Source organism: Polypterus senegalus, chromosome 10 (genome assembly GCF_016835505.1).
Source record: "Polypterus senegalus isolate Bchr_013 chromosome 10, ASM1683550v1, whole genome shotgun sequence".
Lineage (NCBI taxonomy): Eukaryota > Metazoa > Chordata > Cladistia > Polypteriformes > Polypteridae > Polypterus > Polypterus senegalus.
In genome coordinates this window covers 158,196,228-158,340,406 of record NC_053163.1, presented here as the reverse complement: position 1 = coordinate 158,340,406, position 144,179 = coordinate 158,196,228, and the positions used below count along the sequence as shown (strand labels likewise).

General features: G+C 43.9%; 1 protein-coding gene and 1 long non-coding RNA gene across 3 annotated transcripts; both read right to left on the bottom strand.

The window, feature by feature from the left end:
* Positions 1–68,497: 68,497 nt before the first annotated feature.
* Positions 68,498–124,341, bottom strand: fam174c (family with sequence similarity 174 member C). Of its 2 annotated transcripts, none has more exons than XM_039767126.1 (3): positions 123,955–124,341; positions 121,074–121,190; positions 68,498–68,701 (listed from the first exon to the last, which is right to left on the bottom strand). In XM_039767126.1, exons 1-3 carry the CDS (start codon positions 124,230–124,232, stop codon positions 68,608–68,610), a joined length of 489 nt encoding a protein of 162 aa, XP_039623060.1. In that variant the 5' UTR covers positions 124,233–124,341; the 3' UTR covers positions 68,498–68,607. The 2 variants fall into 2 exon arrangements, with proteins under 2 accessions (XP_039623060.1, XP_039623061.1); XM_039767127.1 differs by lacking the exon at positions 68,498–68,701 and adding an exon at positions 88,493–90,521 and having other exon boundaries at positions 123,955–124,337.
* A 3,809-nt stretch (positions 124,342–128,150) lies between these two features.
* LOC120536304 lies at positions 128,151–140,369 on the bottom strand. The gene is made up of 3 exons (XR_005635101.1): positions 140,043–140,369; positions 139,344–139,399; positions 128,151–128,566 (listed from the first exon to the last, which is right to left on the bottom strand). It is a non-coding gene; the product is annotated as an uncharacterized LOC120536304 (long non-coding RNA).
* Positions 140,370–144,179: the final 3,810 nt, after the last annotated feature.

Here is a 144,179-nt window from a genome sequence, read left to right as displayed (position 1 = left end):
GTTGAAAATGTGCTATAGAAATAAACGTTGTTGTTGTTATAAAGTGCCTTTGTGATCTTATGGCTTTCTTACAATGATAAGTTGAATGCAGCATCACCACTTACTAAGAATAATATTAGTGTATTTAACACCAAAAAATAAAAGGTGGTTGAAAGAGTTTCTCCAACAGCATCCATGACAGTTTCTATGCAATGTGTGTCCCTGTCTTCTCCTGGTGCAGCTGCTTGTCATCCTGTCTGCCGTTTCTCTGTTTTAGAACACAGACGGTGGTAAGTAACATAGGCTTGATAAGCGCCCTACCCAGTACACCAAAGCCCACCAGTGCCCCCCATCCAGCTGCCCTTCCACATCTCCTTTACACGACTCAAGCGATTGCTCTGCTGTTCCCCGAAGCCCACCACCTCCTCCTCCTCCTGATCAGAGTCATTTCTTAGCAGGCTCTTTCCACTCAGGATTTATTCGATCATTGACTTCTAATCCTTTGTTTTCCTCTAACCTCAGCATCACCTGTGTTTTTGACCTCTGATGTGATTCTTTCCTACAGTGTTTCTCACCTCCTCCTCCTCCTCCTCCTCCTCGTCCTCCTCCCTGTTTGTTTGTTACCAGAATGCCTCTGTTCTTGTTCCTTTTGTTCTTGTTCACCCAATTGGATTATTGACCTTCACTCATTGACTATGTCTGCATGTCCTCAGGCTGCCTGTCACATATTTCTGAAAATACCAATAGATGCTCTCATCGGCTGCTCCTGGCAGAAGGCCGCCGCTCCTGTTTAAATCAAATCATCAGAAGACATGAAAAGTGCCAGAGGGGAATGTGGACAAAGCTAACGTCCTGCACTAATTTTTTAATTGATTTTCCCTCTCACTGCCACCTCATTCCAATGACCAGACTCTCCACACCATCCCTACTACGTCAAAAACTCCAAGCATTGGAAAGGTGCTATATGAATAAAATGTATTGTTATTATCATTTATTATTATGTCAAGTGGGGTCTGCCCCCTTTTGGGATTGTTGGACTTATTTTTAGCTCTTGTTGCTTTTCTACAAGTTATGGTTGTTTTTTTTTGCTTCTTTAAATGAATGAATTTATTAAGTAATTGATAGTACAGTTTACTGCAGTGGACTGGCGCTCTGCCCGGGGTTTGTTTCCTGCCTTGCACCCTGTGTTGGCTGGGATTGGCTCCAGCAGACCCCCGTGACCCTGTAGTTAGGATATAGCGGGTTGGATAATATAATATAATATAATATAATATAATATAATATAATATAATATAATATAATATAATATAATATAATATAATATCTTTGGTGGGCTGGCGTCCTGCCGGGGTTTGTTTCCTGCCTTGCACCCTGTGTTGGCTGGGTTTGGCTCCAGCAGACCCCCGTGACCCTGTAGTTAGGATATAGCGGGTTGGATAATGGATGGATGGATAGTACAGTCTATTTGAACAGGGTTCTAGCAGTTTCCCCTCCCCATCTGGTCTGAGGCTCTTGAAAGGGAAAACTTCTTGATCTCAGATTCCTTTTGATTATGGTTCACTCCACCTTCAGAATGTAAAGACTCTCACGACTCCAGCGAGTATATCTTCTTATTTTTTTTCTTCATCTTTTTCTTCCTCTTCTTTTGGCTGCTCCCATTAGGCGTCATCACAGCAGATCATCTTTCTCCATATCTTCTGGTCCTCATTATCTTGCTCTGTCACATCCATCACCGTCATGTCCTCTCTCACCAAATCCATAAACCTTCTCTTAGTCCTTCCTCTTCTCCTCTTCCCTGGCAGCTCTATCCTTAGCACCCTCCTCCCAATATCCAACATCTCTCCTCTGCACATGTCAAAACCAACACAATCTCACCTCTCTGACTTTGTCTCCCAACCATCCTACTTGAGCTGACCTTCTGATGTGCTCATTTCTAATCCTGTCCATCCTCGTCACACCCAATGCAGATCTTAGCATCTTTAACTCTGCCACCTCCAGCTCAGTCTCCTGTGCCACCATCTCCAGCCCGTATAACATAGCTGGTCTCACTACCGTCCTGTAGACCTTCCCCTTCACTCTTGCTGATACCTGTCTGTCACAAATCACTCCTGACACTCTTCTCCACCCATTCCACCCTGCCTGCACTCTCTTCTTTACCTCTCTTCCACAATCTCCATTACTCTGTTGATCCCAAGTATTTAAACTCATCCACCTTCGCCAACTCTACTCCTTCCATCCTCACCATTCCACTGACCTCCCTCTCATTCACACACATGTATTCTGTCTTGGTGGTCCTACCGTCCTTCATTCCTCTCCTCTCTAGAGCAGATCTCCACCTCTCCAGGGTCTCCTCAACCTGATCACAATGTCATCAGCAAACATCACAGTCCATGAGGACTCCTGTCTAATCTCGTCTGTCAGCCTGTCCATCACCATTGCCAATAAGAAAGGCCTCAGAGCCGATCCCTGATGTAATTCCACCTCCGTCACTCCTACCGCAGACCTCACCACAGTCACACTCCCCTTGTACATATCCTATACCACTCTTACGTACTTCTCTGCCACTCCCGACTTCCTCATCCAATACCACAGCTCCTCTCAGTCACCCTGTCATGTGCTTTCTCTGGTCCACAAAGACGCAATGCAACTCCTTCTGGTCTTCATCTCTATCAACATCCTCAGAGCAAACATCTCATCTGTGGTGCTCTTTCTTGACATGAAACCATCCTGCTGCTCACTGATCATCACCTCTCATCTTAACGGAGCTTCCACTACTCTTTCCCATAACTTCATGCTGTGACTCATCAATTTTATCCCCCTGTAGTTACTACAGCAGGACCTCCACCAAGTATATAAGAAATGTTTTTATCCAAGATGTCTCTGGAGCACAACAAGCAGAATGTGCGTTCTTTTTCTGTAATCACAGATACTGTATGCTAGCAAGTCTTTGTTCATATAAAGCTTTTATAGATTTGAATATACAAGAGCATATTTAGCACATAAATGATGGCATGCAAATTATAAGTAAAAATATTTACTTAAAAACACAAAAGAGGATGAACGAAACATGAAAATTCTGAATTGGCATAAACCATCCTAATTCAGGGTGTTCATAAGAAATCCAATGATTTACTTCATGAGGTAGAAGTACAAAATAAATACGAAGAGTTGCATCATATATTTTAAATATTAAAAGATGTGCTTGAATTTAAATGTGTAAGTCCAATCTCAGAAAAGGAGTGGAAGGTAGTGATGAACAGAATTTACTCGAGCTCCATTTTCAACTTAAAATTATATATCGAGCACACCTCTCATTTGAAATTGTCCAAAATGTTTCCAGGGCAAGATCTGCGAACGCTGCAATCGAGCTCCAGCCTCACTGGGCCACATGTTTTTGGGCCTGTAACCACATTAACATCATTCTGGACCAAAATCTTTAAATGACAGTCAGACAGCCTTGGTGTCCCAGTCCCTCCTAATCCACTGACAGCTGTGTTCTGCAGTTCGCATACCAGGAGAAGGTGTGAGCGGAGGATACCATCATCTACATGCTACACCGATCCCTCTCCCACCTGGACAGAGGCAGTGGTGCTGTAAGAATTCTGTTTCTGGACTTCTCTAGCGCCTTCAACACCATCCAACCTCTGCTCCTTAGGGACAAGCTGACAGAGATGAGAGTAGATTCATACCTGGTGGCATCGGTGGATTGTGAACTATCTTACAGACAGACCTCAGTATGTGCGTCTCGGGAACTGCAGGTCTGACATTGTGGTCAGCAGCACAGGAGCGTCGCAGGGGACTGGACTTTCTCTGGTCCTGTTCAGCCAACATACATCAGACTTCCAATACAACTCGGAGTCCTGCCACGTGCAAAAGTTTGCTGGCGACACTGCTATGGTGGGCTGCATCAGGAGTGGGCAGGAGGAGGAGTATAGGAACCTAATCAAGGACTTTGCTAAATGGTGCGACTCAAACTACCTACACCTGAACACCAGCAAGACCAAGGAGCTGGTGGTGGATTTTAGGAGGACCAGGCCGCTCATGGACCCTGTGATCATCAGAGGTGACTTTGCAGAGGGTGCAGACCTATAAATACCTGGGAGTGCAGCTGGATGATAAATTGGACTGGACTGCCAATACTGATGCTCTGTGCAAGAGAGGACAGAGTCGACTATACTTCATTAGAAGGCGGGCGTCCTTCAACATCTGCAATAAGATGCTGCAGATGTTCTACCAGATGGTTGTGGTGGCGCCCTCTTCTACGCGGTGGTGTGCTGGGGAGGCAGCATAAAGAAGAAGGACACCTCACGCCTGGACAAACTGGTTAGGATGGCAGACTCTATTGTAGGCATGGAGCTGGACAGTTTGACATCTGTGGCAGAGCGACGGGCGCTGAGCAGACTCCTGTCAATCATGGAGAATCCACTGAGCAGGATCATCTCCAGACAGTGGAGCAGCTTCAGCGACAGACTGCTGTCACCGTCCTGCTCCACTGACAGACTGAGGAGACCCCAAACTATGTGACTCTTCAATTCCACCCGAGGGGTAAACATTAATATTATACAAAGTTATTGTCTGTTATACCTGCATTGTTTACACTCTTTAATTTAATATTGTTCTTTATCAGTATGCTGCTGCTGGAGTATCTGAATTTCCCCTTGGGATTAATAAAGTATCTATCTATCTATCTATCTATCTATCTATCTATCTATCTATCTATCTATCTATCTATCTATCTATGACATAGTGCCTTATCTATCTATCTATCTATCTATCTATCTATCTATCTATCTATCTATCTATCTATCTATCATATAGTGCCTTATCTATCTATCTATCTATCTATGATATAGTGCCTTAGATAGATAGATAGATAGATAGATAGATAGATAGATAGATAGATAGATAGATAGATAGATATCTATCTATCTATCTATCTAAAACCCACACTAGGCCAGACAAGAGAAGTAATCGCACACAAGGATGGAAATGTAAATAAGGATTTTATATGCAGAACACATAAGGCTCAGAGCAAAAGGCTGAACTTTTATGTCATTTGCTGATTAATCAAGGCCATGACCCTGGAGACCACGCCCCTAGAAATACAGGGCATAACCCTGACAACAGTACACAATGGCTTCTTTAAAAGGAAAAGGCCACAAAACATCAATTTTCAGCCTAAATCATGAGATCGAAACGATACCCCACATGCCAATGCTTTGAACCTGTTATTTTGAACTTTCTAGGAGTGGCTCTTTGAGACCACCTGTAAAGAATTACTGTTCATGATCAGTAATCTTGAAATAGCATTAAATGACACTCCACATGCCAATTAGTGGCCCCCATTTTATTTGAAGTTAACTTTGACCTCTGGCATCCCATTAGAGAATGAAGGAGGGTTTACTGTGCTTTACTGTGATTTCGCACCAGTGGATTGTAAACACCAGATGTCAATCGGTTTATGCAATCCCAGGTAGACCGATCCGGATTAACGCGCATTCACAACAAGATTCACAAGCTCTTGTCTGTCAGCCACTTAACAGACAATCAATCACAGACTACAAGTCTGAGAAACAAGTGGAACAACCTTCATGCCAGCAAAGCAAAAGGTGCTGATGGTGTTATCGACCTATCCGAGAAAAGAGGAGCAACGCAGCAGAAGCAGCGCCTAAGGAAAGGGAGATGAACGTGTTGTCACACAGAGTCAAAGACATCATGAAGGTTTTGCAAGACTGCAAAAATAGGCTTAAATTACAACAGAGATCTTCACAGATCCGAGTCCAAAACAGAACTTTGGGTATGGTAGCAAAGATGGCATCTTTATTAGGCAGTACAGGCAGTGACATCATCTCACCGGAACCGGAAGTGATGTCATCGGAGGCGTCAGCACAGGAAGTGTCGTCATCAGAGGTGTCGGAAGCAGGCAGGATTTCCCAAGAAAGGTCTACAAGGAACTGAGAGAGACAGTCAGTGGACCCCGCCGCCCCTGGTCTTGCGTGGAGTTACTATTACTCAGGCCCTTTAGCTGCCTTCTACTTGCACATGTGTAACAGCGTAAAAGAGTTAATCAGTGAAATCCATTGTTGCATTGGGCAAAATGTACCCCAGTGATATTAACTCAAATATTATATGTGCTCAAGTAAGCAATGCTTTCCATTGTTGTAATTTTAATATGAAGTTTAAGTAAATCTCATGACATTAGGTAGAGTTGTTCAAGTTGTAACTATGATTGATGTCGAACGTTATCCTGCCTGCACTGGACCCAATATTGTCTGGTAATTATGTGACAAAAAAGCAAAAACTACTTTCTTTCAAATACAAATCTGCAACAGAAGACTCTCAGTGCCCACTCTTTGAATGGTAAGTTACGCTGTTCAAACTTAAGAAACTGGACGTAAGTTAGTTAGTTATGCTAAGTTGATAGAAGTACGTCCTTAGTTTTGTTAAAATGTTTGCCTATATATTAGGAGGGCAGATGGTTTCAAACCGTACTGAATGTATTAAACGTACTGAGCATACGAGTTACTGAACGTGCTGACATGCTAAAGTGAAGCCCAAGTAAGTGTAGTGTAAGTTTGAGATATTCAAGTAACAACTTTTAAGTATAGAAAGTAACTGAAGTTTAACAGGAGAAAGCCAAGATGTGCTGGAGGGAGGACTTTGGAGGATACCCGGAGAGCTGCCGGGAGAACAGCCAACACTTCCGCCACGCTGGAGTTTCGGAAGCACCTGGAGCTCATCTGGGTCATGCATAAAAGGGGCCGTCTCCCTTCATTCGAGGCTGGAGTCGGGAGGAGGAAGGACGAAGCTCAGGAGAGCTGTGGAGGCGGCCCAAAGAAAGGCATTGTGTGGCCAGGACTGAGTGCTTTGGGGTTTTTGCACAACTGGGTCTTAGTGACCATTATTTGGGTCTGTGTGACTATTGAATTGTCTGTAAATTGTGTAAATAAACGTGTTTGTGGGTGACATGAACGTGTCTGCCTGTCTGTGTCCGGGTCAACTTCCACACCTCATATTGTTTATTAGTTTAATGCATCTGATTGTAATTAACCAGTAACAATACAATGGTCCACAGAATGGTCAAACTATTCTAAATACCATAGCTGCTTTAGCGGTGTTACTCTCACTGCACCTTCTTCTTTTTCTTTCAGCTGCTCCCATTAGGGGTTGCCACAGCGGATCATCTTTTTCCATATTACTCTCACTGCACCACTCGGAGCAGCTGATCGGAAAGAGAATTATCGGTATACAGCATCAAGCACACGCTGCCTCAGCCGTTCACACTGTCTATTTGAACTGCTCCCATACAACAAACACTTCAGATCCTTTCCTGTACGGACCTCGCAGTTCACAAACAGTTTCATCCCAAGAACTCGCACTCAATCAGTTCATCAAGTGCTCCTTGTAGAACTGTCTGTACTGATAAGTACAATCACCTCACTGTAAACTTGTGATACAGTTATAATATTGCGCAAACTCAGCCACTTTATAAAGTGCGTATTTACATATGATGACGATATCATTTTTAAGATGAAATACAGCAAAATATGCTAAAATAAAATGTTAACATTCCTGCTGTGGGCTAGCGCCCCGCCCAGGGTTTGTTTCCTGCCTTGCGCCCTCTGTTGGCTGGGATTGGCTCCAGCAGACCCCTGTGACCCTGTAGTTAGGATATAGCGGGTTGGATAATGGATAGGTGGATGTTAACATCATTTAAATAATCTGTATTGTTAATAATTAAACATGTGAGGACAGGGTGTCTCAGCGCTAGTGACGAGCTGGCACTCCGTTCACGGTTTGTTCCTGCCTCGCGTTGTATTCTTGCTGTGACTGGCGCGACACTGGAAGGATAGATGGATAGAATAATTGAACACGTACTACGAAGATATTTCAATGTTCCTTAAAAGTTTTGAAGAATCGGCGTTCTAAGCTTACAGATGGCTTAACGTCTATCACAGAGCTGATTGTGTGGCGATTGGGTATTTTGAGAAAGAAAAGTAGGGACAGGAATTGGAGGTTAGTACGTTTGAATAAATGATTTCATTGAAGGTCGCGCACAGCACAGCAAGCATCTTGCGGGAGGCAGGAACAATATCTGGATGGGGCACCAGCTCATTACTATCACTGCACCACCGTGTTCCAATGTTTTAACATGCTATCATAATGAAAATTACATCACGTATACATCTTAGTATTTTAATTATTTAGAGAGCTGTAATATCACGAATGAAATGGATTCTGTGTCCTGTCAGAGGAAGAGAAAGCCCGTTTAAGAAGCACGTAGTGATTCACACACAGAGCACATAAAAGATCACATGCAAAACAAAGCATTTAACGTGCTACTTTAGTTACGATGGGATTTGAAAAACTAGTAAATTAAATTATTTAAAGATGAAGTTGCTGATGTTCTACTTTAATGACAAAATAAACTACTTGATTAAAGTGAACATTTCGTGATTAAAGTTGACATTTCAGGCAATTCTCCCACTAAGTCCCTATTTATTTTTCTTTCCTCTATTTTATATGACACTCAGACGGTGGGCTACGACTCGCCTTTTCATGGCAACTTTGATATGTGACAACATTTTTTATTTCGGGCACTGTGTGACTTTGTGAACTTGCAATTTCGAGTTTCCCTGCCACGCTATGTCACTCAATCAACTTCTATTTGTTGTTTGTACCACTTTTTAAAACAACAAATAGTACGTTTTTCTTTGCCTCCACTTGATATTCCCTGAAATTCTTCTATTTCCCCTGTGCTTTTGCCATTGCCTTTTCAGAGAAGGCTAAGCTTAAGGGCTATTTATATTGATTTGCATATTCAAAGAGGTGTAATTCTGGGAGGAGTTTGGGAGTGGCAGCAGGCGTGTGCACGTGCGTTACTTTTCATGCTGACCGGGATTTATGGAGTTTAAGAACGTGGAAGTTGGCGTTCGCACAGATTCATGCATCTGGATTTTTTTGTGTGTACGCACATTTCCGCTATTGTCCATACGCCATGTTATAGTGTGAATTCTACGCACACCGTTATGCATGAGGCCCCTGGAGTCCTGCGTGCAGTTCTGGTCACTACAGTACAAGAAAGACATAACAGCACTTGAAGCTGTGCAGATGAGAGCAACCAAGTGCATCATGGGACTTAAGGACATGTCCTACTCTGACAGACTCAAACAATTAAATGTGAAGCTGCGTGGGGACCTAATCCAGGTCTTCAAAATCCTCAAAGGCATTGATAAAGTCCATCCAGCAACATTCTTTTGCCTTAAGGGTGAATCAGTTACTCGAGGACATCAGTGGGCATTAAGGGGAAGTGCATTTAAAACTGAAGCCAGGAAGCACTTCATTACGCAAAGAATTGTGGGACTCTGGAACAAACTACCGAGACATGGAGTTGAAGCAGAAACCTTCATAACCTTTAAGATGAATCTGGATGAGATATCGGGACGGCTTAGCTATTTGCTAAACAAACGGGCTTGATGGACTGAATGGTCTCCTTTCCTTTGTCACATTTCTTCTATTCTTATGCTTGTATTGTTGTCTTTTTCTATTACAGAACCTCAAATCGAAGCTGCATTAATTAGCATTTTGGGTTTCAATATCCGCTAAAGAGGGGGGTCTTCAGAGGTTTTTCTATAAAAGGCGAGGGACTTTGCAGAATGGATGAAGGTTGTCTGTCTGTTCCAGTTAATTATCAGTTAATTATCAGTTATTATTGCCCAGAAATAATGCCGTTGTTTAAATTCAGATGTCCTGCCTACCACTCTGTGGAATGTGTTGTTGATGGTGGTTATTTATTTCAGATCGCCCAAGTGTGTGTGTGTGCAGAGTTCAAAGTTAACTGCACTTCTGCGATCACTTTGCCAAATATATATGGCATTTCTAATGAAGTGGAGAAAGCTGCCCTTTACGAAAAAAAATAAAAAGACAGAAAATGTCCGTGAATTGCATCAGCGTCAGCTCAAAGCTGTGATGTGTGACACCGAACAGGTCATGTTTTTGAAAGGTTGCTCAAAAATATTAAAGCCTCGGATGTAAAATAGTAACTTCCATACAGACCCTTCACTGGGTATGCCAGAACGTCTGATCGCGGTAGGATTACGTTTTTCTGAACAGAATTTGGTGAAGGAGTTGTGCTCCTGTGTCGATTGTTCATTTAAGAAGGGTCATGACATTTGAAATGTATTGTCATTGTTGTGCTCCTTAAATAGGTGTGGCTGTTATCAGCATTTCAGGCAGGATATTTATTGTGGTAATTCAGCTGCCATATACAGACAGACACCAAATGTCACACGATGAATTATTCTTCTGCACACACAATGCTCAGACCAGCCAAACTCATTCCCTTTTCCTTTCTCTCCTTCTCTTTCTGCCATCTTCACGCCTCCACACACAAGCACCGTCCTCTTCCTCCCAACTCCGGCTTGATTAATGGACTGAGGCGGCCCCTTTTATAATGCCCCGGATGTGCTCCAGGTGCTTTGCGATGATCTTCCGGTGGCACTTCCTGGTGTGGCGGAAGTGCTGCAATCCAGGGCTCCACAATTCTGTAGGCGCTCCCTGGCAGTGGCCACGGGCACTAACAGGGTTGAGCCTCTCATGGCCCAGGGGAGGTATAGAATAGAGTGCCTTTTATTGTCACTCTACACATGTACAATGAGATTAAAAGCAGCTCCTTCAGTGCTGACACACATGAAGAACACAACAAGTAAATAAACAAATAAGCAAATGGTGCAAAAAGTTGCAAAGGAGTTCTGCGACGCTATATACATATGGAAAGAATAATAACTATTGCACTATTGGGTTATTGAACATAATTTAAATATTGCACAATAATGATGATCATGTGCAGTGAGTAGTGGATGTTGGACCCTGAGAGTAATGATATTGCACAGTTATTATCAGTACCATTTAGATATTGGATATTGCACAGTTGCTGCGGTGGGCTGGCGCCCTGCCCGGGGTTTGTTTCCTGCCTTGTGCCCTGAGTTGGCTGGGATTGGCTCCAGCAGACCCCCGTGACCCTGTAGTTAGGATATAGCGGGTTGGATAATTGATGGATGGATGGATATTGCACAGTTGATGGATAGAAGGAAGTCCAGGGGTTGGGGGGTTAGACTGTGTAGTCAGTGCATGTGGAGTTTAGAATGGTTATGGCTTTTGGGAAAAACTGTTCTTGAGTCTGTTTGTCCTTGTTGTGATGCACTTGCAGCGCCTCCCTGAGGGCAGCAGGTCAGACAGATCAGAGCCAGGGTGGGAGCTGTCCTTGATGGAGTATTTAGCTCTGCTGAGGTGTAAATGTCCATCAGGGAGGGGAGAGGACAGCCGATGATCTTCTGTGCTGCCTTTACTACTCTCTGAAGCCTCTCCCTGTCTGCCATGGTGCAGCTGCCGTACCCTACTGTGATACAATACGTCAGCAGGCTCTCGATGGACGAGCGGTAGAAGGTCAGTGGCAGGTTGGAGTCCAGGTTGTGCTTTCTGAGGACCCTCAAGAAGTGTAAACGCTGCTGAGCCTTCTTGATGACTGCTGTGATGTTGTCTGTCCAGGAGATGTCAGCGGAGATAAGGACGCTAAGAAACCAGAAGGTATGGACCCTCTGCACACATTCGCCATTGATGTAAAGGGGGGCTAAGTCGGTGCTGTGCCTCCTGAAGTCAACAATGATCTCCTTGGTTTTCCTGGTGTTCAGAGCCAGATTGTTCTTTGAACACCAGGCTGCCAACTTCAGGACCTCCTCTCTGTAAGCTGCCTCGTCTCCCTTTGAGATGAGTCCGACCACTGTGGTGTCGTCAGCAAACTTGACGATGAGGTTGTTGTCGTGGGACGGACTGCAGTCGTGGGTGTAGAGACAGTTCAGAAGGGGGCTCAGCACACAGCCTTGTGGGGTACTGGTGTTCAGTGTGCGAATGGAGGAGTGGTGGGTGCCGAGTCTCACAGTCTGGAGCCGGACACATGTGAGAGGGGGGGAGGCCAAGAGTGACCAGTTTGGTGATGAGAATGTCAGGAATGATTGTATTCAAAGCTGAGCTGTAATCCACAAAGAGCATCCGGATGTCACTCTGCTGCTGCTCTAGATGGCTCAGCACAGAGTGGAGAGCTACGGCGATGGCATCTTCTGTGGATCTGTTCGTGTGATATGCGAATTGGTAGGGATTGAAGTCTTGGGGGTGATAGTTCTTAATGTGCTGGAGAACCAGTCTCTCAAAGCACTTCATGATTACCGGAGTAAGGGCCAGGTATTGTCCCTCTCCCAGTCCTTCCAGGATCCCCAGCCGTCTGCCACATTATAGACTTGGGGCTCAGTGATAGCGCTGCTACCTCACAGTAAGGAGACAAGAGTCCGTATCCCTGGTCCTCCCTGCATGTAAAATCATTTGAAATTTTATTTAATACAAGCTAAAAAAAAAATCAGTAAAAGTGAAATACAGACAACAGAGAAATATTATTATTATTTAATACAAAATGGTCCATGGCAAGTAGTAACAACACCCCCTGCTGACAGTCACTGTATGTTGCAGTGCAGATAGAGAACTGCACAGCGGCGCGGCTGGAGAGCAAAACGGTAAGAGTGTCGCCGTCCTCAGCCAACCAGAGCAACTGAACGAGTTACAAACAGGCAGCAAACACTTTTCAACAAGAAAATCTGAGAAAAGAAAGTATAATTACTTATGAAGTTACAACTAAGTACCGTAAGAAGGTAGTTAAAATATATTTTTTTCTTTTACGAAATTTGAAAATGAATTAAATACGGGACATTTGGGTGTCCCTGAAAGGTCAGTACAGGACAGAGGACAAAATTATCAAATATGGGACAAGTCTCGTATATAAGGGACGTCTGGCAACTCTACGCTTGATTGTTCTCTCTGTGTCTCTGTGTTTCTCTGCCCCGGATTCCTCCTACTGTCCAAAGACACGCAGGTCAGGTAAACTGATGATGCTAAATTGGCCCTAGTGTGTGTTTGGTGTGTGTTCTCCCTGAGATGGACTGGTGCTTGTTCCTGCCTTGTGCACTGTGCTAACTGGGATAGGCTCCCCCGGTCTGGATTCAGTAGGTTAGAAAATTACATGATGTGACATTTATGTACTTTGAATTCATGACTGAGTGCTCTGATATTTAATTATTAATGCTGCAAAGTGTTACTCCTTCACGTTAAACTTGCTCTTTTGCCAGTTAGTTTTAGAGCATTGGTTGCCCCAGTAAATGAGTAGGATTCCTTTCTTTTTGGAACTGGCAAATTATCCAAAGCAAGATTAGACAGTTATCCGCATCTTTGGCCTCATGGATCATGTAATTCTGGCATAATCTTTTCCAGAAATGTAGGTTTGGTTTAATGATGGATTTCTGGAATGGGATTAGCCTTATTAATATGAATCCCCATTTACTTTGAATGGATTTTACACTAATCCATCCATCCATCCATTATCCAACCTGCTATATCCTAACTACAGGGTCACGGGGGTCTGCTGGAGCCAATCCCTGTCAACACAGGGTGCAAGGCAGGAAACAAACCCCAGGCAGGGTGCCAGCCCACCGCAGGGCACGCACACACACGCACACACACACACACACCAAGCACACACTAGGGACAATTTAGGATCGTCAATGTACCTGACCGTCATGTCTTTGGACTGTGGGAGGAAACCCATGCAGACACGGGGAGAACATGCAAACTGCACACAGGGAGGACCCTACACTAATCCTGCTTTCTGTAAAAGACCCCTGGAAGGGGCAGTGGTGAGTCCACCTCTGACCATCAGTTTAGGCTGGCCATGACTGAAGACCAAGTAAGTGGACAACTGAGGAAGGTACACACAGGGTAAGCCCAGGGCCATCTTAACGCATGGGCATGCAGGGCAGTTGCTGTTTTACTAAGCTAGATATATATTGTAAGTGCCATACAAGATTGTCCAGGAGGTAAAGGTGGCCTCTTGCCAGGAAGGGAGACAGGAAGGGGTGTCCAAATCAGGTTGGGAGTTTATCATTAGTCAGGAAGGAAGGTCAGAATAGCAGAAGGTCCAAGAGAGTTAGTCTTTTCTGAGTATATTTGCTCCCATTTTCCAGACCATTGGGTATGTTGTGAATCATAGTCCCATGGAACAACCCTGCTGCATGCCATGGGTGCCGTTAGGGGGAACTACAGGGATGAACTGCCTTTAGTTGGTAGAAACGTCTGCATGAATCAGAAGTACCACCTCTGGGCTTTGTCCAAACATAGGAAGTACTGTGTCTGTCTGCAGAGAGAGTGTCAACCTCGTCGAGAGGATTACTTACCTTGGCATTGAAGTCAGCAGATGGATTGGGAGAGCATGGGGATCATGAGGTCACTGGAAAGGGGAGTGGGGATATCTTTGCTGATATCTATGCAAAAGGACGAAGGTCCAAGTCTTTCGAGTTCCGGTGCTTCCTGTCTTGCTATATGGTTGCGAGACATGGACTCTATCCAATGACCCGAGACAAAGACTGGACTGCTTTGGTAGTGTGTCTCTCCGGAAAATCCTTGGGTACCACTGGTTTGAGTTTGTGTTGCTCATGGAGTCCCGAATGAGGCACATTACCTGCATTGTAAAGGAGCGTCAGTTACGGAACTACAGCCATGTGGTGTGATGCCCAGAGGATGATCTGGCACACAGGACTCTCAGGACCCGAGTGGCTGGACCAAGCTATGGGGATACCCATGTAACACCTGGTTGCGGCAGATAGAGGGTCATTTCCAGAGGGTTGGATTGGACCGTTTGTCTACCAGGGGGGGTTGCCAACAAGAATCACAAGTTGTTTCATTGTGTGGTGGGTGCGTCCACACGCTGCACCAGTGCAGGCATCCCGATCCTGAGCTGACCTGACCAGCCACAGAGTAGTCTTTTAAGGCTGAGGCTAACAAATGTTGACTGACTAATGATAGGATTAAGGTGGCTTTATAGTGGATCAGGAGGAAGAGGTGTGTCTTTGAGGCTGGAAGTGGAAATGACGAGAAGCTTTGAAGTGACTGGGACTTCACTGGATGCAGAACTGGAAGTGCACTCTGTGAAGGGACCGGAAGTGTTGTTAGGTGTGTGACTATATATATATATATATATATATATATATATATATATATATATATACTGCTCAAAAGAATTAAAGGAACACTTTTTAATCAGAGTATAGCATAAAGTTAATGAAACTTATGGGATATTAATCTGGTCAGTTAAGTAGCAGAGGGGGTTGTTAATCAGTTTCAGCTGCTGTGGTGTTAATGAAATTAACAACAGATGCATTAGAGGGGCAACAATGAGATGGACCCCCAAAACAGGAATGGTTTAACAGGTGGAGGCCACTGACATTTTTCCCTCCTCATCTTTTCTGACTGTTTCTTCACTAGTTTTGCATTTGGCTACAGTCAGTGTCACTACTGGTAGCATGAGGCGATACCTGGACCCTACAGAGGTTGCACAGGTAGTCCAACTTCTCCAGAATGGCACATCAATACGTGTCATTGCCAGAAGGTTTGCTGTGTCTCCCTGCACAGTCTCAAGGGCATGGAGGAGATTCTAGGAGACAAGCAGTTACTCTAGGAGAGCTGGAGAGGGCCATAGAAGGTCCATAACCCATCAGCAGGACCAGTATCTGCTCCTTTGGGCAAGGAGGAACAGGATGAGCACTGCCAGAGCCCTACAAAATGACCTCCAGCAGCCCACTGGTGTGAATGTCTCTGACCAAACAATCAGAAACAGACTTCATGAGGGTTGCCTGTGGGCCCAAATGTCTACTGCGCCCTGTGCTCACTGCACAGCACCGGGAGCTCAATTGGCATTTGCCATAGAATACCAGAATTGGCAGGTCCACCACTGGCGTCCTGTGCTTTTCACAGATGAGAGCAGGTTCACCCTGAGTATATGTGAAAGATGTGAAAGGGTCAGGAGAAGCCGTGGAGAATATTATGCTGCCTGTAACATCGTTTAGCATGACTGGTTTGGTGGTGGGTCAGTGATAATCTTGGAGGCATATCAATGGAGGGACGCACAGACATCTACTGCGTAGGAAATGGTGCTCTGACTGCCATAAGGTATTGAGATGAAATCCTTGAACCCATTGTCAGACCCTACGCTGGTGCAGTAGGTCCTGGTTTCCTCCTAATGCACGACAATGCCCGGCCTCATGTGGCAAGAGTATGCAGGCAGTACCTGGAGGATGAAGGAATTAAAACAATTGAATGGCCTTCACGATCCCCTGACTTAAACCCAATAGAACATCTGTGGGACATTATGTTTCGGTCCATTAGGCGCCCAGGTTGCTCCTCAGACTGTACAACAGCTCAGGGATGCCCTCATACAGATCTGGGAGGAAATGCCACAAGCCCCCATCCGTCGTCTCATTAGGAGCATGCCCGACGTTGTCAAGCATGCATACAAGCTCGTGGGGGCCACACAAGATACTGAAAAGCATTTTGAGTAGCAGAAATTAAGTTTTGAAAAATGGACTAGCCTGCCACATCTTCATTTCACTCTGATTTTAGGGTGTCTACACAATTGTGCCCTCTGTAGGCAGAAAACTTTTATTTCCATTAAAAGACTTGGCATCCTTTTGTTCCTAAGACATTGCCCTGTCGTTATTTGTATAGATATCCAACTTCATATTGAGATCTGATGTATCTAATGTGTTTCTTTAAAGTGTTCCTTTAATTTTTGTGAGCAGTGTATATATATATATATATATATATATATATATATATATATATATATATATATATATATATATATATATATATTGTGATGGATGGCCGGCCATTTATCTCGGCCAATACCCCCAAGCCGCCAGGTGGAGCCCTCCTTGCAGTATGGAGGTCCCCAGAAGACCAGCAGGGCATCATGGACATTGTAGTTTTTATACATAGCCCTGCTGGATGCCATGGAGGCCACTAGGAGACGCTGCAGGGAGGAATAACGGGTATTTTCCCTACGCCCCGGAAGCACACGTGGACAAGAGGAATGACATGATTCCGGGGTGAAGAAAAGAACTCGTACTTGACCCAGAAGTGATTGAGAGTCACATGGACTGGGGATTGAGAACACTTCTGGGTCAGGATATATAAAAGGACTACAAGAGCTCCCAGACGGCGAGCTGAGCTGGGTGGAAGGGTGGCAACGCTATTGGGAGTGGAGGATTGTTTATTTGTATTATTGTGATTATTTATGAGTATAGTGGAGGAGAGGGTGCTTTGTGCACTGTGGAAGATTAATAAACTCAACTTGTGGACTTTTACCAGGTGTCTGGAGTCGTGGACAGGGGTTCAAGGGAGCGATACGGTCCCAATCTGTCACAGTGGCGTAGTCGGCAGGATACTCCAGCGTCTATTGCGGAGGACCTGTATCAAAATTTTCTGTGGACAGAGAACCCTGAGAAGACAACAGCGTCAGGACTCACCACATCATCGCCGAAACCCGAAAAATCAAAGTCCAAAATGGGGAAGAGGAAGGGCAAGCAGAGCGACAACGCCAGCAGGAGAGCCTTAGGTGCAATGACCGACGCTCGGGAGAAGTCACGGAGCGGCCTTACAAGTCAGGAGAAACCTCCAGGAATCAACGATCGCTTTGAGGTACGTGCCGGGAACGATATCGAAAACCCGTTTATTATAACTCACTTTGTTCCTTGCATGTATCTCGGAGATGACCACCTGGAGGCTCCGAGGGAAAAAGGAAAAAGGCACCACTCACCCCAAAAAAAGGTAAGGAGGGTTGGGAAATGGCTAGTCAGGATGTTATAAAAATAAATAAAACAGACCACAGCCTGCCGAAAGAGGCAACCCGACTCCCTAAGGGCTTCAAATCCCAGAAGCCTCCGCGAGACGCTCCAGAGCACGTGCCAGAAGCGAACGTGCTCATTGGCTCCCAGTCGGCAGGTAAGATGAACAGGGAAGTGAGTCTCCTGCCGGCCAAAGTAAACAATAATATTGACTTGTGGGAACTCGAACGTTTAGTCGAGCCTGTAAATAGTTTCTTACAGGTCCTGAAGACCACTGAAAAGATCATTGAGGAGTTGGGAGCAGCAGCCAGAGAGCCGTTAGAGAAGGTGAGGGCCTACGTGCGACGATTTGGCGGGGAGCCTCCTGAGATGACGAATGCAGCGGTACAGGTGAGCCAAGCCGGTACAGTAAAACAAGTAATAGGGACGCAGTGTAATCTGGGCCCGCTTTTAATGAGTAGTAGGTGCCAATACACGGCGTACCCTACAAATGAGGTTGCTATGATGACAGAACGGTCGGAGGAAGGATCGATCGAGCCGGGGCAGCTGGATAGTGCTGGCTCCCGGAGCAAGGCGGTCCTAAAGACGCCGCCACCGGTCATTTGGAAATCTAAAGGGGTGCAGACAGTAAAGGGTCTCTTTTTATTAAATAAAGAGGCTCAGACTGTGGAAAACCCCCAAAGCAAACAGGAGATCCTGAAAATAAAACGGGGGTCTCCTGACAAGAAAGGAAAAGAGGAAAAAGCACCGTTAAAGGTGGCAGGGGTTTCTTTCCCAACAAGAAAAGGGGCGGACCTAACATTTCCCAATTGTTTTCAGTCCCGCAGGGGGAAAATACCAGGAGGACAGAGGCAGTGCAATGGATGCCGAAGGTTGGGCCACATTTGGCGAAACTGTCCTTGGAGAGAGGGGGACAAGCTATCAAACTGGACTAATATACCCCTTAGATTCTCCAGGGAATAAGAGATACAGGTTTAAAGCCTTAAATAATCTCGCCCCATCTTATATATCGGAATGTCTGACACCTTATATTCCAAATCGTAACCTCAGATCCTCAAATGAGTGTCTCCTTAGAATTCCAAGAACAAAACTTAAAAGAAGTGGTGAGGCGGGCAGGCGGCCTTCTGCTGCTATGCAACTAAAATCTGGAATAGCCTGCCAATAGGAATTCTCCAGGCTAATACAGTAGAGCAGTTTAAAACACGGCTGAAAACACATTACTTTAACATGGCCTTTTTATAACTTCATTTTAATCTTAATTTAACTTAATCCTGATACTCTGTATGTTCAATTCATCATAACAACTATTCATGGTGGCTCTAAAATCGGTACTGACCCCTACTCTCTTCTCTGTTTCTTTTTCCGGTTTCTTTGTCGTGGTAGCCTGCGCCACCTCCACCTACTCAAAGCTTCATGATGCTCCAACAATGATGGATGGATTAAAAGGAAGAAATCTACGTGACCATCATCATCATCAAGCCCTTCCGTGAAAATCCTAAAGCCAAAGAGGACTGTTTCATTTATGTTAGGTAGAATGCCCAGAGGGGACTGGGTGGTCTCATGGTCTGGAATCCCTACAGATTTTATTTTTTCTCCAGCCGTCTGGAGTTTTTTTTGTTTTTTCTGTCCCCCCTGGCCATTAAACCTTACTCTTATTCGATGTTAATGTTGATTTATTTTGTTTTATAATTGTGTCTTTCATTTTTCTATTCTTTAATATGTAAAGCACTTTGAGCTACTGTTTGTATGAAAATGTGCTATATAAATAGATGTTGTTGTTGTTGTTGTTGTTGTCAGTCAAGGCTCGACCGGAACATCCTCTTGGAGGAAGACTTCCCTCTCGGGGCAGGCCTCTCCAAATTATAATTCGTCACTGGGAAGGGAATACTGTGATGGATGGCTGACCGTTTATCTCGGCCAATACCCCCAAGCCGCCAGGTGGAGCCCTCCTTGCAGTAAGGAGGTCCCCAGAAGACCAGCAGGGTATCATGGACATTGTAGTTTTTATACACAGCCCTGCTGGATGCCATGGGGGCCACTAGGAGACGCTGCAGGGAGGAATAACGGGTATTTTCCCTATGCCATGGAAACACACGTGGACAAAGGGAATGACGTGCTTTTGGGGTGAAGAAAAGGACTTGTACTTGACCGTGATTGAGAGTCACATGGACTGGGGATTGAGAACACTTCCGGGTCAGGATATATATATATTTATATATATATATATATATATATATATATATATATATATATATATATAGTCTTACCACCATAAATCCCCGGGTACCCAGAAGGAGGCATCACTTTTGACCAGAGCAACCTGCAAGTTGGAGCTCCACTAAAGACAGATGAAATCTCCAGTCTCTCTTTGTTCTGAATTCCCACTGGGGGGACGCACACCGACGAGTGCTATTTCAGTTCTTTTTCTTTTATGTTCTCGTCTTTGGGTGAATAAAAGGGACAACCCAGTTGGTGCCCCAAAATTTCTTGCTGCTGTCCTGAGCTGTCATTCCTGCGCCCGGCCACAATATATATAGAAATTAAAAAGTGAAATACTGGCACTGGCTGGGGTTAAAAAAGAAACTAAATAGTAACATCTCAGTGAGGACTCCAGTGGTGATCGGCTTGCCCTTCGCCCTCAGGTGCCACCTCCATGTACCCCTCCTACCACAGCAACGGCAGAGGAATTGGAGGCAATTCAAGGGCAGTAGGACGTGAGTTTGGGTCCCTCAGCTTTTTATGGTCTGCCCACCAGTGTTTAGAGAGTGGGCAGCAGAAAGAACGGGGGTGCCACTCCAGATCGGTGCTTGCCAATAAAGAGAGCATGGACTTCTGATCCTCTCGTGCTTATTTCACCAACCAACTCTAAAACTTTTCACCAATGCTTCTTTTGTTTTTGACCTTTTCATTTCTGACCTTTTTGCAAAGTTTCTTTGACTATGAATTGGATTTTGACGCACGTTAGTTTGATCTCCTAGGTGTTTCTTTTAGTTTTTTTGGGGTTTTATTTTTTGCTTTCATCTCCTAGTCCCATTCCTTTGCCCCCTGTGGCCCGCCAAATTTCACCATTGGCTCCCACATCCCAAACTACACCTGAGCCAATCAAGCTGCTCACCATCAATTCACAGAACACCTCCAGAGACACACCAAGGAACAAAGTTCATGTAATGTCAGTAGATAATGGGCACTAAGACAGGAGATCTGAGTGAAGAGTCTCAATAAGCGATCGATAGCCTAGCTGGAGCGTAATCCTGAGGAGACGTTCATTATTTATAAAGCGCCTTTCATCTTACAGGGTTGGACAAAATAAGAGTAGAGGAGTCAAGCGCAGAATCTTGCATTTCCTCTAAAAGAAGCAAAAACATAACAGCAGGAAGAGAAGCGGGGCACAGCTCATTGGCACAGCAGGGGGAGCCCGCTGTTACTCATTGATTTATTCATTTATTTGTACCCTCTGAAACTCCTCACCATGCACCACCGTAGCGAAAACCTCTGACCTTTCCATTTAAAGGGTGGCATTCTGATGCCAGCCAAAAGGTACATTTGACAAGCAATCCTCATGGTTTTTAAATTATCGTAGGGCACCCTAGGGCAACATAAACTTGTCAGTTAATTTAACGGACACACACACATTAGGGAGGAATGTGTCAATTCTGTGCAGATATTGACTGGGCAGTGATTTGAACCAAGTACCATTGAGCCATGAGGCAGTAACAACAGCAATAACAATAATGATTACCGCCCAGTAGCACTTAGTCCCGGTTCACCGATCGACATATGCGCCCCGACAAAACCGTGACGGACAAATGAGCGACGACAAACCCGCTAACTGGTTTTCGACAATTGTGCGGCGACAAAATCGCGAGAGAGGCCAAGAGAGTGGGACGCGTACGTGTGCATTATGTACACATTATGTGCTAGGTAATAACTGTTATAACTGCTGATGGCATGCCGCGAACAAATAACTCAGTCGAGGGTTGGCATAACGCGTCGTATACAAAGCGGAATTACCAGCAGTCGGGCAGCCAGCTATGGAGGAATATTTCGGACAAAATTAAATAAATAAATAAATAAATAAATAAATAAATGCGTAAATAAATAAAAGTACTGTGAAATGAGAGCCTTAATAAATAAATATGTCATGAAATGAGAGCATAAATAAATGTGTCACGAAATATGTTTTTCGTTGCTTATTTATTTATTTCATTTTGTCCGTAACATTCCTGCAAACCGTCATGAAATACGGCTTGAAATAAAACTGTCACTTTCACTCGTCAAAGTTGAGAGGGTGGGCTCTAACACGCCCTCTAGTTACTGATTGGTGAATCGATAGCACAAGAATTAATTAGAAAAATGCTTACTACTGCCGATGAAATGGATTCTGCCGAAGATATTACGTATTTCAGAGAGAGAATTGAAGATTTATCGGAAGAAATTACAATGTTGGCGGCCCTTTTAGACACCGATATAGATGAAACTGTTTTTGAAATTATCGAAGAACAGGTGGAACAGACTCTACTACACTCCAGTTCAGGTGACTCAGTTCCCTGCTCTGGACGTCCACCCTTTGACATTCCAGCTGAGTCAATAGAACACCTTCTGTTATGCGGTTTAAAAGTACGACAGATTGCAGATCTGTATGATGTATCGGAGAAGACGATCACAAGGCGAATGAGCCAGTTTGATATACGGTAAGCTGCAACGGCTGTATTAGTTTAGGTACTTTGACATGGAATGCCCAAAGCAGCTCCACCTAATATTTTGAACTGAACAACTTTGCCACTGATCAGAGCTGTACAGTTGTTTGAAAAAGAGCTGCGAATATGCAACTGACTTTCTACTCGTAAAACAAGGGTCAAATACTCAGTTCTAAAAGGGCCGCCAACATTGTAATTTCTTCCGATAAATCTTCAATTCTCTCTCTGAAATACGTAATATCTTCGGCAGAATCCATTTCATCGGCAGTAGTAAGCATTTTTCTAATTAATTCTTGTGCTATCGATTCACCAATCAGTAACTAGAGGGCGTGTTAGAGCCCACCCTCTCAACTTTGATGAGTGAAAGTTTTATTTCAAGGCGTATTTCGTGATGGTTTGCAGGAATGTTACGGACAAAATGAAATAAATAAATAAGCAACGAAAAACATATTTCGTGACACATTTATTTATTTATGCTCTCATTTCATGACATATTTATTTATTAAGGCTCTCATTTCATGACACATTTATTTATTTATGCTCACATTTCACAGTACTTTTATTTATTTACGCATTTATTTATTTATTTCATTTTGTCCGAAATATTCCTCCATAGCCAGCAAGTCTAAATACGCTCAACTATCAAGACGTCTTGCTGCAATTCTTCCTACATATGCAGGGCGGGATCTTAAGGACAATCTGCGTGCCGTGCTGATGGCATGCCGCGTCTCATAATATTGACTTCTAAAATAAACATTATTATATATGCTTTAAACTAGTAATTTATATTAAATGAAACTTTCGCGATTTGGTCGGCGCGTTTTAATCTGCGCTATTTTGTTGGAGCTCATATGTCTATCGCGCAAATGTCGGGTCACACTTAGTCCCATGGCCATGAAGTGCTTTGAGAGGCTGGTGCTAGAACACATCAAGGACTCATCCCTGACAGTCTGGACCCCCTCCAATTTGCCTACCACTGCAACAGGTCCATTGAGGATGTCATCTCCATAACACTTCACACCACCCTGTCTCATCTGGAGAACAAGAACTGCTATGCCAGCCTGCTGTTTGTGGACTACAGCTCTGCATTTATCACCATCACTCCATCCCAGCTCATCACTAAACTCCTGGATCTGGGGCTTAGCTCTTCACTGTGCAACTGGGTACTGGACATCCTCACCGGCAGACCTCAGCAAGTGCGTATTGGTGGAAAAACCTCCTCTATCATCACCATCAACACTGGTGCAGAGCCCCCTGCTTTAATCTCTCTACACTGACGGCGTAGCTAAGTACAGCTCTAACCCCCTCCTCAAGTTTGCTGACGGTACCACTGTAATGGGTCTGATCAGCGAGGACGATGAGACGGCCTACTGGGAGGAGGTCAGACTCCTGGCAGAATGGTGTCAGGACAACAACCTCACCCTCAATGTTAGCAAAACTAAGGAGATGATTGTGGATTGTGGACTTTCCCTTAAAGGTAGGGTGAGCTCAGAGTAGAGCCGCTGCTCCTCCGCATCGAGAGGAGTCAGATGAGGTGGCTCGGGCATCTGATTAGGATGCCTCCTGGACGCCTCCCTGGCGAGGTGTTCTGGGCACGTCCAACCGGGAGGAGGTTCTGGGGAAGACCCAGGACACGCTGGAGGGACAATGTCTCCTGGCTGGTCTGGGAAACCCTCAGGATTACCCTGAAAGATCTAGAAGAAGTGGCAGAGGAGAGGGAAGTCTGGGAATCTCTGTTCAAGCTGCTGACCCCGTGACCCAATCTCAGATAAGTGGAAGAGGATGGATGGATGGATGGATGGACAGTCTGTTGCATCCGCATTATCTGTGCCAAGAAACTTGCCGTCACAGAATGATGACAAGAAAATGAATGCATAAATAAAAGCTGAAATGGCGGGGTTTCACAGCAACAGCAAGCGCAGGCGTTGTTTAGAACAAGTGTATCAGTATCTGATGACTGTGCTGCCTACTTCAGTGGAGGCAAAGCGTGCTTTCTCAGCGGCTGGCGTACTCTGCATGAAGTACGCTCTCACCTGGACGACCGCACGCTGGACACGTTGTGCTTTCTACGCTCTTATTACCGCAACTAACTAGATGCATGTACTTGTATGACAGCATGAACTGCTTGTAGATAAGGTTAGTCTTTTATTGGTGTCAACATATTGCAGTAGTTTTATTAAAAATAAGTGTCGGTCGTTCTAAAACTGTATCCTGAGATTCCCGGAAATAACATGCGGGATTCCCGAATTCCTGGGAATGGATAAACCCATCTGGGAATGGATTCCCTAGTATAGATAGATAGATAGATAGATAGATAGATAGATAGATAGATAGATAGATAGATAGATAGATAGATAGATAGATAAATAGATAGATAGATAGATGTGAAAGGCACTATATAATAAATAGATAGTATAGATAGATGGTGAGCCCCATGGGCTCACCACCTATGGGAGGGGTCAAGGAGGTTGGGTGCAGTGTGAGTTGGGTGGTGGCCGGAGGCGGGGACCTTGGAGGTCTCATCCTTGGCTACAGAAACTGGCTCTTGGGACGTGGAATGTCACCTCTCTGAAGGGGAAGGAGCCTGAACTAGTGCGCACAGCTTGGACTCTGGAACCAATCTCCTTGAGAGGGGCTGGACTCTCTACCACTCTGGAGTTGCCCCCGGTGAGAGGCGCCGAGCAGGTGTGGGCATACTTATTGCCCCGACTTGGAGCCTGTGCATTGGGGTTTACCCCGTGGGCGAGAGGGTGGCCTCCCTCCGCCGGGTGGGGAAGGGTCCTGACTGTTGTTTGTGCGTATGCGCAACAGCAGTTTGGAGTATCCACCCTTTTGGAGTCTCTGGAGGGTGTGCTAGAGGGCATACCTTCTGGGGATTCCCTCGTTTTGCTGGGAGACTTCAATGCTCACGTGGGCAATGACAGTGAGACCTGGAAGGGCGTGATTGGGAGGAATGGCCCCCCCGATCTGAACCCGAGCAGTGGACTTCTGTGCTCATCACGGATTGTCCATAACGAACACCATGTTCAAGCATAAGGGTGTTCATATGTGCACTTGGCACCAGGACACCCTAGGCCTCAGTTCGATGATCGACTTTGTGGTGTGTCGTGGACTTGCGGCCATATGTCTTGGACACTCGGGTGAAGAGAGGGGCGGAGCTGTCAACTGATCACCACCTGGTGGTGAGTTGGCTTCGATGGTGGGGAAGATGCGGTCAGACCTGGTAGGCCCAAGCGTGTTGTGAGGGTCTGCTGGGAGCGGCTGGCAGAGTCCCCTGTCAGAAGTAGCTTCAACTCCCACCTCCGGCAGAACTTCAACCACGTCCCGAGGGAGGTGGGGACATTGAGTCGAATGGGCCATGTTCCGTGCCTCTATTGTTGAGGCGGCTGACCGGAGCTGTGGCCGCAAGGTGGTCGGTGCCTGTCGTGGCGGCAATCCCGAACCCGTTGGTGGACACCGCGGTGAGGGATGCCGTCAAGCTGAAGAAGGAGTCCTATAGGACTTTTTGTCCTGTGGGTCTCTGGAGGCAGCTGATAGGTACCGGCAGGCCAAGCGGACGCGGCTTCGTTGTTGCTGAGGCAAAACTTCGGGCATGGGAGGAGTTTGGAGAGGCCATGGAGAGCGACTTTGGACGGCTTCGAGGAGATTCTGGTCCACCGTCCGGCGTCTCAGGAGGGAAGCAGTGCAGTGTCAACACCGTATATGGTGGGGATGGTGCGCTGCTGACCTCGACTTCGGGGCGTTAGGGTGGTGGGAGGAGTACTTCAAGACCTCCTCAATCCCACTAACATGCCTTCCAATGAGGAAGCAGAGCCTGGGGACTCTGAGGTGGGCTCTCCCATCTCTGGGACTGAAGTCACCGAGGTGGTCAAAAAACTCCTTGGTGGCAGGGCCCGGGGTGGATGAGATCGCCGGAGTTCCTTAAGGCTCTGGATGTTGTAGGACTGTCTTGGTTGACACGTCTCTGCAACATCGCATGGACATCGGGACAGTGCCTCTGGATTGGCAGACCGGGGTGGTGGTCCCCTCTTTAAAAGGGGACCGGAGGGTGTGTTCCAACTATAGAGGGATCACACTCCTCAGCCTCCCTGGAAAAGTCTATTCGGGGGTTCTGGAGAGGAGGGTCCGTCGGATAGTCGAACCTCGGATTCAGGAGGAACAGTGTGGTTTTCGTCCTGGCTGCGGAACAGTGGACCAGCTCTTCACCCTTAGCAGAGTCCTGGAGGGTGCATGGGAGTTTGCCCGACCGGTCTACATGTGTTTTGTGGACTTGGAAAAGGCATTCGACCGTGTCCCTCGGGAATCCTGTGGGGGTGCTCGGGAGTATGGGGTACGGACCCCTGATAAGAGCTGTTGGTCTCTGTACAACGGTGTCAGAGCTTGGTCCGCATTGCGGCAGTAAGTCGAGCCCGTTTCCAGTGAGAGTTGGACTCCGCCAGGGCTGCCCTTTGTCACCGATTCTGTTCATAACTTTTATGGACAGAATTTCTAGGCGCAGCCAGGGTGTTGAAGGGGTCGGTTTGGTGGACTCAGGATTGGGTCACTGCTTTTGCAGATGATGTTGTCCTGTTTGCTTCATCAGGCCGTGATCTTCAGCTCTCTCTGGATCGGTTCGCAGCTGAGTGTGAAGCGGCTGGGATGAGAATCAGCACCTCCAAATCCGAGCATGGTCCTCAGCGGAAAAGGGTGGAGTGCCCTCTCAGGGTTGGGGAGATCCTGCCCCAAGTGGAGGAGTTCAAGTATCTCGGGGTCTTGTTCACGAGTGAGGGAAGAATGGAGCGTGAGATCGACAGGCGGATCGGTGCGGCATCCGCAGTGATGAGGGCTCTGCATTGGTCTGTCGTGGTGAAAAAGGAGCTGAGCCGTAAGGCAAAGCTCTCAATTTACCAGTCGATCTACGCTCCTACCCTCACCTATGGTCATGAGCTATGGGTAGTGACCGAAAGAACGAGATCGTGAATACAAGCGGCTGAAATGAGTTTCCTCCGCAGGGTGTCTGGGCTTTCCCTTAAAGATAGGGTGAGAAGCTCAGTCATCCGGGAGGGGCTCAGAGTAGAGCCGCTGCTCCTCCGCATCGAGAGGAGTCAGATGAGGTGGCTCGGGCATCTGATCAGGATGCCTCCTGGACGCCTCCCTGGTGAGGTGTTCCTGGCACGTCCAACTGGGAGGAGGACCCCCGGGGAAGACCCAGGACACGCTGGAGGGACTATGTCTCCCGGCTGGCCTGGGAACGCCTTGGGATTCTCCCAGAAGAGCTGGAAGAAGTGGCGGGGAGGGAAGTCTGGGCCTCTCTGCTTAAGCTGCTACCCCCGCGACCCGACCTCGGATAAGCGGAAGAGGATGGATGGAATAGATAGATAGATAGATAGATAGATAGATAGAATATGGAAGGCACTATATGATAGATAGATAGATAGATAGATAGATAGATAGATAGATAGATAGATAGATAGATAGATAGATAGATAGATAGATAGATGTGAAAGGCACTATATAATAGATAGATAGAAAAACACCAGACCTGAGATATCTCAAGTTTAAATGGTAAGTTTGTTTTGCTTTTTTTTAATTTATAGAAAATGCTGGATTTCTGAACATATCCTTGCCTGGCAGATGCATATATACCATGTTTTTGAAGAAATATCTCCGACTTGAAAAAAATCAAACTTCAAATAAGACTGTCAGGTTCACGTGCAGACTCCATAAGGATGTTCTCATCATTGGCACCTCATCTGGAACATCTGATTGCACAAATGTGACCTGCATGCGAGGTGTGCCAGGAAAAAAGAATGGACATTAGAACAAGACAACAGCAAGAAGACTAGGCCTTCATGAACAATGTGCTCTGGACCGATGACTCAAAGACAGAATTCTTTGGCCTCAATAACAATAGATATGTTTGGCGCAAACTGAAGAACACCTGGGAGATTCTTTATTCCTCCTTTCTTCCTAAAAGTTTCATAGGAAAAACAGTCTTCTAAAAATAAATACAAAACTCTTAAGAAAAATCCAGTGGCTTGCAGCTCACCAGCTCGCTACTCTTGTTTGAAATGCAATGGTAAACGTCTGGGTTTATGTTTTGTCTTGTAGGTGACCTTATTTTTCCATTCATATTCTTTATGGTAAAGATTTAATCAAAATGCTTCAGATCTCATACACTTACCACTCTGTGGTCAGATTCACTATTTTAGTTCAGCCCTATCTCCTCCCTTCCCTTCTTTACCCGTATAACCTCTGACAACTAGACAGAGAGAAAGAGCAGGCAGGAGAAATAATAAATTGTATTACAACTGGTGCCATACAATCAAATAAAATGTGGTCTTAGAACATTAGAACAATCTGGACGAGAGCAGGCCATTCAGCCCAACAAAGCTCGCCAGTCCTGTCCACTTATTTCTTCCAAAAAACATCAAGTCGAGTTTTGAAATTCCTTAAAGTCTGACTGTCTACCACACGACTTGATCACTTATTCCAAGAGTCTGTCGTTCTTTGTGTAAAGAAAAACTTCCTAATGTTTGTGTGAAATTTCCCCTTCACAGGTTTCCAACTGTGTCCCTGTGCTCTTGATGAACTCATTTTAAAGTCACCGTCTCGATCCACTGGACTAATTCCCATCATCATTTTTAACACTTCAGTCAGGTCTCCTCTTCATCTTCTGTAAAGGCTCAACTCTTTTAATCTTCCCTCATAACTCATCCCCTGTAGCCCTGAATCAGCCTCGTCACTCTTCTCTGGACCTTCTCTTGTGCTGTTATGTCCTTTTTGTAGCCCGGAGACCCAAACTGCACACAGGACTCCAGATGAGGCCTCACCAGTGTGTTATAAAGCCTGAGCAGAACCTCCTGTGACTTGTACTGCACACATCAAGGCGCTATATAACCTGACATTCCGTTAGCCTTCTTAATGGCTTCTGAACACTGTCGGGAAGTCGATAGCTTAGAGTCCGCTACAATTCCTAAATCCTTCTCATAAGCTGGATTCTTGATTTTTCAGACCCCCATTGTGTATTCAAACCTCACATTTTCACTTCCTATGTGTAATTCTTTACATTTACTGACATTAAATTTCATCTGCCAGAAATCTGCCCAAGCCTGTCTGCTATCCAAGTCCTTCTGTGATGATATAACGGATTCCAGATTATCTGATAATCCACCTATCTTGGTATCATCTGCAAATTTAACCAGCTTGTTAATTATATTCCTATCCCAATAATTTATAAATATTAACAATAGCAGTGTCCCCAGCACTGCCCCCTGCTGGTCACCACTCTTAACATCGGCCAGTTCTGATGAGGTTCCTCACACCCTCATCACCCTCCGCTTCCTGTGCCTGAGCCAATTCTGCACCCCTCTAAGAACATCACCCTGAACTGCCACTTCTTTTAACTTGATGCCCACCCTCTCACGTGGCACCTTATCAAATGCTTTCTGAAAGTCCTCATCAATAATCTCATCTGCTCCTCTCTGGTCGTCTCCTTTTGTTGCCTCCTCATAGAATCCCAGCCTGTTAGTAACACACAACCTCCCTCTTCTGAGGCCACGCTGACTGTCCCTAATAACTCCTGTCCTTGCCAGGTGTTGCTCAATCTTATCCTTAATAATTCCTTCCATTTTTTTCCTGTGATGCCTGTTAATCTTACTGGCCTATAATTGTTTGGATCTGCCTGATCACCCTTTTTATATAACGGGATGATATTTGCCATTTCCCAGTCCTTCAGAATCTCTCCAGTTCGCAGTGACTTCCTACAAATATGTGTCAAGGGTTTATATCTGCACTCGCTAACCTCCTTAAGAACTCGAGGGTAAACATTATCTGGTCCTGGTGATTTGCAAACCAAAACCATACAACCTGATAATGCCTGATGGGGAGTTTAAGGTGACCCAATAACTTACAGTTGCTTTCGATTCTTCCCAGGCCCAGGCAGCCTGCTTTCTTCAGGTCATCATCTGGTCTGCTTTCATTGGGATGCAACATGGTGGCGAGACAGAGGGCCTTGCAAGTTTCTCTCTTTATTGTCCTTGTGTAGCTCCTGACAAACACACACACACGCGCCTGCCTTCAAGGGCCAGACAACAATGGAACAGCTCGGGCACAGCACCCCAGCTCAAGTGACTTTGCTTCTTCTCTGCGTCCTTCAAACAAACAACCAAGAAAGGAAATGCGAGTCATTTAAGGATTTAGGTGGGCCGGTTTACACGTTTTTTTTCGTAGGCTTTAGTAATTCTAGTGTTAATAAAAATAAAACTCGCCCTTCCCTGTCACAGGTGGGCAGCAATTCAACAACAAGCAATCCTAAAGTTATAGGGGGGTGAGAAAAACAAAGCCCCAGTTTGTTCATTTCCCTTGTTCTTTAAACATTATAACAAGTAAAATGCTAATTCTAAAAATAAAGACATTCAAAATATTTCTGAAATTGTACGTAACATGTCACACCACCACAGTTTAAAATGAAATAGTAACGGTGATGGGTACAAACTCATCCCTCTCACCCGTGCTAAACCACATTCACTCGTTCATTCATTCATTCACTCAATCATTCATTCATTCCCTGTGTCCATGTTCTCCAATTCAGAGGGGCACCAGCCTTAGATGGCACTCCATTCCAGTGCCAGGGAACGCTGACACTCACGTGATCTCAGTTTTGAGCCATTAGCAGCTTACTGGTCATTTGTCTCTCTGGCTTGATGTTCACACCGACATGAAAGAAGAAGAAGAAAATGTTACATTTAGATTGCGCTTCAGTCACTGCCCAAAGTGTTTTACATAGTAGGGAGCTGCTGGCGCCACTAATGTGAATTATTCACCTGGGTGATGTGATGGCAGCCATTATTTTAGCAGTACACACACTACACATTAGCTATTAAGTGGTGAAGGGATGAGAGAGATAGTTAGACAGTTAGGGGACAGGGGATGAGTAAAGGGTCAGAACGACATGGCCTAGGTGGGAAATTTAGCCTGAACATCGGGATACACCCCTGCTCTTTATGAAGGATGCCCAGGGATCTTTTATAACCAGAAAGAACCAGGATCTCAGTTTAAGGTCTCATCCAGCAAATGGCACCAGTTTTACAACCGAGGGGGCACTGGGACCCATACACAGACCACAGGGTAAGCAACCCAAGTTTTATCAGGTACTGGCCAGGCACAAACATGCTTAGCTTCAGGTGGATGGCACTGTTTTGAAGTGCAGGTGGTATGGCTGCTGGCTGTATAACTGGCTACGTAAAGGGGCTATATAGCATGTGTCTCGGACTGATGGCAAACAGTATCTCAGAAAAGAACAGGTTTTGAGCAGCATAGAGTTAACTGCTCTTTAGAGCATGAGGGGCAGGGAGGCGGGCACCAGCGGGCAGGACTCTGGGCACATTAGGATTCTATTCATAGAGAGCATCATGTCGGCGGCTAATGCCAGCGTGGGAATGATTGCAATCGGCGGAGTTCCTAATATTATTCAAAGCACAGAAGGTAATCTATTAAGTGAAACAACAGGAAATCAGAAAGAGATGATAAGCCAACCCCCGGGATGGAAATCGCCATTAGAAAACACAAAGAGCAGCCTGAGCCTCCGAGAAGGGGAAAAGAAAAGAGAGAGAGAGAAAAAAAAGAAGCAGGCCGAGAAGAAATGAAAAGGAGGCTGACGGGCACCAGGTTTGAGTGGGTAATCGACACCCAGGTGGGTGGTGGGCACACTCGGCCATATGGCTATCAAGCTTGGAGCCGCCAGACCTGAACTGATTTGAAGTAAAGATGAAGGAGAAAAAGGCAGAGGAGGTAGCAGAGTGGAGCAGCGACCCCACCAGGGTGGTAAGGCTTGAACCCTTGTTAACTTGGACCCAGCACAGCTACTGAGTATTTTTTTTTACTCTCCGATTCCCAATTTTTTTCTTTGTTATAATAACAAAGTTTATTTTACATGCTGTCACCTCCTTGGCTTTATTTTAAGTTCAGGGTCTGTGCACAAGGACCTCATTAGGCCAAGAGCTTCAAGGTCACACTGTGAAAGACACCACGTAAAAGACTGGGCTAATTGGGCTGATCCGTACTGGTGGTTATGGTGAAAGACACTAAATATCAATGACAAACAACATAAAAATGAGTCCTTTTAATGTCTGCCAACTCCAGTTAACACTGAGGGTCACTCTTCTAGTCTCATCAAAATCAGCATTATCCAAAACTGATCATTTTCATTTGTTATTGATAATTCCTCCGTCTCCCCTTCCCCACAGGTGTCATCCTTGACAGTACTTTATCCTTTCAATTCCACATCAGTAACATCTCCCGGTCTGCGTATTTCCACCTACGTAACATTAATCATATTTGCTCCTCCCTCACTCCCCACACCACTGCTGTCCTCGTTCATAGCCTCGTCACTTCTCGTCTCCATTATTGCAATTCCCTTTTCTTTGGTCCTTCTCGCAAATCTCTTTATAAGCTTCAAATGGTCCAGAATTCAGCTGCCCGTCCTCGTCATTACTAGAACCCCCTCTATTCACCATATCGCTCCCATCTTGCAGCAGCTTCACTGGCTTCCAGTTCAGTTCTATATTGACTTCACAATTCTCCACAGCCTCGCCCCTCCATATCTGTCTGACCTCCTCCATGGTGTCATTCCCTCCTGCACCCTCAGGTCCTCTTCCTCCATCCACTTGACTGTCCCCCTCGCCCATCTTACCACCATGGGGAGCACAGCATTCAGTTGCTCTGCTCCCCAGCTTAGGAACTCATCACCATCCAAACTTAAAAATATCGATTCATTCTCACGTTTTTAAATCTAAACCTAAAACTCACTTAAGACTGCTTTTTTCTTTGATTACAATTGCTCTGCCTAATTTTTGTATTTTTTTTAGTTTTGTTTATAATGTGTGTCTTATCTATTGTTTGGTGTCCTTGAGTGTTTAAAAAGGTGCCTACGAATAAATATAATGTATAGATCCCTCTATTATATAAAAAAAAAAAAACCTGTAACTAGACAAGACTTTTTGGAAGAGATTTTTTCAAGTCTTATGAGACGAGATTTTTTGAAGTCACGCGCTCCACTCAACCATATTCAGACACGCACATGGTCTACTCTCATCTCATTTGTGTGAATGTTTATGATAGACACGTTTCCTGTCTCTCATTAATTATACATTTTTACGTTTTCTTCACTTTAAGATCCCAATAAAAGAAGACGTATCATGTCCAAATCTTATTGAAGAATTTCATCCTGAAGAGTTATCAATAGAAGAAATGATCACACGGGCAATCCTAGCATCGAGAAACGATGAAGTCAAACAAATTCATGTGAAAATTGGTTACACGGCAAATTGATTAAATGCGTATCAATAGACTCCGCTGAAACAGTTGGTGGTGATGGTGCGGAAGATGAAACTATCAATTTACAATATTGCGGTGGGCTGGCACCCTGCCCGGGGTTTGTTTCCTGCCTTGCTCCCTGTGTTGGCTGGGATTGGCTCCAGCAGACCCCCGTGATCCTGCAGTTAGGATATAGCGGGTTGGATAATGGATGGATGGATGGACATTTGTATAGGCATTATAATAAAAAGACATATCCTCTTCCCTTACAACTCACTTTTATAACAGTTCTTCACAGCATAGTGCTAAAATGGTTTTACAGCCTGGGAAAGGAAGACTGAACCGATTCCTCAGGATATTGATTACTTTATGGATGGACATCTGGGACAACAATTTGGTTTACAGTCTGGGAAAAGATAGATTAAAGAGCAAAATTCATCCATCATATTGACAGCCAGCCAATCAGGTGTATGCAACAATCATGTGTTGTGAAACCACGGCATGAAACTTTATAATAAATATGTCTCATTTTGAAAGCAATGTCAGAAGAAGGGAAACGGCGAAGACGGAAGAGCGACGTCAGAGAAGAAAACAAAGACACGTGTGACCAATTTTCATCCGATCGTCAGTTAACAGCATTTTCATGAAGATCAATTGCTAAATCAAACGCTGCCCTGGGACATTCATCCTTGTCTTTCGTAGGCTTTTTCTAAAGACTATACATATCCATGTGGTGTTATGGGTCCACAACTCGTTGAGAAAAGGCCATTCATTTTAAATAATCACCGCACCCGAGGCGGCTTCGTGAGGGGGGCGTTGTTGTAGCGAGCCGCAGGGCAGTCGTCGATGTGGGCGTTTCTCACCGTGTGCACAGGTGAGGAACTGCCCATATTCATGATTGCTCCCGTGGCTAATGCTACAGCTGTGATGGCCCCTCACGTTTTAAACAGAAGCGCGAATCGGTTGTGGGGAGGAAAAAAATGGAGAGAGAAAGGAAAGGAGAGGACGGAGGTTACCGGAGCAGGAGAGGAAGCAGGTCGGTGAAAGAGAGAGAGAGCGAGCCGCGAAGTGCAAGCGGACGGGCAAGCGAATGAGCGCTCATGGACAGCTGCGCGGAAGCTGGGTGTTAGGCCGACACCCAGGTGTTTGTGTTGATGTCGCTCCCGCTGAGCGATCAGGTAGCGGGAGTGACCAAGGGAAGGCGACTGGCCGCAGAGAGGCCATGAAAAGGCAGCGGAAGTCGGGAGACTTGGTGCTGGAATCCCCAACGTGGGCGACCTGGCCGTTGTGGGAAACCAAGTTCTCGGGGACTGGGATGAGTGCCATACCGGAGCCAGGGATCGGGAGGTCTCCAGTCTCATGCGTGTGTTTGAGGAGGGCAGCTGCAGAGAGCGTCTTGCCTGCTGCTTGGCCCAAACGGGATAAGCAGGTGAGACGCTACCAGAAAAGCACCGGATTTGTTTGTTGTTTTAAGACTGCTTCCTAAAGAAGATTTTAACCTCTCGTTTTAAAGGATTGTTTTTTTCTATATATTGGTTTTACTCCCACGTTCTTTTATGGATTATTTATTGACTCTTTGAATGAACTGCACTATTTATTTGAACACTTGTTTTTGTTGGTTTTTAATAAAAGCACTTTTGCACTTTTTACCTTCCCCTTGCTCAGTAATTTGCCTCCATTGACTAGCTCACTCGGTTACATTATCGACGGTGTTGGGTTCAAGTGCTTCCTACAGTAATGGGAGTGTGGAACCCACATCGTCACAATCCAGACTTTTCTATCAGTTTTATTATTCTTTGTTCCACTGGTATTATTATTATTCCTGTAATAAATACCATGCTGCTTTTAACTTTCTGTGTTTTGTGTTAATGTCTATAGAGTGATTGGAGTAAAAAGTTAGATTTCTTCGTGCACCTGGTGCAGCCAGAGATTTGCCATTACCTCTATGCTGCAAGATTTATTAAGGCTGAGGGTGAGAGCTCCACTTAACAGTAGGGATCAGTACGTGAAGTAAGGCGTTCTATAAAAATGGCCTATAGTGATGAGTGCTGAGGATTTGTATGTTTGAATGTATTCTTGTAGACCAAAAGTAATATTGAAGTCTGAAATATCATTAAATATTGTATGTTGTTCAAGCCGATAATAAGTGCTGAGTGACAGGCTGTGTTATTCCTAAAGCACTTGTGTGGTTTAAAGTGCTAAAGGTTAATCAGCGTGTGTGTGTGTCATTCATGGGGCACTGTTGTGGTTAGGGTCTATGTGTATGTGTATAGCTATGTATGTGTGTGTTCATCTTAAAGTGCAACAGTAGACAAACCCGGTAACGAACTTGATGAGTACACTTACACCTTGAAGAAAACAGGTAAAGGGTGAGTAGAGGGAAATACTACGATAATACATATATATATATATATATATATCTGGAGAAAAACCCCAAGTGAATTGTGCTTAAAGCTGGGCAGGGACAATTAGACAGCTCACTGAGTGTCACATTTCTAAACCAATCCAACGCCTCATGAAGGCGGAGCTCAAAGTAGGGGCAAGATTTCAAACTGCAAAGACCAGAGGTGCTCTTGTTCACCACAGACAGCAAGCTTCACTTTACAATCAACCGTCTACAGCCGGAAAAAAAACTACAAGACATGCATGTGTGTTGTGTGTGCCGAGAGCACATTGCATGTCTTAAAAATAAACACAACCTGCTGCAAGGGAAACACTTTTCTGTGGCATCAGAATATATTTCAGCATTGGACAGCATCAACAGACGAATGGCAAATGTGAACGATACGTTGTCATAGGTGCCCCGTGTGTACTCTCTGTTGTTCAGTTACGATGATAGTGTAGGAATTGAGTTTGAAAGAATCGCCAGATAAATTAGTGAAAATATGAACAGCAAAATATGCATTCGTAGTAAACGGTGCGCCAAACCCCATCAAAAGGACAGAAGTTAAGAGAGTGGATAACAAAGAACCACAGGAGATGCAGATTTCAGTGATCAAAACACCCGAATCAACAAATCTGCCTAACAACACCAAAAAAGCACAGACGTGACGAGAATAACTAAAGTGAGTTAACGTTGCTGTCAAAATTACAAATGCAAAACGTGTCATGACAGAAAATAGCTGTGGCATCTTAACACATTGTATATCTTGTGGTAGATAGGGGGCGCTCTCACTCCCTTGAACCCCTGTCCACGACTCCAGACACCAGGTAAAAGTCCTCAAGTCGACTTTATTTTTATGCCACAGTGCACAAAGCACACTCTCCACCACTATACTCATATAAATCACTCACAATACTACAGTAAACAATCCTCCAGCTCCCAGACGCGTTGCCACCCTTCCACCCAGCTCAGCTCGCCGTCTGGGAGCTCCCATAGTCCTTTTATATCTCCTGACCCGGAAGTGTTCCCAATCCCCAGTCCATGTGATTCTCAATCACTTCCGGGTCAGGTAAAAGTTCTTTTCTTCTTCCTATGACGAACTTCCGGGTCATAGGGCACGAAGAAATCTTTGGTCCTCCCTGCAGCTCCCTCTTGTGGCCCCCATGACATGCAGCAGGGCGGTGCATAAAAACTCCATTTCCCATGATGCCCTGCTGGTCTTCTGGGGACCTCCATGCTGCAAGGAGGGCTCCACCTGGCGGCTTGGGGGTATTGGCCGGGATAAACGGCTGCCCATCCTCCACAATCTATAGACCAATAACGAGAAAAGACGAAGGTAACGAGGGTCAATTGCTTTACAAATCTGCACACCACAGTAGGAAGTAAGTTAGTGGGCAAGGTGATTAAGGTCACACATATTTGGGTCAGCAGTGCAGATGAAGATGTGCAGCAACAGATTTGTCAAGGATGATGGCGTCAATCGATTGCACAGCTAAAGTGCAACTTTCCGACAGCATCGTGGTGCCAGTTACTATATCTGAGACAAGGAGAAAAATGAAGGGTATAACCTGACACCTCAATGTGTTCCATTAAAGGTGGTCATTACGGAGCGCTGCAGCTCCCCAAACTCCTGACATAACCACACAGACGCACGTTCTGCAATGCATAAAGGCTTTTATTGTGTGAAACTCTTACACAATGAAGCCTTTCCCACTCCACAACTACAATTCTCACTCTCTACACTCTCTGTTGTCTCTCCTTCACTCATCCAGCAAGCTTTGTCCTCCTTGTCCTCTAACTCCCAACTCTGACTCACCTGGTGTATGGGGGGAGCCAATGCTCTGAATATGATGGTCTCTCCTGTTCCTCAATTACATTGGCCTCCAGGCCGGGTAACATACCATCCTGTCTTTGTGTTTATGGTCAGTAATCAGCAACACGTACTGTCAAGCTTGGATCACAAAGTTGCTCAGGAGAGTACAGGAGGATTTCCAAGGAGTAGAAACTTTATTGCTGTCCTGGCAGATACAAACACAAGTCTCTTTCAGAAGCGGTCCAACCACACAAGGAACAGCTGACAAACTGGTCTAAAGAACACAAAGTCTTCCTCTTCAAGGGGGTACAGTGGCTCGGAAGCAGTGACCGGAGCAGATGGAGTCTGGGGGAAGACAGACAGGATAGTGGGACCTCAGGATGGCCGTCTTTTAAAGGTTCGAACCCCAACGCGAGGAGCATGCCAAGCCAGCAAGCCTGCAGCTGATCCCACAAAGCAGAGGAGTAAGAGTGTGTTTGTTTCCCATTAAAAAACTGTTTAAGAGGGAGTTTCTGAAGGGCAGCCGTGTCCCCCCTGCGGCTGTGGTCACAGTACCAAGAGCGTATCACCAACAAAGAAGTGCCACGAAGTTGAAAGACACAGTCAAAGGCCAACGAATCTGCTTAACTGCCACATGCTCAGATTACCCAACCATCGAATCCCCAAAGCTATGAAGAACTGGAAACCCAAGACTGGAAAGAGGAGGCAAGGACAGCCATATAATACCTGATGAGCGACATGCCATGAAGATCTCCAGATCAGCGATTTCAAATGGGACGAAACTGCAGTCAAACTCAGTGCCAAATGCCTGCTGGCCAATTCGCCAAATGGTGTGGGAAGATCTAAGTCTAAATAAGGCAGATGGTCCATGATAGAGCATGAATCCGTATGAGTGGTAGACTGTCGCAGTGTGATCAGCAAAGTTAGCTGATCATCAGTCATCACCCCACGGCTATGTGCTGATTCAGTAGGTGCTGATGTTAATGTTAATGAGCTGAGATTATTTCAAGAGATATCGTGGACTGGCTGAGATGATAAAGTTGAGTTGATGATGGGGTTCCTTCATCCAGACAGAGATGTCACTGAAAACACCAAACTTCCAGCTGATTCCATGTCATCCTAAGAAGGGAGCGACAGATACAGCTAAGTATCATCGGCATAGCACCTATATGAGAAGACACGGGATGTGATGACACCATGGGATGTGACATTGAGGGATGTGACCCTCAAGCAGCATGTCACTAGGAACTCACTGTCGTATATTGTTGTTTACCACAGAAGGAGAATAAGCTAGTTGAAGGCTCTACCCACACTCTCCTGACACTCTGATCAGTGCATGCCAAGGCCTGAAACATGGCAGATCTCCTCCGGGAGAATGGCGTCCGTGGGCATATGGAGAAGTGTAACACAATCCGCCTTCTGCTACAGTTCAAGACGAGACAGATGGAGGCTGGGGAACAAGCTGGAAATCTGAGTGCAGAGCCGAATGCCTGCCTGCCCGCCTGGAATGCACATCTGGATCCAGTAGGGTGAGAGGCGTGGTGGCATCCAGCAGCTTCAGGCTTTCAAACCACATGCGTGTAACTGGATGCTCAGGGGGATGCTGCTGAGTAGAAAATGCCATGTGCCCCACTTCTCTGTGCTTCTTTGGAGAGAGTGTTGTACCATGTTAGCCATAGATTGATACAGGAGAAAGTAGGGTGAAATGACACCTCGCCTGATGAAGGGGCCTTAGCTGCCTCGAAAGCTTGCATTTGTAATCTGTTTAGCTAGCCAATAGAAGGTGTCATTTCATCCTGCTTTCTTCTTTAGAGAGAGACAGAGAGAGAAGGAAAAGGCCATCGGTGTTCTCCATCTCACTTAAGTGTTGAGTGGAAGTTGGCGTGCAATGGCCTTATTGCCTTGGGTGTCCGTAAAGAAAGAAGGAAAGGGGTTTGGACTCCAGATAGAGAGTGGGGATCAAGGAGTGTCCAGCTGCAGTCAGGACAGTTTTAGGCCTTGGACAGATCTGAGCACTTAAGACACAATGAAGTCCATAAATTGACGGAGCCCCTACAATGTGTCGCTTGTGAACTGACAACCCCTCGTGACGATTTCAGTTCCTTTTATTTCCTGCAGTCAAATGTGCATTCAGCATATATTAAACTTCTGAACTATCAAGGTCTCTCAGTTCTGCATCTAAAGCAGTTGTTTTGGTGTCGTACATTAGAAACAAATTGAACAAAAAAATCGGAATATTTTGTATTTTATAGTATTCATTTTATATCTGCATTTGCCATGTCTCATTCATGAGACTGCACTTTTAATACATTAGTTATAGGCTGCACTCAATGGAGTGGTGGCTCTGTGGCTAAAGATCTAAACTGGTAATCAGAAGGTTCACCCCATAAGGAAATGCTAAGGAAGAAGACGAAGAATAAATTAAATGCTGCACTCAGCTACGAATAACACTACATATTCTTATACAATAGATAGATAGATAGATAGATAGATAGATAGATAGATAGATAGATAGATAGATAGATAGATATGAAAGGCACTATATAATAGATAGATAGATAGATAGATAGATAGATAGATAGATAGATAGATATGAAAGGCACTATATAATAGATAGATAGATAGATAGATAGATAGATAGATAGATAGATAGATAGATAGATAGATAGATATGAAAGGCACTATATAATAGATAGATAGATAGATAGATAGATAGATAGATAGATAGATAGATAGATAGATAGATATGAAAGGCACTATATAATAGATAGATAGATAGATAGATAGATAGATAGATATGAAAGGCACTATATAATAGATAGATAGATAGATAGATAGATAGATAGATAGATAGATAGATAGATAGATAGATAGATAGATAGATAGATAGATAGATAGCTATGAAAGGCACTATATAATATAGTGATAACAATGCAGGTATAACAGACAATAACTTTGTATAATGTTAACGTTTACCCCCCGAGTCTCATAGTGTGGGGTCTCCTCAGTCTGTCAGTCTGTCTCTGAAGCTGCTCCTCTGTCTGGAGATGATCCTGTTCAGTGGATTCTCCATGATTGACAGGAGTCTGCTCAGTGCCCGTCGCTCTGCCATGGATGTCAGACTGTGCAGCTCCGTGCCTACAATAGATCCTGCCTTCCTTACCAGTTTGTCCAGGCGTGAAGCGTCCCTCTTCTTTATGCTGCCTCCCCAGCACACCACCGCGTAGAAGAGGGCGCTCGCAACAACCGTCTGATAGAACATCTGCGGCATCTTATTACAGATGTTGAAGGGCGCCAGTCATTACAGTACATTAGTACTGTATTATTACTGATGTACAAAACTTTAATATTTATGTTAACAATGCATTAATTGTGGTGGAGTTTATGCCCCAGAGGAATGACGCACTCGCCCTCAGAAGCACCAAAAGATATAAAGTAGTCATTTGAGTCACCCAGCTAAGACCTTCTCTGTTAGCCGAGTGGCTTTGCGTGCCCATTTGTTCATGGCTCGCGACCTCACAGCAAGTATGAAGAGACGTTTATTACATTAACATGACAATTTATCCTGGTGAAATTTTATTTTTATTTTTAACAAATATTTTTTGCACACACATTCAGTTTTCCACCCTTACTATAACAGTACATTCAGCACCAAAGTGTACCGCAAACACAGGGGTGGGGCTGTGGAAGTGGGTGGAGTCAAAAGAAAGACAAAAGGGACGTCACCTTACGGGCTTCAGAATGTCTCAGGTCGCTGAATCTGTACGAGGCCTAAAACTGTCCTGACTGCAGCTGGACTCTATTGGGGTGTTCTGCATAGCTGCTATGTAAAAGAGTAGCCACTAGAGGGAGCACCAGCCATTTGGCTATCTTCTTCTTCTTTTGGCTGCTCCCATTAGAGGTTACCACAGAAGATCATCTTCTTCCATACCTTTCTGTCCTCGTCATCTTGTTTTATCACCTGCATGTCCTCTCTTACCACCTCCATAAACCTTCCCTTAGGCCTTCCTCTTCTCCTCTTCCCTGACAGCTCTATCCTTAGCACCCTTCTGCCAATATACCCAGCTTCTCTCCTCTGCACATGTCCAAACCAACACAATCTCACCTCTCTGACTTTGTCTCTAAACCGTCCAAACTGAGCTGACCCTCTAATGTCCTCATTTCTAATCCTGTCCATCCTCGTCACATCCAATGCAAATCTTAACATCTTTAACTCTGCCACCTCCAGCTCTGTCTCCTGTGCCACCGTCTCCAGCCCATATAACATAGCTGGTCTCACTACCGTCCTGTAGACCTTCCCTGTCACTCTTGCTGGTACCCGTCTGTCACAAATCACTCCTGACACTCCAACCATTCCACCCTGCCTGCACTCTCTTCTTCACTTCTCTTCCACAATCCCCATTACTCTGTACTGTTGATCTCAAGTATTTAAATTCTTACACCTTCATCATCTCTACTGCCTCATCCTCACCATTCCACTGACCTCCCTCTCATTCACACACATGTATTCTGTCTTGGTGGTCCTACTAACCTGCATTCCTTTCCTCTCATATCTCCACCTCTCCAGGGTCTCCTCAGCCTGCTCCCTACTCTCGTTACAGATCGCAATGTCATCAGCAAAAATCACGGGGACTCCTGTCTAATCTCATTTGTCAGCTTGTCCATCACCATTGCAAATAATAAGAATATTAACTCCCATAAATTGGATCACAGAAGCCACATGAGGGGACAGTAAAGTAGTAGAAGTCTGTAACTGGGAGACACTTGAGTGTATACCAGGCATTTAATCAAATGAATATCTGCCACAGGTAACTGGATCATAGGAGACACCTCGAGAGCCACTATAGCAGCACCAGCCATTTAATCAGATGAATATCAAACATCTGTAACTGCATCACAGAAGCCTCAGGGGGCACACCAGCCATTTCATCAAACACCAAACAGTGGACGTTAGGATCTCTCACTGGTCACTCCAGCCTTGTAATCAAATTGCTAGCAAATGCCAGCAACTGCATCACAGGTGCCACTAGAGGGCACACCAGCAGTTTATTCAGGTTAATATCAAATATCTGTGACTGGCACACAGGAGCCACCAGAGGGCACATTAGTGATAAGTTAAGTGACATTAACTGCATCATAGGAATCACCAGAGTGCATGCTAACCATTAAGTCCAATGAATATCAGATTTCTGTAATGGATACCCTGGAGCCACATATTAGTGAATATCAAAGGGCATTAATTGGATCAAAGGAGCCACCTGAGAGCATGCCAGCCATTTAACCTAATTAATATCAAATATTTGTAAATGGATTTCAGGAGTCACCACAAGGCACTCCAAACATTTTGTCAAATGATTATCAAATACCAGTAAGTGGATCACCAGAGCCACAAGAGGGTGTACCAGCAACTTAGTCAAGTTAATGCCAAATTTCTGTCACTGGACCACAGATGCCAGTAGAGGGCACTCCGGCCATTTCATCAAATGAATATCAAACACCAGAAAATAGAGACGCTCTCACAGGTCACCCCAGTCTTGTAATCAAATTGGTATCAAATGTCTGCAATTGGATCACAGGTGCCACTAGAGGGCACACCAGCAGTTTAGTCAAATTAGTATCAAATATCTGTGACTGGTACACAGGAGCCACTGGAGGGCACATCCGTGATAAGTTAAATGACAATAACTGGATCCACCACAGAGCATGCCAGAAATGTAGTTTAATTAATATCCAACATCTATAAATGATACACATGAGCCACTAGTGGGCACACCAACAATTTTGTCAAATTAATATTAAATATCTGCAATAGATACACAGGAGCCACTAGAGGATGCATTAGTGGATATCAAAGGGTATTAACTGGATCAGAGGAGCCACCTGAGAGCACCTGCCATTTAGTCCAATTAATATTAAATATTTGTAAATGGATTACAGGAGTCACCACAAAGCACCCCAACCATTTTGTCAAATGATTATCAAATGCCAGTAACGGACCACAGAAGTCAAATGAATCCCAAACTTACTGTAACCTGACCACAGAAGCCACTAGATGACACACCAGCCATTTATCATCAAATGAACATCACAGACCAGAAAATGGACCTCAGGAGCTCTCGCAGGTCAAACGTGTTATGGTTTGGAGTCAGGACCATAGCGGAATGGGTGAGAGGCCTTTAATCGATCCAGGATCTCCACTGGTCTGTCCAAACTCTCCTCATCCCAATCCATTCACCTCCCACTATAACGTCTGAGGCTGCAGGCCGACTCAGGGCCAGAAATCAGGAGCCTGACTTTACCGTTCAAAATGCCTTTTGCAGTTCTGTAATGTCTGTGTCTCCTTAAGGAAAAGAAAACAGCATAAATAATACCAGCAGAATCTCAAAATAGCAAAGCAATAACAAAGCAATCCATGTAAACGAGTCCCAAAACAGCAACAATCCAAAAGAATAATATAAGAAACACAGCGAGAGATAATTAGGCACAGTGCAGGATTTACGTATGAGCTACACAAGCTATAGCTTAGGGCCCCCGCCTTCTTGGGGGGCCCCCAAAACAAATTGTCCGAGTGAGCGATTGTCATGTATACCTAAATATACTACAGCATTATTTGTCCGGGACGTCCAATATTGTATTGTGCCTAGGGTTTGCATTACCGATAACCGGTTAACCAATATTACCGGTAATTATGACTACCGAAATTACTGATACATTTCGACAGTAAATGCCGGTAATTTTGGCAATTTTTAAAATTATTTCATTATTATTTCACATATTTCAGTTTATCTGTAGATTCCACTCCAGACCGGTCCCATATTGATCAGCTCACTGTTATTGTCAGGTATGTTTCACCAGATGATGGGCTGCTTATCGAACGTTTTCTAACTTTCCTAGAGATGGGTCGCCACACAGGGGAAAGTATGGCTAAGATGGTGCACAACTACCTTAGAAATGAGTGCAAAACAGATTTTAGGAAAGTGTCGAGGCCAGTCATATGATGATGCTGCCAATATGTCAAGGGTATGCAAGAAATAATATTGAAGATTAACAAGTATGCGATGTATGTATATTCCATGTGCTGGTCATTCCCTGAATCTTGTTGGCAGAGCAGCAGTTGACTGTTGTTTAGATGCGGTAAACTTTTTTGGAATTGTTCAAGAAATATATCATTTCTTTTCATCATCTACACATAGATGGGCAGCACTGTTGTCATTCTTCAAAGATGACTCAAAAGTTCCAAAGTCTTTGTCAAAGATTAGATGGGAAGCACATTCAATGGCCACAAGTGCAATACTTGATAGTTATGATGGAATCATTTCTGCATTGCATCAGCTGCATATTGATACTACAGAGAAAGGCGAAACAAGAAATCAAGCCATAAACATTTTGAATAAAATGGAGGAGTTTGAATTTATGGTTATGTTATATTGATGGAGTTATTTGCTGGATGAATTCCATCCATCCATCCATTTTTCAACCCGCTGAATCCAAACACAGGGTCACGGGGGTCTGCTGGAGCCAATCCCAGCCAACACAGGGCAGGGTGCCAACCCACCGCAGGACACACACAAACACGCCCACCGACCAAGCACACACTAGGGCCAATTTAGAATCGCCAATGCACCTGACCTGCATGTCTTTGGATTGTGGGAGGAAACCCACGCAGACACGGGGAGAACATGCAAACTCCACGCAGGGAGGACCCGGGAAGCGAACCCGTGTCTCCTAACTGTGAGGCGGCAGTGCTACCCACTGCGCCACCGTGCCGCCCTTGCTGGATGAATTTCACAAGACTAGTCAATCACTGCAAGACCCCCAAATTAGTCCAGGTGTATGTAGGAAATTGTATGCTTCACTTTCGGATTTTGTTAAAGGTTCCAGGGATATGTTCGATCATTTTGAAGAAAAAGCAAAGGAAAAATTGCCTGATGTTGATTACAAGAAAAGCTGTTACAGAGGAAGGCATATCAATAATGATGAAGATGATGCTTTAGAGAACCTTGGGCCAAGAGACGAGTTCAGAATTACAACATTTATACCTGTGATGGATGCATTAGAGTCAAGTCTGGCACAGAGGGCCTCAATATACAATGATGCTGCAAAAAATTTTTCATTCCTAACAAAATTAGAAGCTACAGAAGAAGAGATTCGTGAAGGAGTTAGTGCTTTATGCCAAACAAATCCTGAAGATGCGGACATGAATCTTGTAGGAGAAGTCAAGCATTTTCGCCAATATGTCAGACATAGTCAAGCCTATGGTTCAGCGGAACATGATAGTCTGACACATCAGGATCTGTTTAGGGTAATATTTAACAATCGTGTCCAAACAGCATCCCCTAATGTAGAAGCAGTTTTGAGATTGTTTCTATGTATGATGGTTGCAAATTGCTCTGGCGAAAGATCTTTCTCTCAGCTGAAGAGAATAAAAAATGAATTTAGAACAACAATGACACAAGATAAATTATGTTCCCTCAGTCTCATGTGCATAGAAAGTGACAAACTCCGCAGTTTATCATTTGATGATGTCATCAGTGACGTTGCTCTGGCAAAGGCAAGAAAGAAAATATTTTAGCTTAATATAATTCCTTAATCCTTATACCATGTTTCAAGATATTAGATAATAAACCTTTGTACATTGTGCCTTTTAAAAGAACTTTTGTTTTCTTTTTACCAGAGTTTGCATTTTTAAGTTTATTTATGAATAAAAATTATTTTAAGTTAAGCATTTATTATTTCACTATCTATATACTTCTTAATTGTATTTCAGTTTAAACCTCTAGGTATCGGAAAATCATATTTGGCACTTACATAGAATATCTGGACTTATAAAGGGCCCCATGTCTCTAATAGCTTAGGCAACCAGAAAACTCCAAACAAAAGACAAAACTTTAAAGACTTCAACGTCGCACTGCTGAGCTCTCATGTCCTCGGGCTTAAATAGCCAGAGGGGAGTGTCAGGGTGGTGATGTAAGGTCGGCCCCGCCTTCTGGAGCCCCACCCACAAAACTCCAGGGACATAGGAGAACACAACATTAATGGCTAGAACCCCAATAGCTACAGATCTAATGATTTCAGAAAATATAGTCAAAGAAACTTTACTTGATAGAGATTGGGAGAGCATGGGGGGTCATGAGGTCACTGTAAAGGGGTGTGTGGTGCTCCTGACATCTCTGCAAAAGGACCAAGGTCCAAGTCTTTAGAGCCCTGGTGCTCCCTGGTTGTGAGACATGGCTGCTATCCAGTGACCTGAGATGAAGACTGGACTCCTTCACGTGTGTCTCTTTGGGGAATCCTTGGGTCCCGCTGATTTGACTTTGTGTTGCTCATGGAGTCCCCAATGAATCACATGAGCTGCATTGTGAGGGAGCGTCAGTTACAGCACTACAGCCATGTGGCGCCATTACCCGAGGGTGATCCTCATTGTTGAGCGGCTGGACCAGGCCTAGGGGATGCCCCTGTAACACCTGCCTGTGTCAGATAGTCATTTCCTGGGTGTGGGACTGGACTGTATATCTGCCTGGGGGGGTTGCCAACTGGGATCCTAAGCTGTTTCATCATGTGGTGGGTGCAACCCGCTGTACCAGTGCAGGCTGCCCAACCTGACCTGACCTGACATTCTACATGTTGCCCTTAAATTTCATGGGTGCCAATAATGCCGTCCAGGACTGTAAGTTTAATTAGGATGACGTTTAGTAAGACAGTGTGGTGACGCAGAGCTGTCTTTCCTGCCTCTGGAGCCCCACCCACAAAACTCCAGGGACATAGGAGAACACAACATTAATGGCTAGAACCCCAATAGCTACAGATCTAATGATTTCAGAAAATATAGTCAAAGAAACTTTATTCGATAGAGATTGGGAGAGCATGTGGGGTCATGAGGTCACTGTAAAGGGGTGTGTGGTGCTCCTGACATCTCTGCAAAAGGACCAAGGTCCAAGTCTTTAGAGTCCTGGTGCTCCCTGGTTGTGAGACATGGATGCTCTCCAGTGACCTGAGACGAAGACTGGACTCCTTCACGTGTGTCTCTTCAGAGGAAAGCATATCAATGATGATGCTTTAGAGAACCTTGGGCCAAGAGACAAGTTCAGAATTAAAACATTTATACCTGTGATGGATGCATTAGAGTCAAGTCTGGCACAGAGGGTCTCAATATACAATGATGCTGCAAAAAAATTTTTTCATTCCTAACAAAATTAGAAGCTACAGAAGAAGAGATTCGTGAAGGAGTTAGTGCTTTATGCCAAACAAATCCTGAAGATGTGGACATGAATCTTGTAGGAGAAGTCTCTTCAGAGAGTCCTTGGGTCCCGCTGGTTTGACTTTGTGTTGCTCATGGAGTCCCCAATGAGGCACATGACCCGCATTGTGAGTCAGTTACGGCACGACGGCCATGTGGCGCGATTCCCCAAGGGTGACCCACATTGTTGACGACCTGAGTGGCTGAACCAGGCCAAGGGGACGCCCACATAACACCTGGTTCTAGCAGATCGAGGGTCATTTCTGGAGGGTGTCTCCAGGAAGGGGTCTCCAACCAGGATGCCAAGTAGTTTCGTCGTGTGGTGGGTGCAGCAACGCGCTGTACCAGTGCAGGCTCTCCAACTTGACCTGACCTGACATGAGCCCACTTTACTCTCACTGGACACAATCATTTGAGAGACAATGCCGTGAACTGGGAGCCTCAAGGCACCAGAGTCGCAAAGACTTTCAAAAATGCTCAGTGCTCAAACCCCCCTACTAATGAGGGCAAACGCAGGATCTTCATAAAATAAAGGTTTGCTCTGTCACACTATGAACCTTCGAAAAAGCACAAAAGGCATAATGGCGTTGATAACCAGGTAATCAAAGGCAAACAAAGACCCAGCAGAATAATCCAACAACAAAGTCAAAAATCCAGTAAACGTAAAAGCGTAAGCACAGCAAAAACTCACCGACTCCTTAGCACATTCGAAATGAACAGCCAGGAATTGCGGGCGATGGATGCCCTCTGGTTTTATAGGGCGGAGGGCACTTCCTGACGATAACTGGCAGGGGGCCCCGCACCTCTTGGGGCATCGAGAACAAAACACATGGAAGCTGACAGAGGCAAAGAAAATGTCGCAAAGTACGAGTCCCCCTAAAAACACTTCTAAAAATGCCCACTAGAGGGTGATATACCACCAAACCCCGGCTAGATAAACTGGCAAACACAGAAACCTCCTCAAAATAAAAAGATTTCATTCTTCACAAAACTGCTTTGTGATACAGTGAAGTGCCAACGATGTCAAAATGGAGTGGCCTAAAAGCACAAGGCAAACACGGTCACAATGCAGAAACCCCAAGGCAAAGTCAAAAAAATGAACGCAGACGTCAGAAATCAAAGAAGGGAAACACGAGAACTCACCAAACTCCCAGAGCGCATTCAGTGAACTGGGAGGATAATAACGGGAGACCCTCTGGATTTATAGGGTAGGAGGGAAGTACCTGGCGGTGAATGACGCACCATGGAATACAATGAAGGCATCTACACAATGCAGATAATGAACAAAAAACATTAACATAAATAAGTGACACAAAAATGAACACAAAAGACATGGATCTGAACCCCAGCCAGACGAGGAACCCTGGCTGAAACACTTCTTCTTCTTCTTCTTTTGGCTGTTCCCAGTAGGGTTCGCCACAGCGGATCATCTTCTTCCATTTCTTCTTGTCCTCATCATCTTGCTCTGTCAACCCATCACCTGCATGTCCTCTCTCACCACATCCATAAACCTTCTCTTAGGCCTTCCTCTTCTCCTCTTCCCTGACAGCTCTATCCTTAGCACCCTTCTCCCAATATACCCAGCTTCTCTCTTCTGCACAAGTCCAAACCAACGCAATCTCTCCTCTCTGACTTTGTCTCCCAACCGTCCCACCTGAGCTGACCCTCTCATGTCCTCATTTCTAATCCTGTCCATCCTCGTCACACCCAATTCACATCTTAACATCTTTAACTCTGCCACCTCCAGCTCTGTCTCCTGTGCCACCGTCTCCAGCCCATATAACACAGCTGGTCTCACCACCGTCCTGTAGACCTTCACTGTCACTCTTACTGATACCCGTCTGTCACAAATCACTCCTGACGCTCTTCTCCACCTGCACTCTCTTCTTCACTTCTCCTCCACACCACTCGTTACTTTGTACTGTTGATCCCAAGTATTTAAACTCATCCACCTTCACCAACTCTACTTCCCTCATCCTCACCACTCCACTGACCTTCCTCTCATTCACACACATGTATTCTGTCTTGGTGGTCCTACTGACCTTCATTCCTCTCCTCTCATATCTCCACCTCTCCAGGGTCTCATCACCCTGCTCCCTACTCTCGCTACAGATCACAATGTCATCAGCAAACATCACAGTCCATGGGGTCTCCTGTCTCGTCTGTCCACCCGTCCATCCCCATTGCAATAAGAAAGGGCTCAGAGCCGATCCCTGATGTAATCCCACCTCCACATTGAAAAAGTAAAATCAAATTACCCCTCAATAGCAGAAAGTGGGAGCAGATGATGAGCATCACAGTTCTGTCACTCCTCCACATCGCCTCCCTGGTAGGTCGATGCTCTTCTTCATTCCTTGGCACAAGAAGTTTCTCGGCTGCTCTCCAATCCAGATCTGCACGGCTTCCTCATCCTCATCATGAAAGGTGAACCTGTGACTGCATTGGGGCCTCTTCTTGATAGTCTCACACCGCCAGGTCAGGGCTGTAAGGGACCCCCGATGTTGCGACCCCCTGCACGGAGACACGCGTTGCCATTGAGCAGCAGGACTGTTTTTTGACTTCATTCCTCTTCTTTCAGTTTCCAGTTTCTCTCCAGGCATTGCTCGCTTCATTGCACTGGTCACTGATTTTCCGTGTTCCACAAGATTCTCCCGAATAGGACCCTTAATGTCCCAACAGAAGGTCTTTTTTTGTTTGTTTTATTTCATATTTTATAAAAACAGTTATGAAGATAAAATCTTATTAGCTTTTCTCTTTCGGCTCCCATTCCTTCTTCCGAGTACAATTCCTCGAGGGAAGCAGCCAAGGAGCGCCGATTGCATACAAAACTAACATTCACTATAATTTAAAAAACACAGCTCTCTACATCGATCTATCTTGCCTTTCTTTTGTTTGGGGGTCTCTTAACATGAGGGTTGGTCTTTTCATAAACGGAGATATTTTTCCTAAATCATTTTAATCGTGTTCTGTGGAGATAAAACGTTTTGCTTGTTAGTCGGTACGCATCGGGCCTTCCACAAGACCCCCTTAACCCCATTTATTCTTTCCCAGTCTTTTCTCCCAACCTTTCTTTTTCCAGATCTTCCAAAATCTACCACATCTTTGTCCAGATTGGCCTTTCCTAATGCGTCCCCTTTGACCGTTTTCCATACTCTACCCCCATTCCATGACTTACTGATCCCTCTTCTGTACCCCCTTCCTTAGGACATTTAGGGTCTTGGAGTACTTCCTGTTTGTTCAGCGTCAGACTTGTCTCTAAAATCTCGTGGGCAGAAAGTCAGGATACATCTGCCAATTTATTTGTTAGATTTATTTTCCTCCATATATTTTCCATATCTTGTTGGATTCCTTCTCAGATTTTCCGTTAATCGTTATCGGTTTCCTTCATTTCTGACAGCAGTTCTTTCCATTTCCTCCACAGACCCTTTACGTCTTTTGTGAAAGCGCAGTCCTATAATCCTCTTATTCATCCATCCATTATCCAACCCGTTATATCCTAACTACAGGGTCACAGGGGTCTGCTGGAGCCAATCCCAGCCAACACGGGATGCAAGGCAGGAAACAACCCCGGACAGGGCGCCAGCCCACCGCAGGTCCTCTTATATAATTTTGGGAATTCTGAATTGGTGAGGACTTTTATTTTTAGTTGTAAACAACCCAAACTTTCTTAGATGTGCGCTCCATCATATCCTTGGCTAGTTCTGCTTCCCCATTTTGTATCAAATTTACGCGTATTTCAATCTGAAGGAGACTCTCACGTCTGAAAAGTCTTTTCCCCCTTTCTCTTTGTTTTTTTTTTTGTTTGTTTGTTTTTTTAACTTTATCCCTTGCTAATTTTTCATAAGTCGGACCCCAGAAGAAATATGTCCCAACAGAAGGACATCACGATTTTCTTGGCAAGGGGCTATCATTTTAATTCCGTCACTACCGCAGAAGATGGAGGTTCCCACTGCGGGCTTCGTCTCGATCTTCCTGGCTCAAGGTAGTGGACCGTGTCTCCTCTCCGGTGACAATCCGTTCCAAAACACTGGGATCCTCTCCGAAGCATTTTAGGATTTGGGTCACAACCTCCATGCGCTGTTGGTTTGTGCAGATCAGTAAGCTGTTTGGGTGGCCATCTTGTGCAAACTTTACGGTAGCCCAAGCCATCCTGCACTTTAGCCTGTGCAGATCCATAGCTGATATGCAAATGTGCCGCAACAGCGGATGACGTCATTCGTCGGTCTTCTCTGATGAAGGCACCTGCCATGTCGGTGTGGGCCTGTGTGCGCCTGATGTCGATGGCTGAGCAGATCGTGCTCCGTCACTTACACTTGTTCTCACAATTCTTAAACTCTTTGTCGAGTCCTGGGGCCTCATGTATAAACGGTGCGTACGCACAGAAATGTTGCGTAAGAACTTTTCCACGTTCAAATCGCGATGTATAAAACCTACACTTGGCGTAAAGCCACGCACTTTTCCACGGTACCTCATGCCTTGTCGTACGCAAGTTCTGCACACGGTTTTACTGACTGGCGGCACCCAGCGTCAAAGCAGTGCTACTGTTCTTGTGTGGTTACTCATTATTTTCATGACGCGGCTTTATAAATACACCGAAACTACCGCATATTGTTTATTAGTGTAACGCATCTGATTGTAATTAACTTGTAACAATATAATGGTAGAGGGAACAGCCATAGTATTCCAAATGCCATAACTGCTTTAGCGTTGTTACTCTCACTTCTTCTTCTTCTTCTTCTTCTTCTTCTTCTTCTTCTTCTTCTTCTTCTTCTTCTTCTTTCAGCTGCTCCCGTTAGGAGTTGCCACAGCGGATCATCTTTGTCCATATTTCTCTCACTGCACCACTCGGAGTATTTATATCACTGTATCTGAGTGTGAATCACAACAGCAGCTGATCGGAAAGAGAATTATCGGTATACGGCATTAAGCACACGCTACCTCAGCCACGGCAAAACGTTTCAAAGCCTTTCCTGTACGGACCTCGCGGTTCAGAAACAGTTTAATCCCAAGAACTTTAAATGCAGCCAATCAATTGCACCTTGTAGAACTGTTAGTACTTATAAGTACAATCACCTCACTGTAAACTTGCACTACAGTTATAATATCTCACAACCTGAGCCACTTTATAAAGCGCGTATTTACATATGATGACGATATCATTTTTAAGGTGAAATGCAGCAAAATATGTTTATTAAATTATACAGATAAAACTTTAACTTCATTTAAATAATCTATATTCTTCACTGGGAGTGTCTTTAAGGATAGAATAATTAAACACGTACTACGAAGACATTTCAATGTTCTTTAAACGTTTTGAAGAATCGGCGCTAAGCTTACAGATGGCTTAACGTCTATTACAGAGCTGATTGTGTGGCGATCGGTTACTTGGGGAAAGAAAAGCACTGACTGCAGTGACGGCTACGCCAATATATATTGAATATAAAACAGAAAGAGAAAATAACAACACAGCTAAAAACGCAGCCACAAATTTCGGCAAAAGTTAAACGCTTGTGTCATGAGCACAAACGTTCTTTAACTCCTTCATTATGAAAATGACATCACGTATACATCTCAGTATTTGAGTTATTCAGAGAGCTGTAATATCACGAATGTAATGGATTCTGTGTGCAGTCGGAGGAAGAGAGCCGGTTTAAGAAGCAAGTAGTGATTCACACACACAGAGCACATAGAAGATCAAATACAAAACAAAGCATTTAACGTGCTACTTTAATTACGATGTGATTTGAGAAACTGGTTAATTAAACGATTTTAAGATGAAGTTTATGATGTTCTACTTTAATGACAAAATAAACTACGTGATTAAAGTGGAAAATTCGAGATTAAAGTTGACATTTCGTGCTTTTTCCCCACCGTGTGCCTTTTTTCTCTGTACCCTAATAAACTTTCATATGACACTCAGACAGTGGGCTTACAACTCTTCTTTTCACGGCGACTTTGATATGCGACTTCTTTTTTATTTCCGGCACTGTGCGATTCTGTGAATGTGAGCTTTCAAGTTTCTCCAACACGCTATGTCACTCGATCAACTTCCTTTTGTTGATTATACCACAGTTTATTTGAACAAATAGTATGTTTTTCATTTGCCTCTACTTGGTATTCGCTGAAATTCTTATGTTTCCCCCCGTGCCTTTCCCATTGTCTTTTCACAGAAGGCTGCGCTTAAGGGAGATTTATATTGATTTGCATATTCAAATGGGCGTAATTCTGGGAGGATTTGGGGCGTTACATAATGCGCGTGCACGAGCGTTAGTTTTCACGCTGATCGGTATTTATGTAACGAAAGAACGTGGAAGTTGGAGTACGCACAGATTCCTGCATCTGGATTTTTCTGTGCGTAAGCACATTTCGGCTTTTGTGCTTACGCCATGTTATAGTGCGAGTTCTACGCACGGCGTTATACATGAGGCCCCTGATGTCTTCTCTTCCATGCAGAGCCAACATCCTTCAGTCAATTTCAGCAGGCTTCACTCCCTCTGCCTAAAAAAATCTCACTACGGCGTGTTGCTCAGCAATGCTACAATCCCACAGCGGACAACCCGTGTTCATTTGACCTTTGGCTTCTGGTAGACTAACAATATACGTGCTTGGAGTACCCATAAGCCACTGCAAACGTGTTGTACCGCATCAGCTTCAATCCACTGCGATTACAACGTAATTTTCAAAGGACCTTTTGTTTTTTGATTTACCCTCATGTAATAGACAGGGACCAGCATTTGATTTTCATTCCTGTTCCCATTTCCCATTCGTATCCACAAAAGACGTGTGTGTGTGATGATGTGGGTGTGTGTTAACTGGTGACTCCAAATTGCTGTTCGTGTTCAGCTTCAATTTTTTTTATCAGGTATGAATGTGTGTGTGTGTGTGTGAATGGACCTGCGATGGATTGGCAAAGGCCCTGTGAGCATTACAATATATTATTTAAAAGGCTGGTGCGCCCCCTAGTGCCTCCTGCCATGCAGTTACAGATATTTCTAATAAATAAAAAGTTGGTGAGCCCTAAAAGTGGATCCTGCCATGTAGTTGGCATATTTAATGTTTATTTGACTAAAAGGCTGCCCTCTGGTGGCGTTTATCAAGCACTTACACTTACTTTACTTTATATTCATTTTACTAAAGGCTGGTGTGCCCTCTAGTGGCTACTGCCATTTAGTTACAAATATTTCTTATTCATTTTAATAAAAAGGCTGGTGCACCCTCTGGTGGTTTCTGTCATGTAGTTCACATAGCTAGTGTTTATGTGACTAAAAGGCTGCCCTCTGGTGGCTCTTACCATGCAGTAACACATATTTCGTATTCATTTAACTAAAAGGCTATGGCGCACTCTGGTGGCTGCTGCCATACAGTTACAGATATTTCTCATACATTTGACTAAAAGGCTGGTGCGCCCTCTGGTGGCTCTTATCATGCAGTTACACTTTTTTTAAATGAATTTTACTAAATTGCCAGTGTGCCCTCTGGTGGCTGCTGCCATGCAGTTTCACATATTTAATATCAATTTGACTAAAAGGTTGGTGCGTCCCCTAGTGCCTCAGGCCATGCAGTTACAGATTTTTCATATTTATTTTACTTAAAGGCTGGTGTGCCCTCTGGTGATTCCTGTCATGTCCTGCCTTGCGCCCTGTGTTGGCTGGGATTGGCTCCAGCAGACCCCCGTGACCCTGTATTCGGATTCAGAGGGTTAGAAAATGGATGGATGGATGGATAGTTCAAATATTCAGTGTTTATTTAACTAAAAGGCTGCCCTCTGGCGGAGCTTATCATGTAGTTACATATTCATTTTACTAAAAGGCTGGTGCGCCCTCTGATGGCTCCTGCCCTGCAGTTACAGATATTTCTTATTCATTTTAATAAAAAGTTGGTGAGCCCTCTGGTGATTCCTGTCATGTAGTTCACATATTCAGTGTTTATTTGACTAAAAGGGTGGTACGCCCTCTGGTGGCTCTTATCATGCAGTTACACTTATTTTAAATGAATTTTACTAAATTGCCAGTGTGCCCTCTGGTGGCTGCTGCCATGCAGTTTCACATATTTAATATCAGTTTGACTAAAAGGCTGGTATGCCCTCTGGTGGATCCTGTCATGCAGTTACTGCCATTTGATGCTCTTTGGACTAAATGGCTGGCATGACCTGTGTGCACCTACTGGTTGGTTGACTGTGTCTCATGATAGTGAAGGGGAAAAATGGAGTAGCCCTCTGAGAATGAATCCCACCTTGAACTGAAAGCGGCCCTGGTGTGGTATTCTATAAAGCAACATTAAGGTAACCAGGAAATGCTAAAGGGCACTCCTCCTGCATGAAAGCAGACCTAATGGCAAAGAAGATGGCACCGCTTAAGACTTTTAAGAGTGAGTTGCCTCTTCTCAAAGTGTAGCTACCCTAGTATAATAAAAAATGGTCTTTATAGCAACGTAAAAATTCACACTTTAGGGGCACCTTCTGTTTATATGAGGGAGGCCAGTGTCAGGGGTGGGCCAAATAGAATGTCTACCGCAGGAATTGAGTAGCCATTACAGGATGAAGCCCACTTTGAACTCAAAGTGCCCACAGCACATGGAGTGGCATTTCTTACTAAACAGCAAAAAAGCAGAAGAAGCTGGAGAGGAGGCATCACCTGTTCAGTCGAGTGTGGAGTTCAAGTGAAGAGGGTCCACTTCAGTGTGAAACGTTCCTACCGATTACTGTTCCACTCCACCGTCCGTTTTCACGGTTCACTCTACAACAGGAATCCATTGTTTCCTACTTAGCGTCACGTGGGTGATTTACTAGATTAAAAAAAAAAAACTATTGTGGCCGCATATTTTTTTTTTGGAGTGCGCCTCAACAACGCCGGCCAGGATTTCAACCCGCGAGTCAAGTGCTGCCAGGCACCAGCACTAACCTCTGTGCCACCCTCACGCTGGTAACATAAACATCGTAGTCTGGTGGGGGACGGTCAAGATTACCCAGAGCCCACTGGGTGGAGGGGTCCTCAAAGTCTGGAAGGAGGAGTTTTCGAGAGGAAGGGGCCCCTGACCGGACGCTCTCTGGCACTCCTGTGCGTTTGAAGTTCATTTGTAGCCAGTGGTCTCCAGACCGGGGCTGCTCGCACCCCGGTACATCGACGGCCAGACTTCACGTTCGGTAGCGATCATTTGGAAGGTTTCCTTCCTTCCTTCCTTCCTTCCTTACATCTTTCACTGAACGACTCCGGCGCTGTCAGTTGATTTCCATTCCGCCCGCGTTTTCGATATTAAAGAGCGGAGTGCGAGCGCTGCACTCCTGCGCCTTCTGAGACTTCATGCCGGGAGTTTTTGATCCCGTTTAATCTACAGGACACCCCTCCCCATTCCCCGCTCCTTCCTCGCTCTACAAGCATTTTATTTTATTTCTGGAGGCAAAAGCACCTCTGGAGACTCGAGGTGAGCTGCATCGCCGTTAGGAAAAAAAATGCGGACCCTGACAGGCAGGGAGAGGATGAGCGCCGTTTGATAAATTTTTAACCTTTCACCCAAGGTCCTGTTCTGCCAGCTCTCATCTGCCTCCAGCCTTCCTCCATCAGCGATGGCAGCTCCTCTCCCCGTGCAGCCCGGGTCGCTGTCTCCGCTGACCTCATTAGTGTCATTCGGAGGTGGGAAACGCTCGGAGCGATCGGCCGACCGGGCGTCAGGTGCTGAGTGGCCTTAATGAACGGTGACTTGTAGGCGCTCGAGTCCGCCGCCGGGGGGCGTGCGCAGAAGAGGACGACGTGGCTGGACGAGATGGAAGGGCTGTGCGCATATTGTGTAGATGTGCTGGTCATCATGAAAGGCGCTATATGTATGCGACAGCCAGACTGATAACAGAAGTGCGGTGTATGAACATGATCGTTTTTATCACGAAAGGCGCTATATCTGGTAAAGATGGATGACGGCAGTGCCCTATTTAAAAGCATTATTGTTCTCACAGATCCTCCTCAAGAGACGGGGGTCATCATGAAAGGCATTATATATGATAAAGCTTGATGGCAAGAAAGTGTCACATATGAAAATCACGCTTCTGTCAATTGTTCATTACAACAGGCGCTATAAATGAGAACAATTGATAACAGGAGTGCTCTGTGTATGAACGAGATGCTTTTGTCAAATGCTCATCATGAAAGGCGCTATATACACAAAAAAGTGATGATAACGGGGTGTGCCGAGTATGGACATCATCCTCCATTCAAGTGTTCATTATGATGGAGGGCACTACATAGAATAGGAAAATTGATAACATGAGTACCCTGTGTATTAGTCTCTCAAATGAAAGGCGCTATATACAGTGAAGACTGACGCCAGCAGTGTCTTTTGTCAAAATATTACTGTTCTCACAAATTCTCATGGAAGAGGCGGCCATCATTAAAGGCAATACACATGACAAAGAGTGACGACAAGAGAGTGCGCCGTGCATGGACATCATCCTCCTGTCAAGGGTTTATTATGAGAAGCACCATACTTGAGAAAAAAACGGATGACCGGAGTGCTCTGCCCGCGAACATCATGCTTGTTTCAAATGCTGGAAGGTGCTATAGACAGTATGATAAAGGTTAATAATGACAAGAGAGTGTGCTGCATATGGCCATCCTGCTTCCTTCAAGTGTTCATTTTGAAAGGCACTATACAGAAAAATGAATCACGCGAGTGTCCAGTGCATCAACGCTGTGCTTTTTTTTAAACCCTCCTCACGAAAGGCACTATAAGCAATGAAAACCGAAGTCAGCAGTGTCTTTTATACAGGCGTTATTGTCTTCACAAGGCAAGGCAAGTCAAGTCAAGTTGGGGCACCTGCACTGGCACAGCATGTTGCCACACCCACCACATGATGAAACAACTCGGGATCCCGGTTGGCAACCCCCCAGGCAGACGCACGGTCCAGTCCCACCCTCCAGAAATGACCCTCTATCTGTAGCAGCCAGGTGTTACGTGGGCGACCCCTTAGCCTAGTCCAGCCACTCGGGTCCCCAACAATGAGGATCTTACAAGCTGATCACCCTCGGGTAATGGCGCCACATGGCCGTAGTGCCGTAACCGATGCTCCCTCAAAATGCAGGTCATGTGCCTCATTCAGGACTCCGTGAGCAACACAAAGTCAAACCAACGGCACCCAAGGATTTTCCAGAGAGACACACATGAAGGAATCCATCTTTGTCTCAGGTCACTGGACAGCATCCATGTCCCACAAACAGGAAGCACCAGGACTCTAAAGACTTGGATCTTCATGATTTTGTGCCGCACACCCCTCTCCAGCGACCTCAAGACCCCCCATGCTCTCCCAATCCGTCCACTGACTTCATAGGAAGAGTCACCAGAGTCATGAATGTCACTGCTGAGGTCAGTAAACCTCTCAATGAGGTCGACACTCTCTCTGCAGACAGACCCCCTGCTGATGGCCATGCCCAAGAGGTCATTAAAGGCCTGGCTCTTTAGTTTTTATCAGGACCCTCACAAGCCCAGACATTTAGACTCCTCACTCAGTCTCTCGAGACCCCCGATCAGAGCCTCCATTGACTCTGCGAAGATCACAGCATCATCAGCAAAGTCAAGATCCGTGAATCTTTCTTCACCAACAGATGCCCCCCAGCCGCTGGACCCCACAACTCTGCCCAACACTCAGTCCATACAATCATTGAAAAGAGTAGGAGCAGAACACACCGCTGATGGACCCCCAGAATCAACTGGGAAAAACACAGAGGGTCTGCCTCCTCCACTCTGCACAGCACTCCCAGTACCAGGGTACAGGCCGGCCATGATATCCAGCAACCTCAAGGGGATCCCGCGAACCCTCAGGATGTCCCACAGGGCAGCTCGATCAACTGAGTCGGCAAAGGCTGCAAAGAAACTCTGCTGATATTCGTGTTTGCGCTCCATGAGAACCCTCAGTGCCAGGATGTGGCAGATGGTAGACTTCTTAGGCGTAAAACCAGACTGTTCTGGTCACTGGTTGGTGAGCAGGTGATCACGGATCCTACTGAGGACGACCCTAGTGAGGACCTTTCCCCGGACCGAGAGCAGCGTTATCCCCCTGTAGTTACTGCAATCCAGGCGATCACCCTTCCCTTTCCAGATGGAGATGACAAGCCCCGTTTTCCAGTCAGTTGGGATGATGCCAGTCTCCCAAATGGAAGCAATGGTTGCTTGCAATGCCAGGAGGACAGCCTGACCACCAGCCTGGAGAAGTTCACTCCTGATCCCACAGATCCCTGCAGCCTTTCCCCCCCTCAGCTGGTTCACCACCTGTGCCATCTCAGTGAGACTGGGGGGCTTCAAAGCTAATTGAAGGATCAGCCTCAAGGATCGTGAACCCAGAGATGTCCAACATCCTAGCAGGAGGATCAGCTTTGAACAACTGCTCAAAGTAGCCAGCCCAGCGGGTCACAACTGCAGTGTCATCCGTAAGGACCATCCCGTCACCCACCCTAAATGTGACTCTCCGATGAACAGATTCAGATGTGTGTAATGCTTCGATTCCTCTGAGAGAAGGACGTGGGTCACCAGACCACAGATGGTGTGTCACCGGCTCACAGATTCCTCTAACAAACGCCTCCTCATGTGCCCTCAGAGCCTCGCAGCCGTCCTTCTCAGTTCCTGGTACAGACCAGAGGTGCCATTGAGCCGTGCGCTGAGACTCCTCTCGATGATATCCAGGGTGCCCTGCGAGATGAAACAACAGCGGTAACACCAACACAACTCATCATTAAAGGCACCACATATGATAAGGAGTGATGACCAGAGTGTGGCGTGCATGTGCAGCGTCCCACTTTGAAAGGCACTATACAGTATATGAGAACTACTAATGACAGGAGGGGTCCGGGTATGGAAATCGTCCTTTTACAAAGCGTTCATTTTTAAAGGCACTGTATATGAGGACATGTTAAACCAGGAGTGTGTGGACCCCACGCTTCTCAAAATGTGCCCCCCATCAAAGGCACTACATACAGATAAGACTGTTTGCTGGGTATACACATCACCGGTTTGTCAAGTGCTCATCACGAAAGGCACCATAAAATATGTGAGGAAGACTGTTGACCCCAGTGGACGCCAGGCTCTTTCTTTTTGAATTGCCTGCTTGCCAACCAGGATCCCAAGCTGTTTTGTCATGTGGTGGGTGTGGCAACACGCTATACCAGTGCATGATCCCCCACCGGACCTGACCTGCTGATTATGAAAGGCGCTATATACTCAAATGACTGATGACAATTGTGCCCCTCGTTTGGACATTTTCTTTTGTCAGATTATCTTAAAGAGAGGCACTACATGCAACAAAACTTGATGACAGGACTGTGCCAGGTATGGACATCATCCTGTTTTTAAGCACTCATTATGTAAGGCGCTATATACTGTGCGAGAGAGATGGGAGGGGCGTCGGGTCCTATGTACAGATAAAATCCTTTTTTGAAATGCTCATCACGAAAGGCACTATATAAATAAAGCTTGATGACAGGAGTGTGCCATGTCTGGATGCCCTCTGTCACAAAAATGACAAAAAGACTTCAAAGGTTTGGAGCAGCCACCCGTGTAATATGCCCTGGCTGCAAAGTGAATAAATAGTTGTGAGATGTTCACAGGTCAGGGTCCAAAACAGAACTGTCATTGATAGCAAAAGATAGCGGCTTTATTTAACAGGAAGTGATGTCATTGAATGGATCAGAAGTGACATCATCAGAGGCTCTGGGACCGGACATGACATCATAGGAGGCACCAGGATCGAAAGTGATGCCATCAGAGGCAGGTGGAACCAGAAGTGACATCATGGGGGGGGCGAGCGGAAAGTGACATCATCGAAGGCGCTAGAAAGTGACATCATCAGAGGCTCCAGGACTGGGCGTGACATCATAGGAGGCGCCAGGACCGAAAGTGAAGTCATCGTAAGTGGACGGAACTGGAACTGACGTCAAGAAGGGCGAACAGAAAGTGATGTCATTGAAGGCGCCAGAAAGTGACATCATCAAAAGCTTTGGGACCGGACGTGAAATTATAGGAGGTGCCTGGAACCAGAAGTGACATCATCAGAGGCTCCAGGACTGGATGTGACATCATAGGAGGCGCCAGGACCGAAAGTGACAACATTGGAAGCAGACGGAGCCGGAAGTTACGTCATGGGGGGGCGAAAAGAAAGTGACGTCATCGAAGGAGCCAGAAAGTGACATCATCAAAGACTCTGGGACCAGACATGACATTATAGGAGGCGCCTGGAACTGGAAGTGACATCATCAGAGGCTCCGGGACCAGATGTGACATCATAGGAGGCGCCTGGAATCGGAAGTGACGTCATCAGAGGCACCCGTGCAGGATTTCCCGAGAATGGTCTGCAAAGGACTGACAAACCTCGCCACCCCCTGGTCTGGCGTAGAATTACTATTATTCAGGCCCTCCCAATCACACGTGTGGGGCACCTCCTTTTGTGAAGTGTTCATCATTAAAGGCACTATATCCAGGAAGTGTTGATGACAGGAGTGTGCCATGTATGGATGTCCTCCATTCGTCAAGTGTTTGTCATGAAAAATGCTGTTTGTGATAAAGATTTGTGGACAAGCATGCCCTGTGTGTGTGGACACCACTCTTTCATCATGAAAGGCTCTCTGTGTAATAAAGCTTGGTGACAGATATGTATCATATGCATGGCCACTATTCCTTCATCAAGGGCCCCATATAAGACAGACATCGATAACCGGAGTGTCTCTCATGACTTGATGCCATCTTTAAACAGATGTGGCACAGAATGGTAAAGTGGATGCACTAAAATTGAACAGGATTTCAGGTGACGGACATTCTAACAGTGTTTGAGTTACACAAGGTGGGCGCAGACCTGAAACCAGGGGTTTAAAACATAAAGGCACTTGGACAAGCAGGATGGGATGGAGACACACCATCCTCAAGAAGGGCAAAGTTAAGAATAGGCTGCCTATTGGAAAGGACAGATGACTGGACACTCCAGACCACTGGCCATCTTCCAGGCCCACCTGATGGATATCAAGATGGACACTCCGGCCCAGCGCCCGCCATTGGAACACTTAAAGGAGCTCTGTCCGGCATAAAGCAGGCATCACCCTTACTTTCTGATGGTGGTAGGGCAGAGAGAGAAACTTAATGCTGGTGCCCAAAAAATGTTCATCAGCAGCTCTCGGCTGGTCAAAGAACCTTGACCTATAAGTTATGTCATCCTTATGAAATTGTCCAGGGTATCAAAAGAAGAAGATAGATGACACGTGGGGACATTTTGAGCAGATGTCTACTCTGGTAACCAGTCCATAAATTAAATGAGGGCACTCAGTCCGGTTAAAGGGGAGCTCCTGTCACCCATGCTTGCTGGGACTGAGCACACACCATGAAAGGACATAGCAGGACCGCTCAGGTGCCATGAAAGGCACTTGATTGAGTGACCCTTGTGACACCCTTGACACAATGGCGCTGAAAGCACAGAAGCCACAATCACGTGCCATTTATGAGCCCCTGACGCCTTCTCCGTAAACTGGAGCCATCGGCACGAGCGTCAAGCAGGCAATGACGCGGCTGCTCGTAGTGAAGGGCGCGCTGCTGCCTGACGACATCACGGCGTGTAGGCCTCCGAACGGCTCTCCGTCGCCATCTGGCGGACACTTAGATTAAACTGAACAGGCAGAGACGGGCGAGCTGAAGGCGAGAGTAGGCAGCAGGAAGGCATGAAGTACAAGAAGAAGACGGGAGGCCGGGGCTGCAAGAACTCAAGAGGGGCCGAAACGTGAAAAAACATTAAACTAATCGACAGATAAACGACATTGCCAGAGTCTAAAAATACGTAATGGAGTAAGAAAACAACGAGAAAACGAAGGTAAACTGACGTGTCGATAAACAGAAAAAACGTATTAGAGTACAGAAAATATAAAAATAAAGGACACCCATATAATCGGTGCGGTGGTCGTGTGGTAAGAGCGTCAGTCTCGTCAGCGGATGAGCACGGGTTCAAACGCATTCAGCACCCGGCATTGAACAAGTGGGTCCCTTAGTTGATCCACGTGACCTTTTTCTCCCGTTTAGAATGCGCGCCCTTTTCTGGTCGTAGAAAATAGAGAAAAATGTGCCCGATTGGCCGTTCTCGTAAAATATTCACTCGGCCGATGCCTATTGGCTGTTTGAACCCCTGGAACTAAAAGCGCCGTGGATTCGTACCGTGTAGAGAAGAGTGCTGCTGAAACTGTCCGAGTAAGACAAGCGCATTGCTGTTGTTTGTCATTTATGAAACGGGGGATTTTGTTTTAGTTTTGAAAAGAGGGAGGGAGTGAGAGAGAGAAAGAGTCAGTCAGTCAGTCGTTAACAAACCCGCTATATCCTAGCAAACCCAGCCAAGGCAAGAAACAAACCCTGGCCAGGGCGCCAGCCCACCGCAGGGCACACACACTAAGCACAATTTAGGATCGCCGATGCACCTAACCTGCGTGTCTTTGGACTGTGGGAGGAAACCAAAGCACCTGGAGGAAACCCACCCAGACACGGGGAGAACGTGCAAACTCCACGCAGGGAGGAGCCGGGAAGCGAACCCAGGTCTCCTTACTGCGAGGCAGCAGCGCTACACACTGCGCCACCGTGCCGCCCCATCTTGATTCATTTAAGTAAAATAATTGGAAGATTAATAGATGCAGTGTGCAGTTTAAACAATTGACGCTTTTCCACTCCCACCCATATCTGATTATTTAATGCTGACACCCAACCCCTTAGAAACATCTGAAAATTCCATGGGCAGCAGTTGGAATTTCTTCTTTTTATTGGCACCAACTAGCACTGTTATCCGGGAGGGCCTGTCCCCCCAATTCCCCCTTATCTATTAGCAGTGACCCCTCCATCACCACACAAGGAGGAGAGAGAGAGTAAGAGAGAGGCAGATACAGAGAGAGATAGAGAGGAAAAGCGAGTGAGAGAGTAGAAGACATAGAATGAGAGAGAGAGAAAAAAAATGAGTGTAAGGCCCTTAAACCTGCAATTGCTGAGCGCTTTGAGCAGTGAAAAAAGTTCTATATAAATGCAAAGAATTCTTATTATTTAATTATCAAAACAGCTTCTTGTTTGATAAATGTCCATTCGCTGAAATATTCATCACGAAATTTACACTTTTGCGTTTTGGCATCTTGGGATGGATGGATGGATTAGTTTTTAAGTTAGAAAGCAGTTAGTAACAACGCCCTCTGCTGACAGTCACTGTTATGTTGCAATGCTGACAGAGAACTGCACAGCAGCGCTGCTGGAGAGCAAAACGGTAAGAGAGTCGCCGTCCTCGGCCAACCAGAGCAACTGAACGAGTTCCAAACAGGCAGCAAACACGAGTTTCCTCGTTACATTTGGGTTATTATCATTCAAGAGAATCTCAGAAAAGAAAGTATAATTACTTATAAAGTTACAACTAAGTACCGTAAGAAGGTAGTAAAAATATATTTGTATTACAAAATTTGAAAATGAATTAAATGCGGAACATTTGGGTGTCCCTGAAAGGTCAGTACAGGACAGGGGACAAAATGATCAAATATGGGATGTCTGGCAACCCTATGTAAAAGAGAGGTGGGGGGGCAGTTAGAGTGAGGGAGTGAGAGAAAGAGAAAGAGATTTCTAGAGTTGAGGATAATGAGTTCCATCCATCCATTTTCTAGCCCGCTGAATCCGAACACAGGGTCACGGGAGTCTGCCGGAGCCAATCCCAGCCAACACAGGGCACAAGGCAGGAACCAATCCTGGGCAGGGTGCCAACCCACTGCAGGACACACACAAACACACCCACACACCAAGCACACACACGGGCCAATTTAGAATCACCAATCCACCATGTCTTTGGACTGTGGGAGGAAACCCACGCAGACACGGGGAGAACATGCAAACCCAGGTCCCCTAACTGCGAGGCAGCAGCGCTGCCACTGCGCCACCGTGCCGCCCTGGATAATGAGTTGATTTTTCTTATTTGACATATGAATTAAATATTTGTTTCTTTTTGGCGTGAGTTGGGTGTTCTTAGTTTTACATACGATAATGTAATGGCTTGTTGATTATTGATTAATAAAGTTCCATTAAAAAAAACTGAGTGAGAGAGTGAAAGTGAAAGAGAGAATAGAAGAGATCACATGAGAGAGAGATAGCGAGTGTAAGAGAGAGGGAAGGAGAGAGAGTTTGAATTTTACGTTGAACTTTGTCAATAATCAACAAATCATTTACGTTATCGTAAGTAAATTCTAACAATCTCCTGTAATACAAGTGACTGACGCTCTGTAGTGGAATTTATCCCTGCAGGACGGTGACCTTTTTCTTTCTTTCTTTCTTTTTTCATTCAGTTACTTCAACATCAAACATAGCGGTCCTTCTTTGGGCACGCGGGACATTCTAAAAACAAAAAGCGGGGCGTCCTCATTAAAAAGGCTGTGAACTTCTGATTTAAGTGCTTGTGTACTTCTGACAAGAGCTGGTAGGACGAGAGGGCGAAAACTCTCACGACAGCAAGTGGCTCATCACAGTTGGAAACTTGTGAAGGGTAAATTTCGCACAGACATTAGGACGTTTTTCTTTACACAAAGAACGATAGACACTTGGAATAAGTAGTGTGGTAGACAGTAAGACGTTAGGGACTTTCAAAACTCGACTTGACGTTTTCTTGGAGGAAACAAGTGGAGAGGACTGGCGAGCTTTGTTGGGCTGAATGGCCTGTTCTCGTCCTGAGTCTTTTAATGTTCTAATCACAGTGAAATGGTGAGAAAGAGCGAGGCTGCCCTCAGGGGTCTAACAGATCCAATACTTTGCTGCCAGGAGTCAGCGACCTGCAAGGTGACCCGAAGCTGGGTCGTCTTAACCTATGGGCACAATGGGCACTGGCTTGGGGCTCGCGATGTCTCTGATGCCGATGTATGTTTCTGTTTTTCTATCAGAACAGGGGCCCCAGCGCACTGCTTTTTTAAGACGGTCCTGAAAAGATGAAGATTCTGTCATTAAAAAGAATTAAAGAAGCGTTTGTGAAGTATGTCGATGTCCTGAGAGTTCACGTGGTCATTATCCGTATTTTCTAGAATTCCGACGATGGAGCGCGCGCCCCTCGGTGCCCATAGTGCAGATGTGGGTGGGGCTTAGGAAAGGTCCGGACGGGAGCGCGCTGCTTGAGTTTCGTAAACGGCGCTCGCTGGCGCGTCCATTGAGTTAATTAAAATGGTCTCCTCGGTATCCATAGTGTGAAACGGGAGTGTGTGTGTTGTGTTGTGTTGTGTTGTGTTGTGTTGTGTTGGGGAGCTTGGTTGGTGGTTTGCTGTATTGGCCGGAGGTTCTGGAGCGCGCACCACTTTAGGCACATAAACTTCGCCACTTGGTCTCCATGACGCGCATTCAGTATTATTAGACTTGGCGTGAATGGGGGTGGAGTGATTTTGGGGCTGTCATCCTAGGTGTCGGAGTGCGCACCCCGTTAGTTATCAAAGAGGCGCCCCTCGGTGTCCATACTTAGGTTTGAGTTGGAGGGCGCGCGCAGCTTGAGTTTCATAAACTGCGCCCAATGGTTCGCCGATGGTTTGACTGGCTTTGTGATTTTCTGATAATCTGACATATTCAGCAATCAACGACAAATGGTTTTTGCCAATGCATCCTAATTTACAGTGGCACTAAAAATAGGCGAGTAAATGTTGGCACTCATTCGTGGACACGATTAAAATGTAAGAAAATCCTGTCCTATAAAGCGTCCCTTCGCCCTGTTGTGAGCCGCCGCTGCCCACCAAAATGTCCGTGCGTGTCACTGAGAAACACAAAGGATGAATTGCACATTAAAAAGCCAATAAATCACTAAATAAAAGGATCTGCTCAAAGATGGTATTATAAAACTGCAATATACATGTGAAACAAACATGGGCGCCGGCAGGGGGGTGCAAGTAGGTGCACGTGCACCCCCCTAGCTTTTGATAAAAAAGGAAATGGAGAAAAAAAATAAATCTTTCAATAATAAGAAAAAACGCGAAAAAATAGTTTTTATTTTAAATTTTTAAATTACAATTAGACGTTTACATTTTACAACTATACATAAACAATCATTCACTTTGTTTCTAAAAGAGCATTTCAAGCCTTCTTTTTTGTTGTCCAAACTTGTCTACAACTTTGTCGATAAATTTTGGACAATTATTTATTCTTTTTTTGTGTACACTAAGCATACATAATCCACTTAATCTATCGTCACTCATTGTAGATCGGTTCCAAGTTTTGACGCGCCGTAATGTGCTAAAAGATCTTTCAATACTGCAGGTTGTTGCAGGAATTGCACGTGCACCTACTTGCACCCCCCTGCCGGCGCCCATGTGCACCCCCCTGAATTAAATCCTGGCGGCGGTAATGGAAACAAAAATAAAACGAATCGTTTATTTATTGTCACACGTACAGTGAAATTCTTACCTGAATATGCAAATCAGCTGGCAGCGGCGCCTCAGAACACGCTTGCCACTAACAGACACGACATTGGATTATAAAAATTCGATATTCTTGTCTCAGTTCCGTCCTTTTGCTTTCCAAATCCGCCTTATCTTGAGCAGAGCCGCCGGGCAGCGGACCGAATTATCACTAAAATTGACATTCAAGTGCCTGTGAAACCAAAAAAAAAAAAAACGAGAAATTAGTAACATTCTAAAATGATCAAAATAAAATGAGGTGGAAGATATTAGATACAAGCTGTTATTAGATGTCACGTCATTTTCTAACCGCGTAATCCAAACCAGGGTAGCGAGAGGGTGGAGCCAATCACAGCTGGCGTCGGATTTACGGCAGAAACACATCACAGGGCGCCAGCAGTTATTATATAGTTTAATTGATGAAAAACGAACGGAATCTCTTTATTTAATATACTGTAATTTTTCTTCATCCTCTTTAACTTTATTGCGTATTTGTTGAATTTGAATTGTTTTTATATTTTTTATTTTATTTTCCACTTTGATTTATTTTTGTAACATATGTCATTTGTCTTACTGAGAGCTAAAACTCAGTCTTGTTTCCTAATTGATTTATTAATTACTGTCACCATTTATTTATTTATTGGTTATCCACAGTAAAATATTTTATTTCACCTTGGGGACAATTGTAATCTAATAGAATTTTCTTTAGTGGCTCTGCTTGGGTCCAATCTTGGTGCTGCAGTGCCATCTTGTGGCCCGAGTGAGTGCAGCCGTACAGACAGTAGCGCCCAGTCTGAAGGTTCGGGACTACGAAAGATCATTCGTTCCAGAATTAAATGCAATCCAACGTGTCAGCTACGTTGAAATGCAACAGATGTGCAAGTGGGACACTTGAATTTCACTTTTATATCTTTTGGTTGGTAAGCCTTTAATGACACGATAAAACATTGGCAAAATCAAGACTCCCACTTGCATATTTATTGTATTTCAACGTAAAATGACACATTGGATTGCATTTCATTTTGGCAGAAATAATCTTCAGGACCATACAGGACTCTTGTCGGGTAGGAACTGTGCAGAGCTCAGCTTCATCAAGGCTGACCAGATTTTTCATTCTGCGTGTTTCTTGCACACACAAACCGGATTGAAGTGAAGATAGATATAGATAGATAGGAAAGGCACTATATAATAGATAGATAGATAGGAGAGGCACTATATAATAGATAGATAGATAGATAGATAGATAGATAGATAGATAGATAGATAGATAGGAAAGGCACTATATAATAGATAGATAGATAGATAGATAGATAGAAAAGGCACTATATAATAGATAGATAGATAGATAGAAAAGGCACTATATAATAGATAGATAGATAGATAGATAGGAAAGGCACTATATAATAGATAGATAGATAGATAGATAGATAGATAGATAGATAGATTTGGATAGGAATATAAGTAACAAGATGTAAGTTTGCAGATGATACCAAGATTGGTGAATTAGCAGATAATCCATTATATCATCACAGAAGGACTTGGACAGCAGATTTGTGGAACATGAAGTTTATTTGTCAGTAAATGTAAAGAATTACACATAGGAAGTAAAAATATTAGGTTTGAATACACAATGGGCAGTCTGAACATCAAGAGTCCACCTTAGGAGAAGGATTTAGGAGTCATAGTAGACTCTCAGCTATTGACTTCCAGACAGTGTTCAGAAGCCATTAAGAAGGCTAACAGAATGTCAGGTTATATAGCGCCTTGACATGGGCAGTACAAGTCACAGGAGGTTCTGCTCAGCTTTATAACACACTGGTGAGGTCTCATCTGGAGTCCTGGGTGCAGTTTGGGTGTCCAGCCTACAAAAGGACATAACAGCACAAGAGAAGGTCCAGAGAAGAGCAACTCGGCTGATTCAGGGCTACAGGGGATGAGTTATGAGGAAAGATTAAAAGAGTTGAGCCTTTACAGGAGATTAAGAGGAGACCTGACTGAAGTGTTTAACATTATGAAGTGAATCAGTCCAGTGGATCGAGACGGTGACTTTAAAATGAGTTCATCAAGAACACGGGGACACAGTTGGAAACTTGTGAAGGGTAAATTTCACACAAACATTAGGAAGTTTTTCTTCACTTAGAAAACCACAGACACTTGGAATAAGCGACCAAGTAGTGTGGGGGACGTTAGGATTTTAGGGACTTCAGAAATCGACTTGATGTTATTTTAGAAGATTTAAGTGGATTGGACTGGTGAGCTTTGTTGAGCTGAATGGCCTGCTCTTGTCCAGGTTGATTTAATATTCTAAAACTAATTTGCCCCGTCGAATTCCATCCTAAAATGAAGCATATTTTACATATCTTTAAAAAATATCCGTCCCACTGTTGTGTTTTATAATGGAGCTAATCAGTACTGGGGTCTCATTGTGAAAAGATTAAAAAAAAAAACATTTCAAATATGAGCATCAGTAGGCTTTGCCCCTAAGAACCCAGTGACCCGAACTCTTCTCTAACATTTCAGTAATTATTTACCACTCGGATGCTGATCTTTCTGATCATAAAATGGGTCATTACGATAGCAATTGACAAGAAGAATTGAAGAATTCTGCTATTTGAGGGTTCCTTTAGACCAGGGTTCCCCAACTCCGGTCCTGGAGGAGCACAGTGGCTGTAAATTTCCGTTCTAATAACCCTTTTTCTTAATTAGTTTCCTGTTTTTGTTGCTAATTAACTTCTTGTGAATTCATTTTAATTGACTTGTTTTCTTAAGGTTTGATCCCCTGAATTTCTTCCTCGTTCCTCTGAATTGCTTCATCCTTTTCCTTAAACAGAAATGAAATGTGAAGTGAGGGAGCGAACAGAAGACCAACTAAGTCAGCACCTCAAACTCCAACCAATTTCACTCCAACCAGTTACTCCATCAGGCATCGAGTCTCATTGTTAATTAAGCCCGTTCTTTAGTTCTGTGGCTTGTTGCTGCTCTCACTGTGCAATGGCAGACATTTCCAGAATTGTTGATTTTCTCTTTTCTGTTAAAATGTTTAGGGGAGCTGAGCAGATCGACATTCCTGAGACCTTCCTGTTTCTTTATTGTCAGATATGGTATGATGGACAATGTTGGTTATGTTTTGCTGGTCCTGTTTTGGCTCATTTTGTATCTCCTTATTGTTTGGCAGCTAATTAAGGAAGAATAAACAATTGAGGGGTCTGAGTCTTCAAGAGCAAGTCAAGTAGAATGAATTCAAAAGAAGTTCATTAGCAGCAAAAACAGGTCACTGATTAAGAATAGGGTTAGAATGAAAACCTGCAGCCACTGTGGGCCCTCCAGGACCGGAGTTGGGGACCCCTGCTCTCGAGCGCCTCTTTCACTTGCACCCTTTGGCTCAGAAACTCATCAGCACATCGTCATCTCATAACAGGCTTGAGTTTTTCGAGTTTGGTGTTTTTCCGACCTGCCGTTTTAGCTCCAGACCGTCCCCTCAGACACACACACCCGTCATCACGTTATCGATGCTTTCGGTATCAGGGGACCCTAAAAAAGTCGAGATCTGAAAAAAAAAAAGTTTTTGACGAATCTAAAGGTTTCGCTCCTCCCCCATAGATGATAGTGATCGTTGGGGGGGCGCAAAGCAATAAAAGACTTAAAACGTACGGAATTCGCCCACTTTGAAGAAGCTAAGGCTTCAGTTTAAGAAATCGGGTCTTTTACATTTCGGAGGCAGATTTGTGACAACAGAAGTAAACTGGGAATCATCCATTTGATCAGAGATTCAGTTTCCTTTGTTCTTTCGGGGTAAGGATACATTTCTTGCTCTCTTTGTCCACCATAGGTGGTATAATGGCAGCCCCCCCACTCAGTTCTGCTCATTATTCTACTTTTGTAATTCTGTTTTCTTTTTTCTGTGGTTATGTCCTGTAATGACAGACAGATTTATGCCCAAATTAAGACTACAGTAATCCCTTGTTATATCGCGCTTTGACTTTCGCGGTTTCGCGGATTTTATATGAAAGCATAACTAAATATATAACACGGATTTCTCGCTGCTTCGCGGGTTCTGCAGACAATATGTCTTTTTACTTCCTGTACGTGCTTCCTCAGTTGGTTTGCCCAGTTGATTTCATACAAGGGACGCTATTGGCGGATGACTGAGAAGCTAACCAATCAGAGCACGCAGTTAAGTTCCTGCCTGCTGAATGCGGTGTTAACCAGGAAGTCTCGTCTCACTCATTCAGCATCAACGTGTTTCGCTGTGTAAAGAGTTGTGCTCATTTGTGTTTATCTTTGTGCATAGTCAAGCCCTTCATTATGGCTCCAAAACGATCTGCTACTGCTTCAGGGGCCGTGCCCAAGCGCCAAAGGAAGATGTTACGATTGCCGAAAACGTAAATGTTTTGGATTTGTTGAAGGCTACGATTCTTTTTATTTAAAAAGTAGGAAAGGAATATAAGATCTACGGCCGCAGTGTCCTTTTAACCAGGGTGCAAAACAAGTGGATGTAATAAGACGGTAGTCTGGATGGAATCTGCTTTAGGGATTTGGATTGAAGAAGAACAACGGCGGTGCTTCACAATCGCCTGAAGAGGCTCCTTTAAGGGCTGTAACGCTCTCCTTTGTTGTGCAGTAAAACTAAACTCGTTATCGGACAAGTCGTCGTGTCATTGTTGGTGAGTAACCATAATTAATTTTCTACTTACAGTACTTAGTACATGTACGTACGTTTAGTGTCACTGTACACACATTTACTGTATACTATTTTTCTTGCATTGTACGTATTTATTGCTGGTGGCCTGTCTATCGTAATGGCTGTAACATATGCGATATTGGAGCCTTCGATATCTTTAAAATAATATTTAGGTTTTACTGTATATAAACAGTGTGTTTATATACATAATTTCAATGAATCTTACCTAATGTCTAAGAGAATACAAAGGGATTATACTGTATAACTCTGCGGGGAATATTTATAAACAGTGTGGGAGAGTTTATAAGGGCTTAAAATATATAAAAATAACCATAGAAACATATGGTTTCTACTTGATTTTCACCTATCGCGGGGGGGTCTGGAACGCAACCCGCGATCAAGGAGGGATTACTGTATTTTTTTCCTAAATGACGCCTACTTTTCACTAATTACATTCCATGCTGTTATCGTAGCCTACAGAGTGAGAATCACGGCGAGTGGCAGCGTAGCAGAAAGAGCCCTTGGGGAGTTTCCATGCACTTTGTTTTTTGAAATAGCAATAAAATCTGAACCAAACTGATTAGACTACATTGCAATTTTAACAAAAGTCTCCGTAACCTCTGAACGCGTGATTGGTTGAAAATTGATGACTGAAACGTAGCAAACCAAATATCACATTTCTGATGAGGGACAAGTCGCTCTTACTGAGAAAATGGAAATAAGAAAACCAAAGAGAGCATTCTGTGACCAATTAATCTGTAAAGGCACGGAGAAAACGTAAAACTCACACGGTGCCGTGAGGCAGGAAAGACAGCTCTGTGTCACCACACTGTCTTACTAAACGTCATCCTAATTAAACTTACAGTCCTGGACGGCATTATTGGCACCCATGAAATTTAAAGGCAACATGTAGAATAGCAGGTCAGGTCAGGTCAGGTTGGGCAGCCTGCACTGGTACAGCGGGTTGCACCCACCACATGATGAAACAGCTTAGGATCCCAGTTGGCAACCCCCAGGCAGACATACAGTCCAGTCCCACACCCAGGAAATGACTATCTGACACAGGCAGGTGTTACAGGGGCGTCCCCTAGGCCTGGTCCAGCCGCTCAACAATGAGGATCACCCTCGGGTAATGGCGACATGGCGTAGTGCTGTAACTGACGCTCCCTCACAATGCAGCTCATGTGATTCATTGGGGACTCCATGAGCAACACAAAGTCAAATCAGCGGGACCCAAGGATTCTCCGAAGAGACACACGTGAAGGAGTCCAGTCTTCATCTCAGGTCACTGGATAGCAGCCATGTCTCACAACCAGGGAGCACCAGGACTCTAAGGACTTGGACCTTGGTCCTTTTGCAGAGATGTCAGGAGCACCACACATCCCTTTACAGTGACCTCATGACCCCCCATGCTCTCCCAATCTCTATCAAGTAAAGTTTCTTTGACTATATTTTCTGAAATCATTAGATCTGTAGCTATTGGGGTTCTAGCCATTAATGTTGTGTTCTCCTATGTCCCTGGAGTTTTGTGGGTGGGGCTCCAGAAGGCGGGGCCAACCTTACATCACCACCCTGACACTCCCCTCTGGCTATTTAAGCCCAAGGACATGAGAGCTCAGCAGTGCGACGTTGAAGTCTTTAAAGTTTTGTCTTTTGTTTGGAGTTTTCTGGTTGCCTAAGCTATTTGAGACATGGGGCCTTTTATAAGTCCAGATATTCTATGTAAGTGCCAAATATGATTTTCTGATACCTAGAGGTTTAAACTGAAATACAATTAAGAAGTATATAGATAGTGAAATAATAAATGCTTAACTTAAAATAATTTTTATTGATAATAAACTTAAAAATGCAAACTCTGGTAAAAAGAAAACAAAAGTTCTTTTAAAAGGCACAATGTACAAAGGTTTATTATCTAATATCTTGAAACATGGTATAAGGATTATGGAATTATATTAAGCTAAAATATTTTCTTTCTTGCCTTTGCCAGAGCAAAGTCACTGATGACATCATCAAAGACTTGGACATAAAGACTTGGACCTTCGTCCTTTTCTGCCACACACCCCTTTCCAGTGACCTCATGACCCCCCCATGCTCTCCCAATCCGTCTACTAACTTCATAGGAAGACTCGCCAGACTCACATGAATGTCACTGTCGAGGTCAGTAAACCTCTCAATGACGAGGTCGACACTCTCTCCGCAGATAGACCCCCTGCTGATGGCCGTGCCCAAGAGGTCATTAAAGGCCTGGCTCTTTGCTTTCTATCAGGACCCTCACAAGCCCAGACGCTGAGACCCCTCACTCAGTCTCTCAAGAGCCCCGATCAGAGCTTTATTGACTTCCAAAATGATCTCAACATCGTCAACAAAGTCAAGATCATTGAATCTTTCTTCACCAACAGATGCCCCCCCCAGTCGCTGGACCCCCCGACCTTGCACAACACCCAGTCCATGCAAGCATTGAACAGAATAGGAGCAGAACAGACCCCTGATGGACCCCTGAATCAACTGGGAAAAACGCAGAGGGTCTGCCTCCATTCTGCGCCACAGGGACCTCATGACCCCCATGCTCGCCCAATCCGTCAACTGACTTCATAGGAAGAGTCACCAGAGTCACATGAACCTCCTGGAGAGAAATGAATGGAGTGAAACAGCTGTGGTCTATGGACACTCATGTTTGGTACAGAACTGCAAAGGATGAAACAACAAATATAATAAATGAGAGGAAAAAAAAGAAACTAGAAGAACTGAAAGATTGCCATGGCGCTGGTATTAGCACGTTTTACATCAATGTGACCAAAAAAGAAATAAATTATTACATCGACTCATCTGAAAGAGGATCGCAGGAATCGTGGGGTAGAGGGGTCCTGTCATCGGATTGGCTGGCCCAGCACCGTGTCAGCTGTGGAATGGCCAATAGGGGGAGGCAGCTTGATGGCCGAGGTCTCCAGGACTCAGAACAAATCCAAATCATATTATGGGATATCATCTACTGTTGAATTCTGTTCTGTACTTGTAATATTTCTATTGTACTATTGTATTGAGGATGACATGTTCTGTTCTGTGCATTGCATTGTATTGACCCCCTTTTTTTGACACCCACTGCACGTCCACCCTACCTGGAGAGGGGTCTCTCTTTCCCGAGGTTTCTTCCATTTTATCCCTACAATGGTTTATTTCTTGTCTTCTTAGAGAGTCAAGGCTGGGGGGCTGTCAAGAGGCCCATTGCGGCACTTCTTGTGTGATTTTGGGCTACACAAAAATAAATTGTATTGTATTATATTGTATCTGGAAAAAATTAAATAATTAGACTGACCTGCAATAAAATGTAAGTGCCCACATGATTTGAATTAGCCAATGAACGATGACTTCGGTGCTTTAAAAATCCTCATGTTATTCCCTCTTCCTTTTTCACAACAGTGAAGACCAAGGAGCTCTCTGAGAACATCTATCATCATCAAACGCAAGGCTGCTAAGGGGTATAAGCAGGGCCGTCTTAACACGTGGGCACGCTGGGCAGTTGTCCAGGGGCCCAATGCTAATCTATGTATGTTGTGACTTGCTGAGGGGTTGTGTAGGTAGGGACCCCAGTGCTGTTAAGGTGGCCCTGGGTACAGGCCATCTGCAATGTCCTTGTTTCAACGGTGCACATCGTTATTAAGACGTTTGCTAAGCACAGAACTGTCAAAAACCTCCAAAGTCGTGGAGGAACGAGAAAAATGGATAAGAGAAATCGCCGATGGTTGGTGCAAACTGTAGAATAACACAAAACATAAAATAATCTAAAGACCTAAAAGGCTGAGCTATGACAATCTGGAGTCACAGGTTCGACACGCACTCTATGGTGCGCAACTATAAACCAAGAGGGGCTTTATCGGCAAAGGCCACTGCTGAAGACATGAAAAGGGAGAACGGATCTTTGCCAGAGTGTACCTGGACAAACCACAATCCTTCTGGGAAAACGTTCTGTGGACAGAAGAACCCAAACTACAGCTTGTTGGCACTGCACACTAGCAATTTGTTCATAGGCAGCAAAATTAAGCTAATAAGGGAAGAAAAATACAACATCCCACCTACAGCTAAGCGTGGTGGAGGCTTTGGAAAACATCTTACATCATACCAGTCCCAAAGGTATCACGTCCTGGTGAGCTGAATGACTTCCGGCCTGTTGCCCTGAGTCACATGTGATGAAGACCATGGAGCAGCTGCTGCTTCACCACCTGATGCCACAGGTCCATCATGCCCTCAACCCTCTGCAGTTTGCATACCAGGAGAAGGTGGCAGTGGAGGATGCCATCATCTACATGCTACACCGATCCCTCTCCCACCTGGACAGAGGCAGTGGTGCTGTAAGAATTATGTTCCTGGACTTCTCTAGCGCCTTCAACACCATCCAACCTCTGCTCCTTAGGAACAAGCTGACAGAGATGGGAGTAGATTCATACCTGGTGGCATCGGTGGATCGTGAACTATCTTACAGACAGACCTCAATATGTGGGTCTCAAGAACTGCAGGTCTGACATTGTGGTCAGTAGCACAGGAGCGCCGCAGCGGACTGGACTTTCACCGGTCCTGTTCAGCCAGCATACATCAGACTTCCAATACAACTCAGAGTCCTGACACGTGCAAAAGTACGCTGATGACACTGCTATGGTGGGCTGCATCAGGAGTGGGCAGGAGGAGGAGTATAGGAACCTAATCAAGGACTTTGTTAAATGGTGCGACTCAAACCACTTACACCTGAACACCAGCAAAACCAAGGAACTGGTGGTGGATTTTAGGAGGACCAGGCCCCTCATGGACCCCGTGATCATCAGAAGTGACTGTGCAGAGGGTGCAGACCTTTAAATAACTGGAAGTGCAGCTGGATTTTAAACTGGGCTGGACTGCCAACACTGATGCTCTGTGCAAGAGTGGACAGAGCCGACTATACTTCCTTAGAAGGCTGGCGTCCTTCAACATCTGCAATAAGATGCTGCAGATGTTCTATCAGATGGTTGTGGCGAGCGCCCTCTGCTACGCGGTGGTGTGCTGGGGAGGCAGCATAAAGAAGAGGGATGCCTCACGCCTGGACAAACTGGTGAGGAAGGCAGGCTCTATTGTAGGCACGGAGCTGGACAGTTTGACATCCATGGCAGAGCGACGGGCACTGAGCAGACTCCTGTCAATCATGGAGAATCCACTGAACAGGATCATCTCCAGACAGAGGAGCAGCTTCAGTGACGGACTTTTGTCACCATCCTGCTCCACTGACAGACTGAGAAGACCCCACACTATGTGACTCTTCAATTCCACCCGGGGGGTAAACGTTAACATTATATAAAGTTATTGTCTGTCTGTTATACCTGCATTGTTATCACTCTTTAATTTAATATTTTTCTTTATCAGTATGCTGCTACTGGAGTATGTGAATTAATAAAGTATCTATCTATCTATCTATCTATCTAATGTCCTACTGGAGGCCTTGACCGTATCACAGGAATCAGATCAGAGGATTACCACAGGATTTTTAGAGTGAAATGTGCCACTCAGTATCAGAAAATTAGGTTTGGGTCGGAGATTATGGGCTCTCCAGCAGCATAAAGACCCAAAACACACATCCAAAAGCACACAAGAGTGGCTGAAAAGGCAAAAAAAAAAAAAAATGGGCCGTTCTAAGGTGGCCTGCAATGAGTCCTGAAAATCTGGGAAAGGGAATCCTGCAAACATTCAAGAGCTTCAGCGAAATAAGAGAAAATTCTAAGTGACAGGGGAGCAAAGCTCATAGATGGCAACAAAAGAAAAACGTTTGGAGGTCGTGGTCGCTGCCAATGGCCGTGCAACCAAATATCAAGAAGGGCTGCCTTTATAACCGTCCATGTCATACTTCTTGTTTCATCTTTGAAATGAACACATGTAAGTCCAACAGTAATATTGTTTTGGTTGAAGTACTCTGGACATCCAATTAAAATATTCCGATGGTGCAAATCTGGTACATTCATTTCTGAAGATACAGACGTGGCCAAAAGTTTTGAGAATGACACAAGTGTTGGTTTTCACAAAGTTTGCTGCTTCGGTGTTTTTAGATAATACTAGGGGGCTTCAATCCCACTCACTTCGCTCACCAACCCCCCTGCCTACGCTGCGTGCCAGCAACTTCCCGTCCCTGTCGCTCGCGTTTGTGGATTTCACTTTCACCAAACAACAAAACTTTTAATTCTCGCGGATACGCCTCTTCATTGGGAAGAAACGCTACGTCTCCCTGATGGCAACACGAATTAGACGATCTACAAGTCTCAGGCTTAAAGTTTAAAGGCGAACAATAACTAAATACTTCTGTCATATCACCTGTGTCCATATATTTGATCTCTTTTCGCTTTTACCTTTTCGTCAGTATCGCATTGAATTTTGATTCCATGTTTGGAATGCCATCGTGACAACACAACATATAACTGCCCCTGAGTGAATCTCGTTTCTTTCTCTCTACACGAACTGTGTCTGACAATAGCATTCACTCAAATGGGAGATGATTGAACCGTGTGCGTGGTTATGTGCGCAGGACTTTTCCAAATCTCTTTTGCCTCGCGGAGCTTGAAATTTTCTCTTGCAGGATTTCACTTTCACCAAACAACAAATCTTTTACTTTTCACGGATACGCCTCTTCATTGGAAAGAATCATTACCTTTACCTGATGGCAACACAAATTAGACGATCTACAAGTCACCAACTTAAAGTTTAAAGCCGAACACTATATTCGATCTCTTTTTGCTGTTTCGTTATTTCCCCAAGTAATAATTTATACTTGTTTGCGCTAATGCGATCTTTACTATCATTTTTTTGAGACTTTTGAATTTTCATACTTCCAGTATCTCTAACCTGCTCTGCATGTCTATCGCACCAACGTTTTTGAATTTTTTACGATATTCTACTTTGTCATCTACTCTTTGTCTTTTATTTCTGGCCTTGGGTGTGGTTAAATCTCTTGGTACAAAGTCTCATCTCGCAGGACGTGAAAGTGTCTCTCTGAGAAAGTCATGTCTTGTCTCTCTTCCCATCCATTATCCAGCCCGCTATATCCTAAATACAGGGTCATGGGGGGTCTGCTGGAGCCAATCCCAGCCAACACAGGGTGCAAGGCAGGAAACAAACCCCGGGCAGAGTGCCAGCCCACTACAGGGCATCTCTGTTTTCAAGATATTTTTTTTTATTGTAATAGTGAGTCTTCTCCTTCTCTCCTCCTCCAATGCTGCTGCTTTGCAGTAAGGAGACTGTGGAAGATTGTGGGTTCGCTTCCCGGTTCGCTGTGTGGATAGTGCTTTGAGCACTGAGAAAAGCACTATATAAATGTAATGAATAATAATAATTATTATTATTATTATTAAGTCTGGGGTGGGCTGGCACCCTGCCTGGGGTTTGTTTCCTGCCTTGCACCCTGTGTTGGCTCCAGCAGACCCCTGTGACCCTGTAGTTAGGATATAGCGGGTTGGATAATGGATGGATAATAATAATAATAATAATAATAATACTGCGGTGGGTTGGCACCCTGCCCAGGATTGGTTCCTGCCTTGTGCCCTGTGTTGGCTGGGATTGGCTCCAGCAGACCCCCGTGACCCTATTCGGATTCAGCGGGTTAGGAAATGGATGGATAATAATAATAAGTTGCATTTATAGAGCCACTTTCACAAACCCAAGGTTGCTTAACATGTAGATGGAAGAAAAAAGACCACACAGAAGACAAAAGTTTGTCAAAAAGGAAAGTTTTGAGTTGACATATAAAGGTGGAGGAAGACGAGCAAACTCAGAGAGACTGAGGAAGAGGGGCCATGACACTGATGGAGCTGCCCCCCCCAAGGTGGGGTGTCTGGTGCGGGGGACCGGAAGAAGACGACTGCACGAGGACCTGAGAGAGCGACGACGAGTGCATGGAGCTGAATGAGGTAGAGGTGGGCAAAGGTTATGGAGGGCTTTGAAGGTGAGAAGCAGAATCTTGAATGTAATCCTTGATGGAACCGGCAACCAGTATGGAAAATAAAAGGTCATGGATTAGCACAAGTTGATAGAAACTTAATATGAACTTCTATGGGAATTTAACTTAATGTCAACTTTAATGAGAATCAAGTATGCTAAGCAGTTAATCAATAAAGGCATATGCCATATTTCTTTTTAGACAAAGATCAGAGAAGAGCCACCAACATGTAATAAATCAAGGGGCCAGAGGACGGGATAAGGATGGACAGGGATCAGTCTGAGGTCGGGGAAGGGGAGTAGGAAATAATGCTGAATGACAAGATAGAAGAAATATTGGTGGCCGCAGGAAAGGCCTGAGAAGGGACAACTGGAATGGGGAGTCGGGGTAAGCAGCGAATGAGCTACTTCAAGCGAGGCCAAGGTGATCAGAAATGGATATACAGTACATACTGTAACTTTCGGCTTGTTCGGGGCTCAACTTGATTGGGTTGAGTCCACCTTATCGTTTATTGCAATAAAACTGATTACTCTGTTCACCTATCCTTCGACTCCTAGAGCCTTCTTTCCGGTGTATCTTGCGCTTCGACACCAGTGAAGTTGGGAGAGAACAGGGGACGCTTTGTGTGGCTGTGGAGTTCTGAATGTCCTGTAGCCTCGGTAAAGACTCTGCTGGGAGGACGATGGAAAGGGAATTACAGTAATCAATATGAGACATTATGGGACATTGCGATCTGCAGCAATAGTAGGGAGCAGGTTGAGGAGACCCTGGAGAGGTGGAGATCTGCTCTGGAGAGGAGAGGAATGAAGGTCAGTAGGACCACCACGACAGAATACATGTGTGTGAATGAGAGGGAGGGCAGAGGAATGGTGAGGATGAGGGAGTAGAGTTGGCGAAGGTGGATGATGGAGTTTTCTGGTCACATTTTGTATCTCATTATTGTTTGACTGCTAAATAAGGAAAAGAAACAATTCAGGGCCCTGGGTATTCAAGAGCAAGACAATTAAAATGAATTCAAAAGAAGTTCATTAGCAGCAAAGAAAAAGGGTTAGAATGAAAACCTGCAGCCACTGTGGCCCACCAAGGACTGGAGTTTTGAGATCCCTGCATTAAGTTACGCTTTCCAGCATCTGAAACTTAATTTCTGATGTTGCATATGAAATATTATTTATATAACACACGCTAAAAAAGCTTCTTAGCGCCTGAGGCTTCCTTATAAAGCACATGTAAGTTTAAAAGCGTCAACCTTTGGAGTTACAGATAAACAGATATGTTCATTTCTAGGGTTATATAAACCTCAGGAAGTCAAAACTAATTCAGTTATTAGAATAATGTTTATATCATAAAAATGATGTTTTAGAGGAAAACCAATAATATGGAGTCAGATGAACAGGCCGTCGATGGTCAGGAGATGCGAGGCTGTAGTGGAACTGACTGACATGAAGCTAAACATGGGTCCAAACTCATAACCAGGACAAAAGGCCTACATGTCCAACATTTTCAATCACCAAAACTGTGATAAGAGATAAATGTATCAATCCAGCGGCATCATTCAATATCTTTGTGAAATAACGAAACAAGCCTCCATATAGTGACATAATATAAGCAATCGCATCTTTCACTTTTTTTCAGTTATTATTGTCTAGAGAACAAAGACAGCAACTCAACAGTCCACGTCAATGACGGCTCTTGCCGATTACTTTCCGATTTGAGTCCCTGGTCCTGAAAGGTGCCGAGGAAGAAGACAAGCAAGGAAGTGAAGCGCACAGCCGGTTTATTTTAGAACGCAGGTTCAGGAAGTACAGCGGGGAAAATAAGTATTGAAGACGTCAACATTCGTCTCAGTAAATAAATTTCTAATGGGGCTATTGACATGAAATTTACACCTGATGTCGGTAACAACCCAAGTAATCCACACATACAAAGAAATCAAAACAAATAAGCCCATACATTAAGTTATCTATACTAATAAAAGGCAAAGCCCTCACTCACTCATCACTAATTCTCCAACTTCCCGTGTGGGTGGAAGGCTGAAATTTGGCAGGTTCATTCCTTACAGCTTCCTTACAAAAGTTGGGCAGGTTTCATTTCAAAATTCTACACGTAACGGTCGATAACGGTAAACAACGTCCACCATGTTGAACTTTCTTATTTATGGCCCCGTCTTCACGAAATTTGGTAGGCAGCTTCCCTGCACTAACCGAAACCGATGTACATACTTATTTCGATGGTATGATGCCACTGTCGGCCGCCATATTGAACTTTCCAACGTCACTAATTTTCCAACTTCCCATGTAGGTAGAAGGCTGACCCCATCTTCACGAAATTTGGTAGGTGGCTTCCCTGCGCTAACCAAAACCGATGTACATACTTATTTCGGTGGTATGACGCCGCTGTCGGCCGCCATATTGAATTTTCCAAACATCACTAATTCTCCAACTTCCCGTGTAGGTAGAAGGCTGAAGTTTGGCAGGCTCATTCCTTACAGCTTACTTACAAAAGTTAAGCAGGTTTCATTTCGAAATTCTACATGTAACGGTCATAACGGTCAACAACGTCCGCCATGCTGAACTTTCTTATTCATGGCCCCATCTTCACGAAATTTGGTAGGCGGCTTCCCTGCGCTAACCCAAACCAATGTACGTACTTATTTTGGTGGCGTGACGCCATTGTCAGCCGCCATATTGAACTTTCCAACGTCACTAATTCTCCAACTTCCCATGTAGGTAGAAGGCTGAAATTTGGTACTTATTTCGGTGGTATGATGCCACTGTCGGCCGCCATATTGAACTTTTCAACGGTTTTTGTTACCTATGGGCCCATCTTCAAGAAATTTGGTACGCGGGTTCCCAATGCTAACTGAATCCTACTTACGTACATATATACGTCCATAGCCTGCAGCTCGGTCACCAAGTGAGGTGGCGTTGGGTCCCCCATCCCACGTTGTTGGCTGCTTGCCTATATAAGGCCGTCCGTCACTCCGGTCTCTACATTCCCTTACTTGCTTCGCCACGGGATTCACGTCTCCCTGCTGATAACTACAGCCTTTTTATTTAATCCACGGCTTCTCCGCTCTTTTATTGTTCATTTATTACGCTTATAGTTATTGTGTAGGTATTTTAGACTTACTTTACATTGTTCAGGTCCCCATTTCCTTTATCATTCCCACCGTACCCCCATTACCATGTCTATCGAGGTGATCACCATCGATCAAAGAACTGTCACTTACCGAGTGGTTTCCATGCCCGGAGATGGCACCTGCCTTTTCCATTCTCTTTGTTACATATTGCACGGCCATATCAGGCTCACTCTTGATATCCGGAGGAACATTGTGTCTTATGTATTGAATGACTGGACAGGTTCAAGGTGTGGACTGATGACGGTACAGGAGATAATTAGACTACACAGGAGCACTAGAAGAGTGAAATGCTTAAGCCCTTCACCTATGGTTCTGCATGTGAGTTGATGGCTGCCGCTGAATTGTTCAGTTGTCATTTTCAAGTGTACCAAAATGGCCAAATATTTTACACCTTTCGACAACCGCCAATGCCTCTTAAACATCTTAGATTGACAGGTGACGATTTCAGTAGTGGACACTTTGATGTTTATGGATGTTTAAACTCTCAAAAGCTGGATGTGATTTTATCGATGAAACTGGTTGTGTGCTTACAGCGCTTGACAGATGCCGAATGTCACTTCAACACAACAAGTCCTACAAATACTGTCGTCATTGAAACAAACCATGAAACTCAAACCGATTATGACAGCAGCAATCCAAGCTGTGAGATTTGAGACAAGATTACTGTTCACATGGCCGACTGTACGTTACATGCTCAAGAGTAAGCTCAGCGCACAGCTTGGTCAGATTACAACCGGAGGGCCGAACTCGCAATGTGGTATACAAAGAGATCTTTCACAAATAGTTATTGATATATTTTCCCGCAGTTTAAAAAGGTTTAATTTTCTTCTTAATAAAAATTTTAAGGCAGTACTTCACCGCTGCGAAGCGCAGGTATTTTGCTAGTGTGTAATAAAGTGGAATGACACGGGGAATAAGTATTGAACACATGAAGAACAGGAGGTGCAAAAAAGCCTGGAAAGACAAGAAAGCAGCTGACTTCTGTCAATCCTGAGAGCCCCCCGTCAGTACAAATGAATATCCGCTGCTTTAGTCCTCATTGATGGCCTAGAAAAGGGTTTCTCATTCCCAAGGTATCACACAAGAAGTATCTCATGATGGGGAAAAGCAAAGAGCTCTCTCAAGACCTTCACAGCCTTATTGTTGATGGCATCGGTGACAAGATGTATTTCTAAACTTCTGAATGTACCAGTGAGCAAGTGGAAAGAACATCATGTCACCATAAACTGGCCAAGACCAGGCCCTCCTCGCAAGATTTCTGACCGAGGAGTCAAAAGAAGAATCAGAAGAGCCAAAGACCACTCGCCGAGAGCTTCAGAAAGACCCGAGGCCTCATGTATAACGCCGTGCGTAGAACTCACAGTATAACATGGCGTAAGCACAAAAGCAGGAATGTGCGTACCCATAGAAAAATCCAGATGCATAAATCTGTGCATACGCAAACTTCCACGTTCTTCTGCTACATAAATCCCGGTCAGCGTGAAAAGTAACGCACGTACACGTGCCTGCTGTCCCACCCCCAACTCCTCCCAGAATTACACCTCTTTGAATATGCAAATCAATATAAATAGCCCTTAAGCTCAGCCTTCTGTGAAAAGACAATGGGAAAAGTACGAGGAAAAATAGAAGAATTTCAGTGAATACCAAGTGGAGGCAAAGGAAAAATGTACTATTTGTTGATTTAAACAGTGGAATAACAACAAAAGGAAGTTGGTCGAGTGACATAGCGTGTCGGAGAAATTCAAAAGCTCAAGTTCACAAAGTCGCACAGTGTCTGAAATAAAAAAGAAGTTGTCAGTTATCAAAGTCGCCATGAAAAGCTGAGTCGTAGCCCACCGTCTGAGTGTCATAAGAAAGCTTATTAGGGTACAGAGAAAAAAAAAATATAGGGACACAGTAGGAAAAAAGCAGGAAATGTCAACTTTAATTTTGAAATTTCCACTTTAATCACATAATTTACTTTGTCATTAAAGTAGAACATCATAAACTTCATCTTAAAATCATTTACTAGTTTCTCAAATCCCATCGTAATTAAAGTAGCACGTTAAATGCTTTGTTTTGTATGTGATCTTCTACTCGTATGTGCTCTATGTCTGTGAATCACTACGTGCTTCTTAAACCGGCTCTCTTCCTCCAACAGGACACAGAATCCATGACATTCGTGATATTACAGCTCTCTGAATAATTAAAATACTGAGATGTATACTTGATATCATTTTCATGATGATCGGAGTTAAAGCATGTTATTAAACATGGAAACACGGTGGCGCAGTGATTGTTCATGTCTCACGCAAGATGCTTGCTGCGCCGTGCGCGGCCTTCAATGAAATAATTTATTGCAGCAGTGCTGTCTCTTTCAAATGTACTAACCCCTAATTCCGTCCTTACTTTTCTTTCTCCAAATACCGAATTGCCACACAATCAGCTCTGTAATAAAACAGCAAATCTTCAAAACTTTTAAGGAACATTGAAATATTTTCGTAGTACGTGTTTAATTATTCTATCCATCTATCCTGCCAGCAAGAATACAGCGCAAGGCAGGAACAATCCCTGAACGGAGCGCCAGCTCCTGGCTAGCGATGTGGCACCATGTCCTCACATGTTCAATTATTAACAATCTAGATTATTTAAATGAAGTTAAAGTTTAATCTGTATAATAAACATATTTTGCTGCATTTCATCTTAAAAATGATAGTCATTATATGTAAATACGCACTTTATAAAGTGGCTCAGGTTGTGTAATATTTTAACTGTATCGCATGTTTACAGTGAAGCGATTGTATTTATAAGTACAGACAGCTCTACAAGGAGCACTTGATGGACTGACTGAGTGCGTTTTGAGTTCTTGGGATGAAACTGTTTGTGAACCACGAGGTCCGTACAGGAAAGGCTCTGAAGAGTTTGTCGTATGGGTGCAGTTCAAATAGACAGCATGGCTGAGGCAGCGTGTGCTTGATGCTGTATACTGATAATTCTCTTTCTCAGCTTTTGTAGATCTTTGATTCCCCACTCAGATACAATGATACTGTATAAATACTCTGAGTGGTGCAGTGAGAGTAATATGGAAAAAGATGATCCGCTGTGGCAACCCCTAATGGGAGCAGCTGAAAGAAGAAGAAGGTGCAGTGAGAGTAACAACGCTAAAGCAGTTATTGTATTTAGAATAGTTTGACCATTCTGTGGGCCATTACATTGTTACAAGTTAAATACAATCAGACGCATTAAACTAATAAACAACATGCAGTTAGTTTCACTGTATTTATAAAGTCGCGTCAGGAATGTGGATCTGAAAAAGAAAGGGAAACCACACAGGAACAGTAGCACTGCTTTGACGCTGGGTGCCGCCAGTCTGCAAAACCAAGTGGAGAACTTGCGTACGCCAGGGTATGCGGTACCATGGAAATGTGCGTGGCTTTACACCAAGTTTAGGTTTCATACATCGTGATTTGAGTGTTGAAACATTCGTACGTAACATTTTTGTACGTACACATTGTTAATACATGAGCTCCCTGGAATTAGCAGGTCCAGTTGTTTCAAAGAAAACAGTAAGTAATGCACTCCATGACCTCTATGAACGCTCACCACGCAAGACTCCACTGCTGAAGATAAAGCATGTTAACGCTCGTTTAAAGTTCACTGCACAACATTTGGATAAGCCATTCAAACACTGGGAGAATGGAATCTGGTCAGATGATGGATGTCACTGCACACACCATGTTTGGGGGATAAATGGCACTGCACATCATCCCCAAAACACCACACCAACAATGAAGTTTGGAGGTGTGAACATCATGATGTGGGGCTGGCAGACTTCATAGAATTGAAGGAAGGATGAATGGAGGAATGTAGCGGGACATTCTTGAGAAGAATCTGCTGCCATCTACCAGGATGCTGAAGACACTTCAGCAAGACAAGGACCCCAAACACACAGCCAAGGAAACTCTCGGTTGGTTTCAGAGAAAGAAAATAAAGAAGCTGCTAGAATGACCCAGTCAGTCAGTCAGTCAACTTGAATCCAATTGAAAATCTATGGAAAGAACTGAAGATCAGAGTTCACAGAAGAGACCCCCCAGAACCTTCCAGATTTGAAGAGAGTTTGTGTGATAGAATGGGCCAAAATCACAGCTGAGCAATGCATGGGACTCGTTTCTCCACACAGGAGGCGCCTTGAAGCTGCCATCACCAACAAAGGCTTAAGTACTAAAGACTACGAAGTACGAAATACATTTCAGTAAGCGTGTTTAATTCTTACTCCCTGTGTCATTCCACTTTATTACACACAACTTAATTTATGGACTTCTTTGTTCTGATTTCTTTGTATGTGTGGATTACTTGGGTTGTTACCAACATCAGGTGTAAATTTCATATCAATAGCCTCATCAGAAATATATTTACTGAGAACGAAGTTGACGCGTTCAATTCTTATTTTCCCCCACTGTACAGAAGTATACACCATGATTGTGTAGAAATAACTTGAAAAATACCAAACATATCTTTTAACCCGTTTTAAGAATTCGGCCAATGTTCCCTTTTTTCATTCAGTCCTCATTCCACCCTTTGGGACTGTCCCACTACGACACCCCTCATGACGTGAACTCCTCAATGCCACACAGCCTTGACACACGTTACTTTTATTCATTTAACACATTTTATTGCTTAATGTCCTTGTCGCTTGTGCTCTCAACAGACTTGGGGTGATGACCACCACCTCTGACTTGCTTGGCTTACACTTTTTTTTGCACACTCTCTCTTCCGTCCCTCCTTCTCCATTAAGAGGTCACAGATCATCACTACGTAACAAGGAGCCACGACTTTGACAGAGACCTCATCCTCCACCCCCTTCCACGTCACTTTTAAGAACATACTTTAGATTTTGACATTAAAATGATTTTGAGCAGGACCCCCATTGGCAAACACTGATGGCACTCCATTAGAATGGCACAGACATGAAAATACTCAAGCGAGCTTTTGCCCAGCTTGCTGGAATAAAACAAAAGTTGAGCACCCAAAGCACCTCAAAGCGTTTAGTCACCATAAAATTGCTGGGGGTTCTTTTGGATGTCCCTCTTTCAGACTTGGTGACAGTTCTTCACCTTGCACCCTGGATGTCTTAATATCTGGCATATTCCATGCAGGCCCTTCAAGGTGAATCATCTGCGGCAAGAAGCAGACAAAAAACAACAAAACAGAGACGTGTGTGCGGCTCAAACAAGCATAAGGTCTCTGGCTGGTCTCGTTGTAAATTGGTCCACGCGGTTTGGTCCGATTTTTGGTCTCGTCCATCACAGTGAGGTTATCTCAATCCAATTGGAAGAAAACAACAACTGCAACTTCACTTAGAAGAGAAAGGAACGTTTAAAAAAAAAAAAAAAATACAACAATCCACCCAAGATGAAAAATCCCGGCCAACCAAATTGGAGAAAAACCTGGAAATAATAAATGAAAAGCAAAATAAAAAGGGGCCAAAAACTAAAAACAGGCAAACTGCTGCTGGATTTCTTCCAGATATGTACATGGCAGTATTTTCTTGAGTTTCCATTTTTGGCGTCTGCCCTTTACTCGGTCCATCAATCTTCGGAGCCATCTAGGATCCACACGTGCTAATCCCGTCACGGCTCAGCAAGCTCTCTTCAATTGTGCCACATCTTAGGTTTCGCTTCAGCGAGGAAGAGCCACGTTTATTTACGTTGAACACTTTTGAGTCACACGCTGCTTCAAAAAAGCGAAAGGAACAAAGCAAAACTACTCGATGGCTCTGGACCTTTCAGAAACATGTTGAGCAATACAAAAAAATAAATAGCAGAAACAAAGCAATGACAGCCTTTCTCAGGAAGCATGAACTCATCCACCATTTCCACTTCTGACATCGGGAGGCACTGAAGCTTCTGCACGTAATCTCGTCTGGCTGGTCAGCTGGCGATGGGTGGGCATGCAGTGGAAGATAAGAAGCCGGTCCCAGTCACCTGCAAGCTGCCCCAGGTTCCGTATATACTGTTGGCTTGGTCCACGATAACGTGTTTGTTTTTAATTGTTTTTTTTTTTTTGGTCACTTTATTAATAAACTTTTCCGGTCTTTAATTCCCCTTCTTTCATAAAAAGTTGAGATTTCCAAAACAGAAAACAAAAAAATATTCACAGTCTGATAAAAATAAAAAAAAAAACATGTCTGTAGAAAAATAGATGTGAATTTTTGAACTGGTTTCTTTTTTTTTTATCAAAATCAGTTTTTGGAATGTGTTGAGGATATTCATCTGGAAAAGAAAAATAGTAAAAATTATTATACAAAAGAAACATGTAATTCATCCATCCATCATCCAACCCGCTATATCCTAACTACAGGGTCACGGGGGTCTGCTGGAGCCAATCCCAGCCAACACAGGGCGCAAGGCAGGAAACAAACCCCGGGCAGAGTGCCAGCCCACTACAGGGCATCTCTGTTTTCAAGATATTTTTTTTATTATAATAGTGAGAATTCTTCTTCTTCTTCTTCCTCCTCAACAAACCCTGGGGCAGGGTGGCAGCCCACCGCAGGGCACACACACACACCCCACAAACCAAGCACACACCAGGGACAATTTAGAATCACCAATGCACCAAACCTGCATGTCTTTGGACTGTGGGAGGAAACCCACGCGAACACATGGAGAACATGCAAATACCACGCAGGGAGGACCCGGGAAACAAACTCAGGTCTCCTTACTGCGAGGCAGTAGTGCTACCCACTGCGCCACCGTGCCGCCCACATGTAAGTCAGCTAACTGGAAAAGCATACAGTGCTCTGCAAACGTACAGGCCCCTTTCTAATACACTCTATTTGTGTATTTTTATCAGATCTTTAGACAGCCGCAACATCAGATAAAGGGAACCCGAGTCAACGTACCTATGGCACCACTCCTAAACTGACACTTAAAGGAGATGTTCTGTATTTTTCACGTCAAAGTTATTTCTTGATAAACATAATACACCCTCACCAGCCACTTTATTAGGTACACCTCTTCAACTGCTTGTTAACGCAAATCTCTAATCAGCCAATCACATGGCAGCAATTCAATGTATTTAGGCCTGTAGATCAGGGGTCTCCAACCTTTTTTCCCCTGAGAGCTACTTTTACAAAATGAAAATGGCCGAGAGCTCCTCATGTTTTCTAACGTTTATTCTCACAGCTTATTTCAACCCAAACAAACTGAATACGCTTGTTTTGCCTGAACATTTACAAAATGTTGGTGTCCCCAACTCACATTCTGCATTAAAACATCACAAAAAATATTTAGTTTGCCTATGTGCATTTTGTACGTCTGTATGCATTTTCTAGCGTATCTCACACTATTGAATTAAAACATGAATGCTGTCAAAACAAAACAATGCAATTCAAAATCCACAGATGTGACTTCTTCATTTGTCATTTTGTTCCACGTCGCTGTGTCACTTTACTCACATGCCCAGTTGCATGTGGGATGTGTTTTTTAGTTAGTCAGATGACTGGCACTGAGGTTTATGGTGGAGTGGAGTCACTGAGGTTCACTCTTAAGGAGTCCGTGATGATGCTGGTCCCCCACAGACTCTCTCTTCCCACATGGGAGTCTGCTGAACCAACACCGTTGATAGTTCTGACTGAGATAAGCTGACAAATGAGGACAATTCTCAGATGATACCAGAGGATGGTGAAAAAAGTGCACAAGTGCTTTTATTAAAAAACAGTCACAACACAAGTAAAACCAACAAGTGTCCATTGTGCAGTGTTCTTAAAAAAAAAAAAAAAAAAGTACCTAAATAAATCCACAAAAAATCGTTTTGAAAAGTGGGGATAAAAATCAATAAATAAATCCGTTAAAATAACAGACTAACTCCTCCTGATCTCAGCCCACCTCCTTCTCATTCTCCCCGGCTCACCCACTGCTCGCGTAGCCTGCGGAGACTCGGCAGCCACAAGCTCCTTTCAGCCGAGGTCGGCTCTCCTCCCTTCTTTGTTCGCACTCACGGGGTCGCACCCTGGAAGCCTAGGGAGGACACCTACCTTGCTCGCCACACTCCACCCAGATATTCAGTGGAGCGAAGTAGTCCTTACAGCGCCACAGGTAACGCTCCTTTACTGGGCCTCAGCTCATACTACTTCCTAATTCTAGTTGGCCAGATGTATCGCCAAGACTGCCTTTAACGTCTTTTAACCTAATTCTATCTATCTTTTTCCTTTTCTTTGATTCCTCTCTTTTCTTATGTCGACGCGTATATATACAGTTGTGCATGAAAGTTGGTGAACCCTTTAGAATTTGCTATATTTCTGCATAAATATGACCTAAAACATCATCAGATTTTCACTAAATTTAACACTAGAAATACCAGAGCCTATGAAAAAACTTGTAAATCCGTCCCACCTTAAATCACTTCTTAAAATCGTTCACAACTCTCCACCAGCGTCCTTTGTCATCTAAATGTGCTGATAAAATCAGGCCGCACGCAGCCGGCTATTCCATCCCCCCCACCGACTTAGAACGTTCACAAACGTGCATTCTTATTATTCTTATTATGGTAATTCTAGTGTTAAAGAAAAAGGATCTATCAAAGTCTGCTCTTCACAACACATGTCTATGGAAGTGTATCATGGTACGAACAAAGAAAATTTCTGAGGACCTCACAAAAAGAGTTGTTGGTGCTCATCAGGCTGGAAAAGGTTACCAAACCATCTCTGAAGAGTTTGGACTCCACCAATCCACAGTCAGACAGATTGTGTACAAATGGAGGAAATTCAAGACCATTGTTACCCTCCCCAGGAGTGGTCGACCAACAAAGATCACTCCAAGAGCAAGGCACACGTGTAATAGTCAGCAAGGTCTCAAAGGACCCCAGGGTAACTTCTAAGCAACTGAAGGCCTCTCTCACATTGGCTAATGTTCATGTTCATGAGTCCACCATCTGCAGAACACTGAACAACAATGGTGTGTATGGCAGGGTTGCAAGGAGAAAGCCACATTGTTGCTCGTCTGCAGTTTGCTAAAGATCACGTGGACAAACCAGAAGGCTATTGGAAGAATGTTTTGTGGACGGATGAGACCAAAATAGAACTTTTTGGTTTAAATGAAAAATGTTATGTTTGGAGAAAGGAAAACACTGCATTCCAGCATAAGAACCTCATCCCATCTGTGAAACATAGTGGTGGTAGTATCATGGTCTGGGCCTGTTGTGCTGCATCTGGGCCAGGACGGCTTGCCTTCAGTGATGGAACAATGAATTCTGAATTATATCAGAGGATTCTAAAGGAAAATGTCAGGACATCTGTCCATGAACTGAATCTCAAGAGAAGGTGGTTCATGCAGCAAGACAACGACCCTAAGCACACAAGTCGTTCTACCAAAGAATGGTTGAAGAAGAATAAAGTTAATGTTTTGGAATGGCCAAGTCAAAGTCCTGACCTTAATCCAATCGAAATGTTGTGGAAGGACCTGAAGCGAGCAGTTCATGTGAGGAAACCCACCAACATCCCAGAGTTGAAGCTGTTCTGTACGGAGGAATGGGCGAATTCCTCCAAGCCGGTGTGCAGGAATGATCAGAAGTTACCAGAAACGTTTAGTTGCAGTTATTGGGGGGTCACACCAGACACTGAAAGCAAAGGTTCACATACTTTTGCCTCTCACAAATATGTAATATTCAATCATTTTCCTTAATAAATAAATGACCAAGTATAATATTTTTGTCTCATTTGTTTAACTGGTTTCTCTTTATCTACTTTTAGGACTTGAGTGAAAATCTGATGATGTTTTAGGTCATATTTATGCGGAAATATAGACATTTCTAAAGAGTTCACAAACTTTCAAGAACAACTGTACACCCACGTCTCCGTGGGCACAGCACCTTAATCACATGCCACCGGAAGCCAATGAAGCAATTGAAAACGATCGCACCCGCACTCACCCCAACTACCTCATTAACTCCCCGAGGTTGTGCTATCGCGCCCACGGAGAGTGACACAGCTTTATGGATTTAAAACCCGGCCCTTTTATTTTTTTAAGCTGCGGACCTGCTATACCACAGAGTCATTTCAATGTTCGTCTGTCAGTCCTGTTTGATTTCATGACATTCACGTCAGACTCACAGAGGTGTGGAGACCCAAACAAAGCAGACATTTTCAGAGCTGCTTGGTGAAGGTTCTTCTAGTTATCAGGCTCTACTTAGCTCCAGAAATGCTGTTGAGACTTTAACTGCACATTATTTTGAAGGTTTATTAATATATATCAAATCCAATGTCTCGCTGTCTATCTGTCCGCTTTTCATGTGAGAACTACTTCGCGGATTTACATCAGGTCTTTTTCTGTAATTTGCTTGAACATTCTGGTTGATTTTGAGACTTTTCTTGTTGTGCTATGTATTTGCTTGCGGTACCGATTTATTCGCGTGAACCAAAAAGAGAGGCAGTAGACTGAGGTGAGGGGGGCGGGGCCCTCCTAACTCATACACCAGCCTCGGGGCGTATCTTACCTTTGCTTAACTAGCGAATGAGAGAACTACTTCACGGATTTAGATCAGGTTTTACTCTAGAATTTGCTTGAACATTCTGGTTGATTTTGCGACTTCTCTCATTTCGCTATGTATCAGAGTTCGCTTTATTTGTGCGAATCCGAGAAACACGCAGCAGACCGAGGGGAGGGGCCTTCCTCACTCACTCGCCTGCTTTGGGGTGTGTCTCTTAACTCCTCTTAGCTAGCGAATGGGAGAACAATTGAATTCAACTTTGATATTTAAAATAAAGTGTTACTTAGGTCTTGATGAGTTTGAGTCCGGATATTCTCTTAAGTGTATGCCACATTGAAAAGACAGATTGCAATTCAGATTGTGGATCATGATTCTGTGTTAAAAGCATCGTGATATGATTTTTTGGAAAGATCGCCCACCCTTAATTTCACTAATCAAGTTTTCAAATTTATGTAGGATTCATTTACCCTTTGGCGAGCTACTTGGAAAGGGGTAATGAGCTACCGGCCGGCATCTCGTGAGCAACGTGTTGGAGACCCCTGCTGTAGGCCTCGTCAAGATGATCTGCCGAAGTTCAAACCGAGCATCAGAATGGGGAAGAATGAGGACTGATGTGACTTTGAACGTGCCAGACGGGCTGTTCCGAGTATTTCAGAAACTGCTGATCTACTGGGATCTTCACGCACAACCATCTGTAGGGCTAACTGAGAATGGTCTGGAAAAGGGAAAATATCCCGTGAGTGGCAATTTTGCTGGGCCTTATTGACGCCAGAGGTCAGAGGAGAATGGCCAGACTGGTTTGAGCTGATAGAAAGGCAACAGGAACTCAACTAAGCACTTGTTACAACCGAGGTGTGCAGAAGAGCATCTCTGAACGCACAGCACGTCGAACTTTGAAGCAGGTGGGCTACAGCAGCAGGAGACCACACCGGGTGCCACTCCACTCAGTTAAGAGCAGGCAACTGAGGCCACAGTTCACACATGGGGCTCACCAAAATTGGACAATATAAAGATTGGAAAATCGTTGCCTGGTCTGATGAGTCTCAATTTCTGCTATGGTTGGGGTCAGAATTTGGCGTCAACAACATGAAAGCATGGATCCATCTTGTCTTGTATCAACAGGTAAGGCTGGTGGTGGTGGTGTAAGGATGTGAGGAATATTTTCTTGGCACACCTTAGTACCAAATGAGCATTGTTTAAATGCCATAGCCTACCAGAGTGTTGTTGCTGACCATGTCCATCTCTTTATGACCACAGTGTCCCCAGCTTCTAATGGCTGCTTCCAGCTCAAATCATCTCAGACTGGTTTGTTGAACATGACTAGGAGTTCGCTTCACATAAATGGAGTCCACCATCAGCAGATCTCAACCCAATAAAGAGACTCTGTCATGTGGCAGAATGGAAGGATTGCATCACGGATGTGCAGTCAACAAATCTGCAGCAACTGGGTGACGCGAGCATGTCAATATGGACCAATATGGACCAAACTCCATGAGGAATGACTCCAGCGCCTTGTTGAATCTGTGCCATGAAGAATTATGGCAGTTCTGAAGGCAAAAGCAGATCCAACCCGGTGAGTGTATATGCATTTGCTGCAAGAAATTGGGTTAAAAATCAAGCATTTTCTATTCATTTTAAAAGATAACTTGCCCATAATGGTGCTTTACAATGGAGGCAATGGGGCACAAAGCACCACAGGAAAATACAAATCTAAAACATACCAAAAACGTCCTCTTTGAGTACCAAAAAAAGAAAACCTTCCTTCAGTGTTTCCAATGCGTATTTGTGACAACAAAAGGGATTTGGAAATAATCTCTTATCGCATATTCCTGGAACTATTTTTGTTGAGGTAAGGGTATGTTTTCTAATCGCTTATGTGAGGCTCTCACACAAACACCAAAGGAAATCCAAACAAAACCAACCATGTGGAACAAACAGTTTACAATGATTTTATCTTTTAAGAGGAAATCAGGACCCCCCACACCTCCACTTAGAGAAAGGTTATTATGGAAAACTACAAGCGCTGAGGTAGCACACAGAACTGATTTCATTTAAAATAGTTGAATCTCAAAATTTTGGTGCTTTTTTGTTCAAACCTGACACATATAAGCTATTTTACAAAGTTTATGTAATCGCAACACGGGGATCAATACTTGAAAAATGGATGCATTAGGTAACTTTTAAGACTTTTGTTTTCCAGTTATACCCGTGTCCCACCGCCTCCACTGCAAAGCGCCAGTGTGAGTAAGAGAAGTTTTAAGATGTATGGAAATTGCTGGATTTTTTAAACACAACTTATTGTGGCGAACAGACAACAGGCAAAAGCTGGAAAAATAGCATGTAGCCTGAAAAACTTTCAAGCCAGTGACCCTTTAAGTGAGAGAAGGAGCTCTTACGTATCACACCTTTTGTATGTAAAGCCCACAGAAACAGGGAAGCCTTGAAGGTGGAGCAGAACTATTTAAAGGCCAGAGGCGCCTCTGTAATGCACTTTAATTAGGACAATTCATTTCAGCTATATCATTATTTTTAACGTGACATCTATTTATAATCAGTGGTGCCTCGTACTTCGAGTTTAATTTGTTTCAGGAGGCCATTTGAACTCTGAATTCAGTTCAAAGTCTGAATCAATTTTCCCCATTAGAAATAATATAAAGTGAACTAATCCATTCCCAGACCCTAAACAATACCCATTTTGATAAACGTAAAGAGCAAATGCACCCAATTTAAGGTAAAAATAACACAAGCAAATGCCCTAAACAATAAATTAAAACATGAAAACAGTAAATACGTAAATACTGTTCATGCATTCACTGTATCTTTGTGAGTGATGTTCCATGTGGCTGGTGGAGAGGAAGAGAAAGGTTACCGTTTGGAAGGGAAGTCACCTTCCATAAACACACCAACTAACTGTGCGTCTAATTTCCCTTCTACTTCGGTATCTTAAACATGGCTGCCAGATCTGCCACACATGCACCACTTCCACGCTTTGCGGCAAGTTCCTTTTCACTTCAAAATTCGATACTACAACCTCTCCTTTAGGTTCATTGCTCCCACACTCTTCTTGGATGCCACGGTTAATATATTTATATTACTAGGGGGCACTTCGCTCACCAACCACCCTGTTGTTAGAGTGTTAGGTCGGGGCTGGTTGGGGTGTGATATACAGTAGACCCCCGCGAAGACGCGGTTCAGGGTTCACTGACTCAGTCGTTTGCAGATTTTTCCTTAGAACCTAACTATTAACTGTTAGCGGAAAGCGCAAATATCCTCCACACTTTTTTATGGCTTTTTTCGTAGCAATACTGTGCTGTAGAGAGAACAGGAAGCAACTGCTGCAGGAAACACGGTTTGGGATGGTGAGAGTAGCCAATCCAAGAGCGTTACTCATTTCTCCTTGCTGCCGATTGACTGCTGCCCTGTGACGCGTCTCCAGCCGAGTGTCCTTGTCTTTTCCATTGTGTTATTCTTAAACGCACAAGATGTCGCCGAATCGCCCTGCACCTTCTAAGGCTTCTGGCACTGAGCCTAAGCGCCAGAAGAAGTTTAAAACATTCCATGAGAAGGTTGAACTACTGGATTTGCTCCGGGAACTAAAAAGTTATGCTGCAGTAGCGCACCACTATGACATTAATGAAAGCACCGCACGCTACATAAAGAAGAACGAAGCAGCGATCCGGAGTACTGTATCTGTAAGTTTCTGTGATAGTACCTAAAAGGTAACGACCGTAAGGAATAAAAATATCGCCAGGTTGGAATCTGCCTTCGCATTGTAGATCACCGACTGCAGGAAGAACATCCCCTTCGACTGTAATATCATCCGTGAGAAAGCATGGAAATTGTACCAGCAGTTCGCTACAGGAGACAATGTAGAAGGTACCGAAGAACCACAACCAGGACCATCAGCAGCACTGGAGCCCGAAGATTTTCAAGCCAGTAAGGGATTTTGATCGTTTTCATCATCATCAATATCATTCATAATTGGTGAGTACCCATACATTTTATTGTATTTTAATTAAACTATTATGTATTTACTCTGCTTATACCAAAAAAAAATGGTCTTGCATGAATTACAGTACGTATATCAGTAACATCGGTATTTTACATTCTAGCACCGCGGGAGACATAGCAGTACAGTACTATACAGTACACGGGTTTACCTTTACATTCTGTTTTTAGGTAATGTATTAATGTATTAAGTTGGGTTTGCAACGATATTAAAGTGCTTTGGGGCATACTGTATGTACGGTTTAAACTATAAAAATAGGCATTTAAAAGGCATCTTTTAACCCCATCCAAAAGTCACAATTTTTCACAATTTGCGGGTGCTCTAGGAGCATAACCCTCAAAGCAAATTTTGAGGGTGTACTGTATATATTGTTTGGAGTTCATTTCTTTTTTTTTTTTTTTTTTTTTTATTAACTCACTTCGCTCGCCAACCCCCGGGCAGGCGCTACACGCTAGCCATTTTGCGACTCTGTCACTCACATATGGGGAAGTGGATGTACAATTTAAACAGATTGTTATTTTCGTGGGAATTGTTACATATGCATAATAGACCTAACTATTTTACATTACAGCGGGCAATTAGGCAACACAATGTATAACTGTTCATGAGTGAATAGCGTTTCTTTCTCTCAAATAAATCAACTTTTTCAAATGTTTGTCCCTGTGATTTGTTAATTGTCACAGCAAAAGCTATTCTAACGGAAAACTGTTTAAACATTTAAATACGAATGGCATATCAAGATCTCCTTTGGTGTGTAATGTTATCCCCTGAAGATGCACCTGAAGATGCACTACATTACCTTTCTTGTCGCCTGTTAAAATTGTTCGGCCAATTCTGAATATAACTATTCTTGTCCTATTGCATAGCCCATCACTTAGACATAAATTATAAAATAACTTTACTAATACATCCTTCTTTCAACAGTAATTCGGCCGGTGGAAAACCAGACGGTGCTAACAGTTGTAGATATTCTTTGTGATATTGTAAGTTGAGGTTTTTATCTTCCGCACCATCACCACCAAATGCTTCAGCACAGTCTATTGATTTGCCGTGTAACCGATCAACAATTTTTGCATAAATTCATTTGGTTTCATCGTTTCTCAGTGCTAGGATTGCCCGTGTACTCATTTCTTCTGTTGATAACCATTCTGGATGAAATTCTTCAATAAGATTTGGACATAATACGTCTCCTTTTAATGGGAACTTAAAGTGAGGGAAACGTAAAAATTTCTAAGAGCTGAGAGAGCAGGAACTGAATCTGACAAAAGCATTCACACAAATGAGAGGTGAGAGGACCACGGGCGTGGGCCGTGAACCGGAAATAGTTGAGAGGTGGGCGGGACTTGAAAAAATCTCTTGGCAATACTCTCGTCTCAAGATCTTTTTTTTATATGCATGTATATACATACACACAATACTAGCCGTCCCCCACGTTAGAAAGACAGTAAGAAGGGCCCCACCCGGCTCCCTGCTCCTGACGTCACGCTTCCCACTCCCCTCGGCCTGCTGCATCTCTCTTGGATTTGCATGAATATATCGCTCCTGCAAGCGAACTATGATACTTAGGGCAATGAGAGAAGTCGCAAAGTCAACTGGAATGTTCAAGCAAATTATAGAAAAAAACCCGATCTAAATCGGTTAAGTAGTTCTCTCGTGAAAAGCAGACAGACATACCAACAGAAGTTGGATTTTATACATAGAGAGATATTTAACCAAACACACCAAAAATAAAACAAACAATCGTAACGTAAGAGATGCTTTCATAGCGAGAGCAAGAGAAGACTTGGGTGCACAACAGATGGCATTTTTGCATGCTGTGTAAACACCATCTATTGCTGCATTTTTTCACTGCGTACACAGTTCAAACATAGAAGCATCGTACGAAGTCCGGATCGAATTTCAATCAAATTTACCATTCGAACTCAGAAAAGTTTTCTACTTCAAATATTAATTTCTTAATCATTAATTCTGATCTGCTGCATCTCCTTGGGCAATACGACCTCAACTGGGTGCCGAGGCATCAGCACCTGCTCTTGTTGTTTGGCTCCCCATTTATTTTATTTTTTTTTTTTGGATTTCCGTTTTTGCTACTTTTTGCTTTCATAAGTCTTGTGGTCTTTTGATGTTTTCATTTGATCTTTCTGGTTTTATGATTCCCTTGTTTTAATTTTTGAGTTTATGTCTGATCTGAAAGCTTTATTTATTGAATTTATTGAAAAGATTTATTTTTTGAATTACTGTTTAATAAACTTTATAATACTAATAATACTGTTTTTTTTTCCTTTTGCTGCCCACTTTTCCCATTTTTGGAATTTATATGAAATAGCCCTTTTTTGGGTGTGCAGGCCACAAGCCTGTTGTTGAGTCTCAGGGCCATGACTACTTCTTCAGGTTTACAGGTCTGTTTTTGGAGTTTCAAGTGTATGGCAGAAGTCAACCCCGGCCAGGCCACGAGTCCATCACAGGAACAGCTACTTCTTTCTGGATTTACAAAAATAAAGCTGCCCCTACAGAAAGTGATGTGAGGACCCTCAATTTCAATCTGCGAAGGCTTGCTACACTCAAAGTCAGTGTGTGCTGGAGCTGCAAAGGAAACCATGATACCCCACATTCACACACACACTGTGAAATGTTCTGTTGGCAAATTTACATACACACACACAAATGCATATTTGGGATTTTTTTTTTCTCCGGACAGGTCACCCCTTGCATCTCAGTATCTTATTTTCAGACCAAAGTAAAGATATTTACCATCATTATGGTTATTACATCCCTGTAAACTAGTCCACTTTATTTCCTGGCTTGAATTATTGTCGTTGCTCTGCACACCTACACTCCAGTTACACCCAAGCCGACTCTGCCGGTGGCTGAACCTTGAGGTGAGTGACGGTTATGCTGATCTTGAGCTGTTCAGTCCAGTCTTTCTGCATTCCATTTCCATGTTTGATCTTTAAGCCAGAATCTCACAAAGAGTGACAGGGACAACTACTGCTCAGGTCTCTCAACAGGGGCTCTGCTGGCTGGAATGCTGCATTACAGCCTCCAAAATGAGAATGCAATTTACAAAGTTAACACAGAAAAATCTGTCAGGTTTTTTAATCAATTAAAAGGAACTGTGTTGCCTTACCCCCGTTGACTATTACGTCCATATAGTGTTTTTTTCCTGATATATAATACAATAAGTTCCAAAAGTAGTTTGTGTCTCTTTATTCTTCTCCGACCCCCTCAAACAAGAAAAACAATCAATCAAAACTATCAATCAGCTATCTGTAGCAGCCTGTCAAAGGTCTCGCCTTGCTTGTTGAACTGGTTAATCTGCATGGTATAAACGCCTCTCCCTTCAGCTAACAAATTATGCTACAATCTTCAAGACAGCAAACACAAATGTGTGTGAATGAGGAGTTCAATCAGTCCAATTACCCCTGTGTGGCTGTCATGGCACCAGCACAATGAAGAGTAAAATGTATTTATAAAGCGCCTTTCACAGACATGACATCACAAAGCGCTGTAAAACAAAACAAATAAACATAAAAGTGCCATCCCAATATAATAAACAAGAAAAAGAAAAAAATAAAATAGGATAAACAAGAAGAAACTAAAATAAATAAAAGGTCCAAGCAGAGACTCGGCTGTTTTCAAAAGCCTGCTTAAACAAAAAATGTCTTCAGTTGCTTACTAAAAGAATCAACCGACTCAGCCTTGTGTAGCCTTGGAGCAACGGACTGAAAAACACAATCCCCACGTAGATTAAGCCGGGTACGAGGGATGACTAAGAGGCCCAGCTGCCCAGACCTACAGTTGTGCTGGAAAGTTTGTGAACCCTTTAGAATTTTCTATCTTTCTGCATAAATATGACCTAAAACATCATCAGATTTTCACTCAAGTCCTAAAAGTAGATAAAGAGAAACCAGTTAAACAAATGAGACAAAAATATTATACTTGTTCATTTATTTATTGAGGAAAATGATCGAATATTCCATATTTGTGAGTGGCAAAAGTATGTGAACCTTTGCTTTCAGTATCTGCTGTGACCCCCCAATAACTCAACTAAACATTTCTGGTAACTTTTGCTCATTCCTGCACACCGGCTTAGAGGAATATTAGCCCATTCCTCCGTACAGAACAGCTTCAACTCTGGGATGTTGGTGGGTTTCCTCACATGAACTGCTCGCTTCAGGTCCTTCCACAACATTTCGATTGGATTAAGGTCAGGACTTTGACTTGGCCGTTCCTAAACATTCACTTTATTCTTCTTTAACCATTCTTTGGTAGAACGACTTGTGTGCTTACGGTCGTTGTCTTGCTGCATGACCCACTTTCTCTTGAGATTCAGTTCATGGACAGATGGCCTGACATTTTCCTTTAGAATTCTCTGATATCATTCAGAATTCATTGTTCCATCAATGAAGGCAAGCCGTCCTGGCCCAGATGCAACAAAACAGGCCCAGACCATGATACTACCACCACTATGTTTCACAGATGGGATGAGGTTCTTATGCTGGAATGCAGTATTTTCCTTTCTCCAAACATAACGCTTTTCATTTAAACCAAAAGTTCTATTTTGGTCTCATCCGTCCACAAAACATTCTTCCAATAGCCTTCTGGTTTGTCCACGTGATCTTTAGCAAACTGCAGACGAGCAGCAATGTTTTTTTTGGAGATTAGTGGCTTTCTCCTTGGAACCCTGCCATGCACACCATTGTTGTTCAGTGTTCTCCTGATGGTGGACTCATGAACATGAACATTAGCCAATGTGAGAGAGGCCTTCAGTTGCTTAGAAGTTACCCTGGGGTCCTTTGTGACCTCGCTGACTATTACACGCCTTGCTCTTGGAGTGATCTTTGTTGGTCGACCACTCCTGGGGAGGGTAACAATGGTCTTGAATTTCCTCCATTTGTACACAATCTGTCTGACTGTGGATTGGTGGAGTCCAAACTCTTTAGAGATGGTTTGGTAACCTTTTCCAGCCTGATGAGCATCAACAACTCTTTTTGTGAGGTCCTCAGAAATCTCCTTTGTTTGTGCCATGATACACTTCCACAAACGTGTGTTGTGAAGAGCAGACTTTGATAGATCCTGTTCTTTAAATAACACAGGGTGCCCACTCACACCTGACTGGCATCCCATTGACTCGAATTTCACCTTCAAACTCCGTGCTAATCTGTGAGGTTCACATACTTTTGCCACTCACAAATATGTAATATTCGATCATTTTCCTCAATAAATAAATGACCAAGTATAATATTTGTGTCTCATTTGTTTAACTGGTTTCTCTTTATCTACTTTTAGGACTTGAGTGAAAATCTGATGATGTTTTAGGTCATATTTATGCAGAAATATAGAAAATTCTGAAGGGTTCACAAACTTTCAAGCACATCTGTAGTATATATACTGACAAGCTGTTTGGTGTTGCAGGAGGCCAGTGATATACTCAGGGGTTCATCCGCAGAGAGTTGTATAGGAAAACACCAAAATTGTAAAACAAATTCTGTAATAAACTGGAAGCCAGTGCAATGCACACAAAATGGAAGTGACATGTACTCTCCAACTAGATCGAGTTAAAAGCCTTACAGCTGCATTTAGGACTAACTGCAGCAGAGAAAGGGAGGATTTACTCAGACCAGCATGCCGGACATTGCAGTAGTGAAGACCTCAGGAGATAAAACCTTGTACAAGCATCTCCAACTCTGGTCTAGAGACTACAGACCTCACCTTAGAGTAAATTTGTTCCGGACTAAAAATCGAGAAACCAGGACTTTGTTCATAAATGTATCCCATGGTTCATGTTCTGAAGTTCTGTAAGCGTGACTAAACACTAGACCGTTTAGTATTTTAGAATTTAGGGGTAATTATTGACTCTGACCTGAATTTTAAATTATACATTAATCAGATTACTAGAACAGCATTTTTCACTTAAGAAAAATAGCAAAAGTTTGATTCCTTATAACTCTGCAAGATGCTAAGAAATAAGTTCACACTTTTGTTTTTAGTCAATTAGATTACTGTAACGCACTCCTCTCAGGACCACCCAAAAAAGCCATCAATTGGTTACAACGAGTGCAGAATGGAGCTGCCAGAATCTTAACTAAGAAAAGAAAATCCAAGCACTTTATCCCAGTCTTAGCGTCACTACACTGGTTACCTGTGCCATTTAGAATTGACTTTAAAATACTGCTGATGGTTTACGAAGCCTTCAATAATCTGCTCCATCCTATATCTGGGAATGGCTCTCCAAGTCATAACCTTAGATATTCAAATGAGGGTCTGCTTAGAATTCCAAGAGCTAAACTTAAAAGAAGTGGTGAGGCAGGCGGCCTTCTGCTGTTAGGCACCTCAAATCTGGAATAGCTGACCGATAGAAATTCACTAGGCTAATACAGTAAAGAACTTTGAAAAAACTGATAAACACCCATTATTTTAACATGGCTTTTCACGACTTCATTTTAGTCTAACCCTGATATTTTGCATATGCATTTAATTATCATTTTTATCATGGCTCCGCAATCTGTACTAACCCCTACTTTCTCTGCTGTTCTTTTTCCAGTCTCTGTGGTGGCCATGCAGTCCCAGATAAATTGAAGGCCAGAGGTCCACATGACAATCATCGTCTAATTCTTCCACGTGAAGCCTGAGGACTGATTTGATATCATTTATGTTAGGTACAATGCCTAGTGGGGACTGGGTGGTCTCGTGGCCTCCGAACCCCCTGTAGATTTTGTTTCTTTTTTTTCTCTAGCCTTCTGGATTTTTTTTTTTGTTGTTATTTCTGTCCTCCCTGCCCATCAGACCTCACTTTATTCTTTGTTATTTAGTATTGCCTAATTTTATTTTTATATCTTTTTTTTCTTTCTTTATCTTGTAAAGCACTTTGAGCTACATAATTTGTATGAAAACGTGCTATAGAAATAAATGTTGTATTTGAAAGAATCTGAAAGAAAAAAATAAGTAATATTAGAATCATTAGAACAATCTGGACGGAAACAGGCCATTCAGCCCAACACAGCTCGTCGGTCCTGTCCCATTATTTCTTCCAAAAAAACATCAAGACGAGTTTTGAAGGTCCCTAAAGTCTTACTATCTACCACACTACTTGGTTGCTAATTCCAAGTGTCTCTCGTTCTTTGTGTAAAGAAAAACTTCCTAATATTTGTTTGAAATTTACCCATAACAAATTTCCAACTGTGTCCCCATGTTCTTGATGAACTCATTTTAAAGTCACTGTCTCAATCCACTGGACTAATTCCCATCATTCAACACTTCAGTCAGGTCTCCTCTTCATCTCCTGTAAAGGCTCAGGTCTTTCAATCTTTCCTCCTAACTCATTTCCTGTAGCCCTGAATCAGCCTCATCGCTCTTCTCTGGACATTTTCTTGTGCTGTTATGTCCTTTTTGTAGCCTGAAGACCCAAACTGCACACAGGACTCCAGATGAGGCCTCACCAGTGTGTTATAAAGCCTGAGCAGAACCTCCTGTGACTTGTACTGCCCACATCAAGGCGCTATATAACCTGACATTCTGCTAGCCTTCTTAATGGCTTCTGAACACTGTCGGGAGGTTGACAGTGTGGAGTGCACTACAACTCCTAAATTATTTTTAATGAGGCGGATTCGACGCTTCAAGGCGCCGAGGATTCAAGGTGAGGTTGCTCCATTTTTGTTTCTGGGAAATTCAAACACATCACCTATCTGTTGAACAGTCATCCATATTCAGGACAGTTTTATAATCGGACTCAAATTCACGATCATTGGCATTTCTGCATCCATTTATCTTTATTCGTGTGTTTTGTGTTTGTTACATATTACTGGGACAAGGGAGGGTTTTGTTATTGTATATATGATGTTGTCAAGTTGTTAGTTTGGTGGAGGGATATACATATTTATATCTATATACTTATTTATTTTCGTGTGTGAGATTTGTATTTTTTGTTATTATTTCATTTAATATAATTAATTAATTTAATTTTACGTATCTGTTTGTGTGCCTATGTTTAATCCGTCGATTGCGCAAAAAATTGTATTTGTTAGAGGTACGGCTTGATTTTAAAAGATTCACCTCAATAATTTATCCAGGCCACAGGTCTTGGAGGTGTAGCTGCCGGCTGTGTAAGGGGTTGGCCGTTACAATATAACCTGACATTCTGTTAGCCTTCTTAATGGTTTGTCTGGAAGTTGATAGTTTAGAGTTCACTATGCATCCTAAATCGTTCTCATATGGTGTACTTTGAATTGTCAGACCTCCCATTGTGTATTCAAACCTCACATTTTTACTTCCAATGTGTAAATCTTTACATTTACTGACATTAAATTTCTTCTGCCACAAATCTACCCCATTCTGTATGCTTAGGCAGGCAGTGTAGTGTAGAGGTTAAGGCTTTGGACTTCAAACCCGGAGGTTGTGGATTCACCAGTGTGTTATAAAGCCTGAGCAGAACCTCCTGTGACTTGTACTCCACACATCAAGGCGCTATATAACCTGACATTCCTTCTTAATGGCTTCTGAACACTGTCTGGCAGTTGATAGCTTAGAGTCCACTACGACTCCTAAGTCCTTCTCATAAGGTGGAGTCTCGATTTTCCAAACACCCATTGTGTATTCAAACCTCACATTTTTACTTCCTATGTGTCTTTACATTTACTGACATTAAATTTCATCTGCCACCAATCTGCCCAAGCCTGTCTGCTGTCCAAGTCCTTCTGTAATGATATAACAGATTCCAAATTATTTGCTAATCATCTTTAGTGAATATCTTTAGTACAGTGTTATCAAACTACATACAATGCATCCAGAGGGCCATAAAACTCTGCCTGACGGTGTGCAGGATATCCCATTAGTCTCACGCTGACGACACATTATCTTAGCCGAAAACGAGATTAGAGCTGCTGGTTTGCTGTTCCTATTGTAATTCTGTGGGTTACCAATTTAATGGACATACAAATGAAGACACCATTATGAATTGTTTCTCTATTCTGAGTCTCTTCTCATAACCTCGCAGCAGCACCAGGTGCTACAATGCCAATGGAACAGAAACAGAACACAATTTATATAGGGAGCATTGGGATCCAATGATGAAAATAAAAATGTACTCTACTTTTTTTACATTCTTTGGTTTGTTCTGCCAAGAGGTGGAAAACAGCAGGCCACATCTGCAAAATGAAGGGAGTAATTTGTGAAACTGGACAGAGGAGGGAACACTGGCGCATGCAGCTGCCGCTCCTCTCTGTTAACAACACTTTTCGTAAAATTCGACTTAATCCTGCACTTTTTTAAGCTTGTTTTATTCTCTTTATTGTACGTATAGTTTCTGAATGCAGCCGACTCGAATTGTATGGATTTGGATTCATTTTTACGGACTTTACCATGACTGGGAACAACTGAATCTGTGGATTACAGGGTGAGACCTACGAACATTTTTTTGTACCTTGGCAATCTAGGAGCCTGTCTCCTTGATTATAGTTGCTGTGCTGGTCTGCTCTCGATTCATTTTATTGTCCTTTATGACTAAGAGAAATGAGCGTCGTCAAGACGAGAACAATCAAACCTAGAAGTGGAGGAGAGAATACAAACAAAACCGAGTGCCGTTATGAACAATGCAGCACATCCTCTCTCTGACAGAACAACACTGAAGACTTTCTGAGCAGAAATGTGCCATGAAACGCACCTGCGGGTCCCTTTATACCAAAATACATGCGTCTAATGTCTCACTGTGACTGTGATTGCTCTTTTCATTTTTAGCCATGCCAGAAGCTTCTATCTTTTTAGTAATTGAAGTGTTATAGTATTTATGCATTTATTTACTTGCTTATTTATTGAGCTTCTGTAAAAAGTCTTGGGGCAAATAAAGCACTACCTATTTATTCATTCGGCAGAAGTGTATTCAAAAATGCTACTGGGACTCCTTCACACCTACAGCAATACACCTTTACGAGGCCTCACTGTAAACTGCTCTTTAATCTTTAACCAAGATAAACATTTTCTTATTTTTTTATGACTCTTGTGTGGATTTGAGGGAGGTTGTTTGTTTGTTATAATATTTATTGAGTTTCTGTACAAATGCAAAATTCTCTCTTGCGGCAAACAAAGTGTCGTCAATCAATCTGTCCATCCATCCAAATGCTGGACGGTTTAGCCGTTTACTGTGAACTGCACACGGATATGAATTTCTGTACTGAACAGAGAGCACCAGATGGAAATAAACTGAATATGCACTGTAATGGCTTAAATGGATACAGCATCTGTGTTCTTTTATTACTGATTGTTTAAATAAAAAGACAAGCAGGCGCAAACAAGAGAAAATGACCCATGAGCTATGTCACTGGGACGCCGGCGCAGCTGGCGCTTTTTGTATAAATAAAGGAAATACATACAGGTGGTGTTTTGGGAAGAGTCTGTGGAGACTGCAGAGTGTGGAGGATCAGCAAATTTCATGATTGCCTTTAAAAAGCTTTGAGGTTTGAGCCAAAGAAGAGGAACAACTGCATGGGTACCCAGTTAGTAACCCTGCTGAGGAACGCTTAAAACAGTTGATATTCTTGAAAGAGAGTATTTAATGGAGTAACACCTACTGAGGCCCATCAACAGGAAAACAATTCACCCCAGGGTCGAGTCAGACTGGTGAGCTGCACAACTTCTGCTCTTTAGCACCCCGTTGTTGGCCTCTCACTGCATACCGTATATCGAATTGTGCTTTAGACCAGCAATGCGGTTTCCATGTTGAATGAAACACCGAAGAGAGACATTTACTGAAACCCTGGACTTTGGGCTTTGTGTGTTTGCGATTACAAATTTTTGCTTGTGTGCTTGTAAATCTTTGCATTTTTTCTGTATACCTTCCTTTACTAGGAATTAAGTTTGAATCTTTGTTTGGGGAGACTCCTGGGTGTAGCAATTAATAAAGACAGGAATTCAGTTATGTTAAGTTTGACTTGATTGTATGTAATGTTGTATTCTTTTAATAAATTCAACCTTCTTCTTTCGGCTGCTCCCGTTAGCGGTTGCCACAGCGGATCATCTTCTTCCAGATCTTCCTGTCCTCGTCATCTTGTTCTGTCACACCCATCACCTGCATGTCCTCTCTTACCACATCCATAAACCTTCTCTTAGTCCTTCCTCTTCTCCTCTTCCCTGTCAGCTCTATCCTTAGCACGCTTCTCTCAATATACTCCTCATCTCTCCTCTGCACATGTCCACACCAACACCATCTCGCCTCTCTGACTTTGTCTCCCAACTGTCCCACCTGAGCTGACCCTTTAATGTCCTCATTTCTAATCCTGTCTATCCTCATCACACCCAATGCAAATCTTAGCATCTTTAACTCTGCCACCTCCAGCTCTGTCTCCTGTGCCACCGTCTCCAACCCATATAACATCGCTGGTCTCACTACTGCCCTGTAGACCTTCCCTTTCACTTTTGGTGATACCCGTCTGTCACAAATAAATAAAAAAAAGCCCATCATATAGGTCCCCTGTAATGAATATATCTGTGCTCTGTGAAATTCAGTTGTCCCTTCTGATTCAGCGCGGCACACTAAAGTGTGATTGTCACCAATCTCCTTGTGTCCTCTTCTCTTTTGATTTAACACATACTCCATTTAAAATGTCGGCCTGCCCGTCAGTTAACACGTACGAGCAGTAGCCTGCCCGCTGTTTCGCCACACACCGCGATGTGTTTTAGGGTTGAGGGTGTATTATACTCATTTTACTGGGGCGCTCTGCGATTGACAGCGGATAGCAGACTTTGCTAAAATGGTATTGAAAAAGGCCACTTCGTTAGTTGTTACGTCAGTCGTTTTGGCGTGTGCACTGTATGTTCTTCTAACAGCAGCTCATCAACCAAAAAAAAATGGAAAAAATTATAATAAATAAATAAATAGACAGACAGGAATGGTTCCTAAATGCAATCTTAAAGTAACGGGCCTGATCTCCTTCATTGTTTTTGTATACTGTTTAAGAACAAGTAGCAATACAAACATTATTAATTTTAATTTTCCCTTTACACAAGTAACTAACAAAATGGTCGGCACAGTGGCGCAGTGGGTAGCTCTGCTGCCTTGCAGTTAGGAGACCCTTAACCCCTTGTAGTCAATTGTCGTGAAATTGCATCAATCTGCTTCCGGCCTGAATGCAGCGCCGAGGTGGCATATGTATCCCGCCAATGTGAGTGAATACATATTCGATACATACCAAGGATCGTATTGAAAGCACAAGTCACACCATCTAGCAGTCATAGTGGAAACTATATCTGTCTTATAGAAGCGAAGTATTGGCATAGCCGAGCACATGGATTTTGGCTGCTAATTTTGAGAAATTGTTCAAATTTGAGGTAAGCTGTACTAAGATAAAAACACGTATCAGCTTATTGTTTGCTTGTGTGTTACAGTGGTGTGAAAAACTATTTGCCCCCTTCCTGATTTCTTATTCTTTTGCATGTTTGTCACACAAAATGTTTCTGATCATCAAACACATTTAACCATTAGTCAAATATAACACAAGTAAACACAAAATGCAGTTTTTAAATGATGGCTTTTATTATTTAGGGAGAAAAAAAAATCCAAACCTACATGGCCCTGTGTGAAAAAGTAATTGCCCCCTTGTTAAAAAATCACCTAACTGTGGTGTATCACACCTGAGTTCAATTTCCGTAGCCCCCAGGCCTGATTACTGCCACACCTGTTTCAATCAAGAAATCACTTCAATAGGAGCTGCCTGACACAGAGAAGTAGACCAAAAGCTCCTCAAAAGCTAGACATCATGCCAAGATCCAAAGAAATTCAGGAACAAATGAGAACAGAAGTAATTGGGATCTATCAGTCTGGTAAAGGTTATAAAGCCATTTCTAAAGCTTTGGGACTCCAGCGAACCACAGTGAGAGCCATTATCCACAAATGGCAAAACATGGAACAGTGGTGAACCTTCCCAGGAGTGGCCGGCCGACCAAAATGACCCCAAGAGTGCAGAGACGACTCATCCGAGAGGTCACAAAAGACCCCAAGACAACGTCTAAAGAACTGCAGGCCTCACTTGCCTCAATTAAGGTCAGTGTTCACGACTCCACCATAAGAAAGAGACTGGGCAAAACGGCCTGCATGGCAGATTTCCAAGACACAAACCACTGTTAAGCAAAAAGAACATTAGGGCTCGTCTCAATTTTGCTAAGAAACATCTCAATGATTGCCAAGACTTTTAGAAAAATACCTTGTGGACTGATGAGACAAAAGTTGAACTTTTTGGAAGGCAAATGTTCCATTACATCTGGCGTAAAAGGAACACAGCATTTCAGAAAAAGAACATCATACCAACAGTAAAATATGGTGGTGGTAGTGTGATGGTCTGGGGTTGTTTTGCTGCTTCAGGACTTGGAAGGCTTGCTGTGATAGATGGAACCATGAATTCTACTGTCTACCAAAAAATTCTGAAGGAGAATGTCCGGCCATCTGTTCGTCAAGTCAAGCTGAACCGATCTTGGGTGCTGCAACAGGACAATGACCCAAAACACACCAGCAAATCCACCTCTGAATGGCTGAAGAAAAACAAAATGAAGACTTTGGAGTGGCCTAGTCAAAGTCCTGACCTGAATCCAATTGAGATGCTATGGCATGACCTTAAAAAGGCGCTTCATGCTAGAAAACCCTCAAATAAAGCTGAATTACAACAATTCTGCAAAGATGAGTGGGCCAAAATTCCTCCAGAGCGCTGAAAAAGACTCACTGCAAGTTATCGCAAACGCTTGATTGCAGTTCTTGCTGCTAAGGGTGGCCCAACCAGTTATTAGGTTCAGGGGGCAATTACTTTTTCACACAGGGCCATGTAGGTTTGGATTTATTTTTCTCCCTAAATAATAAAAACCATCATTTAAAAACTGCATTTTGTGCTTACTTGTGTTATATTTGACTAATGGTTACATGTGTTTGATGATCAGAAACATTTTGTGTGACAAACATGCAAAAGAATAAGAAATCAGGAAGGGGGCAAATTGTTTTTCACACCACTGTATATTCAAATTAACAGTCTCCACTAAATTTAGCATCCATGTGACAGAAAAAACACAAATAGTTTCTCTTTTGAAATAATTGTAAATAAATTTAGGCAACAAGGGGTTAAGGGTTCGCTTCCCGGGTCCTCCCTGTGTGGCGTTTGCATGTTCTTGATCCCCGTGTCTGCGTGGGTTTCCTCCCACAGTCCAAAGACATGCAGGTCAGGTGTATTGGCGGTCCTAACTTGTGCTTGGTGTGTGTGTGTCTTGCAGTGGGTTGGTACCCTGCCCGGGGTTTGTTCCTGACTTGCGCCCTCTGCTGGTTGGGATTGGCTCCAGTAGACTCCCGTGACCCTGTGTTAGGATATAGCGGGTTGGAAAATGACTGACTGACTATCGTATTGTATTGAGGATTACTTTGTATTCTGTTCTGTGTGTTGTATTGTATTGACCCCAATGCTGCCCAACCTACCTGGAAAGGGGCTTCTCTTTGAACTGCCTATTCCGAGATTTGTTCCACGGTGGTGTAGTGGGTAGCGCTGCTGCCTCACAGTTAGGAGACCCGGGTTCGCTTCCCGGGTCCTCCCTGTGTGGAGTTTGCATGTTCTCCCCGTGACTGCATGGGTTTCCTCTCACAGTCCAAAGACATGCAAGTTAGGTTCATTGGCGGTCCTAATTTGTCCCTAGTGTGTGCTTGGTATGTGTGTGCCCTGCGGTGGGCTGGCGCCCTGTCCGGAATTTGTTCCTGCTTTGCAACCCTGTATTGGCTGCAGCAAACCCCCAGTGACCCTGTAGTTAGGATATGGTGGGTTGGAAAAGGACTGACTGACTAACAAAATGTCAGCCTTTTCTTTGGAAAGTGTATAATATGAGATGAGACAAATCCACAAAAATACTGGAAAACTGTGGTTTGAAGCTGCACTAAAAGCCTCTTAAATGTAATCTGTGCAGCGTGCAAATGCATTCAGATGAGCCGACTTCACTATCAAAAGCATTAAGATCACACGGCACAACCACAGAAGAAGTGTAAATAACTCCCTGACGCAAAAAACAAGGTTGGTTTATTTAGACTGTGGAAGAGCACTAAAAACAGGAAAATCCACACTGACCTGCTGATGTACTTTAGAGCACTTTAGCAGGATCCATTATATTAATGGAAAGGAGAATTAAGGATAAGTATGAGCAACACAAGGCAAGAACAATTTTAAAGAACAGAACGTGGGCTTAGTAGAGGGAGGTCGTGTTTGACTAACATGCTGGAATTCTACAAGGAAGCAACAAAAGGATACGACCAGAGTGGAGCACATGAGATTATTTATCTGGACTTTCAGAAACCATTTGAGTAGGTGCCACATGAGAAGGTGGGCATCCAACTAAAAGAAGTGGGAGTTCAGGGTGTGGGGCTGCGATGGGTGTAGAATCGGCTCAGACACAGGAAGGCAGAGGGTGATGGTGTGAAGAACCTCATCAGAATTGGCCGATGTTAAGAGTGGTGCTGGGGCGTCTGATATTTTAATATTTATAAATGATATGGATAGGAATATAAGTAACCAGCTGGTTAAATTTGCAGATGATATCAAGCTAGTTGGATTGGTAGATAACCTTGAATCCATTAAATCATTAAAAGGAGGACTTGGGCAGCATTTACATTTACGTTAACGTTAACCTATTCGGCCGACACCTTTATCCATGACGCCTTACAACATTTTACGATACAATTGGCTACATGTCTTTTGGTTTTCCAATTGGAACACAGGAAGGTCAAGTGACTTGTTCAGGGTCAGAGAGTATCAGGCAGGGCTGTGGAGATAAATCTTTCGACTTTAACTCCTTAGTTTCTGGTACTTCTGACTCCGACTCCTCTGTATTTAATCTGCTAATATATTTTCCATGTTGATTGAAGGAAGGCAACATACACATCGTCATTCAACCACAGAACTACTGGCTAGGACGCTGACTCTCTACCGTATTGGCCAGTTTAAACCCCTGAACACCCATCAGGCCACAGCACACACCTCCACCTCCATCATTACACTCATCTACACTCACATGACCTTGTTAAACACATTAGATCTGAAATCACTTTTGTAATGTACCATAATCCAGATTACACTACATGAATGTCAGGTTGATTAATCGCTCAGCAGAACCTCACACTAGTAGTAACACAACTATGCACTCGGCTTTATTCTTACATCAGAGAAGGACTTAATTAGGACTATTGTTTGTGAAATAGGACATTTGAACTTGCTGTATTTTTTTTCATTACAATTTAAATTTATTAGGAGTTGGTACATTTTTGCCGACTCCAACCCGAGTACCCAAAATTGTCTCAGTCTCCCCGACTCTGACTCCATAGCCCTGGTATCAGGAGCAGGATTTGAATTCACAACCTCAGGGTTTGAAGTCCAAAGCCTTAACCTCTGCACTACACTGCCTGCCTAAGCACACAGAATGGGGTAGATTTGTGGCAGAAGACATTTAATGTCAGGAAATGTAAAGATTTACACATAGGAAGTAAAAATGTGAGGTTTGAATACACAATGGGCAGTCGGAAAATTCAAAGTCCACCATATGAGAAGGATTTAGGAGGCGTAGTGGACTCTAAACTATCAACTTCCAGACATAAGCCATTAAGAAGGCTAACAGACTGGCACCTTGATGTGTGGAGTACAAGTCACAGGAGGTTCTGCTCAAGCTTTATAACACACTGGTGAGGCCTCATCTGGAGTCCTGGGTGCAGTTTTGGTCTCCAGGCTACAAAAAGAACAAAGCAGCACAAGAAAAGGTCCAGAGAAGAGCGAGGAGGCTGATTCAGGGCTACAGGGATTGAGTTATGAGGAAAGATTAAAGGAGATGAGCCTTTATGGGAGATGAAGAGGAGACCTGACTGAAGTGTTTAAAATTATGAAGGGAATTAGTCCAGTGGATCGAGACGGTGACTTTAAAATGAGTTCATCAAGAACACGGGGACACAGTTGGAAACTTGTGAAGGGGAAATTTCACACAAACATTAGGAAGATTTTCTTCACACAGAGAACCACAGAGACATGGAATAAGCAACCAAGTAGCATGTCAGACAGTACGACAGGCTTACTGTATTCAAATAGCAGCTGCGGGACACATGTGGCCCAGAAGCAACCTCCGAGTGTCCCAGCCCATAGTCCCGACAGCACTCCAGACTGCAACTAAAACAGTCTCAAATGCAGCCAAAAATAGGCTTTGGCGATTATATTTTCTACTTTGTTTGCCCTGCGGTGGGCTGGCGCCATGCCTGGGTATTGTTCCTGCCTTGCGCCCTGTGCTGGCTGGGATTGGCACCATAAGACCCCCGTGACCCTGTGTTAGGATATAGCGGGTTGGAAAGTGACTGACTGACTGACTTTGTTTGCCCATTACGAATGAAATCATTGAAATTTTGAACTAATTATATTGTAACAGATGCAAAAGGCCCCTTTTTGTTGTATTGTTAAGCGGATGTGCCGTTAAAATATGTGTCAGCACGAGCTCCCTTGCATATCTCCGAGCTGCATAAAGGTTAGTTTATACCCCGTGCTGGGTGTGAAGGAGCAGCGGCAAAACCGACGTCAGACTTGGAGATGCTCATGGGAAAACATTCCTAAGCACACGGCGCTGCTGAGGGGACGGCGGTGAATTTCAAGAACAGGCTGGTTACACTTGTGCCGGAATAATGAATATAATGCCACCGGTCATCAAAACAAAAGGAAGGCATGCAAAACATTTGAAATTCATCTGCCCATCAAATAGGTCCCCTGTTATGAGTATATCTGTGCCCTGTGAAATTCAGTTGTCCCTTCTGATTCGGCGCAGCACAATAAGGTGCGACTGTCACCAATCTCCTTGTGTCCTCTTCTTCTTTGATGTAACGCAAACTCCATGCAAAATGTGTTTCGTCACGCACCGCGATGTGATAAAGTCTGCGTTTCAAGGTTGATGGTGTATTATAGTCGTTTTACCGGGGTGCTCTTTGATTGACAGCGGATAGTAAACTTTGTTAAAATGGCATCTTAAAATGCCACTTCGTTAGTTGTTACTTCAGTCGTTGTGGCGTGCGCCCTATATGTTCCGTTACCAGTAAATTCAATGGCGGCTCATCAACAAAGAAAAACTGGGAAAAAAAAATACTAATTATAATTAATAATTCATTACGTGATGCCCAAGAACTCTGCACAGACATTTTAAACACAAATTGTTAAAATAAATCTACCAATCCACTTTCACACCATACATGGTGCTCTGCTCTTAAACATTTACTCAGGTAGTTTTTTTTGGGTATGGCTCATGGGAAACGATTTCAACAGGAAAGGCTTAGTTGTGAAGCTCAAACTTAACGTCCGCCATATTAATTAATAATTAAAAACCGCATGAATGACATAGTTTAAGTCAAGTCAAGTTGGGGCGCATGCACTGGTACAGAGCGTTGCTGCACCAACCACAAGACGAAACAACTCTGGATCCCGGTTGGCAACCCCCCCGGCAGACATGCGCTCCAGTCCTACCCTCTGGAAATGACCCTCTATCTGCCGCAGCCAGGTGTTACATTGGCGACCCATTGGCCTGGTCCAGCCACTCGGGTCCCCATAAATTAGGATCTTTACGAGCTGGATCACCCTCAGCGCCACATGGCCGTAGTGCCGTAACTGACGCTCCCTCACAATGCAGGTCATGTGCCTCATTCGGGACTCCATGAGCAACACAAAGTCAAACCAGCGGGACCCAAGAATTTTCCGGAGAGACACACTACCAGAGCAGTCCAGTCTTCATCTCGGGTCACTGGACAGCGTCCATGTCTCGCAACCATATAGCAAGACGGGAAGCGCCAGGACTCTAAAGACTTGGACCTTCGTCCTATGTTCATAGATATCGCGAGCGCCACACACCCTTTTCCAGCGACCTCATGACCCCCCATGCTCTCCCAATGCATCTACTGACTTCATAGTAAGAGTCACCAGAGACATGAACGTCACCGCCGAGGTAAGTAAACCTCTCAATGACGAGGTTGACACTCTCATTGCAGACAGAAACACAGCTGATGGCCGTGCCCATCCCTCACCCATCATGGCCACCCCTTTAAATTGGGGGGAGGATCTCATAATTCAAAAGGGAAACAAATGTTACTGCTAATACTGCGCACGTTGTTGATTTTACGCACTTTGAGATGTACCTGGGTCAGAGGTGAGCAAAATGTTTAATGTTTGTCTTTCAAAAGTGGGAAAAAAGTATTGCCACCACCTCAGATTCTGTTCAGGTATAGCGGTTCTGTTTTGTTTTGTTTTTTTTTTTAAACATTTTGATGAGCCTGTGTCAGATGTGACCAAATGTAAAAGAGAAACGATGAATAAACATTACTTGGTTTTAAACCCATTCATTTGGGTCGATTTAAAATTTGTCATTACCTGCAGCTTACTGGGATGCTGAAAATGTCTGGCCCAGCTAAATTTCTTGCTTTGAAAATCTGGGCCAACTGAAATTGTAATTGAATAGCCCTGCAGTAGGACTTTGGGGAACTTCAAAATCTGACTTGATGTTATTTTAGAAAAACTAAGGGGCTTCGCTCGCCCACCCCCGGCTTTGGTTCATCGGATATACAATTTAAAGAGATTGTTATTTTCATGGGAATTGTTACATATGCTTTATTTTCACTTTTACTTTAAAACTTTTGTAAAAACAATTTTTGGAATTAACCTTTCTTCAAGATCGCATTGAATTGTGATGCTGTGTTTGGACTTACTGTACATCCTGACAATGCCTGTGAGTGAATACCGTTTCTTTCTCTCTGATAAGTAAAAAGACTTTCTCAAATGTTTGCCCATGCTCTTTCTTCTTCGCGTTGTCAGTGATGTGTCATCTCGAACATATAAAATTATTGTCCTGTTAAAATGTATAAGAGCTGAGAACGCAGGAAGTGTGTCTGACAAAAGCTTTCACACGACTGATGGGTTAGATGACCGTGGTCTTGTTTGAAAATGGTTGTAAGTAGGGCGTGACTTGAAAGAATCTCAAGTTAAAAGTCTCCGTCTCATACCGCAACAACATTTTTGGAATCTTTTAATTCTCACTGACAATACGAATTAGACAATCTACAAGTCACCGACTTAAAGTGTAAATCCGACCAATATATTTGATCTCTTTTCACTGTTCCGTTATTTCACCGAGTAATAATTTCCATTTGTTTAATGTGTTTAATTGAGACTTTTGAATTTTCGTACCTCCTTTATCCCTAACCTGCTGTGCATGTGTACCGCGCCAACGTTTTTGAATTCTTTATGACATTCTACTTTGTCACCTACTCTTTATTTCCGGCCCCGGGTGTGCTTAAATCGCTATCTTGCGGGACGTATAACGCTGCTCGTGTTGTAAAGTGGGAGGCTGAATGCACGCTAAGGAGATGCGGTCAGATCAGCTGCTGTCTTGATGCTGCTGGCGAGCTGCGTGCTCTGCTTATCGCACTGCGCGTCGATCATTTAAAAGTCTGTACAGCAGATGTCCTTTTGTCTCACTGCCTTGTCCTGCGTGACGTCAAAGTGTCTTCCAAGAAGATCATGTCTCGTCTCCCTCCCAAGATTTTTTTTCTTTTTATAATAAAGAGATTAAGTGGACAGGACTGGCGAGCTTTGTTGGGCTGAATGGCCTGTTCTCGTCTAGATTGTTCTAACTACTGTCTAAAGCAGAGGTACACATCTCTGGTCCTGGAGGACCACAGTGGCTGCAGGGTTTTGCTTTAACCAAATTTTTATTAGAACTCATTTATTTACTAGTAAAGCAACATTTTTGAACTTAGTTTTACTTAGGGCGCCATGGTGGCGCAGTGGGTTGCGCTGCTGCCTCGCAGTTAGAAGACCTGGGTTCGCGTCCCTGGTACTCTCTGCATGGAGTTTGCATGTTCTCCCCGTGTCTGAGTGGGTTTCCTCCCACAGTCCAAAGACATGCAGGTTAAATACATTGGTGATCCTAAACTGTCCCTAGCGCCACCGGGGGGCGCTTGGACTTATACAGGGCCCTATTTGGCAGTACTTCCACCTACCCAGAAGTGCTGCCGGAAGAAGCTCATTGGGCACCTGGTGCCCTATAAAAGGAGTCAGTCACCACTACTCAACGGTCTGAGTCGGGAGGAAGACGACAGAGCCTGAGGAGGAGTGGAGTTGTGCTTTGCCCAGTGAGCAGTGTGTGCTAGACTGTAAATAAACCAAGTGCTGTGTCTCAAAATTGTGTTCTGCCTTGTCCGTGTAGGGGATAGGGAGGGTGGCTGTACACTCCCTGGGCATCACACGGAGCATAAGCAGCATTAAGTATCTGTGTTAACAAATGTTTTGAAATAAATGAAAAAAGAAGGGAAGAACCAAAACATACAACTCTTCTCCAGACCAAAAAACATATTATCAAAAAACAAAAAAATCTACAATCTGATAAAGATTTGTCTTTATCACTACCACGCCATATAATGAAATACCAGGATTCATTATCTTCTAGTACAGTGCATGACAAACCAACTCAGGACCCGAGGGCAGCCATGCAACGGGTGACACCCCAGCACCACAATAGTTCAGATGGAATGGAACCAGTGGGAGTTTTCTTTATGATGGCTGGAGGATTTGTTCTGTTCTGTGTATTGTATTGTATTGACCACCTCCTTTGACACCCACCGCACGCCCAACCTACCTGGAAAGGGGGCTCTGTTTGAGGTGCCTTTCCTGAGGTTTCATCCATTTTTTCCCTAGAAGGGTTTTTTTTGGGGAGTTTTTCCTTGTCTTCTTACAGAGTCAAGACTGGGGGGCTGTCAAGAGGCAGGGCCTGTTAAAGCCCATTGTGGCACTACTTGTGTGATTTTGGGCTACACAACAAATAAATTGTATTGTATTGGAGTAGAGTCACTTTTGGCGTTTACGGGATTCGAACCGGCAACCTTCCAATTGTCAGCACAGAATCCCTATAGCCTCAGAGCCACCACTCCGCCATATTATCTTCTAGGCCTGGCTTCTAATTACAGCACTGGTTGGAATGAACACCAGCCCCTGCAGACCTCCAGGAGTGAAGAGGAGTACCCCGGGTCAAAAGTGAGTATGACACAAGAACCAATTGGTCTCCTTTCAGTTTGCGGAATCAACACAATACGTCTCGTATGACTGTAAAACCTCACAACATTAGAATGTGTGTGCCTGGCATACCAGGAATGGCATTAAACACCCACTAGTACGTGGCACCATGTAACTTCTCGTCTAAAGAGACATGGGCTCTGATTTTTTTGCATTGCTTTTCTTTCTTTCTCTCTCTCTCTAAGTGATGTCCAAATTTACTGATCATGGAGAAACCACAGACTCATTCGATCTCCAGCTCAGCTTACCTGCGCAGGCTTTTGGCTTCGTACACAGTATCATCATCGTCACTGTCCAGTGCAGCCATCTCCATGTTATCATCACTGGACAGCAATCCATATTTCTTCTTGGGGGCTTTATTTAACCTAGGAAAAGGACAATATAGAGAAGTGCAGAAAAAAAAAAGAGTCCATTAATTAAAAGTACAAAATAGGAAATGCTAAACAAGCTGTAAAAAAACATTTAGGGGTTTACATTGAGATAAAACTCACATCTTGAAGGTAATCGGTAGAAACAATTAAAAAGGTAATAAAATGTTATAATGTGAGTACAAGTCAAGAAGCACTACGTGCGACCGGATATCCCACTAGCCTTCTTGTTAGTTTCTAACTGTCCTCTGAACGTAGATAACGACCGAGACACGACGATCCCCTGGCCCTTCTTATGAGGTGCACTTCCAAGTTTCAATCATCCACTGCAGCACTAGGGTGTTGTACCGTGTTAGCCATTATGGATTACGTCTTTGCCTGAAAAAGGGGCCTGAGTTGCCTCGAAAGCTTGTATATTTTAATCTTTTTAGTTAGCCAATAAAAGATGTCATTTTGCTTGGCTTTTCTCTACAATCATCCACCGTAAACTCAAATCTAACATTTTTACTTCCTATATGTGTAACCCTTAACATCTATTTACGTTGAATTTCATCTGCCCAAACCCATAAGCTGTGCACGTCCCTCTGTATTTATTTAGCCGATTCCACATCATGTCTCTGAATCCTAGTGCACATGTCAGTGGTGATGATAGGATGTCATCTTGGGGCGGGCATTTAAATATGTAAGGAGGGTAAATAATGGCAGAATCAGCTGAAATTATATTTACTGATATTTTAATTGGTCAGCAATACCAATCCTTCTGCTCAACCATAGCCAAGCCTCTGGTACATTCTGCGAGTGCTCACGGAGACCACATCTGGAGTACAAGGTGGTCCAGATCTAATTATGCATATCCAGACCGTCTGGATGACTTTGATTTATGCAGGGACGATTCCAGTTCGGCGCGAAGATGATTCTTCATGTCGTCAGTTCGCACACTTCTTGATGGTCCGGGATTTGTCAGGTGATTTTCTATGTAATAAACTTGATAAGTTATAGCATAATTAGATCTGGACCACCCTATACTGTGTGCAGTTCGGGTCACCATCAGGTCAGGTTGGGCAGCATACACTGGTACAGCGTGTTGACGCACCCACCACAAGATGAAAGAGCTCAGGATCCTGGTTGGCAAAAAGGCAGACACGCAGTCCAGTCCCACTGTCCAGAAATGGCCATCTATCTGCCACAGCCAGGCGTTACGTGAGCCTCCCCTTGGCCTGGTCTAGTCACTCACTGCGAGACGGATCACCCCCCTGGAAATCGCGCCACATGGCCGTAGTGCCGTAACCGACGCTCCCCTCACAATGCAGGTCATGTGCCTCATTCGGGACTCCATGAGCAACACAAAGTCAAATCAGCGGGAACCAAGGATTCTCCAAAGAGACACAGTACCGAAAGACTCCCGCCTTCATCTCACATCACTGGATAGCGTCCAGGTCTCGCAACCATATAGTAAGACTGGAAGCACCAGGACTCTAAAGACTTGGACTGCCAAGGTCAGTAAACCTCTAGAGGAGGTCGACACTCTCTCTGCAGACAGACACACTGCTGATGGCCGTCCCCAAGAGGCGCGACTGTCTGCAGAGAGAGTGTCGACCTCCTCGAGAGGTTTACTGACCTCAGCAGTGACATTCATGTCTCTGGTGATTCTTCGTATGAAGTCAGCAGAGGGACTGGGAGAGTCTGGGTGGTCATGAGGTCGCTGGAAAGGGGTGTCTAGTGCCCCCGATGTCACCGCAAAAGGATTAAGGTCCAAGTCGTTAAAGTCCTGGTGCTTCCTTCTTACTATATGGTTGCGAGACATGGACGCTGTCCAGTGACCTGAGACGCCGACTGGACTCTGTTGGTACCGTGTCTTTTCGATGAATCCTTGGGTGCTGCTGGTTTGACTTTGTATCGAATGAGCAGTTGCTCAGAGTCTCATTACCTGCATTGTGAGGGAGAGTCAGTTACGGCACTACGGCCATGTGATTCCCAGAGGGTGATCCGGCTCGCTGGATACTCATTCTTGAGGACCAGGCCAAGGGGACGCCCACATAACACCTGGCTGTGGCAGACAGAAGGTCATTTCTGGGGAGTGGGACTGGAACGCGTGTCTGCCGGGGGGTTTGCCAACTGGAATCCTGAGCTGTTTTGTTGTGTGGTGGGTGCGGCAACACGCTGTACCAGTAATTAGGAGGATTAAGCCTTGCTTTGCGAACTCTCAAAAGCACAGTGATCCATCTGTCGTCACATTATATGACAACTTTCACAGGTATAGCACATAACCCAGATTTCCGTTTTTAACACACACCAAGAGGCTAAGGGAATTTCCAGGCTGGGTGGTCAGAACAGCCAATGTTCCGTACTGGCACTGTGGGTGTTAGTCTACAAGAAATGGCCATCTCGTACAATCTAATTACGGAGCAACTGGGGCAAATTTTCAATTTAAATGTTTACTTTCCTGGTCAGATCCAGTGAGCACCGTATTTCGGTGTATCACTCGCCGGTTCACGTCACAGGATTAAAGTGGTATCAAAAACACAACCGCCACCCCATCCCCGTCTCACTCATATATATCTAAGGTTTATCCGCATGCCAGGCTACATCACAGCACCCCTGTCTCATCTTGTGAGCCCTGTATTTAAAGATGACAGGAACGTAAAAGTAATATATAGCTTCCAGTATAAACCGTCCACTGCCACCGAAAGGCTCTGTTAAGAGTATCACTCGCCCACACTGTGCGTCGTCATGACTAAACAACAGAGGTAAAAAGGCTTACCTGACAGCCCTAATCACGAAATAAAACACTCCAATAGTGCTGATCCCGATGAGCACGTATAACGCCCGACTGACCATGGACCTGTCGATGCCAAAGCCCCTGGTCGAATGTCCGCCACTGGTCTCGTTTCGGTGATGTGATGAAGTCGTGGCGTTGGTGCTTACAACCGGCGCGTTATTACTTGATTGCGCCATCGTCCGCCATGGGATATTATTTTGTGCCACCAACAACACAAACCATAACCACCAAGACAGATAAAGGGAATATGAAAACTTCATTTTTGTTTTCTACGGAGAGACACGCAGCAAGCAGGGGAATTTACTCCTTCGAAAGCTCAAGACTTCCTGGTCGTGACAAAACGGAAGTAGTTGATGAACAGAGTGCGCGTCGAGCATGGGCGGAAGTCGTGGTCGGGAAATCGATGGCTGCGGGACTGAGGGGCGGAAGTTGTTTCCGGGAAGCCGATAAGTGTGGGACCGAGGGGGCGGAAGTCGTTGGCGGGATCTGAGAAACATGTGGGGATGTAGGTCATAGCATAGCATAACATAGCCATGTATAGATAGACGCCGCATTCACTGTGTTGCCCAGTGGACACGATACGTCAGCGCGTCCGCCCTATTGCGAGTGGCAAAACTAATACAGGTAGACGTGGAAACCGGGTTTTCTGATGAAAAAACAATAACGTTTAGTATCGTTTACATACAACAGATTTTGGCTAATCGTTTACATCCAATTATTTATACCCATTTATACACTAATAATGGCAATTATTAAATAATAATTACAAGTGTAATCAAGGGCCTTTTGAACCAGAAGAAAGGGGCTTTTAAAGGCAGTGATCAGCATGAGCTCAAGCGCGTGCAGAAGGAACTCCGAATCCAGCTCAGGGCGGCGAGGGAGCAGTACAGGAGAAAGCTGGAGCAGAAGTTGCAGAATAACAGCATGAAGGAAGTGTGGGATGGGATGAAGATCATCACTGGCTGCAGCTTGAAGCGGGGTGCCACCATCGAAAGAGACGTGGAGAGAGCAAACCAAATGAACAACTTCTTTAACAGGTTTGACCACCCCAGCCCACTCTCACCTTGGAGTACTGCATCCTCCAACCATCCTTCTGCTGATACCAGCATAGGAGAGACATCCCCACCCACAATTACAGCAGCCCAGGTGAGCAGAGAGCTGAGGAGACTTTGTGCCAGCAAAGCAGCGGGTCCAGATGGAGTATCACCACAACTGCTGAAGGTCAGTGCTTTGGAGCTGGGGAGTCCTCTACAGCGCATCTTCAACCAGAGTCTGGAACAGGGAGAGTCTTGAGGCTTTGGAAAACATCTTGTATCACCCCAGTCCCAAAGGTATCACATCCTGGTGAGCTGAATGACTTCCGGTCTGTCATTCTGACGTCACATGTGATGAAGACCATGGAGCAACTGCTGATTCACCACCTGAGGCCACAGGTCCACCACGCCCTCGACCCTTTACAGTTCACATACCAGGAGAAGGTGCGAGCGGAGGATGCCATCATCTACATGCTACACCGATCCCTCTCCCACTTGGACAGAGGCAGTGGTGCTGTAAGAATTATGTTTCTGGACTTCTCTAGCGCCTTCAACACCAGTCAACCTCTGCTCCTTAGGGACAAGCTGACAGAGGCGGGAGTAGATTCACACCTGGTGGCATCAGTGGACTTTCTTACAGACAGACCTCAGTATGTGCGTCTCGGGAACTGCAGACCTGACATTGTGGTCAGCAACACAGGAGCACTGCAGGGGACTGGACTTTCTCCGGTCCTGTTCAGCCAACATACATCAGACTTCCAATACAACTCGGAGTCCTGCCACGTGCAAAGGTTCGCTGATGACACTGCTATCGTGGGCTGCATCAGGAGTGGGCAGAAGGAGGAGTATAGGAACCTAATCAAGGACTTTGTTAAATGGTGCGACTCAAACCACTTACACCTGAACACCAGCAAGACCAAGGAGCTGGTGGTGGATTTTAGGAGACCCAGGCCCCTCATGAACCCCGTGATCATCAGAGGTGACTGTGAAGAGGGTGCAGACCTATAAATACCTGGGAGTGCAGCTGGATGATAAATTAGACTGGACTGCCAATACTGATGCTCTGCGTAAGAGAGGACAGAGCCGACTATACTTCATTAGAAGGCTGGTGTCCTTCAACATCTGCAATAAGATGCTGCAGATGTTCTACCAGACGGTTGTTGCGAGTGCTATTCTACGCGGTGGTGTGCTGGGGAGGCAGCATAAAGAAGAGGGACGCCTCACGCCTGGACAAACTGGTGAGGAAGGCAGGCTCTATTGTAGACACGGAGCTGGACAGTTTGACATCTGTGGCAGAGCGACGGGCGCTGAGCAAACTCCTGTCAATCATGGAGAATCCACTGCATCCACTGAACAGGATCAAATCTCCAGACAGAGGAGCAGCTTCACTGACAGACTGCTGTCACCATCCTGCTCCACTGACAGACTGAGGAGACCCCACACTATGCGACTCTTCAATTCCACCTGGGGGGTAAACGTTAACATTATATAAAGTTATTGTCTGTTATACCTGCATTGTTCTCACTCTTTAATTTAATATTGTTCTTTATCAGTATGCTGCTGCTGGGGTATGTGAATTTCCCCTTGGGATTAATAAAGTCTATCTATTAAATAATTCCTCCCATATAAGTAACATTTCTCTAGACATTTTAGTACTAGACACCGCGTGACCAGCAGCATCGTACATCAACGTCGCCACCATATTGCGAGTGGCACTGCTGTGGAGTGAAGTAATGAATGATGTGCTGCCTGTGATTGTACAAACCGCTGTACGCTCCAAACCAGATCCCGGGGGATTGCATTTCATAGGTAAGGCTGAACAATTGTTTTGGTTATATTTGGCCATTAGAAAATCCTGTTTTATAATCTTAGCACTCAATGTAACCTTACAATAAAATTAAACAACATTAGTAAAATTAAAACAAGAGAATGATAAATCAAAAAGCAATACTTAGCAAACAAAGATAAATGGCAGTAACAGTGCAAAATTCACAATTGGTATGCCAGCTTGAAAAGATAAGTCTTGAAGGTAATTTTAAAATGTGTTATTGAATCGAGCTGACGGATATGAGAGAGAAGAGAATTCCCTAGCTGTGGAGCACCAGGAGAGACGCTCGAGCTCCCATAGCACTGAGTCTGACGTGTGGGACAGAAAGTCGAGCTGCAGATGAGGATCTGAGTGAGCGAGAGGAGTGCCAGTCTGGAGGAGATCATTGAGGTGTGGAGAGCTTTAAATGTTCAGAGCAGGATTGTGTATTGTATTCAGTAGTGAACAGGGAGCCAGTAAAGTGGAGAGAGAATCGGTGTGATAAGTTCGGTGGATTTAGATCAGCAGGTTATTATCCTGGCAGCAGAATTTTGAAGAAGTTGTAAGTGATGGATACGTTTTTGTGGGATATCAGATAGAATAGCATTACAGTAATCTATACGTGAGGTGACTCGGGCATTAACCGATACTTCAGTACTGTGTTGCGTAAGAACAGGACGAAGTCTAGAAATGTTTCAGAGATGGAAGAAGACAGTCCGAGAAATGTTACTTATATGGGAGGAATTATTTAATAATCCATCTATTTTCCAACCCGCTGAATCCGAACACAGGGTCACGGGGGTCTGCTGGAGCCAATCCCAGCCAACACAGGGCACAAGGCAGGAACCAATCCTGGGCAGGGTGCCAACCCACCACAGGACACACACAAACACACCCACACACCAAGCACACACTAGGGCCAATTGAGAATCGCCAATCCACCTAACCAGCATGTCTTTGAATTGTGGGAGGAAACCGGAGCGCCCGGAAGAAACCCACGCAGACACGGGGAGAACATGCAAACTCCACGCAGGGAGGACCCGGGAAGCAAACCCAGGTCTCCTAACTGCGAGGCAGCAGCGCTACCACTGCGCCACCGTGCTGCCCTATATTATTTAATAATAATAATGATTATTATTATTTAATAATTGCCATTATTAGTTTATAAATGGATATAAATAATTGCATTTAAATGATTCCCCAAAATCTGTTGTCTGTAAACGATACTGTTTAAAACATTATTGTTTTTCATCAGAAAACCCGGTTTCCACGTCTACCTGTATTAGTTTAAATGCCACTTTTGCCACTCGCAATATGGCGGACGCGCCGCTGACGTATTGTCTCGACTGGGCAACCCAGTGAATGTGGCATCTATCTATATACAGTATGTCTATGATGTAGGTGACAATATTAACCGGTTAATAATTCATTTCCGAGCGGACACAAATAAATGAGACAATCCAGCTGTTAAAGGAATAGGAGGCATGTTACTTAAATATGTTATAACAAATTCAGCTATTCATATCCCTTTTGGGACAAACAAGGTAACATCTGGCCACTGTCTATTTATCTTTATGTAAAAAATAAACCTCAAAGAAGCACATTACATTTTGGCCCAAATATAGAAAGAAATGTGTGAAAATGAATACTGGCTTACTTGAAGATCTTTGCTTACATAGTTAAGTTTGGTTGTCAGTGCAGGGCCGTCTTACAAGCATCGTAGGCTCCTGGGCAAAGTAGTGCGCTGGGGCCCCTGTTTTCATAAAATTAAAGATACATACAAAGGCATCAGTAACATCGTGGACCCCCGGGCAGTGCCCACTGTGCCCATACGTTAGGATGTCCCTTTATCAATTTCTATTTTCTCACATACATTTTGTCACTTTTGCTAACTTCAAGTTTACTGTCATATGCTCACTGTTTAAGGAAACTTTTAACAGAATGTCAACTCAGAACAGTTGAAAATACAATACAGACCTTACAGATACAGAGATTTATGAATAGCATGCAATGCATACTAAATATTCAGATTGCAACTCGGACCTAAAACTGTAATCCTCCGATCTTCACCCTGTCAAGTGAGCAAACCAGCTGCCATGGCTTCACTTCAAGCTCTGACATCCAAGGTTCGATCCCCATAAGGGAAAGCAAAAGCGCGTACACCTGATGAGCCCCAAATCCGTACTAACCCCTACTTTCTCTTCTGTTCTTTTTCCGGTTTTCTGGGGTGGCAACCTGCACCCTCACCACCTGATCAAACCACCGTGATGTCCCTGCATTGATGGATTAAAGGCCAGAAGTCCACATGACCGTCATCATCAAGTCCTTCCATGAGAACCCTGAATACCATGAGGACTGATTGAGGTCATTGATGTCGGGTAGAATGCCAACAGGGGGCTGGGTGGTCTCCTGGCCTTGGACCCCCTGCAGATTTTATTTTTTTCTCCAGCCATTTGGGGTTTCTTTTTTTTGTTTGTTTTTTCTGTCCTCCCTGGCCATCGGACCTTACTTTTATTGTATGTTAATTAGTGTTCCCTTATTTTAATTCTTATTTATTTTGTCTTTTTTCTCTTTCTTCATCATGTAAAGCACTTTGAGCTGCATAATTTGTATAAAATTGTGCTATAGAAATAAATGTTGTTGTTGCTGTTAGGGCAAAACACGTGTCATGTGCTCTTTGTATTGTTTGGCAGATACTATATCATATATATATTGTCACACACGTGTGATTAGGAGGCAGCTAAAGGGCTTGAGTAATTGTAATACTACGTCAGACCAGGGGGTGGCAGAGTGTGCTAACTGTCTCTCTCTCTCTCAGTCTCTTGCAGAACATTCCCGAGAAATCCCGCCAGGTTCCGGTGCCACTGATGACATCACTTCTGGCTCCGGTGCATCTTATGACGTCACTTCCGGTCCCCGTAGAAGCCACTTCAAGTTCCGGCATGGATGACAGCATTTCCTTTTCTAGCCCTTAAAACGGCCATCTTACCTCCACGTAATCAGTTCTGTTTTGAATTCTGTCTTGTATACAACTCACTTTTTCAAACCTTTTGCAGCCAGGATCATATTATACGGGTGGCTGCCCCAAACCTTTGTGACTGTCTGGAGTCAATTTTTTACAATATATATTGCTGATATTTTTAATATCTATAAATGATTTACCCCGTGACCCTGTAGTTAGGATATAGCGGGTTGGATAATGGATGGATGGATATAAATGATTTCAATAGGAATATAAGTAACAAGCTGGTGAAGTTTGCAGATGATGCCAAAATAGGTGGATTAGCAGATAATTTGGAATCCATTATATCATCACAGAAGGACTTGGACAGCAGACAGGCTTGGGCAGATTTCTGGATGATGAAATTTAATGTCAGTAAATGTAAAGAATTACACATAGGAAGGAAAAATGTGAGGTTTTAATACACAATGGGAGGTTTGAAAATCGAGAGTCCACCTTATGAGAAGGACTTAGGAGTCACAGTGGACTCTGAGCTATCGACTACCAGACAGTGTTCAGAAGCCATTAAGAAGGCTAACAGAATGTCAGGTTATATAGCGCCTTGATGTGTGGAGTACAAGTCACAGGAGGTTCTGCTCAGCTTTATAACACACTGGTGAGGCCTCATCTGGAGTACTGGGTGCAGTTTGGGTCTCCAGGCTACAAAAAAGGACATAACAGCACTAGAGAAGGTCCAGAGAAGAGCGACTAGGCTGATTCAGGGCTACATGGGATGAGTTATGAGGGAAGGTTAAAAGAGCTGAGCCTTTACAGGAGATGAAGAGGAGACCTGACTGAAGTGTTTAAAATAATAAAGTGAATTAGTGCAGTGGATCGAGATGGTGACTTTAAAATGAGTTCATCAAGAACACGGGGACACAGCTGGAAACTTGTGAAGGGGAAATTTCACACAAACATTAGGAAGTTTTTCTTTACACAAAGAACGACAGACACTTGGAATAAGTGACCAAGTAGTGTGGTGGACAGTAAGACGTTAGGGACTTTCAAAACTCGACGATATTTTTTTGGAAGAAATAAGTGGAGAGGACTGGCGAGCTTTGTTGGGCTGAATGGCCTGTTCTCGTCCAGAGTCTTCTAATATATACTAACTGTCCCGCATAGTAGTGAAACAGCACAAACGTAAAAAAATCAATACAAAAATTTAAAAATATATAATCATTTGTATTGAGAAGAATTTATATTGATAGCTTTCATACCCGAGGGCTTCTTGATATACAATATTTTTGAGTTTTGCTATCAGTAGCAAGAATGTAGCTGTGATCTCTTTGCAAAAATGTAAAAAGATGGCAGGGCATCTCTGGCTAAGCAGAAGGTAGGTACGCTCTGACGTGAAACGTTGGCATTGTATCTGATCGTGTTCAGCTCTGACGGAAGAGCGTCCCCCACATGGGGAGAAAAGCACATGGCCGTGATATCTCTGCCAGAGTCGCCACAGCGGATCATCTTGTTCCATCTCCTCCTGTCCTTGTCATCTTGCTCTGTCACAACCGTCACCTGCATGTCCTCTCTTACCACATCCATAAACCTTCTCTTAGGCCTTCCTCTTCTCCTTTTACCTGGCAGCTCTATCCTTAGTACCCTTCTCTCATTATACCCCTCATCTCTCTTCCTCACATGTCCAAACCAACTCAATCTCGCCTCTCTGACTTTGTCTCTAAACCGTCCCACCTGAGCTGACCCTCCAAAGTCCTCATTTCTAATCCTGTCCATCCTCATCACACCCAATTCAAATCTGAACATCTTTAGTTCTGCCACCTCCAGCTCTGTCTCCTGTGTCACCGTCTCCAGCCCATATAATACAGCCTCACTCCATTCAGAAAGCCTGAGTCGGGAGGACGAGGACAACAAGGAGGAGTGGAGGCGGCAGAAGAAAAGAAAGACAGAGAAATAGAGAGAGAAAGAGAAGAAGGGATAAAGCCTGATGTTGGGAAGGGCTGTGTGTTGTGTGCTGTAAAGGCAAGAAAGAAAATAAAAATAACTCTAGGACGTGTGGCACTGTGCCTGTCTGTGGTGGGGCTGGTTTTCCACAACCCAAAATGACCAAAGTTCTGCAGCTTCGGTATGCTTCATGGGAGTCTGGCAAAAGCTTGACGTGTTGAAATGATTCCACAGACAGAATATGTTTGCTTTAAAAAAAAAAACTTTAGTAAAATTTCAAAATAAAACAATTCACACAAAAATAGAGACAAAATTGATACAGCAAAGAAAAGAAAAGTCCTCATTTAAGAAAAGCCCTGTGTAAAGCTTATAAATCTTGTTTAATTTCTTTAAGTGTGCTTATACAGCTGGACCATTTCAAAACGCTTATCTCATTTTCATGCTGTAAGTGGGTCTTTCGGTCCCTGCTCTAAGCAGGTCCTGTCATTATGAAAAGTAAAAGAACTAATAACGATAACATAAAATAAATGTGTCCACTGGTCTGTGCTATAAATTTGTTTTCTGTATGATTCCAATAATTGTGATCATTTTTATAGTCAAAATCACTGAATTGTCGCATTTCCTGTTCAAACACAGCAGAGAAACACGAGGTGCGCCAGCGACGAGCCTCACCTCCCCTCGGATTGCGCGCTCCTTCACTCACGAGGTGGATGCGCATGCCTGTCGCTGTCTGTCTGTCGCCAATATAAGGTGTGCAGACATGTTTGTTATACACCCTGACTTTCCACAGCCTTGCTAATATCTTTAATGAATGTGTGTGACATATTTAGTGTTGCTGATCGGACATAAAACCGCAGTGAAAAGGCACAAGGTGAGGCAGACAGTACCGTGCCTCCCTGAAGAGGGTGCAAGTGAGCTCAACAGGTGCTCGTTGCTGCTGTTCTTCTACACCAGGGGTCCTCAGTCACAGTCCTGGAGGGCCGCAGTGGCTGCAGGTTTTTGTTCTAACCCGGTTGCTTAATAAGAAAGCAATTCTTGCCAATAATTTAATTTCATGGCTTGTTAGTGCTTTAACTCCACTATGTCAGCTCATTCTCATATCCTGGATTTTCTTCCCCTTTCTAAGGATATCATCCAAATGATTTGAAGGCTAAAATGGAGGAGTAATTCTCAGTTCTTCACTTTTTTCTCTTCACTTTCCTTCCACGTATTTAATTAAACCCAATAGTGCACGATAAATACACAATAAGTGTAAATGGTAACAAGCTAAATGGCAACATGCTGGTGTCTTTTGTCATTTGCATGTTATGGCTAATAAGGAACAATTAAAAACCCAGAATACAGCTGTTTAAGACTAAAATAAGCAATAAGGGTTCAAAGTTGTAACGAGCGAGACAACTAAAGTGAAGCAGAAGTGTCACTTGAGCAATAAGCGCTTCTTATTAAGCAATGGGGTTGGAGCGAAAGCCTGCAGCCACTGCGGCCCTCCAGGACCGTGATTGAGGACCCCTGGTCTACGCTGACGCTCAATAAAGTATCTATCTATCTATCTATCTATCTATCTATCTATCTATCTATCTATCTATCTAACTATCTATCTATCTTTAAATTAGCGATATCAGAAAGTCAAGTGCACTGCAGCAGTCCGTTTATTTTTATTTTTTGTTCCGACTCACTGCCAAAATGGAAGATTAAGATTTTTAAAACTAAATGAATATAAGGAGGACTTTTACAAGAAAGTGACGGAGATTTTCATATGAAAAGATGCAAACGTAGTTCAGTAATACATACAGTATGAAGGCAGCAGAGCAAATGTGCTCTCTCCGCTCTCTGTCGCCTCTATAAATTTCTTAGCCAAATGTGTACCTTACTGATGTGTGTGTAAAAAATGCTGATGAGATATGAAACATAACCCGCATTTGACACCATTGACCATTCGATTTTACTGCACAGGCTAGAAAATGATGTTGGTTTTACAGGCCCTGTGCTCGCTTGGTTTAGTTCTTATTTATCAAATCGATTCCAGTATGTAGAGAAATGTGCTGACAGGACTCCATCATTATACACAGAAGTTCAATATGGTGTCCCGCAGGGCTCAGTACCCGGACTGTCACTGTTTTCACTTTACAGGCTTCCACTGGGATCTCTCATTAGGAAACATAATGTTAATTTTCATTCATATGCAGATGACACCCAGTTATACCTTTCTTTTAGATCAAATGAAGTTTCTCTGATGTTGTCTTTAATAAGTTGTGTTAGTGAATTAAAGGAGTGGATGGATGAGAACTACTTGTCTTTAAACACAGATAAAACAGAGATGTTAATTGTTGGAGGGAATGACGCTGATCACAGCAATATTCTGTCATCATTTAACTCAGTTGGAATCCCCATTAATTTTACTGAATCAGCCCACAATCTCGGCGTTATCTTTGACTCTAGCAGGTCATTTAAAGCACTAATTACAAAGTTGTCCAAATCAGGTTTCTTCCATCTTAAAAATGTTGGGAAATTAAGGCACTTTCTAAATAAACAGGATTCTGAGAAATTAATTCATGCATTTATTTCTAGTAGGATTGACTTCTGCAATGCGGTGTTCACTGGATGTTCAAACTGTTCTTTATTCAGCCTCCAGTTAATCCAAAATGCTGCTTCAAGAATTATTACAAGAACAAGAAAATACGAACACATAACTCCAGTCCTTAAATCCTTACATTGGCTCCCAGTTAAGTTTAGGGCAGATTTCAAAATCCTCCTTTTAACATATAAAGCATTAAATGGCCGAGGTCCGTCTTACTTGTCTGAACTTATCATGACTTACAAACCTGAGCGCACATTAAGATCTCAAGATGCCGGTCTGCTTAGGATTCCATCGATTAATAAAATAACAGTGGGAGGTCGAGCTTTTAGTTACAGGGCCCCTAAACTGTCGAGTGGTCTGCCTGCTACTATAAGAGATGCCCCTTTGGTCTCAGCTTTCAAATCTCACAACTTCAGTTTAGCACACCCTGACTAGAGCTGCTGATTAACTGTGCAGACTGCGTCTCTGTTGTCAGTCATCAGCACTAAAACAGAAGTAACATGATAGTTAGAATTTGTTACTCACCCTCACCTATTCTGTTTCTCTTCTCACTACTCTAATGTGGCACTTGGTGCCACGGCCCACCTGCCAAGTTGTTTTGCCTGCCTATGGTAAAGTCATCCCTGATGGAGGATCGCAGGAATCATGGAAAATCATCAGATTGGCTGGCCCAGCACTGTTTTTAGCCGTAAAATGGCCAAATGGGGGAGGCAGCTTGATGGATGAGGTCTCCAGGACTCTAAAAATATCCAAATCTTATTATATGATATCATCTACTGTTAAATTCTGCTCCATACTTCTAAAATCTTTATTATTATGCTGTATTGAGGATTTGTTCTGTTCTGTGTATTGTATTGTATTGTATTGACCCTCTTTTCTTTTGACACCCACTGCACGCCCAACCTACCTGATAAGGGGTCTCTCTTTGAACTGCCTTTCCCGAGGTTTCTTCCATTTTCCCTACAAGGTTTTTTTGGGAGTTTTTCTTGTCTTCTTAGAGAGTCAAGGCTGGGGGGCTGCCAAGAGGCAGGGTCTGTTAAAGCCCATTGCAGCACTTCTTGTGTGATTTTGGGCTATAGAAAAATAAATTGTATTGTATGTGCATGCTGGCTGCCAATTGAATAGTGAATAAGCGACTCTTTGGCGTTCATATATTTGTAAATCTCACTCTGAAGGAGTCACCAGCCATGAACCTCACCGCACGTCACTGATTCTAAGCAACAACTACAAATGACTTCATTAACACACCAAATCTCAGATATAGCAAGAAAGTTCTATCTCATCCTAATTTACAGGCGGTGAAAGACTCTACCATAGCTATTCTTCTATAGGAGTCAAGCAAATGTTTGATGACTTATAGTCTAGTCCTCCTTAAACAGTAGAATCAACCCCAACTAAGAAAAATGAGTTAAACGAAAACCTGTGGGCCTGCAGGATTTCAGTTTGACATGCCGGCACTACATTATGGAAAAAGGCTGGAAAAATAAACCTCATGAATTTAAGGGGGAAATCACTTGCAACCAATTGGAAGAACGGGAGAGTCAAATGTGTTAAAGACTACGCAACATCTACGAGGGACGTTCAAAAAGTTTCTGCACTTTTCTATTTTCGTTGGAAACGGTGAAGGCGGAGTAGTAATTGGGCGTGTCTAAGAGTGTCATGTGACAAGCTGGCTGTATGAGTCGTCACTCTGTGTTGAAGATGACTGTGAAATTGCACCAAAGAGGAGCAGCGTTCTGTCATGAGCTTTGTGTGTGCTGGAAGCACAAATTCATCTCTGCTTGTGTGCTCACTATGGGGGTAAAGTTCTCTGTCGCCGTCAATAAGTGGATTGAAGTGTTTGAAAATGGCCATACTTGTGTGACGGATGCAGAACGCTCCGGACGTCCAGCTACGACCATGTGATGATGATGATGATGTGAAAGCAGTGGTGCATCAGTGGCTACGCACTCAACCAAAAACATTTTTTGTTGATGGCATTAAAATGTGGGTATGACGCTGGGAAAATTGCATCGCAAAAGGAAGGTGACTATGTAGAAAAGTTCATGTCAAAAATAAATAAGGGTTGCATTTTTTGAACGGGTGTATTAGACGGGGTCTGATTTTACAATCGATTTTTCAGGTTTCAAAACCAGACTTATACGCGAGTAAATATGGTAAATATGCTCCACTCTACTCCCATGTTTCTGTTGCTTCCTCATTGAATTCCAGCATGTTAGTAAAACACAACCTCCCTCTTCTGAGCCCACGAGTTCTGTATTATTCTGGTTTACACTACTTCTCAAAAGTTTTAGAACACCTTAGATTTTCTTGAAATTTTATCAAGTGAAATACAATGAATGACCTTGTAGCAGTGCTACCGGGCAGTAAAAACTTCAACTCCCAGAAGTCCCTGCAGTTCTGATTGGACGACGGCAATGTTCTAGGGAGCACCGTGGTCCTGGAGGAACGTTGTTTCATTTTACTATGTGCTGTATTAACTGTATATGGCTGAAGTGACAATAAAAGCTGAAATTCTGCTCGCTTGTCATATTCATCTTTTGATCTCAAACAGAAATGTCTTCAGTGCACAGCAAAAACAAATCAGCCTGCTGGATCCAATACTTTTGGAAGGGACTGCCATTCTGTCCTACAGTGCATGCAGGTAGCCAGTGACAATAACTTCCTACCTGCGCACACATTCTGCTGGTGTTGCATTCACTTATATTGGGGATCTGTTTGCTGTCCATATTGGCGATTGGAGGCGTGAAAGGGAAAAATATGCAAAGGTAGGGGGCTCCGCCCCCTGCTTGCTTTGCTCGCCAACCCCCATACGGGCTCTACATGCAGGTTACTTCCTGGATATGCCGCTTGTGACGAATCGTGCTGTGCTTTTGGATAAGCACGAATATCAACTCTGTCTTTGATATCTCCATCTTTTGAAACTATTAGCGCTGATAATTCGTCACATGTTGCTTTATTACACATGCAAGCAAAATAAATGGGAGACATTTTAATAAAACTGGTCCATGGGGGCCAAGTTGTTTCATAACTACCTACCTGCGCACACAATCTGCTGGCATTTCATTCACTTGTACTGGGGATCTGTTTGCTGTCTATATTGGCGATTGGAGGTGTAAAAGGGGAAAATATTGTAAGCAAAATGTACAAATGCAGGTGCATAGAACTTTTATCGATTTTATGAGAGACGAGTTTGCAAATTTGCCATTTCTCTTCAATGGGAGATTTTGAAATTTTAAAACTTTGTAGAGTGCTATTTGGTTTGCGATATCTGAACAACTGAACTGTCTCGACATGTTTCTCTGAAGAATACGTGGGCCACATTTTAATAAAACTGGTCCACTGGGGGCCAAGTTGTTTCACGAGGACTGACAGACAGAGACAACGCTATTGCAACAAATGGCTCACACATTAAATAGAAATTAACCCATAAAGGGGAAAACCCAAAATGCAGGATTATTTGATGGGCTCTATTAACTGTATATGGCTGAAATGAGAATAAAAGCTGAAATTCTGCTCTCGTCTCACACACAAATGTCTTCAGTGCACAGGAAAAAGAAATTGGCCTTGTTCATCCAATACTTTTGGAAGGGACTGCCAGTCTGTCCTACAGTGTATGCAGGTGGCCAGTGACAATAATTTTCTACCTACGCACACAATCTGCTGGCATTGCATTTACTTGTATTGGGGATCTGTTTGCTGTCCATATCGGTGATAGTAGGTGTAAAAGGGGTAAATATGCAAAAGTAGGGGGCTCTGCCCCCTGCTTGCTTTGCTCGCCAACCCCCATGCGGGCCCTACGTGCTAGTTATTTCCCAAATGTGCCGCTTGTGACGAATCGAGCTGTGCTTTTGGATAAGCATGAATACCAACTCTTCCTTTGATATCTCTGTCTTTCGAAACTATTATCGCTGATAATTCGTCACATGTTGGTTTATTACACATGCAAGTGTGATCTTTCAGATTCATATAGAAATATAGAGTGCTATTTGGTTTACGATATCTGAACAACTGAACTGTCTCGACATGTTTCTCTGAAGAATACGTGGGCCACATTTTAATAAAACTGGTCCACTGGGGGCCAAGTTGTTTCATAACTTCCTACCTGCGCACACAATCTGCTGCCGTTTCATTCACTTGTACTGGGGATTTGTTTGCCGTCTATACCGGCGATTGGAGGTGTAAAAGGGGAAAATACTGTAAGCAAAATGTACAAATGCAGGTGCACAGAACTTTTATCGATTTTATGAGAGACGAGTTTGCGAATTTGCCATTGCTCTTCAATGGGAGATTTTGAAATTTTAAAACTTTGTAGAGTGCTATTTGGTTTGCGATATCTGAACAACTGAACTGTGTCGACATGTTTCTTTGAAGAATACGTGGGCCACATTTTAATAAAACGGGTCCACTGGGGGCCAAGTTGTTTCACGAGGACTGACAGACAGAGACAAGGTTAATGCAACAGATGGTTCACACATTAAATAGAAATTAACCCATAAAGGGGAAAACCCAAAACACAGGATTATTTGATGGGCTCTTTTAACTGTATATGGCTGAAATGAGAATAAAAGCTGAAATTCTGCTCTTGTCTCATACACAAATGTCTTCAGTGCACAGGAAAAAGAAATTGGCCTTGTTCATCCAATACTTTTGTAAGGGACTGCCAGTCTGTCCTACAGTGCATGCAGGTGGCCAGTGACAATAACTTCCTACCTGCGCAACACAATCTGCTGGCGTTTCATTCACTTGTATTGGGGATCTGTTTGCTGTCCATATATAGGCGATTGGAGGTGTAAAAGGGGAACATATGCAACAGGTGGTTCACGCATTAAATAGAAATTAACCTAAAAAGGGAAAAAACCGAAATGCAGGATTATTTGATGGGTGGAGGAAACTGGACAGAGACCGGCCTGCTCACAGTCTGTGTGTACGTCTGTCAAGTGTTTTACAGCTCACTTCAAAACACACAGGAGGCCGTGGACGTCACACTGGTCTCAGTACTAACCGGCCAAAATACAAGAGCGGGCTGAAGGAAGACTATGCAACACTGACCTCAGCAAAGTGCAGCTGACCACACACGGCAACTTTCATCGTCAGTTCTCCATAAGCTGCAACATAAACAGTGTAAAACAAATGTTTATCAGACAAGTCCTCAATCCCAAAACAGAAATCTAAACACGGCGTAGGCAGAAGAGCAAACACAGGAAGTCAAACAGACAACGGTACAAAAACATGAAGTAAAAGGCAGGATATGAAAGTAGGAACAGACTACAAATTGCAGGTGAAGTAGACAAATGATTCACCAGAAGATAAGAGCCTAAAAAGGTCAAAATCACAAACGTTTACAACAAAAGGCTCCAGGAGCCTGGAGGGCAATGCCAGCTGCTGCAGAGGCATAGAGCTGAAGGCCTCCACTAAGCCTGGCATCAACTTCAAGAACCCAGCACTAAAGTGTTCCAAAGCACGTAGCTGTAAACACTTCCAATAATGCCTACTAGAGGGGGATATCACTAGTAAACCCCAGCTAGCAAGAAGGGCAAGCAATGAATTTTTATCAAATAAAAAATGTAAATTTAATTTAAAAAAATAATAAATACTTCAATCACAATGAAGCCAAAATGCAATCACCTAACAGAAGCAGTCCAACAAAGTCCCAAAATTGAATCCAAATAGGAAGGTTGGGAAGAAAAAAACAGCAAGAAAAGTCAAAAGGCACAAAATGTACAAAACATCAAAATGCAAAGAACTCACCGAGTCCCCAGTGCATTCCCAACGAACCACAAGGAACTGTGGGAGACACTCCAGATATACGGGGGATTGGAAGGTGGTCCCACTTCTTGGGGGACTACCTACAAAGGGCAAAAACCAAAGATAAAGAATGATGCACATAAATCAAAGAATCCAAAATGAAGAGACAAACATGAATTTGAACCCTAGCATGGCACAACACAAGACAGCTTCTCAGTTCAATGAGTCAGGCTTTGGGCATCCTGGTGCTCAAGTCTCTCTAGCAGTTCATTACTTTTGCCAGTCTGACATCACCATTTTTCCCCCGCATAGTTTGGTATGGAGGGTGGCATGGTGGTGCAGTGGGTAATGCTGCTGCCTCGCAGTTAGGAGACCCGGGTTCGCTTCCCGGGTCCTCCCTGTGTGGAGTTTGCATGTTCTCACCGTGTCTGCGTGAGTTTCCTCCCACAGTCCAAAGACATACAGGTGAGGTGGATTGGCGCTTCTAAATTGGCCCTAATGTGTGCTTGGTGTTTGTGTGTGTCCTGTGGTTGATTGGCACCCTGCCTGGGATTGGTTCTTGCCCTGTGTTGGCTGGGATTGACTCCAGCTAATTCCCGTGACCCTGTGTTCAGATTCAGCGGGTTGGAAGATGGATGGACAGTTTGGTATGGTTGTGTTAATATTTGCATGGCCGCAGGTTAGGGTTTTGACACTTGCTGCACACCACTGCAAGATGTGTGATGCTACTTCAGCAGGTCCCACCTACAGTGGGTATAGAAAAGAATCCCCCCTTTCGAAATATTCCCTTTTTTTTTTGCTTTACATCCTTAAATAAAAACCAATATTTCTTCCCAGCTTAACTTACTCAGTGCAACCTGTAACATCTGTCACAGATGAGCGCGGACACTGCCCGGCCGGAACGCCAGGACAGTCCCCGAGTTGGACGATACTTCTCCTCGGCCACGAGAGGGCAGCCACCTGGGTCTAATTGGAGGCCACAGGAACGGAGCTGGGACGCTCACTACTACGAGAGGACGTGGCCACCGCCAGGGGGCACCCGGACAATTAGGGAATCCTGGATGGCAGCACTTCCGCCACACCAGGAAGTGACGTCAGGGGGAGCACCTGGGGCTCATCTGGGTCATGATAAAAGGGGTCGCCTCCCTCCAGTAGACGAGCCAGAGTTGGGAGGAAGGAGATGAAGCTTGTGAGGAGTGGGCAGGAGGTCAAGAAAGAGAAAACAGAAGAAGAGGAAAAGGAAGAGAAAGGAAGAGAGTTGGTGATTGAAGGCATTGTGGTGCAGAAAGAGCAAATAAAGAAGTGTGTTTTGGACATTCTGGTGTTGGTCTGTCTGTGTCCGGAGGTATGCTTTCCACACATCCCAGTGAAAGACATCATAGCTACAGTTAAGAAAAATGATAAAAAATCAAAAACAAGCCCTACTGAGATTAATAAAGGACCCCCCCCAATGTCAATGTCATTTTGTTGACCCCCCTTTTGCTTTAATGACAGCCTTCAGTCTGTGGTGATTCTTCTCTATCAGCTTTGCACACCTTGATTGAGCCCCCTCAATATTTGCCCCCCACTCTTCTTTACAGTTCGGTCACATTGGATGGTGAGCGTTGCTGGTCTGCTATCTTCAGATCTTTCCACAGATTTAGGTCTGGGCTCTGACTGGCCACACCAGGACATTCACTTTTTTCTCCTTCAGCCACTGGGTGGTCAGTTTTGCTGTGTCCTTCAGGTCTTTGTCGTGTTGAAAGGTGAACATTCTGCCCGTCTTCAACTCTCTGGCAGAGGGTAGCAGGTTTCTGTCAAGAATTTCATGGGGTTTTGCCCCATTCATTGTTCCTTCTACGCTAACGAGAGCCCCAGGTCCCCCACAACAAGATGCTGGCCCCTCCATGCTGTACTGTGGTGTGTTGTGGATGGTGAGCTGCATTGGTGGACCGTTTGGTGTTGAGCCTAAATAATTTGATTTTGGTCTCATCTTGACTAGAAGACCGTTTTCCACTTGGCATCAGAATCTTCAAAAGGTGCCTTCTGGCAAAGCTCAAACGAGCCTTCATGTGGCCTTTCTTGAAGTGCTTTTTCCTTGTGACCCTCCTAAACAAGCCACAATTGTGGAGCACTTGTCAAATTGTTGTCACCTGCACACCAGTAATGACCACTCTTTGTCATCAAACCCTGTAACTCCTTCAAAGTGGCCATTGGCCTCTCGGTCGCCTCTCTTCCCAGTTTCCTCCTTGCTCTTCCATCCAGTTTGGAGGGTCCTAGTCGTACCAAACACTTCTTATGATGGACCTTACTGAGCTCCTTGGGATTGATAAAGCCTTTGAGATGTTTTTGTCTCCATCTCCTGCCTTATGTCCGTCCACAGCTCTACCCCGAGATGTTTTTTAAAGTGGTCTGCCACCCAAAATCAGTTGCACTACCAAGCAAAGGAATAAATGGACCAGGAAGAGCTTCACGAATCACACTCATTACAACTGATCACAGGTGAGAAGAAGCCAGTAACCCCAATGGGAATGGTGGCCACTGACACCTGATGGAGTTTCTGGGGTTGGTGATCCTTTATTAATCTCAGGATTTCTTGTTTATTTTTTAACATTCTTCTGTACTGTAGCTGTGATATTTTTCACTTGGATGCTTGAGATTGAATTGAGTACGTAAAGCTGGAAAAAATATTGGTTTGTTATCATTTAAGGCTATAAAGCAATAAAAATGGGAATATTTCGGGGGTTCTATACCCACTGCATAAGGACACCATTCTAGCTTTTGGAAACCAAACATTTGGACTTTGTGTTTTTCACTAAATGTCTTTATTGATTTAATAGCAAATAAAGTAAGTTGCATTATAAGGCCAAAAGTCAGTGAAGACTGTAGGAGCTCGTTGGACATCCTAGTCCAGTGATGGCGAACCTTTTAGAAACCGAGTGCCCAAACTGCAACCCAAAATCCATTTATTTATTGCAAAATGCCAACATGGCAATTTAACCTGAATACCACCTAAAACTGAACACCAGCAAAACCAAAGGAGCTGGTGGTGGATTTTAGGAGGCCCAGGCCCCTCATGGACCCTGTGATCATCAGAGGTGACTGTGCAGAGGGTGCAGACCTATAAATACCTGAGAGTGCAGCTGGATGATAAATTGGACTGGACTGCCAACACTGATGCTCTGTGTAAGAAAGGTCAGAGACGACTAGACTTCTTTAGAAGGCTACCGTCCTTCAACATCTGCAATAAGATGCTGCAGATGTTCTATCAGACAGTTGTGGCGAGCGCCCTCTTCAACATGGTGGTGTGCTGGGGAGGCAGCATAAAGAAGAGGAACACCTCTCGCCTGGACAAACTGGTGAGGAAGGCAGGCTCTATGGTAGGCACGGAGCTGGACAGTTTGACATCCGTGGCAGAGCGACGGGCACTGAGCAGGCTCCTGTCAATCATGGAGAACCCATTGAACAGGATCATCTCCAGACAGAGGAGCAGCTTCAGCAGCAGACTGCTGTCACCATCCTGCTCCACTGACAGACTGAGGAGACCCCACACTATGCGACTCTTCAATTCCATCCTGGTTGGGTAAACGTTAACATTATATAAAGTTATTGTCTGTTATACCTGCCTCACACTCTCCACCTTGCATTTTTTAACTTGCACTACATTGTTATCACTCTAATTTAATATTGTTATTTATCAGTATGCTGCTGTTGTTGGAGTATATGAATTTCCCCTTGGGATTAATAAAGTATCTATCTATCTATCTATCTATCTATCTACTGAGCTTTTTGTTTAGAAAAGCAACTCATACATTAACATCTTTTGTCTTAAAATAAAACATAACAGAGCTTTCAATGATACGAACAACTTTTTGTTGAAAGGTAAAAGTTTGCATTTGGCGTGCTTTTGAACAATTAATGTGATTTTTGCTGTTGTATGCATGCTGATAATTTGCCTAACCTTGGCTCATACTTTGTAAGTTTGAGAGCTACACATGCAGCACTCAGGTCATCTGTTAGTTTCTGGTGTCAGATTTGATTTAATTCAAAGCTGAAAACAGTTGCTCACAAGCATAAGATGTTCCAAACAAAGTAAGGAAAGCAATCCCTTCAAGTGCCTTCATTGACTTAAAATTATTGGGCAGAGAATTCCACACTTTA

What these genes read in the sequence shown, in the direction of transcription:
- fam174c (XM_039767126.1), bottom strand. Translation starts at nt 124,232, where the DNA reads ATGAAGTTTTCATATTCCCTTTATCTGTCTTGGTGGTTATGGTTTGTG. An exon ending in TTCGTGATTAGGGCTGTCAG is followed by an intron (nt 121,191 to 123,954) that starts GTAAGCCTTTTT and finishes TCCTTTTCCTAG; the next exon opens with GTTAAATAAAGCCCCCAAGA. An exon ending in GAAGCCAAAAGCCTGCGCAG is followed by an intron (nt 68,702 to 121,073) that starts GTAAGCTGAGCT and finishes TTGGTTTCACAG; the next exon opens with GCACTTGAATGTCAATTTTA.